The sequence below is a fragment of the Vigna umbellata genome, chromosome 9 (genome assembly GCF_029865625.1).
Source record: "Vigna umbellata cultivar VRB3 chromosome 9, Vumbellata_1.0, whole genome shotgun sequence".
Taxonomy (NCBI): Eukaryota; Viridiplantae; Streptophyta; class Magnoliopsida; order Fabales; family Fabaceae; genus Vigna; species Vigna umbellata.
The window spans coordinates 32,446,544-32,589,823 of record NC_142173.1 but is presented as its reverse complement, the minus strand read 5'-3'; the positions used below and the strand labels follow the sequence as shown (position 1 = coordinate 32,589,823).

The 143,280-nt window shown below is 38.8% G+C and overlaps 11 protein-coding genes and 2 long non-coding RNA genes across 14 annotated transcripts; 7 read left to right on the top strand and 6 right to left on the bottom strand.

Moving 5' to 3' along the window:
* The first annotated feature begins 23,774 nt into the window (after positions 1–23,774).
* On the top strand, positions 23,775–31,728 carry LOC148193269 (uncharacterized). The gene is made up of 7 exons (XM_088099395.1): positions 23,775–24,963; positions 25,219–25,681; positions 25,985–26,834; positions 26,871–27,713; positions 27,825–28,361; positions 28,769–28,834; positions 31,603–31,728. Exons 1-7 carry the CDS (start codon positions 23,775–23,777, stop codon positions 31,726–31,728), a joined length of 4,074 nt encoding a protein of 1,357 aa, XP_087955521.1.
* Positions 31,729–59,307: 27,579 nt separating this feature from the next.
* On the top strand, positions 59,308–62,482 carry LOC148193268 (putative caffeoyl-CoA O-methyltransferase At4g26220). Of its 2 annotated transcripts, XM_088099060.1 has the most exons (6): positions 59,308–59,362; positions 59,448–60,070; positions 60,885–60,964; positions 61,093–61,237; positions 61,397–61,528; positions 62,052–62,482. In XM_088099060.1, exons 1-6 carry the CDS (start codon positions 59,308–59,310, stop codon positions 62,340–62,342), a joined length of 1,326 nt encoding a protein of 441 aa, XP_087955186.1. In that variant the 3' UTR covers positions 62,343–62,482. The 2 variants fall into 2 exon arrangements, with proteins under 2 accessions (XP_087955186.1, XP_087955187.1); XM_088099061.1 differs by lacking the exons at positions 59,308–59,362; positions 59,448–60,070 and adding an exon at positions 60,693–60,811.
* Positions 62,483–75,464: 12,982 nt separating this feature from the next.
* On the bottom strand, positions 75,465–78,041 carry LOC148193267 (uncharacterized). Its single transcript, XR_015781908.1, has 3 exons — positions 77,505–78,041; positions 77,305–77,394; positions 75,465–75,755 (listed from the first exon to the last, which is right to left on the bottom strand). It is a non-coding gene; the product is annotated as an uncharacterized LOC148193267 (long non-coding RNA).
* Positions 78,042–79,471: 1,430 nt separating this feature from the next.
* On the bottom strand, positions 79,472–82,200 carry LOC148193266 (uncharacterized). Its single transcript, XM_088099394.1, has 4 exons — positions 81,378–82,200; positions 80,686–81,122; positions 79,769–80,598; positions 79,472–79,586 (listed from the first exon to the last, which is right to left on the bottom strand). Exons 1-4 carry the CDS (start codon positions 82,198–82,200, stop codon positions 79,472–79,474), a joined length of 2,205 nt encoding a protein of 734 aa, XP_087955520.1.
* A 145-nt stretch (positions 82,201–82,345) lies between these two features.
* Positions 82,346–85,214, bottom strand: LOC148193265 (uncharacterized). Its single transcript, XR_015782159.1, has 3 exons — positions 84,785–85,214; positions 84,585–84,674; positions 82,346–83,035 (listed from the first exon to the last, which is right to left on the bottom strand). It is a non-coding gene; the product is annotated as an uncharacterized LOC148193265 (long non-coding RNA).
* A 1,608-nt stretch (positions 85,215–86,822) lies between these two features.
* LOC148193264 (putative caffeoyl-CoA O-methyltransferase At4g26220) lies at positions 86,823–88,570 on the top strand. The gene is made up of 5 exons (XM_088098723.1): positions 86,823–87,012; positions 87,090–87,169; positions 87,564–87,708; positions 87,787–87,918; positions 88,120–88,570. Exons 1-5 carry the CDS (start codon positions 86,968–86,970, stop codon positions 88,408–88,410), a joined length of 693 nt encoding a protein of 230 aa, XP_087954849.1. The 5' UTR covers positions 86,823–86,967; the 3' UTR covers positions 88,411–88,570.
* Positions 88,571–96,301: 7,731 nt separating this feature from the next.
* LOC148193263 (putative caffeoyl-CoA O-methyltransferase At4g26220) lies at positions 96,302–97,239 on the top strand. The gene is made up of 3 exons (XM_088098522.1): positions 96,302–96,446; positions 96,525–96,656; positions 96,858–97,239. Exons 1-3 carry the CDS (start codon positions 96,309–96,311, stop codon positions 97,146–97,148), a joined length of 561 nt encoding a protein of 186 aa, XP_087954648.1. The 5' UTR covers positions 96,302–96,308; the 3' UTR covers positions 97,149–97,239.
* Positions 97,240–98,196: 957 nt separating this feature from the next.
* Positions 98,197–99,377, bottom strand: LOC148193262 (small ribosomal subunit protein uS8my). Its single transcript, XM_088098521.1, has 3 exons — positions 99,199–99,377; positions 98,683–98,843; positions 98,197–98,532 (listed from the first exon to the last, which is right to left on the bottom strand). Exons 1-3 carry the CDS (start codon positions 99,326–99,328, stop codon positions 98,434–98,436), a joined length of 390 nt encoding a protein of 129 aa, XP_087954647.1. The 5' UTR covers positions 99,329–99,377; the 3' UTR covers positions 98,197–98,433.
* Positions 99,378–99,646: 269 nt separating this feature from the next.
* On the top strand, positions 99,647–101,210 carry LOC148193261 (uncharacterized). The gene is made up of 4 exons (XM_088099536.1): positions 99,647–99,713; positions 99,876–100,505; positions 100,589–100,711; positions 100,797–101,210. Exons 1-4 carry the CDS (start codon positions 99,678–99,680, stop codon positions 101,208–101,210), a joined length of 1,203 nt encoding a protein of 400 aa, XP_087955662.1. The 5' UTR covers positions 99,647–99,677.
* A 5,106-nt stretch (positions 101,211–106,316) lies between these two features.
* LOC148193260 (uncharacterized) lies at positions 106,317–106,981 on the bottom strand. The gene is made up of 2 exons (XM_088098449.1): positions 106,555–106,981; positions 106,317–106,469 (listed from the first exon to the last, which is right to left on the bottom strand). The coding sequence occupies exons 1-2, from the start codon at positions 106,918–106,920 to the stop codon at positions 106,317–106,319; spliced, it is 519 nt and encodes a 172-aa protein (XP_087954575.1). The 5' UTR covers positions 106,921–106,981.
* A 2,031-nt stretch (positions 106,982–109,012) lies between these two features.
* Positions 109,013–110,027, top strand: LOC148193259 (putative caffeoyl-CoA O-methyltransferase At4g26220). Its single transcript, XM_088098486.1, has 3 exons — positions 109,013–109,157; positions 109,236–109,367; positions 109,569–110,027. The coding sequence occupies exons 1-3, from the start codon at positions 109,020–109,022 to the stop codon at positions 109,857–109,859; spliced, it is 561 nt and encodes a 186-aa protein (XP_087954612.1). The 5' UTR covers positions 109,013–109,019; the 3' UTR covers positions 109,860–110,027.
* A 749-nt stretch (positions 110,028–110,776) lies between these two features.
* On the bottom strand, positions 110,777–112,108 carry LOC148193258 (small ribosomal subunit protein uS8my). The gene is made up of 3 exons (XM_088098076.1): positions 111,915–112,108; positions 111,399–111,559; positions 110,777–111,248 (listed from the first exon to the last, which is right to left on the bottom strand). The coding sequence occupies exons 1-3, from the start codon at positions 112,042–112,044 to the stop codon at positions 111,150–111,152; spliced, it is 390 nt and encodes a 129-aa protein (XP_087954202.1). The 5' UTR covers positions 112,045–112,108; the 3' UTR covers positions 110,777–111,149.
* A 288-nt stretch (positions 112,109–112,396) lies between these two features.
* LOC148193257 (F-box/LRR-repeat protein At4g29420-like) lies at positions 112,397–115,478 on the top strand. Its single transcript, XM_088098075.1, has 2 exons — positions 112,397–114,030; positions 114,537–115,478. The coding sequence occupies exons 1-2, from the start codon at positions 113,571–113,573 to the stop codon at positions 115,433–115,435; spliced, it is 1,359 nt and encodes a 452-aa protein (XP_087954201.1). The 5' UTR covers positions 112,397–113,570; the 3' UTR covers positions 115,436–115,478.
* The last annotated feature ends 27,802 nt before the right edge of the window (positions 115,479–143,280 follow it).

Genomic DNA, 143,280 nt, shown 5'->3' with positions numbered 1-143,280 from the left:
TATTTAACTGTTCCTTTTCGTAGCTTTTATTTATTTTTGTTAGAGTAACTTATCCACTTTTACATTTATTTAACATAGAATTTAAAAGTAAAAATGATCTTAAAAAATATTAAATTTTGCATTTTTTTCAAGAAAAAAAAGATAAAATTAAATTAATAAAAATATTTAGGTGTCTTAAATAATATTTTTCCTTTTATCTAGAGATTCAAGAAGAAAAAGAAAGGTGACGGGAAATAATGATAGAAAAGAAAATATTTAAAAAAAAAGTAATTATATTTTAATAATTTTTTTGACAATAAATTATGTATTATTATTTTATTATTTCGTATATTTTAAATAATCAATCACAACTTATAAAAAAATTATCTAAAAAATTGTTAAAAAAACTTTTTTCTTCAAAAAAATCATTCAAATAAGTTATTATTCCGAAAATAAATCTCTGAAGTCATCTTTTGAAAAAGATTTCCAGAAAAAAAAAATCAGGAATATATTTTCTTTTTTCATAAACAAAATATTCCTAAATACATTTTCTATTTCCGGATTGCATTTTCAAGAAGTTTCAAAGTAGGACAAAAGCGGGAATGTCACTTTCAAATAAGGGTAAAAGTGAAAATTCAATAAATTGAAAAGTGTTTTCTTTTTCCAAAAGATTATCCAAAGATAATTATTTTCTGTACGGTAAATGTGTTTATAGTATTAGTATATAGATTCTTTGACCTTAAAGAAGGATTTTAACTTACAATAAAAAATTAAAATTTCATGAGTAATTGAATTAGTGAAAAATATAAAATATAAAATTTTATTTAAAAAGAACAAATTTAAAAAATTTCATGTTTTTTACTTTATATATTTAGTTTTCATATTTTCTCTTCGGCTTAATTTTAGTTTGGGAGATTAAAATATTATTAAGATGATTACTTTTTAATTAATTCGATCACGTTTTTTTATTAATATCGATAAAATTTATTTTTTATATAAATTGTTATGATTTTTTTTTTTGCAAATTAGTTTATTTCTTACTTGATATACCAAGAATTTATTGGCCAAAGCTAGCAAAATTATCTGTTGACATATGTGAATTAATTTTTTTTTACCTAAGCCAGTCATAATTATTGTTTTGGTTAATTTTTATATTGATTTTTTTATTATTATTAACATGAACGTTAGCTTGTTTCAATTTTATTAAATGTTGACTACAAATGTTTTTAGTCATTAAATAGTATTATTTGATATTTAAATATTTTTTTTAATTAAATGGTAATTGAAATACTCGGTTAAATAAGAAAATTTAAATTGAATAAATTTGAATTGATTTATCCAAAAATAATAATTTCAAATAATATTAATTCAAATCGAATGGATTTGGATGTCTAATATATTAAAAACAAATATATCCATACACAAGTTAGAATTTGGTTGGCTATCACGTGTGATTTATATTTATATGTTTCATATGTTTAGTTAAACAAATATTTATAGGTGATATTCAATTGTTTAGAGACATTGAGTTTTCTCAGTATATAATACCGATAATTAGTTCAACATATTGATAGTTATACCTATAATAATTTCTAGGTTTGCATATATGCATTTATACATTTTGTAAGTGTTTTATAAGTTGTTTATCTTTATATTTGATTTTTTTTCTTAATTAGTTGTAACATCCCAAAATATAGTAATACCATAATTCAGAATTAATTACAATTAACAGTGAACAGTAAACAGTCTTAATATTAACAGGAAACCAAGTTTCAAAGCCTAACGGCTGGTGTACAAATAACGTGCGTATTCAAGTGCAGAGAATTTAAAACAGAACAACTTAAGGTTTCAGAGTTACAAATTTCAGATCAGAAATAACGAACACTAATAACGAACGGTTTTACAAAAATGATAACCGAACGTTCCAAAATGATCTAATATCTATACAGTACTAAACTAACAAGCACTCTAAGGCTCGGCTTTAACTTCGACTTCCACCAGATTTGCATCCTCCAAATTTTCTTCTTCCAGCATGACTTCAAGGGATGCATCACCATCTGCTCACATCCACAACGGATGATCATTGCATTTTCACAAGACGGAGATACATGGACAGTAGACAACACAAATGAAATGCAAGGGTAAGCTTATACTGTTTAATTAATACAACACACATACAGTTCGTAATTCGATTCACACACACATCAAGTAAATTGTTCATGTAATTTAACACAGAAAGATATATAAGACAGACCGTCCGGACTGTATGAACCGTGTAGCTACAGGCGTCCTTGCACCCGAGTGATGTAGTAACTGGGATACCCTCAACAGCTGCCACTCGAGGTTAATCCTTCGCCCCTGCTAAGTGAGGGATACGAAAGACCTCCTGCCATTCCCACACATGACTACTCCCTTCTACATGAAGATGAGCATCACGGAATATCAGGATGGACCAAGCCAGCATTAGCTAACCATAGTCATACTTTACCAATTCAATCTTTCAATATATATATATATATATGAGACGTTCCTCCCTGGAACGCTCGTCCAAAATCCAACATCATAAATTCAGTTCTCATAGTGTTCACACTTTAACTTATCATATTCCATCATCTTTTACATCATTAGATTCAGGAGTCAAAAATAACGAACGCTCAATCCATTGAAGAAGTAGGACGAACGTCCAAATAAAGTTACTGGATACGCAGGGAAATATACAACAAACGTAATTTTCTACTTGGCCAGTTAGATGAACTGACTCGACTTGAAGTGTACTGGTACTTAGAAAATATTTGTGATAAAAATATGGACCAGATTTAATACACAATGGATTGTCAAGAATACTTAGAATCATATTTGAAGATGGTTACATAATGAAAACTAAGGCCAGAGATTTAACGGACGTACGGAGAATGAATGTCTAATACTTTAGAACGAACGCTATTTTATCAAGTAATTATTCAATTAGTACGAACGCGAGGTAAGAGACCAAGCGAGATTTAGAATGGACGCTCATGATAAGACCGAGCGCATTATTAAGAACGGACGTTCGACATAAGCCCGAACGCTATGAATGACGAATCGCTCGACATAAGGCCGAACAATATAAAGGACGAACGCTCGACATAAGGACGAACGCTATCAAAGACGAACGTTCAACAGAAGGCCGAACGCTATTTAGGACAAACGCTTCGGTATAAGACCGAGCGTTACTTATTCATAAAGTTTTAAATATTTAAATACTGCTGAGCTAGACGAACGCTCAGACATTCTATTTGGGACGCTCGTTCATGAGCAGAATTCCTTCCAAATGAAAGAATCCCAATCTAAGTTATTTTACTGAAATGCCGAACGGTTTAAGACCGTACAGGGACGAACGTCATTTTTCAGTGTGAAAGAATGAAATTTCAGATTTCTCAGACTTAGAAAAATTGTCCAGATTTACAATTTATAACTTTATAACTTTCATTCCAGATTTAATTCACCTTAAACATCATCATCATACAGATTTCAACATTTGAATCATTCCAACTATACAATCACCATAATTCCATTTATACATGATCAGATCAACATGCATTTAATCAAAATCAAAAACAACATACATAATACATACAAGCAGTATTTGTCTATGACAGATTAAACCAACACCAGAAATTATATCAGATATCAGTAACCGTTCATAACAGCTCAAACATCAGGCTTTACATACATGCAACTCAGATCACAAAATCAAGCAGTATGAATTAAACTTATAAGCTTCCCTTACCTGATCTAGCAGTGCACTTCCAAAGGCTTAGAGTTTTCTCTCGTGCTCTCACGACTTTCTATCAGAATTCACTCAACCACTTCAACTTAATCTAACACACCAAAACCGTAAACAGATCAGACTTCTAACTCATGCATGCAACCAGAATTTTGGTTTGCATGAACTAAATGGACGAAAGTGCAAAGACGAGAACTTACCAGTTCAGTTCTCAATTCTGTTCGGATCAGAATGAGGTTCACAGTGCAGGGAAGGTTTCTATGGTGTCTGAAATGAGATCAAAGGTTTGATAGTGAGTTATCTTAGAGAAAAGAAGAAAACGGTTTAGAGAGAGGGTAGAGAATTTGGAAGCAGAAATTCTGAGAAGAAGGTGAAGCATGCAGGAGGAAGAGGGAGAGTTTTTCAGAATTATTTTTCTCTTCTCAATGCAGAATAAACTCCCCAACCTCCACACGCCACTTGTCTCCCACTAACCATTCTCAGAATGCTCCAACCGTGACACATGGCAGGCGCATGCAGTGGAAGTGTGAGTGCATTTTGACGTGGCACGGTGCATTAATGGTGTGATCAGAGAATGGATTAGTGTGTATTAATTTATCAGGTTCTCACATTCCCCCTAACTACAAAAATTTTCGTCCTCGAAAATTCTAAAGCTTACCAGGGAATAGGTGAGGATACAATTTCTTCACAGCCTCTTCCACCTCCCATGTTGAGTCACCCGTCTTGGCATTCCACACCACTTTCACGAGATGAACATCTTTGCCTTTGTAGAGTCTGGTGCGGCTGTCTTCCACACAAACAGGTTGCATCTCCAATGTCCGGTCTGGGCGAATTTGGATGTCTTCTAACTCCAGTACATGTGATGGATCAGATATATACTTCCGGAGTTGTGAAACGTGAAAGACTGGATGAAGGTTGGACAGTTGAGGAGGTAAAGCCAGTTCATACGCCACTGCTCCAATCTTTTTCAGAATCTGATAGGGTCCTACGTACTTTGGTGAAAGCTTCTTTGGACGAAGAACTCTTCCCACACCAGTGATTGGATTCAACCTCAGAAAGACGTGATCTCCAGCAGCGAATTCTAAGGGTCTTCTTCTCCTATCTGCATACGATTTCTGCCTGCTTTGAGAAGTCTTCAAACGTTCTTGAATCAGTTTCACCTTCTCAGTTGTTTGCTGGATTAATTCAGGTCCAGTTACTGCAGTTTCACCTTCTTGGAACCAACACAAAGGAGTTCTACACCTCCTTCCATAAAGAGCTTCAAACGGTGCCATTCCTATGCTTGCTTGAAAGCTGTTATTGTATGTGAATTCAACAAGCGGCAGAACTTCATCCCATACTCCCATATGATCTATAACGCAAGTCCTCAACAAGTCTTCAAGAGTCTGGATGGTTCGCTCAGATTGGCCATCCGTCTGAGGGTGATAAGCAGAACTCATTTGCAGTTTGCTTCCCAATTCTCCTTGCAGTGACTGCCAAAAACGAGATGTGAATCTCGTGTCCCGATCTGATATAATACTCGAAGGAACTCCATGCAGTCTAACAATCTCTCTAATGTACAATTTGGCCAAGTTTGTCATGGACATCTTTAAATTAACAGCCAGGAAATGGGCGCTCTTAGTCAATCTATCCACAATTATCCAAATTGAATCATGGTTTCGGACTGTACGTGGCAGATGAGTCACGAAATCCATGGAGATGCTATCCCACTTCCATTCTGGAATCTCCAATGGCTGTAGCAATCCTCCTGGTCTTTGATGTTCAGCCTTGGCTCTTTGACAGGTTAAACAAGATGACACAAAACGTGCAATGTCACTCTTCATACCAGGCCACCAGAATGACAAACGAAGGTCCTGATACATCTTAGTCATGCCAGGATGCATGCTAAGACGGCTGTGATGTCCCTCCTCCATTATAATTCTCTTCAGCTCACTGTCATTTGGAACACACGTTCTCCCCATATATCTCAGTAGACCATCCGTTCCAGCATTGAACCCCTTAGCCTGATCTGTACCAAGCACGCTCAGGATTTTCACCAATTCTTCATCCTCACGTTGCTTCATCCAAATTCTGTCAAATACATCACTGGAAATTCTAAGATTACAGCACGTTATTGCGTTCGTTCCTAAATCAAATTGTAATCTTAAATCTCTAAAACTCTCCACCAAATTCAGCTCCTTCACCATCATTGCAGAAATTCTTACGGCCTTCCTACTCAAGGCATCAGCCACCACATTAGCTTTTCCAGGGTGATACAACAGTTCAAATTCATAATCCTTCAAGAATTCAAGCCACCTCCTTTGCCTCATATTTAATTCCTTTTGATCAAAGAGGTACTTGAGACTCTTGTGATCACTAAACACTTGAAACGTTGCACCATACAGATAATGCCTCCAGATTTTTAATGCAAACACAACCGCTGCTAGTTCCAGGTCATGAGTGGGATAATTCTTCTCATGAATTTTCAGCTGTCTGGAAGCATAAGCCACTGCCCTCTTTTCCTGCATCAGTACACAGCCCAAACCTTGATATGATGCGTCACAGTACACTTCAAAAGGTTTAGCCGTATCTGGAATGACCAACACAGGAGCGCTTGTCAATTTCCTCTTCAATTCCTGGAAGCTCTCCTCACATTCATCTGTCCAAGCAAACGGCTGGTCCTTCCTGGTGAGGTAAGTCAGAGGGGCTACTATCTTAGAAAATCCCTCAATGAACCGCCTATAGTAGCCCGCAAGTCCCACAAAGCTTCTAACTTCCGTGACAGAACGTGGACTCTCCCAATCTAGCACTGCCTTCACCTTGGCTGGATCCACTGCAATACCACCAGCAGAAACAACGTGCCCCAAAAATTGGATCTCTTTCATCCAGAATTCACACTTTGAACGCTTGGCATACAGCTCTTTCTCCCTCAATACGCTCAAGACAATCCTCAAATGGTCTTCATGTTCTTCAAAGTTCTTGGAATATATGAGGATGTCATCAATAAACACCACAACAAACTTATCAAGGTACGGCCTGAAGATTCTGTTCATATAGTCCATGAAGATTGCAGGTGCGTTTGTCACTCCAAAGGGCATCACCACATACTCATAATGGCCATAACGAGACCGAAATGCAGTCTTCTGAATGTCCTCTTCTTTCACTCTAATTTGATGATAGCCCGAACGTAAATCAATTTTAGAAAATACACACGCACCATGCAACTGGTCCAGCAGGTCATCAATCCTTGGAAGAGGATACTTGTTCTTGATGGTCAGCTTATTAAGTTGTCTATAATCAATGCATAGCCGTGAGCTGCCATCCTTCTTCTTGACCAACAATACAGGCGCTCCCCATGGTGAAGCACTTGGCCTGATGAACTTCTTATCCATTAACTCTTCAATTTGCTTCTTAAGCTCCACCAACTCAGCTGGTGCCATTCTGTAAGGTTGAACCGAGATGGGTGCAGCAGTGGTCACCAAATCAATTGTGAATTCTACCTCACGGATGGGAGGTAGACCAGGTACTTCATCCGGAAAAACATCTGGAAATTCATCCACTACTGTTCGTCCTCCACTGTTATCAACATTGGATGAACGTTCCATCTCACTGCCTTCATACGTCATGATAAGGAAACAGCTTGCTCCCTCCATGATGTCCTCCTTAAACTGCCCAACAGTGATTGACAGTTCTTCCTCTTCTTCACTTGGAAAAACTAACTCCTTCTTCCCACAATCTATAATAATATGATTGGTAGCCAACCAATCCATTCCTAGAATTATTTCCAAGTCCTTCAAAGGTAAACAGATTAAGTTCACCTTATAACTATGCCCCTCAACCACAATAGGACATCTAATGCATACGGTAGATGTCCTAATCTCTCCAGCCGCTGGTGTTGATACCACCAAGTCAAACTGCATATCCCTCTCCACTATTCCCAGCTTTTCAACACACGCCTTCGAGATGAAGGAGTGCGTCGCCCCAGAATCAAACAGTACATGACAAGGCATTCCAAACAGCAAGCATTCACCAGTTATAAGATTACCTGCGCTTGCTGCCTCCGCTCCAGTGATAGCGTACACACGACCTACTGCTTGTGCTCGTCCCCCCCTGGGCTGATTTCTTCCAGCGTTTGGTGGTCTCATCACTGCTCTTCCACTCATGTTACACTCGTTCCCCAAGTGCCCATTTCGTCCACATCGGTTGCAGTATTTTCCTCCCACTAGTTGAGGGCAGGACGAACGATAATGCGGCCCCCCACATTGAAAGCAAGTTACACTTCCTTGTCCAGTTTGGCCGACAGGAATCAATGCTTGAGAACCACTCTTATTGGCTGATTGATTCGAACGAGAGTAAGGTAGTCTCCTTTGAACAGAACCTCCCCTGGACACAATTGGTCCCCTACTAACTTGTTGTTGCTTCTTGTGTCGTTCCGCCTCTGCCAAGTTCTTCTCCAACACCTTGGCCCTCTCAACCATAGCAGGGAACGTTCTGATACACAAACTGGAAATTACAACCTTTAGATCACTGCGTAGACCGTTCTCAAATTTTCTGCACTGCCACTCCTCACTGGCGGCCATCGTATTGAAACGAATCAAGTGTTTGAACTTGTTCGTATATTCAGAAACTGACATTCCCCCCTGAACCAGCTGTAAAAATTCAACCTCCTTTGCAAAACGGACACTGTCAGGAAAGTACTCTTCATAGAATTTGTTTCTGAACACTTCCCAGGTAATCTGCTGGTGAGTGTCCGTTAAAATGGCTCTAGCACTAGCCCACCAGTGGCTTGCTTCTACCGTCAACAAGTACTCAGTGTACGCTAAACGGTTCTCATCCGGACACCTCTTAGCATTGAAGATCCTCTCCATATCCCTTAACCACTGGTCTGCCTCATTAGGAAGGCATTTCCCACTGAATTTAGCTGGATGATGTTGGAGGAAACTCTCCAAACTCCACTCAGCTGCAGGCTGGGCAGCATTAGAAGAAGATGCTCCAGGCGCACCTCTAGTTGCAGCCAAAATCTCCATCAACTGCCTTTGCGTGTTTTCAGAGTTAACACGCGAGGCCTCTAAACCTTGCATAGCAGCTTGGTTTTGCTGCATCAGAGTGGCGTTCTGCTCCAGCAACGTTGTGTTTTGTTGATGTAGCCTCTCAACCACAGTTTCCAACAACCTAGTGTTGCTGGACGTATCGGACTCACTCGGTTGGGGAGGAGGAGGAAGTCTAGGTGCCATTTGTTCTCTGGATGCAGAGAAAAACAAACGAGCGTTAGTTATGTCCAAGAGTTAAAACAATAATAACTCATTAAACATGAAATAAGCACACAGCAAAAACACAGTGCACTCATAACCCTACAGTGTCCTTTAATAGAACAAAACTGCTCTGATACCACTAATGTAACATCCCAAAATATAGTAATACCATAATTCAGAATTAATTACAATTAACAGTGAACAGTAAACAGTCTTAATATTAACAGGAAACCAAGTTTCAAAGCCTAACGGCTGGTGTACAAATAACGTGCGTATTCAAGTGCAGAGAATTTAAAACAGAACAACTTAAGGTTTCAGAGTTACAAATTTCAGATCAGAAATAACGAACACTAATAACGAACGATTTTACAAAAATGATAACCGAACGTTCCAAAATGATCTAATATCTATACAGTACTAAACTAACAAGCACTCTAAGGCTCGGCTTTAACTTCGACTTCCACCAGATTTGCATCCTCCAAATTTTCTTCTTCCAGCATGACTTCAAGGGATGCATCACCATCTGCTCACATCCACAACGGATGATCATTGCATTTTGACAAGACGGAGATACATGGACAGTAGACAACACAAATGAAATGCAAGGGTAAGCTTATACTGTTTAATTAATACAACACACATACAGTTCGTAATTCGATTCACACACACATCAAGTAAATTGTTCATGTAATTTAACACAGAAAGATATATAAGACAGACCGTCCGGACTGTATGAACCGTGTAGCTACAGGCGTCCTTGCACCCGAGTGATGTAGTAACTGGGATACCCTCAACAGCTGCCACTCGAGGTTAATCCTTCGCCCCTGCTAAGTGAGGGATACGAAAGACCTCCTGCCATTCCCACACATGACTACTCCCTTCTACATGAAGATGAGCATCACGGAATATCAGGATGGACCAAGCCAGCATTAGCTAACCATAGTCATACTTTACCAATTCAATCTTTCAATATATATATATATATGAGACGTTCCTCCCTGGAACGCTCGTCCAAAATCCAACATCATAAATTCAGTTCTCATAGTGTTCACACTTTAACTTATCATATTCCATCATCTTTTACATCATTAGATTCAGGAGTCAAAAATAACGAACGCTCAATCCATTGAAGAAGTAGGACGAACGTCCAAATAAAGTTACTGGATACGCAGGGAAATATACAACAAACGTAATTTTCTACTTGGCCAGTTAGATGAACTGACTCGACTTGAAGTGTACTGGTACTTAGAAAATATTTGTGATAAAAATATGGACCAGATTTAATACACAATGGATTGTCAAGAATACTTAGAATCATATTTGAAGATGGTTACATAATGAAAACTAAGGCCAGAGATTTAACGGACGTACGGAGAATGAATGTCTAATACTTTAGAACGAACGCTATTTTATCAAGTAATTATTCAATTAGTACGAACGCGAGGTAAGAGACCAAGCGAGATTTAGAATGGACGCTCATGATAAGACCGAGCGCATTATTAAGAACGGACGTTCGACATAAGGCCGAACGCTATGAATGACGAATCGCTCGACATAAGGCCGAACAATATAAAGGACGAACGCTCGACATAAGGACGAACGCTATCAAAGACGAACGTTCAACAGAAGGCCGAACGCTATTTAGGACAAACGCTTCGGTATAAGACCGAGCGTTACTTATTCATAAAGTTTTAAATATTTAAATACTGCTGAGCTAGACGAACGCTCAGACATTCTATTTGGGACGCTCGTTCATGAGCAGAATTCCTTCCAAATGAAAGAATCCCAATCTAAGTTATTTTACTGAAATGCCGAACGGTTTAAGACCGTACAGGGACGAACGTCATTTTTCAGTGTGAAAGAATGAAATTTCAGATTTCTCAGACTTAGAAAAATTGTCCAGATTTACAATTTATAACTTTATAACTTTCATTCCAGATTTAATTCACCTTAAACATCATCATCATACAGATTTCAACATTTGAATCATTCCAACTATACAATCACCATAATTCCATTTATACATGATCAGATCAACATGCATTTAATCAAAATCAAAAACAACATACATAATACATACAAGCAGTATTTGTCTATGACAGATTAAACCAACACCAGAAATTATATCAGATATCAGTAACCGTTCATAACAGCTCAAACATCAGGCTTTACATACATGCAACTCAGATCACAAAATCAAGCAGTATGAATTAAACTTATAAGCTTCCCTTACCTGATCTAGCAGTGCACTTCCAAAGGCTTAGAGTTTTCTCTCGTGCTCTCACGACTTTCTATCAGAATTCACTCAACCACTTCAACTTAATCTAACACACCAAAACCGTAAACAGATCAGACTTCTAACTCATGCATGCAACCAGAATTTTGGTTTGCATGAACTAAATGGACGAAAGTGCAAAGACGAGAACTTACCAGTTCAGTTCTCAATTCTGTTCGGATCAGAATGAGGTTCACAGTGCAGGGAAGGTTTCTATGGTGTCTGAAATGAGATCAAAGGTTTGATAGTGAGTTATCTTAGAGAAAAGAAGAAAACGGTTTAGAGAGAGGGTAGAGAATTTGGAAGCAGAAATTCTGAGAAGAAGGTGAAGCATGCAGGAGGAAGAGGGAGAGTTTTTCAGAATTATTTTTCTCTTCTCAATGCAGAATAAACTCCCCAACCTCCACACGCCACTTGTCTCCCACTAACCATTCTCAGAATGCTCCAACCGTGACACATGGCAGGCGCATGCAGTGGAAGTGTGAGTGCATTTTGACGTGGCACGGTGCATTAATGGTGTGATCAGAGAATGGATTAGTGTGTATTAATTTATCAGGTTCTCACAATTAGTAATTTAGGTTTGGTTTATTTTGGTCTCTTTATTATTTTTAGATTTAATTTGTCTTTCAATTTTTTGTAAGAAGGTTTAATTTGATAATTTTCATTAATGTCGTATTCATACATGTTATGTCAATTTATAAAATTTGTAATTTTTTTAATTTGAAAAAAAAAACATAAAGTACTACATGTTTAGTTATGGTTGTGTGAAAATAACATTAACATATCACACTATCATTATCTAATAGGTGACATTCTATATTTTTTTAATTAAAAATAAATAAATAATTAAAAAAATTACGAACAAAAATGATTAAATTAATTTTTTTAAATAGAAAATTAAATTGAATCTTAAAATAATAAAACTAAAATAAACCAAACCAATAAATTAGCTAAATCACTAATTAATTGTTTTTTGATATTTATATATTTAGTATTTGTATAACAAGTACTTGAAAGTTGTACATCACTTTGTCTAGCATTTTTTAACATTTCCAAGAAAGGAAAGTGAATGAAATTTACCTTTTTAAGAAAAAAAAACTCACTTTTCTATGTGCATAAGTATTACAAATAACATAAATACCTCGTTTGTCATAAATCTCATCATTACGTTTTGAAAATTAATCATTATAAAAAGTGTGGCTCGTGTTCATTTTTTATCCCACATAGAAAAGTTTATACTTTGTCTATTCTCTAACAACGTAATTCTTTTGGAAAATGTTTTTTTAATAATTTTTTTATAAGATTTTTTTAGGATGATAATTTAGGATTGGTTCATTTCAAATATATCAATAAAAAAATAATACATATTTTATTATCAAAAAATTATTAATATGATGCAATTTCTTTTATAATAATTCAGATAAAGAGATGGAATAATTAAAGTTTATGCTTGATACAAATTGTGAGTGAGATTGAATTGAGAAGTGTGTTAATTATTGGTTTAGACAGCAGTGTTGAGACGAGAATCAAGCAATACGCCTGCAGAAAATGACTCCATCACCGATTGAAACAAAAGCAATTTGAACACGACAATCCTTTGAAATTGCTTCGTTGAAAGCAAGCGATAACAGTCTCCACTCTTGTTTATCTTTCGAAACTGCCTTTTCAGGCAAGGCAACAGTTCCTCCCCACAGTGCGTTATCATATGCAACTATTCCACCAATCTTCACCAATCTCATAACTCTCTCGTGGTAATTCCAGTAATTGTTCTTGTCAGCATCAATGAGGTAATAAACAAAGTCTTTTTTTGTGTGACTCAAGCAACAACACTAACAATACAATATTCATAATTGAGTGTTGTAGCTCTCTTCGACTGTCATAAGGTATAATGCTACTTCAATCTAATGCTCACAATTGTCAAACCAAGCTTTATATGCAATTAAATAAGAATAACTTCTTACAGCAGTTGGTTTACATATAAGGTCTTATTCTCTGATTATTTTACAATAACCCCTCTAAGTTTCCTACCATTATATATTTACGCAAAGGTCCATTAAAACAGTGAAATAAAATTTACTTGGTACAAACAAACAGCAACAGTGTCGTAGAAGCTATGTTTACGCATTTCAAGTCGAAAAAATGGTAGAAAACTTATGATGTTTGTGCAGTGTTTGATTATAGAAGAAGATTATGGTGATTTGAGTTTGATTTGTGATGATGCAGCAAAACCGCATTGAAGCTTGCGGTTTCACGGTTGAATCTTTTGAAGAACAAGAGCGAATTGCATGTGTGGAATCTCCGGAAAGAATTGGCTGACTTTCTTCGCTCTGGCCACAACCATGCTGCCAGAGTCAAGGTAATTAATCACTATCATCTTCTCTGTTTATTTTTAATTTCAATTTCAGTTTCTAAATTTTCATGTCAAAAACTTTTAATTTTATAAATAAATGTTAAATAATTTATTATATGATGACAGAGATGAAATCAGTACAAAGATTATGACCAATATAAATTTACATGAAAGTTAAGAAATTAAAAGGATAATTAATAATATTCATTTTTAATATATGTTTTTTTAGAAATGCAATTTTGTATTTTCTCATCTTTGTTTTAATTAATCCGGTTACTAATGTTAAAATGTTCGGACATTTGAATTTTAGTATTCATTCATATGTATTATGATTATTTTTGTGAGATCCCAGTAAATTAGAGACGTAATTAGGTGTCAAATCAGTATTTATTATGCTGCTGATTCACCTAGTTGCTTCCATAAATGAGCCACGCCACACGTCCAGTGCATTAATTTCGCACTGAACGCTGCATGCATGAGCGCCACTTGTCACAATGGAAGTTTCCAATTCAGAGTTTGGTATGCAGGTGTCAGCGAGGGAGACGTTCGTTCAAACGAACGTGAGTTCAGCAAAAAGAGTTTTTCGAAAACCCTCCACTCACCTGTATCACTCATCTTCTTCCTCTGAACCAGACTTCCATTTTCTCTGATCTCTCTCTAGAACCAGTGATCTTCTCTCTTCTGTAACTCATCTTCTTCTCCGATTCACTTTCCAGAACCGTAGGGACGTTCGTCCAGCTGTGATCTTCCGTTTGGACCGAACAGAACTTGGAGCGGAACTGGTAAGTCTTCACGTCTAAGCGTCATCTTTCTGGTCTCATGCGAACCCTAGTTTTGGTTGCATGCATGGATTTTAGGTCTGAATTATTTTGATTTCTGGCATCTTAGATTTACGTGGGAACTGTTGAGCGAAACTTGGGTGTAAGACGTGGTTAGAGGAAAACCTAGAATATTGCTTTTGGAAGTACACTGCTATTCAGGTAAGGGAAGCTTACATATATTTAAATTTATACGTGTATGATTGTATGAAAGCATGATGTGGGTTGATTGTATGAAATCTCTGTATACGTTTGTTTCTGATCTGCATGAACGAGCCTGTTGTGCTGTTATGATTTATTTACTGATATGATTTTCTGGGTTGTTGATCTGCATGCTGGTTGAAATGTATGAGTGATGGATGAATGCTATAATGTATGAATTGTTAAGATGTTGATTATTGAATATGAATTAATCTGGAAGTGAAAGTGTAAAGTTCATAAATTTGAGATTCATTTGAAGTATAAAGTATAAGTTAAATTGTTGAAATCTGGAAATTCTTAAAGTTGAGAAATCTGTACTTAAATCCTACCTTTGATAATTGACGCTCGTCACTGTACGGTCTTAGACCGTTCGGTTTTCTTTAAAATAACTTAAAAATGGAATTCTTTCATTTGGAAAGAATTCTGCTCGAGAACGAGCGTCCCCATTTGAGTAAATGAGCGTTTGGCCTTATGTCGAGCGTTCGCCGTTGATAGCGTTCGACCTTCTGTCGAGCGTACGTATTCGATGGCGTTCGACATCATGTCGAGCGTTAGTCTTTAATAGCGTTCAACCTCATGTTGAGCGTTAGTCTTTGATAACGTTCGCCCTTCTGTCGAGCGTTAGTCTTTAATAGCGTTCGACCTCATGTCGAGCGTTAGTCTTTAATAGCATTCGACCTCATGTTGAGTGTTAGACTTTGACAGCGTTCGATCCTCTGTCGAGCGTTCGTATTCGATAGTGTTTGACCTCATGTCGAACGTTCGTTTTAAATAGCTTCCATCCTGAATGTTAAAATAACTTTCGTCCTGATTTTAAATAGCGTTCGTCCTGATCTCAATTAGCGTTCGTCCATACAGTTAATTAACGTTCGTTTTTTTTTTTGAGAAGTGTATCTAAGAATGAAAATGTGATGTTGAGAGAATTATAAAATGAACGAGCCATATATGAGGTGAATTTATGAGTTTGAGATTTGAACGAGCGTTCCAAGGAGGAACGACTCTTGGTTGGAAATTGAGATTTGTAAAGTATGACTGTGGATAAGTTAAGACTCGCTGTCCATCCTGATGTTCCGTGATACGCCTCTTCAAGTAGAAGGGGGTACTCATGTGTGGGAACGGCAGGAGGTCCTTAGTCCATAAGTTAACATGGGCGACGTAAGAACGGACTTACCTCGAGTGGCAGCTGTTTAATGTTACCCAGTTACTACATCACTCGGGTGCAAGGACGCTTGTAACTACACAGATTCATACAGTCCGGACGGTCTGTCTAGCATTAGTATATTTATGCTTTGGTTGATGTTATATGTATATGTGCTGATTAAGTGATGGTTTGAATATAAATGTTGAAGTATGAATTTAAATTACGTAAGCTTACCCTTGTGTTTTCCTTGTGTTGTCTTATGGTCTTTGTACGTTCGTCTTGTCTTGCAATGATCATCCGTTGTGGATGTGAGCAGATGGTGGTGCATCTCTTGAAGAAATGCTAGAAGAAGAAATTTTGGAAGATGCAAATCTGGTCGAAGTTGAAGTAAAGGCCGAGCCTTAGAGCGCTCGTAAATGTTAGGCTGTTAATGTTAGATCTTTTTGGACGTTCGGTTAATCCTTTTGTAAAACCGTTCGTTCCGCTTTATTCCCTGTTACTCTGATACGCTCGTTATTTTGTAATGAAGCCGTTCGGTTTTGAACCACTGAATGCTGTTAATACTAAAGACTGTTTATTTTACTGTTAATTGTAATTAATCCTGATTTATGGTAATTACTGTATTTTGGGATGTTACATTAGTGGTATCAGAGCAGTTTTGTTCTCTTAAGGACGCTGTAGGTTATGAGCGCATTACGTTTTTACTGTGTGCTTCTCGTGTGTTTAATAAGTTAATGTTTTAACTGTTAGACACTTCTAACGTTCGTTTTCTCTGGTACAGAAAACGATGGCCCCTAGACTCCCTCCTCCACCCCAACCTAACGAACCTGATGCGTCCAACCACGCCAGGTTGTTGGAGACAGTGATAGACCGTTTACAACAGCAGAATACAACCCTAATGGAACAAAACGCCACCCTGATGCAGCAAAACCAAGCTGCCATGCAAAGTCTGGAAGCTTCCCGTGCTAGCTCGGAAACAACCCAGCGACAGCTGATGGAGATTTTAGCATCAACCAGGCACACTGCGGGAGCGTCTTCTTCCAACGCTGCCCCGCCTACTGCTGAGTGGACCCTGGAGAGTTTCCTCCAACACCACCCGGCTAAATTCAGTGGGAAATGCCTTCCTGATGAGGCAGACCAGTGGCTGAGAGATATGGAGCGTATTTATGATGCTAAGAGGTGTCCGGATGAGAGCCGCTTGGCTTTTACAGAATATTTGTTGACTGGAGAAGCAAGTCACTGGTGGACGAGTATGAAGGCCATCTTAACGGACGCTCGGAATCCAGTAACCTGGGCGGTTTTCAGAGGCAAGTTTTATGAGGAGTATTTCCCGGACAGCGTACGTTACGCTAAGGAAGTTGAGTTCCTTCAACTGGCACAAGGAACCAAGTCTGTGTCGGAGTATACCAACACCTTTAAACACCTCCTGAGGTTCAATACGATGGCTACTAACGAGGAGTGGCAGTGCAGGAAGTTTGAGAATGGGTTGAGAAGTGATCTGAAAGTGTTGATCTCAAGTTTGTGTATTCGGTCTTTTCCTGCCATGGTCGAGCGAGCCAAGGTTTTGGAGAAGAATATGGCAGAGGCAGAACGGTTGAAGAGGCAGCAAACAGTGAGTAGGGGACCAATGGTGTCCAGGGGAGGTGCTGTACAGAGGAGACCTCCTTACGCTCGTCCAAATCAGTCTTCTCAGACGAGCGGATCACAAGCAGTAGTCCCTGTCGGACAGTCTGGGCAGGGAGGTGTTGTTTGTTTTCGGTGTGGAGGACCACATTATAGGTCTTCATGCCCTCAGTTGGTGGGAGTAAAGCAATGCACTCGTTGTGGAAGAAACGGGCACCTGCATCACGAGTGCAATATGAGTGGGCGTGCTGTGATGAGGCCACCTAATGCTGGACGAAATCAGCCAAGAGGAGGACGAGCCCAAGCTAGTGGGCGAGTGTATGCTATAACGAGCGCTGAAGCAGCGAGTTCAGGTAACCTTATTGTTGGTGAATGCATGCTGTTTGGTAGACCCTGCTGTGCTTTGTTTGATTCGGGGGCAACGCACTCCTTCATCTCGAAGGCGTGTGTTGAAAAGCTGGGATTAGAAGTGAGCGAGATGCAGTTTGATCTGGTGGTGTCGACCCCAGCAGCTGGTGAGGTTAGGACGTCCACTATGTGCGTCAAGTGTCCTATAGAAGTGGATGGGCGTAGGTTTAAAGTTAGCCTCATCTGCTTACCTCTTCAAGGTTTGGAGGTTATCTTAGGAATGGATTGGTTGGCTGCCAATCGTGTTCTTCTTGATTGTGGAGCGAAAGAGTTGATCTTCCCTGGTGTAGATGAAGAAGTTCTTTCAGTGACGCTCGGTCAGCTGAAAGAAGACATTATGGAAGGCGCCAGCTGTTTCTTGATTATGACTCACGAGGATCAGGAATCCAGAGGAAGGGTAGAAGAACGATCGTCCACTAGAAACGGTAATGGACGATCAGTTGTGGACGAGTTTGCGGACGTTTTTCCGGAAGAGATCCCTGGACTTCCCCCTCAGCGTGAAGTGGAGTTTACAATTGATTTGGTGACTACAGCCGCTCCCATCTCGGTTCAGCCATATAGGATGTCGCCTGCGGAGTTATCTGAACTAAAGAAGCAGATTGAGGAGTTGATAGAGAAGAAATTTATTAGGCCGAGCGTATCACCCTGGGGAGCGCCTGTGCTGTTAGTAAGGAAGAAGGATGGCAGCTCTCGGTTGTGTATTGACTACAGGCAATTAAACAAGCTGACCATCAAGAACAAGTACCCTTTGCCGAGGATAGATGACTTGCTAGATCAACTACATGGGGCTGCAGTATTCTCGAAGATTGATTTGAGATCCGGATATCATCAAATTAGGGTTAAAGAAGATGACATCCAGAAGACAGCATTCAGGTCGCGTTATGGGCATTATGAATATTTGGTGATGCCTTTTGGAGTAACGAACGCTCCAGCCGTGTTCATGGAGTACATGAACCGCATATTCAGGCCCTATTTGGATAAGTTTGTGGTTGTCTTCATAGATGATATCCTCATCTATTCCAAGACTGAAGAAGAGCATGAAGAGCACCTTAGACTCGTACTTGGAGTGTTGCGGGAGAAAGAATTATATGCCAAGTTGTCTAAGTGTGAATTCTGGATGAAGGAGATCCAGTTTTTGGGTCATGTGGTGTCGGCTGGAGGCATCTCAGTGGATCCAGCGAAAGTGCGAGCGGTATTGGATTGGGAGAGTCCGCGTTCGGTCACGGAGGTACGTAGTTTTGTTGGACTGGCGGGCTACTACAGACGTTTCATTGAAGGTTTTGCTAAGATAGTAGCGCCGCTAACTCAGTTGACCCGTAAAGATCAGCCGTTCGCTTGGACTGATCGTTGTGAGGCCAGTTTTCAAGAGCTGAAGGTCAAGCTGACGAGCGCCCCAGTGCTGGTTATTCCGGATACGTCTAAATCATTTGAAGTCTATTGCGACGCTTCTCATCAGGGTCTGGGTTGTGTTTTAATGCAAGAGAGGCGAGCGGTAGCGTATGCGTCTCGGCAGTTGAGGATTCACGAGAGGAATTATCCAACGCACGACCTGGAGTTGGCAGCGGTCGTTTTTGCACTGAAGATCTGGAGGCATTTCTTGTATGGATCCACGTTCCAAGTTTTCAGTGATCACAAGAGTCTCAAGTACCTCTTTGATCAGAAGGAGTTGAATATGAGGCAGAGGAGGTGGCTTGAGTTCTTGAAGGATTATGATTTCGAGCTGCTCTACCATCCAGGAAAAGCGAACGTGGTAGCGGACGCTCTGAGCAGAAAAGTGGTGCATATGTCGTCTCTGATGGTGCGCGAACTGAGCTTGGTAGAGAGTTTCAGAGATCTAAGGTTACAGTTTGAGTTAGAACCGAACAGCATCAAGTGCTGTAACCTTAGAATATCTAGCAATGTGTTCGACCAAATCAGAATGAAGCAGCGTGAGGATGAAGAACTGGTGAAGATATTAAACGCGCTTGTTTCAAATAAAGATAAGGACTTCAACACAGGAACGGACGGCATGCTGCGTTACAAGGGTAGGACGTGCGTTCCTAACGATGGCGAGCTGAAGCGGATTATTTTGGAGGAAGCTCATCACAGTAGTCTTAGCATGCACCCTGGCATGACCAAGATGTATCAAGACCTACGAAAATCGTTTTGGTGGCCTGGAATGAAGGGTGATGTCGCTCGTTTTGTGGCATCATGTCTAACCTGTCAACGAGCGAAGGCAGAATATCAAAGACCTGGCGGATTGCTTCAACAGTTGGAGATTCCCGAATGGAAGTGGGATAGCATATCCATGGATTTCGTGACTCATCTACCACGCACGGTCAGAAATCATGATTCAATCTGGGTGATCGTGGATAGGCTAACAAAGAGCGCCCACTTCCTAGCTGTCAACTTAAAGATGTCGTTAGCCAATTTAGCTAAGTTGTATATCCAGGAGATCGTTCGTCTGCATGGAGTACCTTCGAGCATAATTTCAGATCGAGATACAAGGTTCACTTCACGGTTTTGGCAGTCACTTCAAAGCGAGCTCGGTAGTAGGTTGCAAATGAGTTCAGCCTACCACCCTCAGACGGACGGCCAGTCTGAACGAACCATCCAGACGTTAGAAGATTTGCTGAGGACGTGCGTCCTAGATCACTTAGGCGCATGGGATGAGATTCTGCCGCTAGTGGAGTTCACTTATAACAACAGTTACCAGGCGAGCATTAGAATGGCGCCGTTTGAAGCTCTCTATGGGAGGAAGTGCAGAACGCCACTTTGCTGGTTTCAAGAGGGAGAGAACGTACTAACTGGACCTGAACTCATTCAGCAAACGACCGAGAAAGTCAAGCAAATTCAGGAGAGATTGAAGACGTCTTTAAGCAGGCAGAAGTCGTACGCGGATAAAAGGAGAAGACCGTTGGAGTTCGCTGCAGGAGATCATGTATTCCTTCGACTCAATCCAGTCACTGGTGTGGGACGAGCTGTTCGTCCAAAGAAGTTATCCCCCAAGTTCATTGGACCCTACCAGATATTGAGGAAGATCGGACCAGTGGCGTATGAGCTTGCGTTGCCACCCCAGCTATCCAACCTTCACCCCGTTTTCCACGTCTCTCAACTTCGGAAGTATATATCAAATCCGTCACACGTACTGGAGTTAGAAGACATTCAGCTACGTCCAGATCGAACGTTAGAATTGCATCCAGTTCGTGTAGAAGATAGCCGCACCAAGTACTACAAGGGCAAGGAAGTTCGCTTGGTGAAGATGGTGTGGGACGCTAAGACGGGTGATTCAACGTGGGAAGTTGAGAGCGCCATGAAGGACTTGTATCCTAATCTGTTTTTGGGTAAGTCTCTAATTTTCGAGGTCGAAAATTTTTGTAGATAGGTGGAATGTGAGATCCCAGTAAATTAGAGACGTAATTAGGTGTCAAATCAGTATTTATTATGCTGCTGATTCACCTAGTTGCTTCCATAAATGAGCCACGCCACACGTCCAGTGCATTAATTTCGCACTGAACGCTGCATGCATGAGCGCCACTTGTCACGATGGAAGTTTCCAATTCAGAGTTTGGTATGCAGGTGTCAGCGAGGGAGACGTTCGTTCAAACGAACGTGAGTTCAGCAAAAAGAGTTTTTCGAAAACCCTCCACTCACCTGTATCACTCATCTTCTTCCTCTGAACCAGACTTCCATTTTCTCTGATCTCTCTCTAGAACCAGTGATCTTCTCTCTTCTGTAACTCATCTTCTTCTTCTCCGATTCACTTTCCAGAACCGTAGGGACGTTCGTCCAGCTGTGATCTTCCGTTTGGACCGAACAGAACTTGGAGCGGAACTGGTAAGTCTTCACGTCTAAGCGTCATCTTTCTGGTCTCATGCGAACCCTAGTTTTGGTTGCATGCATGGATTTTAGGTCTGAATTATTTTGATTTCTGGCATCTTAGATTTACGTGGGAACTGTTGAGCGAAACTTGGGTGTAAGACGTGGTTAGAGGAAAACCTAGAATATTGCTTTTGGAAGTACACTGCTATTCAGGTAAGGGAAGCTTACATATATTTAAATTTATACGTGTATGATTGTATGAAAGCATGATGTGGGTTGATTGTATGAAATCTCTGTATACGTTTGTTTCTGATCTGCATGAACGAGCCTGTTGTGCTGTTATGATTTATTTACTGATATGATTTTCTGGGTTGTTGATCTGCATGCTGGTTGAAATGTATGAGTGATGGATGAATGCTATAATGTATGAATTGTTAAGATGTTGATTATTGAATATGAATTAATCTGGAAGTGAAAGTGTAAAGTTCATAAATTTGAGATTCATTTGAAGTATAAAGTATAAGTTAAATTGTTGAAATCTGGAAATTCTTAAAGTTGAGAAATCTGTACTTAAATCCTACCTTTGATAATTGACGCTCGTCACTGTACGGTCTTAGACCGTTCGGTTTTCTTTAAAATAACTTAAAAATGGAATTCTTTCATTTGGAAAGAATTCTGCTCGAGAACGAGCGTCCCCATTTGAGTAAATGAGCGTTTGGCCTTATGTCGAGCGTTCGCCGTTGATAGCGTTCGACCTTCTGTCGAGCGTACGTATTCGATGGCGTTCGACATCATGTCGAGCGTTAGTCTTTAATAGCGTTCAACCTCATGTTGAGCGTTAGTCTTTGATAACGTTCGCCCTTCTGTCGAGCGTTAGTCTTTAATAGCGTTCGACCTCATGTCGAGCGTTAGTCTTTAATAGCATTCGACCTCATGTTGAGTGTTAGACTTTGACAGCGTTCGATCCTCTGTCGAGCGTTCGTATTCGATAGTGTTTGACCTCATGTCGAACGTTCGTTTTAAATAGCTTCCATCCTGAATGTTAAAATAACTTTCGTCCTGATTTTAAATAGCGTTCGTCCTGATCTCAATTAGCGTTCGTCCATACAGTTAATTAACGTTCGTTTTTTTTTTTGAGAAGTGTATCTAAGAATGAAAATGTGATGTTGAGAGAATTATAAAATGAACGAGCCATATATGAGGTGAATTTATGAGTTTGAGATTTGAACGAGCGTTCCAAGGAGGAACGACTCTTGGTTGGAAATTGAGATTTGTAAAGTATGACTGTGGATAAGTTAAGACTCGCTGTCCATCCTGATGTTCCGTGATACGCCTCTTCAAGTAGAAGGGGGTACTCATGTGTGGGAACGGCAGGAGGTCCTTAGTCCATAAGTTAACATGGGCGACGTAAGAACGGACTTACCTCGAGTGGCAGCTGTTTAATGTTACCCAGTTACTACATCACTCGGGTGCAAGGACGCTTGTAACTACACAGATTCATACAGTCCGGACGGTCTGTCTAGCATTAGTATATTTATGCTTTGGTTGATGTTATATGTATATGTGCTGATTAAGTGATGGTTTGAATATAAATGTTGAAGTATGAATTTAAATTACGTAAGCTTACCCTTGTGTTTTCCTTGTGTTGTCTTATGGTCTTTGTACGTTCGTCTTGTCTTGCAATGATCATCCGTTGTGGATGTGAGCAGATGGTGGTGCATCTCTTGAAGAAATGCTAGAAGAAGAAATTTTGGAAGATGCAAATCTGGTCGAAGTTGAAGTAAAGGCCGAGCCTTAGAGCGCTCGTAAATGTTAGGCTGTTAATGTTAGATCTTTTTGGACGTTCGGTTAATCCTTTTGTAAAACCGTTCGTTCCGCTTTATTCCCTGTTACTCTGATACGCTCGTTATTTTGTAATGAAGCCGTTCGGTTTTGAACCACTGAATGCTGTTAATACTAAAGACTGTTTATTTTACTGTTAATTGTAATTAATCCTGATTTATGGTAATTACTGTATTTTGGGATGTTACATTAGTGGTATCAGAGCAGTTTTGTTCTCTTAAGGACGCTGTAGGTTATGAGCGCATTACGTTTTTACTGTGTGCTTCTCGTGTGTTTAATAAGTTAATGTTTTAACTGTTAGACACCTCTAACGTTCGTTTTCTCTAGGTACAGAAAACGATGGCCCCTAGACTCCCTCCTCCACCCCAACCTAACGAACCTGATGCGTCCAACCACGCCAGGTTGTTGGAGACAGTGATAGACCGTTTACAACAGCAGAATACAACCCTAATGGAACAAAACGCCACCCTGATGCAGCAAAACCAAGCTGCCATGCAAAGTCTGGAAGCTTCCCGTGCTAGCTCGGAAACAACCCAGCGACAGCTGATGGAGATTTTAGCATCAACCAGGCACACTGCGGGAGCGTCTTCTTCCAACGCTGCCCCGCCTACTGCTGAGTGGACCCTGGAGAGTTTCCTCCAACACCACCCGGCTAAATTCAGTGGGAAATGCCTTCCTGATGAGGCAGACCAGTGGCTGAGAGATATGGAGCGTATTTATGATGCTAAGAGGTGTCCGGATGAGAGCCGCTTGGCTTTTACAGAATATTTGTTGACTGGAGAAGCAAGTCACTGGTGGACGAGTATGAAGGCCATCTTAACGGACGCTCGGAATCCAGTAACCTGGGCGGTTTTCAGAGGCAAGTTTTATGAGGAGTATTTCCCGGACAGCGTACGTTACGCTAAGGAAGTTGAGTTCCTTCAACTGGCACAAGGAACCAAGTCTGTGTCGGAGTATACCAACACCTTTAAACACCTCCTGAGGTTCAATACGATGGCTACTAACGAGGAGTGGCAGTGCAGGAAGTTTGAGAATGGGTTGAGAAGTGATCTGAAAGTGTTGATCTCAAGTTTGTGTATTCGGTCTTTTCCTGCCATGGTCGAGCGAGCCAAGGTTTTGGAGAAGAATATGGCAGAGGCAGAACGGTTGAAGAGGCAGCAAACAGTGAGTAGGGGACCAATGGTGTCCAGGGGAGGTGCTGTACAGAGGAGACCTCCTTACGCTCGTCCAAATCAGTCTTCTCAGACGAGCGGATCACAAGCAGTAGTCCCTGTCGGACAGTCTGGGCAGGGAGGTGTTGTTTGTTTTCGGTGTGGAGGACCACATTATAGGTCTTCATGCCCTCAGTTGGTGGGAGTAAAGCAATGCACTCGTTGTGGAAGAAACGGGCACCTGCATCACGAGTGCAATATGAGTGGGCGTGCTGTGATGAGGCCACCTAATGCTGGACGAAATCAGCCAAGAGGAGGACGAGCCCAAGCTAGTGGGCGAGTGTATGCTATAACGAGCGCTGAAGCAGCGAGTTCAGGTAACCTTATTGTTGGTGAATGCATGCTGTTTGGTAGACCCTGCTGTGCTTTGTTTGATTCGGGGGCAACGCACTCCTTCATCTCGAAGGCGTGTGTTGAAAAGCTGGGATTAGAAGTGAGCGAGATGCAGTTTGATCTGGTGGTGTCGACCCCAGCAGCTGGTGAGGTTAGGACGTCCACTATGTGCGTCAAGTGTCCTATAGAAGTGGATGGGCGTAGGTTTAAAGTTAGCCTCATCTGCTTACCTCTTCAAGGTTTGGAGGTTATCTTAGGAATGGATTGGTTGGCTGCCAATCGTGTTCTTCTTGATTGTGGAGCGAAAGAGTTGATCTTCCCTGGTGTAGATGAAGAAGTTCTTTCAGTGACGCTCGGTCAGCTGAAAGAAGACATTATGGAAGGCGCCAGCTGTTTCTTGATTATGACTCACGAGGATCAGGAATCCAGAGGAAGGGTAGAAGAACGATCGTCCACTAGAAACGGTAATGGACGATCAGTTGTGGACGAGTTTGCGGACGTTTTTCCGGAAGAGATCCCTGGACTTCCCCCTCAGCGTGAAGTGGAGTTTACAATTGATTTGGTGACTACAGCCGCTCCCATCTCGGTTCAGCCATATAGGATGTCGCCTGCGGAGTTATCTGAACTAAAGAAGCAGATTGAGGAGTTGATAGAGAAGAAATTTATTAGGCCGAGCGTATCACCCTGGGGAGCGCCTGTGCTGTTAGTAAGGAAGAAGGATGGCAGCTCTCGGTTGTGTATTGACTACAGGCAATTAAACAAGCTGACCATCAAGAACAAGTACCCTTTGCCGAGGATAGATGACTTGCTAGATCAACTACATGGGGCTGCAGTATTCTCGAAGATTGATTTGAGATCCGGATATCATCAAATTAGGGTTAAAGAAGATGACATCCAGAAGACAGCATTCAGGTCGCGTTATGGGCATTATGAATATTTGGTGATGCCTTTTGGAGTAACGAACGCTCCAGCCGTGTTCATGGAGTACATGAACCGCATATTCAGGCCCTATTTGGATAAGTTTGTGGTTGTCTTCATAGATGATATCCTCATCTATTCCAAGACTGAAGAAGAGCATGAAGAGCACCTTAGACTCGTACTTGGAGTGTTGCGGGAGAAAGAATTATATGCCAAGTTGTCTAAGTGTGAATTCTGGATGAAGGAGATCCAGTTTTTGGGTCATGTGGTGTCGGCTGGAGGCATCTCAGTGGATCCAGCGAAAGTGCGAGCGGTATTGGATTGGGAGAGTCCGCGTTCGGTCACGGAGGTACGTAGTTTTGTTGGACTGGCGGGCTACTACAGACGTTTCATTGAAGGTTTTGCTAAGATAGTAGCGCCGCTAACTCAGTTGACCCGTAAAGATCAGCCGTTCGCTTGGACTGATCGTTGTGAGGCCAGTTTTCAAGAGCTGAAGGTCAAGCTGACGAGCGCCCCAGTGCTGGTTATTCCGGATACGTCTAAATCATTTGAAGTCTATTGCGACGCTTCTCATCAGGGTCTGGGTTGTGTTTTAATGCAAGAGAGGCGAGCGGTAGCGTATGCGTCTCGGCAGTTGAGGATTCACGAGAGGAATTATCCAACGCACGACCTGGAGTTGGCAGCGGTCGTTTTTGCACTGAAGATCTGGAGGCATTTCTTGTATGGATCCACGTTCCAAGTTTTCAGTGATCACAAGAGTCTCAAGTACCTCTTTGATCAGAAGGAGTTGAATATGAGGCAGAGGAGGTGGCTTGAGTTCTTGAAGGATTATGATTTCGAGCTGCTCTACCATCCAGGAAAAGCGAACGTGGTAGCGGACGCTCTGAGCAGAAAAGTGGTGCATATGTCGTCTCTGATGGTGCGCGAACTGAGCTTGGTAGAGAGTTTCAGAGATCTAAGGTTACAGTTTGAGTTAGAACCGAACAGCATCAAGTGCTGTAACCTTAGAATATCTAGCAATGTGTTCGACCAAATCAGAATGAAGCAGCGTGAGGATGAAGAACTGGTGAAGATATTAAACGCGCTTGTTTCAAATAAAGATAAGGACTTCAACACAGGAACGGACGGCATGCTGCGTTACAAGGGTAGGACGTGCGTTCCTAACGATGGCGAGCTGAAGCGGATTATTTTGGAGGAAGCTCATCACAGTAGTCTTAGCATGCACCCTGGCATGACCAAGATGTATCAAGACCTACGAAAATCGTTTTGGTGGCCTGGAATGAAGGGTGATGTCGCTCGTTTTGTGGCATCATGTCTAACCTGTCAACGAGCGAAGGCAGAATATCAAAGACCTGGCGGATTGCTTCAACAGTTGGAGATTCCCGAATGGAAGTGGGATAGCATATCCATGGATTTCGTGACTCATCTACCACGCACGGTCAGAAATCATGATTCAATCTGGGTGATCGTGGATAGGCTAACAAAGAGCGCCCACTTCCTAGCTGTCAACTTAAAGATGTCGTTAGCCAATTTAGCTAAGTTGTATATCCAGGAGATCGTTCGTCTGCATGGAGTACCTTCGAGCATAATTTCAGATCGAGATACAAGGTTCACTTCACGGTTTTGGCAGTCACTTCAAAGCGAGCTCGGTAGTAGGTTGCAAATGAGTTCAGCCTACCACCCTCAGACGGACGGCCAGTCTGAACGAACCATCCAGACGTTAGAAGATTTGCTGAGGACGTGCGTCCTAGATCACTTAGGCGCATGGGATGAGATTCTGCCGCTAGTGGAGTTCACTTATAACAACAGTTACCAGGCGAGCATTAGAATGGCGCCGTTTGAAGCTCTCTATGGGAGGAAGTGCAGAACGCCACTTTGCTGGTTTCAAGAGGGAGAGAACGTACTAACTGGACCTGAACTCATTCAGCAAACGACCGAGAAAGTCAAGCAAATTCAGGAGAGATTGAAGACGTCTTTAAGCAGGCAGAAGTCGTACGCGGATAAAAGGAGAAGACCGTTGGAGTTCGCTGCAGGAGATCATGTATTCCTTCGACTCAATCCAGTCACTGGTGTGGGACGAGCTGTTCGTCCAAAGAAGTTATCCCCCAAGTTCATTGGACCCTACCAGATATTGAGGAAGATCGGACCAGTGGCGTATGAGCTTGCGTTGCCACCCCAGCTATCCAACCTTCACCCCGTTTTCCACGTCTCTCAACTTCGGAAGTATATATCAAATCCGTCACACGTACTGGAGTTAGAAGACATTCAGCTACGTCCAGATCGAACGTTAGAATTGCATCCAGTTCGTGTAGAAGATAGCCGCACCAAGTACTACAAGGGCAAGGAAGTTCGCTTGGTGAAGATGGTGTGGGACGCTAAGACGGGTGATTCAACGTGGGAAGTTGAGAGCGCCATGAAGGACTTGTATCCTAATCTGTTTTTGGGTAAGTCTCTAATTTTCGAGGTCGAAAATTTTTGTAGATAGGTGGAATGTGAGATCCCAGTAAATTAGAGACGTAATTAGGTGTCAAATCAGTATTTATTATGCTGCTGATTCACCTAGTTGCTTCCATAAATGAGCCACGCCACACGTCCAGTGCATTAATTTCGCACTGAACGCTGCATGCATGAGCGCCACTTGTCACGATGGAAGTTTCCAATTCAGAGTTTGGTATGCAGGTGTCAGCGAGGGAGACGTTCGTTCAAACGAACGTGAGTTCAGCAAAAAGAGTTTTTCGAAAACCCTCCACTCACCTGTATCACTCATCTTCTTCCTCTGAACCAGACTTCCATTTTCTCTGATCTCTCTCTAGAACCAGTGATCTTCTCTCTTCTGTAACTCATCTTCTTCTTCTCCGATTCACTTTCCAGAACCGTAAGGACGTTCGTCCAGCTGTGATCTTCCGTTTGGACCGAACAGAACTTGGAGCGGAACTGGTAAGTCTTCACGTCTAAGCGTCATCTTTCTGGTCTCATGCGAACCCTAGTTTTGGTTGCATGCATGGATTTTAGGTCTGAATTATTTTGATTTCTGGCATCTTAGATTTACGTGGGAACTGTTGAGCGAAACTTGGGTGTAAGACGTGGTTAGAGGAAAACCTAGAATATTGCTTTTGGAAGTACACTGCTATTCAGGTAAGGGAAGCTTACATATATTTAAATTTATACGTGTATGATTGTATGAAAGCATGATGTGGGTTGATTGTATGAAATCTCTGTATACGTTTGTTTCTGATCTGCATGAACGAGCCTGTTGTGCTGTTATGATTTATTTACTGATATGATTTTCTGGGTTGTTGATCTGCATGCTGGTTGAAATGTATGAGTGATGGATGAATGCTATAATGTATGAATTGTTAAGATGTTGATTATTGAATATGAATTAATCTGGAAGTGAAAGTGTAAAGTTCATAAATTTGAGATTCATTTGAAGTATAAAGTATAAGTTAAATTGTTGAAATCTGGAAATTCTTAAAGTTGAGAAATCTGTACTTAAATCCTACCTTTGATAATTGACGCTCGTCACTGTACGGTCTTAGACCGTTCGGTTTTCTTTAAAATAACTTAAAAATGGAATTCTTTCATTTGGAAAGAATTCTGCTCGAGAACGAGCGTCCCCATTTGAGTAAATGAGCGTTTGGCCTTATGTCGAGCGTTCGCCGTTGATAGCGTTCGACCTTCTGTCGAGCGTACGTATTCGATGGCGTTCGACATCATGTCGAGCGTTAGTCTTTAATAGCGTTCAACCTCATGTTGAGCGTTAGTCTTTGATAACGTTCGCCCTTCTGTCGAGCGTTAGTCTTTAATAGCGTTCGACCTCATGTCGAGCGTTAGTCTTTAATAGCATTCGACCTCATGTTGAGTGTTAGACTTTGACAGCGTTCGATCCTCTGTCGAGCGTTCGTATTCGATAGTGTTTGACCTCATGTCGAACGTTCGTTTTAAATAGCTTCCATCCTGAATGTTAAAATAACTTTCGTCCTGATTTTAAATAGCGTTCGTCCTGATCTCAATTAGCGTTCGTCCATACAGTTAATTAACGTTCGTTTTTTTTTTTGAGAAGTGTATCTAAGAATGAAAATGTGATGTTGAGAGAATTATAAAATGAACGAGCCATATATGAGGTGAATTTATGAGTTTGAGATTTGAACGAGCGTTCCAAGGAGGAACGACTCTTGGTTGGAAATTGAGATTTGTAAAGTATGACTGTGGATAAGTTAAGACTCGCTGTCCATCCTGATGTTCCGTGATACGCCTCTTCAAGTAGAAGGGGGTACTCATGTGTGGGAACGGCAGGAGGTCCTTAGTCCATAAGTTAACATGGGCGACGTAAGAACGGACTTACCTCGAGTGGCAGCTGTTTAATGTTACCCAGTTACTACATCACTCGGGTGCAAGGACGCTTGTAACTACACAGATTCATACAGTCCGGACGGTCTGTCTAGCATTAGTATATTTATGCTTTGGTTGATGTTATATGTATATGTGCTGATTAAGTGATGGTTTGAATATAAATGTTGAAGTATGAATTTAAATTACGTAAGCTTACCCTTGTGTTTTCCTTGTGTTGTCTTATGGTCTTTGTACGTTCGTCTTGTCTTGCAATGATCATCCGTTGTGGATGTGAGCAGATGGTGGTGCATCTCTTGAAGAAATGCTAGAAGAAGAAATTTTGGAAGATGCAAATCTGGTCGAAGTTGAAGTAAAGGCCGAGCCTTAGAGCGCTCGTAAATGTTAGGCTGTTAATGTTAGATCTTTTTGGACGTTCGGTTAATCCTTTTGTAAAACCGTTCGTTCCGCTTTATTCCCTGTTACTCTGATACGCTCGTTATTTTGTAATGAAGCCGTTCGGTTTTGAACCACTGAATGCTGTTAATACTAAAGACTGTTTATTTTACTGTTAATTGTAATTAATCCTGATTTATGGTAATTACTGTATTTTGGGATGTTACAATTTTCTTTTAAAATATAATTAAAGTGTAGTTTATCAATACATTTCTCTTAAATCTAGTCTTATATTTGTGTATATGTACGAGTTGTTTTTTTTTTTTAAATCTGTGTTAAGAAAATTAATTAGTTATTATTATATTTTAAAAAATAATTTATTTATATAATTATATTTTAGTGTTATAATTATATATAATTATAATATAATATTTAAATACAGAGTTAGATAATATAAAAAATTTAAATAATTATTTATTGGAATATGTTAACGTATTATTGGTAAAAATAGAAAAAAAATAAAAAATAACTTGTAAAGAGACCAAAGCAGTAATACTACATTTTTTTTAAATATAGTGTATAGTTAAATCTATGGATTTTTTTTTCAATTCTTTATACAGTTACCCCCAGTTATTTTTTTAGAAAGAGTTTTAAATGTTGCAATTTTAATTTTCTTAAAATACCACTAAAATATAGTACTCTAAATCAGTCTTAAAAAAAACGTCCACTTAAAATCTGTGATTCTTATTTTTACTTAACGACTCTCATATATGATTTTTTTTTCAATAAATTTTGTAAAAAGACAAAGACACATTTTTATGATATTTTATACTCTCAGCTTTCAAAAGTAATTTCCAAGAAGCTAAAAAGGGGAATAAATAATGAATGATGAATAAATAAGAAAAGGTTATTCTCCATATATATCTTTTGCTTTTCTTTTCTTTTAATTATTTATTAACTTCTCCTTTACGTGTTTTCAGGTTGAATATGTGGTGATGGAAGAGAAGACCATGGGAGCATACGATCTTATTAAGATATACTGTGAACTTATTACAGCACGTTTGCCAGTGATTGAATCACAAAAGTCTGTAAATTTCACCAAATAACTTTATAATATCTTTTTATACTTTCCTATTTTATTTTTATCATTTTAAATTTTATATAGGATAAAAATGAAAAAATAGAATTTTTTAGAAAAACAAGAACTATAAATTTATTCTTTTAAAATTTTGGATTAAAATTTTAAGTTGGGAATAATTTCAGTATTCAGGTCTTGTTAGTGCTGCTTCTTCCTAAAAATCATTAATATTTTTCATAAAAATATACATGAAGATACTTATGTATAAATACATTTTTATGTTTATTTGACACAAAAATGAGTTTAAAAATATAAACTTTTGTATTTAAAAAAAAAGAGTAAAAAATAACTAAAAATAGCGTCAAATAAATATAAAAAATAAATGTAAAAATTTAAGTGTTTCAAAGAATATTTTTTATTTATGTATTTATATATCATGACATTTAAAGGGAACTGTAACATCCCAATAAATAGTAATTACCATTAATAAGAACTAATCACATTTACAGAAAATACAGTGCAGTCTTAATATTTACAACAGCTGTTCCAAAAGAAAACAGCACGTACAACAATTTTTACAGTGTTCAGAATTTTTCTAAGATACCAAACCAGTTCTGGATGAACAATTCTGCAGTACTAAATACAGAACTTCCAAAATACAGCACAGAAAATCTAACATCTACTACGGAACTAGCCCCTACTGCTCAGATTTAACTTCAACTTCTACCAAGTTGGCGTCCTCCAAATTTTCTTCTTCTAGCATTGCTTCAAGGGGTGCCTCTCCATCTGCTCACATCCACAACGGATGATCATTGCATTGACAAGACGGACATACAAAACAGTAGACAACACAAGGAAATTGCAAGGGTAAGCTTAGGTAATTTAATTCAATACAATCAACATATTTTAACATAGCAAATCAATCATACATTTCATACAACATTAGACATATATCCACGCATACAGTAACTCATTCAGATTCTCATAATTAAAGACTGTCCGGACTGTATGATCCATGTATCTACAGGCGTTCCTGCACCCGGGTGATGTAGTAACTGGGATACCCTCAACAGCTGCCACCCGAGGTTAACCCTTATCAGCCCAAAGTACTATGTAGGACTAGGGCCTCCTGCCATTCTCACGCATGAACTACTCTCCTCTACATGAGGATGAGCAATCACGGAATATCAGGATGAACAGCCATCAGTAGCTTATCCATGGTCATACTACACTACTTCTCATATTCACATCATAGAGACGTTCCTCCTTGGAACGCTCATTCACAATTCATTCAAATCAAATTCATTCAAAACGTCATTCGCACATTATTATCCATTCCTCTTATTCAGATTTTCATTCTGTGTTCCACTCTCTTAATTTAAACAAAAGTTTATCATTTAATAGATCTAGATGATTGTATTACAGTACACTGCTATCACGTTTCTGAACAAAAGAAACGCACCATTATTCATTCACGGACGTTGATACAATTAACTAATTTAATTGAAATTGAGTCTAAAAGATCCAAATAATACTTAGGAAAATTCTAAGTATAAAGACTTGAAGTTAAATGAAAAGGACCATCACAGTTTAAATGAATTCAAATAAATAATCAGAGCATTAGTAAATTCGGAAACGAACACTGCCAGTCAAAGACCGAACGTTAATTAATAAATTGAACGAACGCTGTGAAGTTCGCTTACAAGCAATGATAAGGACGAGCGTTCAGTAGAAACTGAACACTGCTTAGGACGAACGCCAGGTCAATGACCGAGCACCAAATAGAACGAACGCGCATTTGAAAGAACGTTCGGTATCAGACCGAACGCTAACTAGGACGAACGCTCAATCTAAGACCAAGAGTTCATTTGGACGAACGCTCAGTATAATACTAAGCGCCACTTATGACGAACGCTGGTAAACAAAACCGAGCGTCCTAACTATACTTCACTTTATTTTCAATAATTGGACACGCTAGGCTAAGCCGAACGCTCACGCCTAACTCTTGACACTAATAACGCTCGTTCTTAATCAGAGTCCTTTCCAAATGAAAGAATCCTCATGCTAAGTGATGTTCCAGGGAAACCGAACGGTATAAGACCGTTCGATAACGAGCGTACAAGATCAATCAGAGAAGATAAGAATTTCAAGATTTTTCAAAGAGATAATTTCACAGTTTTCATATGATTAGAACTTTAAAATTTCATCTTCACCATAAATCTCATACATTACAGAATTCATATTGTCATCTCATAAATCCAGACTCCAATCATATTCCAAATCATATATTACACATTCTGCATAAAATCCAACAATATTCATCATCTCATCAACCCGAATTATCCATTTTCAAGTGCAGACATATCAGCATCAACATACAGTTTCACACATTATCATTCATATACAACCAGTGCCACAGGCTCTTTCATACATACTCAAACATCAAATATTTCATGCATTTCAGACATCCAGTACACTTCATTACTGTCATGAACATCAAACCAGTATTAAATTAAATTACTAAAGCTTCCCTTACCTGGTCTAGCAGTGTACTTCCAATTGCTTAAGATTTTCTCTCGATCAATAACAGCTTTCTACCCAATGAATCACTCCACGATTTTCACTAAATCTAAGATACCAAAAATGACATAAGATTCAAACCTATAACCCATGCATGCAACCAGGATTTGGTTCGCATGACCTAAAACAGACAAGTGCAGGGACGAGAACTTACCAGTCCAGATTTTTGGTTTTTTGTTCGGTTCAAAACAATGCTCACAGTGCAGGGAAGGTTTCTACGGTGTCTGAAATGATATTGGAAGAGATGATGGTGAGTTATTTCAAAGAGGAGATGAAAGAGTGCAGAGAAAATGCAGAGAAGATGGAAGATCAGAATTCGAGAGGAAGATGATGATTGCATGTAAGGAAGAGAAGTGTTTTTCAGAGAAATCATTTTCTCTCCCTCGTCAAACGGTTGAGCAGTTACACACTGCCACCTGGTTTCCAATACAGCTTTTAGAAGCTTCCAAGATGACATATGGCATTCAGTGCATGCTGAGAGGAAGTGAGTGGATTTTGACGTGGCAAGGTGCAGTAAAAATGTGATCAGAGAATGGATTAGTGTGCATTAGTTTATCAGGTTCTCACATTCTCCCTAACCACAAAAATTTTCGTCCTCGAAAATTCTAAGGCTTACCAGGGAATAAATGCGGATACAATTCTCTCACAGTCTCTTCAACCTCCCATGTTGAGTCACCAGTCTTTGCATTCCACACCACTTTCACGAGACGAACATCCTTTCCTTTGTAGAGTCTGGTGCGGCTGTCTTCCACACAAACAGGTTGCATCTCCAGTGTTCGATCTGGACGAAGTTGGATGTCTTCTAATTCCAGTACGTGTGATGGATCAGCTATATATTTACGGAGTTGAGAAACATGAAAGACTGGATGAAGGTTGGACAGTTGAGGTGGTAAAGCCAATTCATACGCCACTGCTCCAATCTTCTTTAAAATTTGATAAGGTCCAACGTACTTGGGTGATAGTTTCTTTGGACGAAGAACTCTTCCCACACCAGTGATTGGATTCAACCTCAGAAATACGTGATCTCCAGCAGCGAATTCTAAGGGTCTTCTTCTCCTATCTGCATACGATTTCTGCCTGCTTTGAGAAGTCTTCAAACGTTCTTGAATCAGTTTCACCTTCTCAGTTGTTTGCTGGATTAATTCAGGTCCAGTTACTGCAGTTTCACCTTCTTGGAACCAACACAAAGGAGTTCTACACTTTCTTCCATAAAGAGCTTCAAACGGTGCCATTCCTATGCTTGCTTGAAAGCTATTGTTGTACGTGAATTCAACAAGCGGCAGAACCTCATCCCATACTCCCATATGGTCTATAACACAGGTCCTCAACAAGTCTTCAAGAGTCTGGATGGTTCGTTCAGATTGACCATCAGTCTGAGGGTGATAAGCAGAACTCATTTGCAGTTTGCTTCCCAATTCTCCTTGCAATGACTGCCAAAAACGAGATGTGAATCTCGTGTCTCGATCTGATATAATGCTTGAAGGAACTCCATGCAATCTAACAATCTCCTTAACGTATAATTTGGCCAAGTTTGTCATGGACATCTTCAAGTTAACAGCTAGGAAGTGAGTGCTCTTAGTTAATCTATCCACAATCACCCAAATTGAATCATGGTTTCGGACTGTACGTGGCAGATGAGTCACGAAATCCATGGAGATGCTATCCCACTTCCATTCTGGAATTTCCAATGGCTGCAGCAATCCTCCTGGTCTTTGGTGTTCAGCCTTTGCACGTTGACAAGTTAAACAAGAAGACACAAAACGTGCAATGTCACTCTTCATTCCAGGCCACCAGAATGATAAACGAAGGTCCTGATACATCTTAGTCATGCCAGGATGCATGCTAAGACGGCTGTGATGTCCCTCCTCCATTATAATCCTCTTTAGCTCATCATCGTTTGGAACGCACGTTCTTCCCATATAACGCAGCAGACCGTCCGTTCCAGTACTGAATTCCTTAGCCTGATCTGTGCCGAGCGTCATTAATATCTTGGCTAATTCTTCATCCTCACGCTGCTTCACTCGGATCCGGTCAAACACATTACTGGAGAGTCTAAGATTACAGCATCTGATAACGTCCGTTCCCAAGTCGAACTGCAACCTTAGATCTCTAAAGCTTTCCACCAAATTCAGCTCCTTCACCATCATTGCAGAGACCCTCACGGCCTTCCTACTCAAGGCATCAGCTACCACATTAGCTTTTCCAGGATGATACAACAGTTCAAATTCATAATCCTTCAAGAATTCAAGCCACCTCCTTTGCCTCATATTCAACTCCTTTTGATCAAAGAGGTACTTGAGACTCTTGTGATCACTAAACACCTGAAACGTTGCTCCATACAGGTAGTGCCTCCATATTTTCAATGCAAACACGACTGCTGCTAGCTCCAAGTCATGTGTGGGATAATTCTTCTCATGAATTTTCAACTGTCTCGAAGCATAAGCCACTGCCCTCCTTTCCTGCATCAGCACACAGCCCAAACCTTGATATGATGCATCACAATACACTTCAAAAGGTTTGGCCGTATCTGGAATGACCAACACAGGAGCGCTTGTTAATTTCCTCTTCAATTCCTGGAAGCTCTCCTCACATCTATCTGTCCAAGCAAACGGCTGATCCTTCCTGGTGAGGTAAGTCAGAGGGGCTACTATCTTAGAAAATCCCTCAATGAACCGCCTATAGTAGCCCGCAAGTCCCACAAAGCTTCTAACTTCCGTGACAGAACGTGGACTCTCCCAATCTAGCACTGCCTTCACCTTGGCTGGATCCACTGCAATACCACCAGCAGAAACAACGTGCCCCAAAAATTGGATCTCCTTCATCCAGAATTCACACTTTGAACGCTTGGCATACAGCTCTTTCTCCCTCAATACGCTCAAGACAATCCTCAAGTGGTCTTCATGTTCTTCAAAGTTCTTGGAATATATGAGGATGTCATCAATAAACACCACAACAAACTTATCAAGGTACGGCCTGAAGATTCTGTTCATATAGTCCATGAAGATTGCAGGTGCGTTTGTCACTCCAAAGGGCATCACCACATACTCATAATGGCCATAACGAGACCGAAATGCAGTCTTCTGAATGTCCTCTTCTTTCACTCTAATTTGATGATAGCCCGAACGTAAATCAATTTTAGAAAATACACGCGCACCATGCAACTGGTCCAGCAGGTCATCAATTCTTGGAAGAGGATACTTGTTCTTGATGGTCAGCTTATTAAGTTGTCTATAATCAATGCATAGCCGTGAGCTGCCATCCTTCTTCTTGACCAACAATACAGGCGCTCCCCATGGTGAAGCACTTGGCCTGATGAACTTCTTATCCATTAACTCTTCAATTTGCTTCTTAAGCTCCACCAACTCAGCTGGTGCCATTCTGTAAGGTTGAACCGAGATGGGTGCAGCAGTGGTTACCAAATCAATTGTGAATTCTACCTCACGGATGGGAGGTAGACCAGGTACTTCATCCGGAAAAACATCTGGAAATTCATCCACTACTGTTCGTTCTCCACTGTTATCAACATTGGATGAACGCTCCATCTCACTGCTTTCATACGTCATGATAAGAAAACAGCTTGCCCCCTCCATGATATCCTCCTTAAACTGCCCAAGAGTGATTGACAGTTCTTCCTCTTCTTCATCTGGAAAGACTAACTCCTTCTTCCCACAGTCAATGAGGATCCGATTGGTAGCCAACCAATCCATCCCCAAAATTACTTCTAAGTCTTGAAGGGGTAAACAAATGAGATTAACCTTATATCTACGCCCCTCAACTTCTGTCGCAACCGGAATCGCGACGGGACGACGATCCAAAAAGAAACGGGTTTTAAAAAGAGATTTGGAGTCGCCACCATAGTTTATTATGGAAAACTATGGAAAAACCTCAAAATGATAAAGCACGGTCCACGAAAACCATATTCTAGGTTCGGGAGTCGGTTACGTGTAGGGAAGGTGTTAGCACCCTACAACGCCTGCCCTAAGGCAGTACCTTTAACTAAATGCACGAATATGATGTGGTTTTTCAAAATGTTTAATTATCCCCTAAAATAAAATTATAAATAAACAAATATATTTTTTTAGTTTTTTGGGCCCGACAAGGATTGACCTTGCTCCTACGTATTCTCATTCAAAATGAGAAATCAGGGTTACGTAGTTCTAGCTGAAAGACTGTTTGTTTGTTTGAAAAAGCAGATGTTTTTTAATTTTTGGAGATTTTTATGTTTTTAATATTTTCGAGAAAAAGAAGGTAATGAGTACTAGGCCGACGCGAACGGTCGCACGAATATTCATACCTTTAAAATAGTATTTAAATATTTTTGATTATTTTTGAAAAGAGAGATAACGATATTAAGCACTAGGCCGATGCGAACGATCACACGAGCACTCATACCGTTATCTACTTATTTAGGATGACTTGAGAGCACTGAGTGCTAGGCTGATGCGGACGATCGCACGAGCACTCATACTCTCGTTTAATATTACGTAAATAAGAGAGAAAAGTATTGAACACTAGGACGATGCGAACGATCACACGAGTGTTCAACCTTTAAACGTATTTTTGAAATTTTATTTAAGAAAAGAAGAAAAAGGTTTTTTAGCACAAGGACGACGCGAGCGGTCACACGTGTGCTTAAACCTTTAAAACATATTTTTGTAAATTTATTTAAAGAAGAAGAAAAGGTTTTTAGCACAAGGACGACGCGAGCGGTCACACGTGTGCTTAAACCTTTAAAACGTATTTTTGAAATTTTATTTAAGAAAAGAAGAAAAGGCTTTTAGCACAAGGACGACGCGATCGGTCACACGTGTGCTTAAACCTTTAAAACGTGTTTTTGAAATTTATTTAATGAAGAAGAAGAGGTTTTTAGCACAAGGACGACGCGAGCGGTCACACGTGTGCTTAAACCTTTAAAACGTATTTTTGAAATTTTATTTAAGAAAAGAAGAAAAGGTTTTTAGCACAAGGAAGACGCGAGCGGTCACACGTGCGCTTAAACCTTTATATATTTTTGTCATATTATTTAAAGAAGAAGAAAAGGTTTTTAGCACAAGGACGACGCGAGCGGTCACACGTGCGCTTAAACCTTTATATATTTTTGTAAATTCTTTTTAATTAAACTATAAATATTGTATTATTAAATATATATTTTAAAATAAGTAGATATTTAAAATAAATAAATAGAATAAAATAAGACAATAAAGAAAAATAAAATAATCAACAAAAAAAAGAAATGGGAGAGATTGAACGAACGTTGGGGACAGTATCAGAATAACGAGCGTTCGTTAGGTAAAGAACGAACGTTCGTTGGGGGAAAGGACGAACGTTCGTTGCAAGGAACGAACGTTCGTTGGGGAAGATATCGGACGTTGTAAAGGGCACAAAATGACGAGCGTTCGCAAGGAGAGGACGAACGAACATTGTTGAAATGACGAGCGTTCGTTAAGAGACAAAACGAACGGACGTTGTTGAAATTACAAATGGACATTGGGAACGAAGGCTGAATGACGAGCGCTCGTTGTGGAAATGGCGAACGAACGCTTGGAACGAAAGCAAAATAACGAGTGCTTGGATCGAAAGCAAAATAACGAGCGCTCATTGGTATGACGAGTGCTCATTCAAGAAATGTGGCGAACGGACGTTTTGAACGAAAGCAAAATAACGAGCGCTTGGATCGAAAGCAAAATAACGAGCGCTCATTGGTAAAGATAGTGAACGGACGTTCAAAAATGCAAGTCTTAAGGACGAACGCTCGTTGTATGAAAAGACGAACGGACGTTCAAAAATTGAAGCTTAAGAACGAACGTTCGTTATTGAAATGACGAACGAACGTTTAGACAGGGAAACCTAGTGACGAACATTCGTTATTGGAATGACGAACGGACGTTTAGACAGGGAAGCCTAATAACGAACGCTCGTCGTTGAAATGACAAGTGGACGTTTGGACAATCAAGTTCAATGACGAACGTTCGTTATTGAAACGAACGAACGTGTAGACAGGAAAGCTCAAGGACGAACGCTCATCATTGAAATGACGAATGAACGTTTAGACAAGGAAACTTAATGACGGACGTTCGTTATGACGAACGGACGTTTAGACAGGTAAGCTTAAATGACGAACGTTCGTTATTGAAAACGAACGAACATGTAGACCGGAAAGCTCAAGGACGAACGCTCATCATTGAAATGACGAACGAACGTTCAGACAGGGAAACCTAATGACGAACGTTCGTTATTGGAATGACGAACGGACGTTTAAACAGGGAAGCCTAATAACGAACGCTCGTCGTTGAAATGACAAGTGGACGTTTGGATAAGAGGCTAAATAACGAACGCACCAAAAAGGCCCAAGGTTCTTGGACGCACGCTTAATTCTGGGCCTGGCCCAGTTGAATGGTTTCTAACCTAGAATTCCTTAGGGGTTCTGCCTTCCCACTCTCATTCACTCCTTCGCGCCGGCTCGTGCTCTCTCCAGGGATCCAATATCTTCTACTCAGCACCACGACTCACTGCCATCTCCGTCATAACCGGCCACCGTCACCTCGACCAGAACAACCTTGGCCTCGTCGGCAGCAACTCGCGCCACCAAAACCACCACCAGCCACGACGTCACTGTCTCCACCTTTCTCACTTCGAAAACGGCGATTCTCAGGAAGGGTCTTCCTCCGCATTCATCTCCGATCCTCTCAGCACCATTATCCTAATTTAGTATTCTACAACGGGACGGTGAGCCTGAAGGTGGTGGTGTGGTGTTGTGTGGTGGAAGGCGACGGTGAACGACACAATGACCAATCACTGCTTTGGCTCAGTGAAGGTAAAGTATGTGCTGGTGTTTGGAGGCTGGAAATCTGTCATTGTTCTAGGCTGTGGCTTTGTATAATGCAGGATGAGGATGATGGTGTTATGCGTGGGTTGGAATGGAGGTTCCAATGGAGGAATAAGGCGGTGACCGTGAGACGTTGGTAGTGGCCATGGGCGAATATGGATGATGGTTGATGAGTGGATGAAGGAATGAGGTTTGATTGAGTAAATGGAAGAATACAAAGTTTGCGTATGTGCCTGTGATGATGGGTGAGAGTTGCAGCAGGTAATGGAGATGATCACGGGTATGGGGAAATCAAGTGTTGGAGGTGAAGATTGATGATGGCCGTGGGTGTTAATATGTCTTGTGGCAGTGGGTGAATATGGATGAAGGAAGTTGGAGGTTCAGTGTCAAGAAAAGATGAAGATGGATGCTCAGAGGAAGAGGATAAACCAATGCTATGAGATTCTAAAATGGGGAATATAGCAGACTTACCATAGCATAAGCAAAATGGAATAAGCATCAAAGGCAGTTATACAGTAAGCATACATGACCACACAGGGGAGCAAGATGCTTACCTCTCAGAGCTCTAGGGCTGCTGCTTGCTGCGAGAATCCGGTGACTTCCTCTCCTTCCTCCTCTGGCCTTTGTCTTTCTTTTCCGGTGCCAATGGTGGATATCCTTCTGTGATGATCGCTGCAGATGAACGTCCCTCCTGTGCCCCCTTTCCTTTTTTTTTCTCTCTGACTCCACAAAATCCTGCCCCAAAGATCTCTGGAAAATCCTCTCCGCTAACCACCTTGTCCCCCCCCCTCCGAAATATTGGAAAAATTCTCCTTAACCACCTTGTCCCCCCTGCTGAGACACGCCTCCTTCACGCGCCCTTTTCCACGTTTTCTATTTGTTTCAATTTCACTTTATTTTTTTATTTTATTTTTTTTTATTTTCAGTTTTAATTTTATTTTTCAATTTTTTTTAATTATTTTGATTAATTAACTCTATTAAAACAAATTGAAGATAAGAAAAATATAAATTGAATTAAAAGCAATAAAAATAGAATAAAACAAAAAGGTAGAATAAGATAAAAGGAAAATAATAAATAACCAATAGAATTTTTACAACCCGGACAAAATTGAGTGTTGACAGCTGCCCCTCTTTACTTAGATATTACTAAATAATATGAAAATTTAATCTTTTCGTATTATTTAAGTAAAGCTAAGTAAAGATAAAAACACTAATTTTGTCTGGGTTTCAATCATGAAAACAAAACGAACAAAATGATTCAAGTCACGATACCAAACGACCAATGTCAGGTAAAGTATCAGTAACAAAAACTAAAACTTGGATTTGACCATTGCCTCGCAGAGGGCCAAACTCGTAGAACATAAATTTAAATCCGACCTTTGCCATGCAGAGGGTCGATAACAGAAAATTAAAACCTGGATTTGACCATTGCCTCGCAGAGGGCCAAACTCACAGAACAGAAATTTAAATCCGACCATTGCCATGCAGAGGGTCGATAACAGAAAATTAAAACCTGGATTTGACCATTGCCTCGCAGAGGGCCAAACTCACAGAACAAAAATTTAAATCCGACCATTGCCATGCAGAGGGCCGATAACAGAAAAATAAAACCTGGATTTGACCATTGCCTCGCAGAGGGCCAAACTCACAGAACAGAAATTTAAATCCGACCATTGCCATGCAGAGGGTCGATAACAGAAAATTAAAACCTGGATTTGACCATTGCCTCGCAGAGGGCCAAACTCACAGAACAAAAATTTAAATCCGACCATTGCCGTGCAGAGGGCCGATAACAGAGGAGAAAAACTTGAATTCGACCATTGCTACGCAGAGGGCCGATAACAGAAAATTAAAACCTGGATTTGACCATTGCCTCGCAGAGGGCCAAACTCACAGAACAGAAATTTAAATCCGACCATTGCCATGCAGAGGGTCGATAACAGAAAATTAAAACCTGGATTTGACCATTGCCTCGCAGAGGGCCAAACTCACAGAACAAAAATTTAAATCCGACCATTGCCGTGCAGAGGGCCGATAACAGAGGAGAAAAACTTGAATTCGACCATTGCTACGCAGAGGGCCGATAACAGAAAATTAAAACCTGGATTTGACCATTGCCTCGCAGAGGGCCAAACTCACAGAACAGAAATTTAAATCCGACCATTGCCATGCAGAGGGTCGATAACAGAAAATTAAAACCTGGATTTGACCATTGCCTCTCAGAGGGCCAAACTCATAGAACAAAAATTTAAATCCGACCATTGCCGTGCAGAGGGCCGATAACAGAGGAGAAAAACTTGAATTCGACCATTGCCACGCATAGGGTCGGTATCGCAGAAGAAAACTTGGATTTGAAACTTTCTGAAACGTTGGTAAACACTTAGCAAAACATTGAATAAACTTAAAAGCAAATGTTGTATTAACTTTTTCACAACTTCTCTTATGCCTAAAGGATTTTTTCAAACAAAATACCTTGCTTATTATGAAATGTATGATGTAATGTCATGAGGGTGCATGAATGAATAAACACATGAAACCTTTTTTTTTTTTTTTTTTTTTTTTTTTTTAGACTGCCTATGTTTGAAACTCATTGTCAACATTGTCGTCAAACCTAATGTACGTTCAAAACGTAATCATAAAATGTCAGGAGACAGTGAGCCCTCTAATGAGAAAGAGAAGGGTGTAACCATGAGTTCAAGTTCTCTTTATCGCTTCCTGCAATCCAATTTGGCCCGAACCCGAGAAGGTGAGGGAAAAATAGGGACGAGAAGTAGATAGCTGAATGATTGTATGTGGAGCTAACATTTGTGTTCTCCTCATCTGGGGAGATATGGTTAACATAGAAACATGTAGGGCCCACAAGACTGCCCCAATTTTGTTGTGCACAAAAAGTACGATTTGGGGAGGTGAAAAGGTTTGGGTAGGAAGGATTGCCCCAGTTGAGGATTCCTTCTTGACATGACGATTAACAGGGAGACTTTACATTGTATTTTCACTTTTCATTTTCAATGTCCTTTCTTTTCATCTAGTGATGTTATCAGTCACCACATCATTCCTTCCCAGAGTTAAGTTCGTAAGAAAGACCAGGACGAACAATCTTCAGTCGGCGTGGACTTTAATCGGCTTGTAACGTGGCTAAAAGGCAAACGGGTTATGAAAGAAATGGATAATGAAGGCCCAAATAAGTGTTTGACGGTTAAAGTTTTTAAACAAGAATCATTTGCAAGGTGCCCAGTCAACTGTCTTTAGAGATTTGAACTTCAGGCATCCTTTATTGTTGTTTTTTTCTTTCTTTCCTTTTGGATCAATCTTTTTGTTGCCCCTGCTGTGGTCCTTTATGATACTTTCCTTTTCATTTTTGTTTTGTTTTTTTTTTAGAGATTTCCTCCTCAACTTTGGATGCTTATGATGTATGTTTTTGAGTTGACGTCGATATGCTAATGATTCTTGTCTAGGGTAATGAAAAATGATTACGACTTACGGCTCAAAGTGGGTGCAATTGATTAAACCTCTTTTATCATTTGGATAAAGAAAACGGCCACACGTCATCCTGAAGCTTGCTTGACTTGCTTTCCACAACCTTAACCATGAGACGAAATTCTGTAGCAGTTGACACATCGACTTCATTTTTTTTCGGTTTGTTTTTTTTTTTCTTTTTGCTCCCCGATCACGGATCATTGAGCATGGGCACAATGATGACAACTGCCCCAGTGTTATATCCACGACAATCTTTTGTTTTGAAGGGAAATGAAAAGGTTAGGGGTTCACGCCATAAGAAAGCGGATGCTTTAACGAGAAATGAACACAGGTTACCCCCAAAACTCTGAATTAGGAGAAGACTCTGCATCTTTGCCATTTCCAGTTATTGTGTTTTTTTTTTTTTTTTTTTTTTTTTTTTTTTGAACGTACTATGCCCTAGACAACTTAATTGACAATGAATTCAACATGTGCATTTTTATTCTCTCCTTTTTTAATCTTTCACGACATCCCTCAGGAACGAGCTGGTGCCAACCGAATATACCCGTGATGCTTTTACTCATGTGTGCTTGATTATCATTACCTTTATTTTCCTTTATTTACCTAAAAGCTCAGCGCGACATGCAATATTTCAAGAAGCGTGCAAACAAAAATTATGAATGAAACCATGCAGTATTTATTGAATGAAATAACACAGAGTACAACAAACTAGATTATCACGCTGAGCACAAAAACTAAACGTCAACCCGTAAGTCATGAATCCTAAAGCCCCGGGTGAAGCTATAGGATTACTTAAAACTATTACATTTTACTCAAATTAAGCATCACGGGTAAACTCGGAGTTCCAATTGTTGAGTGGTGCACCTGGGGAGCCGGCCCGCACGAAACTTGAGCATTCAAAGCTATCTTCATCCTCCATGGCTGTTATATGGCCCGTGTTCATCCTCGATGGCATTCGTCGAGGCACTCTCATGCCCAGAAAGTGGGTTAGTCTCAATGCTGGGTTTATCTTCTTGAAACTTTAACCACCCAGAGTCGATTAGAGTCTGTACTTTGTGTTTAAAAGCCAGACATCTCTCAGTTGAGTGACCAACACCTCCCCCATGGTAACTACATTTGGCCTCTGCATCATAACCCCTGGGATACGGAGGTTGCATGGGCTTCATTGGACAAATAGCAACCAAACCCCTTTGGACGAGTTGGGGTAACAATTCTGTGTAAGTTGTAGGGATAGGGGTGAAATTAACAAATTGGTTCCTTCTTGGGTAAGTATTTTGGCCCGCATTCTGATTTGGACCTGCAATTGCCCCAGCTCTCCAAGTATCAATTGGGGGCAATGGCGGTTGATAATACCCTTGTTGTTGTTGAGGCCTGGCCTGATGAGCAAATGCCGTATTAGCTGTAAGAGGGAGTTGCCCCAAGTATGGTCGGAAGCTATGAGCGGGAGCTTGACCTCTCCATACAGGCATTGCCGATGCCGCATGCACATCCCCTTCCTTCTTCTTTCCCGCATTGAAATTGGGTTTTTTGTAATTTGCAGTTGCGGGCGAACTGTATGCAATTTTCCCACTTTTAACCCCAATTTCTATCCTTTCGCCTATTATAATGATATCAGCGAAATTGGCAGCCACGTTCCCGACCATGTGCTCGTAAAATGGCGGCTGGAGAGTGTTCACAAACATTGCCACCATTTCTCTATCATACAAAGGTGGTTCGACTTGTGCAGCCAACTCTCTCCACCGTTGGGCATATTCCTTGAAAGTTTCGTTGTCCTTCTTTGACATATTTTGCAGCTGTAAACGATCTGGCGCAACATGTGTATTGTATATATACTGCTTCACAAAAGCATCAGCCAAGTCCGCCCAACAACGAATTCGAGCCGGCTCCAAATGGGTATACCAATTTAATGCCACTCCAGCCAAACTATCTTGAAAAACATGAATGAGCAGCTGCTCATCATAAGCATATGCAGCCATCTTTCTGCAAAACATGGTTAGATGGTTCTTTGGGCATGTATTTCCCTTATACTTCTCAAAATCTGGCGCCTTGAACTTATGTGGAATTTTGACGCCAGGAACCAAGCTCAATCTAGAAACATCCCCAAATCCATAACTTTCATACCCCTCAACAGCCCTCAATCTTGCCTCTAGGCTCTCGAGTTTATCCTTTGCCCCGTCAACATTACCATTTACCCCCTGAAACGAGGTACGTGGTGCAGCCCCTGTAGAAAAGCCCTCTCCGGTAATCACAGGCGGCACCGGAGTTACTCGTATTCCATCAGACATGCTTGCATGCATTCCTTCATTTATCATGGGTGCGGACACTACAACAGGACCCTGAATACTGATTGGCGGTACGTTGGCAGTGGTAGGGAAAGAGAATGAAGTCTGCTCCCCTTCTGTGTATTCTCCCATAGGTGGGGTGTAACCTGGAGGTAATCCATACATTGGGAACGGAACAGATTGGCTCCCAGAACCGAACACCGGAGGGTAATAATGAGCACTTCCCTCAACTTGCGCAGGCGTCGCCCCTCCCGTAGTCTTCAAGGCTTCGAGAGCCGCCAAAATTTGGGCCATCTGATCCTTCAACTGGTTGACATCGGCCTTAATAGATTCGTGTGACTGCTCCCAATTCTCCATGACCTTTGAGTTAGCTCTGGTCCTGTACGGATGTCGTGGAAAATTTGCCGTTGTTTTCTCACTTGTACTGCTGATTATTATTATTTTTTTTATTAAATTAAATTAGATAAGGATGAAAAATGCAAAACAAAAGAAAACATGATGCATGCTAGTGATAAGTGGAAATCACAGGATAACGATGACAATACTGATGGAAAATTAACACAAGCCGATACCAAACAAACATCCCTTATCTTTCATTTAAAGGAAATTTGATCCATTACATAGTCTAAGGAACAAAACACATAATTCCGATGTACATCAATCCCGCGCCCGGGCAATGAAAGATTTCATCTCTCCCACCAACCATTTACAATGATTAATAAACAATTCTATTTCCGCTGGTGAGTTACAAAAATGAGTGCTTGCTTCAGCATTCGACACCATCCTGGGGATGTCTTCAATTGCCCCGTTTGCCAAAGCAGCCAACTGAGAGAATCTTTCCTTCCAGTGCTTTACAGCCATTTCTTGCTCGGCGATGTGCTCTTCCATTCGCTTTATCAAGGCCTGATGCCTTTCTTCAAAATCTATCGACCTCCATCGCTCCTCCTGTTCCTCGATATATTCCTCCATTTGTTTTATCAGAGTTCGATGCTCTTCCTCTGCTTCTGTTAGCTTCCAACGCTCCCTATTCATATCCGCCTCAAACGACATGGCCATCTCTTTCATCTCATGCCCCGCTTTTTCTATCTGAATCTGCGCTTCTCTTAATCTCTTAAGGGCTTCTCGTTTATCTCTTTTGGCTTCTTCGTAGAGGTGCTTCCACTCCTTTCCCTCTTCTAAAGCCACCTTCTTCTCATTTACCCTCATGGATAATTCCTTACTCGCGGCAGCTAGATCCTGTTTTACTCGAAATGTGTAATCCCTCTCAGCCTTCTGGCTTTTGACAAGGTTTTCATAAGCCCGCGACTTTTCTTCATTATCATTTTTCATATCCACAAGATCATTACGCGCCCTTTGTAATTCGTTTTCCAACCTAGCATTCCTTATTTTCAATTTCTCCATCTCAGCTCTTAATTGTTGCACCTCTTCACTTTCTGGAGCTTGGGATGGTCCTTCACTAGCTGATTGATCCTTGATTGGTTTGAAAGGCAGCTTGACTACTTTCACTCTCTCCAGAATCCAGGTGTGATAACTAACCCTGCTATCCACTACTCCATCCCTTAAGTCCTTCTCTGCTCGAACAACATTTTCCCAGGCGCTTTTAACCTTTCTTAACAGTTCGATGAAATGCCCGTCTTCGTAATAAATGAATAGGGTAGCAAGGTAATCTGATGAAGGTGCCCCTTTCATGGGATGCCCAAATTGTCTTTGCACCAAAAGAGGATTGTAATTTATACAGTACCGGGCACCTATGAGAGGTACATTAGGAAAACTACCACAATGTTGTATAGCCAGTTTATTTCCAAGCCAAGGAAGGCGCCATTTTATACTTCTTTCGCTCAAGCCGGCAAGGAATCGGGCCCAATCGTTTCCTCCTTTACCTTTAAGCCCTTGGTGTGACAAATTCTCCGATAGACTCTTGACATCGACCATCTCCTTAAACACGCGAGTTGTCATCCATGTATACAACGCCGGTAAGCAACAAAGAATCTTCTTTCCCTTTCTCTCATGGCAAAAACTCAAAGTCCCATAAACATCCGCAAGAACTGCTGTTACAGGATTCTCTGATCTAGTTTTACTCGCCACGAAGACGTCTATCGCGGAATAATCCACGAATTCTTCTATTTTGGGAAACAAGACAATGCCATATATGGTGAGGGCTAATACATCCATGAAAGTTTCCCAATCTTCTTTATCAGCCAGATGATGTAAATACTGCTCTAGATATCCCTGTGATAACCCATGCACTTGATTCCTCATCATCATCCTGTCTTCAAGCTCCTTGGGATGTAATTTCATGATGGTAGCAATAGTGGGTATAGAGGCATGATGCTCTAAATGTTGATAGGGAGTGGTGCCCTCCAATGGCAAACCCAAGATATGCTCGAACTCCTCTATGGTTGGCGCCAACTGAAAGTCTTGAAATGTGAAACATCGAAGCGGAGAATCATAATATTGTGCCAAGGCTGTGATAGCGGGTATTTGTACTTCAACCTCCATTAAATTCAACAAATTTCCATATCTTCTCTGAAAGGTTTCTCTCTTTATAGTCTTAAGCCTTTTGCCTAAGTTTATCAGCCCGGTCAAGTTTCCAACATGAGTCCTTAGACTATACTTCTTTCTTAAATCGGAAGAGTCGGTATGCCGTGTAGCATCGGATCTTGTGTTAACATCCATCTCGTATGCAGTCAAGTAGGTACCTGTGATTTCCCTTAAAATTAACATGTTACTAAATGATGTATGAATATGATGCATGATAATAAAATAACATGACAAAACAAAACACATGCATGGTATGAAATGTAATATCATAAAGAAAACGAACAGCGTGAGGGTTACAGAAGCATATATTCCTCCCATCGTGCCCTACCAAAGGTTCACTGCTTCGAGTTCAAGGTCAAGTATATGCAATCTCACAAGGATGATTCCCTGAACCTAAAGGTCAAAGGTCACTAGAGCTATGGCCCCCTTCGTAGCATTTCCACAACAGTCAAGTAATCAACTAGGTGTGAAAACACATATGAAGAGAACAGACTCTAGCTGGAGTTCTCACGATAGCCAAACAGGAAGTACATCCCAGAGTGACACCGCTACACAACTCCTCTAATTCTAAGCTACGCTCAGACCCGGGTATAGGGCCCCACTCATGATATGCCAAAAGTGTGTGTGTGAAGGGAGGAAATTATGCACACCCAAACCCTCACCTGCAAAACAACCAGAAAAATTCCCAGGCAGATATAAACATATTGTCTACCCTAGGGTTCAATATTCCACAGTTATTGCAGTTATTCCGAATATCACACATAGATAGAGAAAAGGGAAAGAAAAAACACAAAGCAAAACCACACCAAATTCGCGCATTTAATTAAATGGCTCGACTCTCTAAAGGTCCCCAGTGGAGTCGCCATCTGTCGCAACCGGAATCGCGACGGGACGACGATCCAAAAAGAAACGGGTTTTAAAAAGAGATTTGGAGTCGCCACCATAGTTTATTATGGAAAACTATGGAAAAACCTCAAAATGATAAAGCACGGTCCACGAAAACCATATTCTAGGTTCGGGAGTCGGTTACGTGTAGGGAAGGTGTTAGCACCCTACAACGCCTGCCCTAAGGCAGTACCTTTAACTAAATGCACGAATATGATGTGGTTTTTCAAAATGTTTAATTATCCCCTAAAATAAAATTATAAATAAACAAATATATTTTTTTAGTTTTTTGGGCCCGACAAGGATTGACCTTGCTCCTACGTATTCTCATTCAAAATGAGAAATCAGGGTTACGTAGTTCTAGCTGAAAGACTGTTTGTTTGTTTGAAAAAGCAGATGTTTTTTAATTTTTGGAGATTTTTATGTTTTTAATATTTTCGAGAAAAAGAAGGTAATGAGTACTAGGCCGACGCGAACGGTCGCACGAATATTCATACCTTTAAAATAGTATTTAAATATTTTTGATTATTTTTGAAAAGAGAGATAACGATATTAAGCACTAGGCCGATGCGAACGATCACACGAGCACTCATACCGTTATCTACTTATTTAGGATGACTTGAGAGCACTGAGTGCTAGGCTGATGCGGACGATCGCACGAGCACTCATACTCTCGTTTAATATTACGTAAATAAGAGAGAAAAGTATTGAACACTAGGACGATGCGAACGATCACACGAGTGTTCAACCTTTAAACGTATTTTTGAAATTTTATTTAAGAAAAGAAGAAAAAGGTTTTTTAGCACAAGGACGACGCGAGCGGTCACACGTGTGCTTAAACCTTTAAAACATATTTTTGTAAATTTATTTAAAGAAGAAGAAAAGGTTTTTAGCACAAGGACGACGCGAGCGGTCACACGTGTGCTTAAACCTTTAAAACGTATTTTTGAAATTTTATTTAAGAAAAGAAGAAAAGGCTTTTAGCACAAGGACGACGCGATCGGTCACACGTGTGCTTAAACCTTTAAAATGTATTTTTGAAATTTATTTAATGAAGAAGAAGAAGTTTTTAGCACAAGGACGACGCGAGCGGTCACACGTGTGCTTAAACCTTTAAAACGTATTTTTGAAATTTTATTTAAGAAAAGAAGAAAAGGTTTTTAGCACAAGGAAGACGCGAGCGGTCACACGTGCGCTTAAACCTTTATATATTTTTGTCATATTATTTAAAGAAGAAGAAAAGGTTTTTAGCACAAGGACGACGCGAGCCGTCACACGTGCGCTTAAACCTTTATATATTTTTGTAAATTCTTTTTAATTAAACTATAAATATTGTATTATTAAATATATATTTTAAAATAAGTAGATATTTAAAATAAATAAATAGAATAAAATAAGACAATAAAGAAAAATAAAATAATCAACAAAAAAAAGAAATGGGAGAGATTGAACGAACGTTGGGGACAGTATCAGAATAACGAGCGTTCGTTAGGTAAAGAACGAACGTTCGTTGGGGGAAAGGACGAACGTCCATTGGGGAACATAACGGACGGACGTTTAAAAATGTTCACCGATACGACGAACGTTCGTTGCAAGGAACGAACGTTCGTTGGGGAAGATATCGGACGTTGTAAAGGGCACAAAATGACGAGCGTTCGCAAGGAGAGGACGAACGAACATTGTTGAAATGACGAGCGTTCGTTAAGAGACAAAACGAACGGACGTTGTTGAAATTACAAATGGACATTGGGAACGAAGGCTGAATGACGAGCGCTCGTTGTGGAAATGGCGAACGAACGCTTGGAACGAAAGCAAAATAACGAGTGCTTGGATCGAAAGCAAAATAACGAGCGCTCATTGGTATGACGAGTGCTCATTCAAGAAATGTGGCGAACGGACGTTTTGAACGAAAGCAAAATAACGAGCGCTTGGATCGAAAGCAAAATAACGAGCGCTCATTGGTAAAGATAGTGAACGGACGTTCAAAAATGCAAGTCTTAAGGACGAACGCTCGTTGTATGAAAAGACGAACGGACGTTCAAAAATTGAAGCTTAAGAACGAACGTTCGTTATTGAAATGACGAACGAACGTTTAGACAGGGAAACCTAGTGACGAACATTCGTTATTGGAATGACGAACGGACGTTTAGACAGGGAAGCCTAATAACGAACGCTCGTCGTTGAAATGACAAGTGGACGTTTGGACAATCAAGTTCAATGACGAACGTTCGTTATTGAAACGAACGAACGTGTAGACAGGAAAGCTCAAGGACGAACGCTCATCATTGAAATGACGAATGAACGTTTAGACAAGGAAACTTAATGACGGACGTTCGTTATGACGAACGGACGTTTAGACAGGTAAGCTTAAATGACGAACGTTCGTTATTGAAAACGAACGAACATGTAGACCGGAAAGCTCAAGGACGAACGCTCATCATTGAAATGACGAACGAACGTTCAGACAGGGAAACCTAATGACGAACGTTCGTTATTGGAATGACGAACGGACGTTTAAACAGGGAAGCCTAATAACGAACGCTCGTCGTTGAAATGACAAGTGGACGTTTGGATAAGAGGCTAAATAACGAACGCACCAAAAAGGCCCAAGGTTCTTGGACGCACGCTTAATTCTGGGCCTGGCCCAGTTGAATGGTTTCTAACCTAGAATTCCTTAGGGGTTCTGCCTTCCCACTCTCATTCACTCCTTCGCGCCGGCTCGTGCTCTCTCCAGGGATCCAATATCTTCTACTCAGCACCACGACTCACTGCCATCTCCGTCATAACCGGCCACCGTCACCTCGACCAGAACAACCTTGGCCTCGCCGGCAGCAACTCGCGCCACCAAAACCACCACCAGCCACGACGTCACTGTCTCCACCTTTCTCACTTCGAAAACGGCGATTCTCAGGAAGGGTCTTCCTCCGCATTCATCTCCGATCCTCTCAGCACCATTATCCTAATTTAGTATTCTACAATGGGACGGTGAGCCTGAAGGTGGTGGTGTGGTGTTGTGTGGTGGAAGGCGACGGTGAACGACACAATGACCAATCACTGCTTTGGCTCAGTGAAGGTAAAGTATGTGCTGGTGTTTGGAGGCTGGAAATCTGTCATTGTTCTAGACTGTGGCTTTGTATAATGCAGGATGAGGATGATGGTGTTATGCGTGGGTTGGAATGGAGGTTCCAATGGAGGAATAAGGCGGTGACCGTGAGACGTTGGTAGTGGCCATGGGCGAATATGGATGATGGTTGATGAGTGGATGAAGGAATGAGGTTTGATTGAGTAAATGGAAGAATACAAAGTTTGCGTATGTGCCTGTGATGATGGGTGAGAGTTGCAGCAGGTAATGGAGATGATCACGGGTATGGGGAAATCAAGTGTTGGAGGTGAAGATTGATGATGGCCGTGGGTGTTAATATGTCTTGTGGCAGTGGGTGAATATGGATGAAGGAAGTTGGAGGTTCAGTGTCAAGAAAAGATGAAGATGGATGCTCAGAGGAAGAGGATAAACCAATGCTATGAGATTCTAAAATGGGGAATATAGCAGACTTACCATAGCATAAGCAAAATGGAATAAGCATCAAAGGCAGTTATACAGTAAGCATACATGACCACACAGGGGAGCAAGATGCTTACCTCTCAGAGCTCTAGGGCTGCTGCTTGCTGCGAGAATCCGGTGACTTCCTCTCCTTCCTCCTCTGGCCTTTGTCTTTCTTTTCCGGTGCCAATGGTGGATATCCTTCTGTGATGATCGCTGCAGATGAACGTCCCTCCTGTGCCCCCTTTCCTTTTTTTTTCTCTCTGACTCCACAAAATCCTGCCCCAAAGATCTCTGGAAAATCCTCTCCGCTAACCACCTTGTCCCCCCCCCTCCGAAATATTGGAAAAATTCTCCTTAACCACCTTGTCCCCCCTGCTGAGACACGCCTCCTTCACGCGCCCTTTTCCACGTTTTCTATTTGTTTCAATTTCACTTTATTTTTTTATTTTATTTTTTTTTATTTTCAGTTTTAATTTTATTTTTCAATTTTTTTTAATTATTTTGATTAATTAACTCTATTAAAACAAATTGAAGATAAGAAAAATATAAATTGAATTAAAAGCAATAAAAATAGAATAAAACAAAAAGGTAGAATAAGATAAAAGGAAAATAATAAATAACCAATAGAATTTTTACAACCCGGACAAAATTGAGTGTTGACAACTTCTATAGGACATCTTACACAAACTGTAGACGTCTTGATCCCGCCAGCCGCTGGGGTTGACACCACCAAGTCGAACTGTAATTCACTCTCTACTAATCCCAGTTTCTCAACGCACGCCTTCGAGATGAAGGAATGAGTTGCACCCGAATCATACAACACACCACATGGCTTTCCAAACAGTAAACAAGTACTGGTGATAAGTGTACCTGAGCGAGCAGCTTCCGCACCAGTAATAGCATACACTCTTCCTGTTGCTTGTGCACGACCACCTCTCCCTTGTTGAGTTCTTCCAGCATTTGGTGGTCTCATTACTGCTCGTCCTCCCACATTGCACTCCTGATCCAAGTGTCCGTTCCTCCCACACTTGTTGCAATGTTTTACTCCAGAAAGTTGAGGACAAGCCCATCTCAAATGTGGTCCTCCACACTGATAGCACGTCAAACTCCTTGGCTGTCCAGTTTGGCCAACAGTGACCAAGGCCTGTGATCCACCAGATGATTGAGTTGGACGAACGTATGGGGACCTTCTTACGTTCGTAGTGTTTCTGGATGCAACCTGCCCCCTATTCAATTGCTGCTTCTTCTGTTGCTCGGCCTCAGCAACATTCTTCTCCAGTACCTTTGCTCTTTCAACCATGGCAGGAAAGGATCTAATGCACAAGCAGGATATTAACACTTTCAGATCACTCCTCAGTCCGTTCTCAAACTTCCTGCATTGCCATTCTTCACTTGTTGCCATGGTATTAAAACGGACCAGATGTTTGAATTTGTTGGTGTATTCCGAGACAGACATACTGCCTTGCACCAATTGAAGGAACTCCACTTCCTTAGCAAACCGCACACTGTCAGGGAAGTACTCTTCATAAAATTTAGTTCTGAAAACTTCCCAAGAAATTGTACTTTGGGATTCTGTCAACAACATCTTCACACTGGACCACCAATGGCTAGCTTCACCCGTCAACAAATACTCTGTGAATGCCAAACGGTTTTCATTTGGACACCTCTTGGCATCATAGATCCTTTCCATATCTCTTAGCCACTGATCCGCTTCATCAGGAAGCCTCTTTCCATTGAATTTGGCAGGATGGTGCTGCAGGAAGCTTTCCAAACTCCATTCTGCATGAGGTGCAGCGTTAGAAGAAGAGGCTCCTGGGGTGCCTCTAGTAGAGGTCAGCAGGTCCATCAACTGTCTCTGAGTTGCTTCAGAGCTGATACGTGAGGCCTCCAAACTATTCAGTGCTTCCTGGTTTTGCCTCATTAAGGCAGCATTTTGCTCAATTAAGGTTGTGTTCTGTTGTTGCAGTCTATCAATGACTGTCTCCAACATTCTGATGTTGCTAGAAGTGTCAGCCTCGTTTGGCTGAGGTGGGGGAGGAAGTCTAGGCGCCATTCGTTTTCTGGACCAGAGAAAACGTACGTTAGCTATGTTCAAGAGTTAAAAATAATAACTCATCAACACACAATAAGCACACAACGAAAGTATAGTGTACTCATAACCCTACATGTCCTTAAAAGAACAAAACTGCTCTGATACCAATAAATGTAACATCCCAATAAATAGTAATTACCATTAATCAGAACTAATCACATTTACAGAAAATACAGTGCAGTCTTAATATTTACAACAGCTGCTCCAAAAGAAAACAGCACGTACAGCAATTTTTACAGTGTTCAGAATTTTTCTAAGATACCAAACCAGTTCTGGATGAACAATTCTGCAGTACTAAATACAGAACTTCCAAAATACAGCACAGAAAATCTAACATCTACTACGGAACTAGCCCCTACTGCTCAGATTTAACTTCAACTTCTACCAAGTTGGCGTCCTCCAAATTTTCTTCTTCTAGCATTGCTTCAAGGGGTGCCTCTCCATCTGCTCACATCCACAACGGATGATCATTGCATTGACAAGACGGACATACAAAACAGTAGACAACACAAGGAAATTGCAAGGGTAAGCTTAGGTAATTTAATTCAATACAATCAACATATTTTAACATAGCAAATCAATCATACATTTCATACAACATTAGACATATATCCACGCATACAGTAACTCATTCAGATTCTCATAATTAAAGACTGTCCGGACTGTATGATCCATGTATCTACAGGCGTTCCTGCACCCGGGTGATGTAGTAACTGGGATACCCTCAACAGCTGCCACCCGAGGTTAACCCTTATCAGCCCAAAGTACTATGTAGGACTAGGGCCTCCTGCCATTCTCACGCATGAACTACTCTCCTCTACATGAGGATGAGCAATCACGGAATATCAGGATGAACAGCCATCAGTAGCTTATCCATGGTCATACTACACTACTTCTCATATTCACATCATAGAGACGTTCCTCCTTGGAACGCTCATTCACAATTCATTCAAATCAAATTCATTCAAAACGTCATTCGCACATTATTATCCATTCCTCTTATTCAGATTTTCATTCTGTGTTCCACTCTCTTAATTTAAACAAAAGTTTATCATTTAATAGATCTAGATGATTGTATTACAGTACACTGCTATCACGTTTCTGAACAAAAGAAACGCACCATTATTCATTCACGGACGTTGATACAATTAACTAATTTAATTGAAATTGAGTCTAAAAGATCCAAATAATACTTAGGAAAATTCTAAGTATAAAGACTTGAAGTTAAATGAAAAGGACCATCACAGTTTAAATGAATTCAAATAAATAATCAGAGCATTAGTAAATTCGGAAACGAACACTGCCAGTCAAAGACCGAACGTTAATTAATAAATTGAACGAACGCTGTGAAGTTCGCTTACAAGCAATGATAAGGACGAGCGTTCAGTAGAAACTGAACACTGCTTAGGACGAACGCCAGGTCAATGACCGAGCACCAAATAGAACGAACGCGCATTTGAAAGAACGTTCGGTATCAGACCGAACGCTAACTAGGACGAACGCTCAATCTAAGACCAAGAGTTCATTTGGACGAACGCTCAGTATAATACTAAGCGCCACTTATGACGAACGCTGGTAAACAAAACCGAGCGTCCTAACTATACTTCACTTTATTTTCAATAATTGGACACGCTAGGCTAAGCCGAACGCTCACGCCTAACTCTTGACACTAATAACGCTCGTTCTTAATCAGAGTCCTTTCCAAATGAAAGAATCCTCATGCTAAGTGATGTTCCAGGGAAACCGAACGGTATAAGACCGTTCGATAACGAGCGTACAAGATCAATCAGAGAAGATAAGAATTTCAAGATTTTTCAAACAGATAATTTCACAGTTTTCATATGATTAGAACTTTAAAATTTCATCTTCACCATAAATCTCATACATTACAGAATTCATATTGTCATCTCATAAATCCAGACTCCAATCATATTCCAAATCATATATTACACATTCTGCATAAAATCCAACAATATTCATCATCTCATCAACCCGAATTATCCATTTTCAAGTGCAGACATATCAGCATCAACATACAGTTTCACACATTATCATTCATATACAACCAGTGCCACAGGCTCTTTCATACATACTCAAACATCAAATATTTCATGCATTTCAGACATCCAGTACACTTCATTACTGTCATGAACATCAAACCAGTATTAAATTAAATTACTAAAGCTTCCCTTACCTGGTCTAGCAGTGTACTTCCAATTGCTTAAGATTTTCTCTCGATCAATAACAGCTTTCTACCCAATGAATCACTCCACGATTTTCACTAAATCTAAGATACCAAAAATGACATAAGATTCAAACCTATAACCCATGCATGCAACCAGGATTTGGTTCGCATGACCTAAAACAGACAAGTGCAGGGACGAGAACTTACCAGTCCAGATTTTTGGTTTTTTGTTCGGTTCAAAACAATGCTCACAGTGCAGGGAAGGTTTCTACGGTGTCTGAAATGATATTGGAAGAGATGATGGTGAGTTATTTCAAAGAGGAGATGAAAGAGTGCAGAGAAAATGCAGAGAAGATGGAAGATCAGAATTCGAGAGGAAGATGATGATTGCATGTAAGGAAGAGAAGTGTTTTTCAGAGAAATCATTTTCTCTCCCTCGTCAAACGGTTGAGCAGTTACACACTGCCACCTGGTTTCCAATACAGCTTTTAGAAGCTTCCAAGATGACATATGGCATTCAGTGCATGCTGAGAGGAAGTGAGTGGATTTTGACGTGGCAAGGTGCAGTAAAAATGTGATCAGAGAATGGATTAGTGTGCATTAGTTTATCAGGTTCTCACAGGAACACTGCATGGGAGAGTTTCTTTGTGAAAGTGTTGATGTTATGTAGAAAGTTCACTGTGATCATACATTCTTACTATATTGATCCTTCTATCTTTCTATTCTTTCACTCTAGAAACTGCCCCATGGATTTGAAGGAAGCGATTTCGAGTGTAATATTTGCGTCCCCAAGATGTTCGGATATACCTGAGCTTGTGGATGTGAAGAAGCATTTTACGGCTAAGTATGGAAAAGAGTTTGTCTCAGCAGCTGTTGAATTACGCTCTGAATGTGGTGTGAATCGTTTGGCAAGTCTCTCTTACTCTTTCTTATCATGTTGAAAATCATCTCTTATCAATTCTTTTCTTTCTAATTTAGTATTGTGGTTCAGTTGGTTGAGAAATTGTCTCCCAGAGCACCAGACGGTCCAACCAAAATCAGAATACTGATTGAAATTGCAGAGGAATATAATGACAAATGGCAACCGTCTTTAGAAGAAAATGATGAGAAATTGTCTCAGGATTTACTTCGTGTTCCACTTGTTGGTGATGAAGAAGAACATCCTAGTTTACATGCTTCTTGTCAACTTAAAGAAATGCAAGATAAGTCTAGAAGTTTCTGTGAGAAGAATGGAAAACTAAATTCTTCAGGTAACTTCTTTTAATCACTTTGTGCGAAACATAGTAAGATGGTAATTGCGTAGGTGAATATTCGTGGTTGTTTAATTTGTTACAGGTACTAGAAATCAGGAAGTGGATTTTGGAAACTTGTGTTGTGAAAGCACGAGTGCTTTTCAAAAGGGTAGACATAACTGGGAGATGGAATTCAAGCATGCTGCAACTGCTGCACAGGCAGCTGCAGAATCTGCAGAACGTGCAAGCGTGGCTGCAAAAGCAGCTGCTGAACTTTCCAACCGTGAAAAGTTAATAAGGCAGTGTTCAGGTGAATGGCAGAGTTCTTGTAGAGGAGGGTTTAGAGCTGAATTATCTCTAGAATATGCTTTTCATTCTTCCAAACATCTTTCTGCTGGTTATGTTGCTAGCACATTCCGAAGAAGCGCTTTTGAGATTAATGTAAGAGAACAAAATAGCTTGGTAGGACCACACAATGAACATTTCATGAATGGTGATGATAATGTGGTGAAGCCTTACCAGAAAGTGCAGGGTGAAGCAAACAAGGAATCAAGCGGAAGTGGCTCAGATGCATACTTAGATTGTGATACTAGTGATTCTGAGGATGGAGTTTCTGAACAAAATTCAGTCATTCTTGCGCATCCTTCAAAAACTGCAATGATACCAGATAAGGAAGAGACTTCAAAACCATTAAATTGTGATAAGGATATTCCCTCAAAGGAGAAGGTACCACATGTTCATCCAAAGTTACCTGATTGTGATACCTTCGCTGCGCAATTTCCGTCTCGTAAGAAACAACTTTAATAGAATTTCAAGTTAATCTAAATCCACATCAAATAAAATAGAAAGTAAATCATCATGTAAGGTTGAAAATCCATTAATTTATTATCTTAAAGTTTTGAATAGAAAAAGATACGTTTATTATCTTAAAGTTTTGAATAGAAAAAGATACGTGATTGGATTCGTATCTCATTACATTTGGATTAATGTAGTGGTGGTGCACGAGAAACTCATTATTTACCTATAGTGTATGGTGTAATTTCCCATGTTGAATCATACTAAATATTCGGGCATCATAATATATATATATATGTTGATAGAAAGTTAATATTTTTTTTTTCAAAACTTAAATACATATTATTATGTTGAAACTAGTTGGAATCATGTATCTACCCATTAATTTTTCTTATCTGTACCCAAGAAAATGTCTCTGAAGAGCATGAAAAGATGGTGATCAAGAACTAAATGAAGCATTCTTTGTCTGAAAGATTATAAAGAAGCAACTGATATTAACTAAAAAAACTTATAATACATTCCTACCGTTATTAACTGAGACTATTAAAGAACGGTGGAATAGCCCAAAATAATTAATATGCTGTGCTAAGAGTTTACTGAGAAATGGAGAACATATCTGAGCCAAAAGTGTTCGCAAATACAGTTATATTGCAGAGTGAGGGATTACTAAAGGTAAAATGATTTTTTTTTTAAAATTTTTGTTTATATTTTATACTACTGTTTAAGTTCAGTTTTCTTGTGGCAGTATATATTGGAGACTGGCGTTTATCCACGAGAAGCAGAGACCCTCAAAGAGCTAAGAAATGCAACTGCAAAGCATCCCATGTAATTGTTCTTTGTTACCTGAATATCACTTCTATACCTAATAAGCATATCATTGACAACAAATTCTGACATATGTAATGTGACATAAGGAAAGTTTTTATGTACGTAATGTGATTTTGATTCTTAAGGGGTTTCATGGGTGCTGCACCTGATGCGGGTCAGCTAATGGCCATGCTCTTGAAGGTTTCGAATGCTAAAAAGACAATAGAAGTTGGAGTTTTTACTGGATACTCTCTTCTCCTCACTGCACTCACAATTCCAGATGATGGAAAAGTTAGTATATATATATATATATATATATATATATATATATATATATATATATATATATATATATATATATATATATATATATATATATACTGCTTGTTATGTGCCATGTGTGTTATGTTGTTAGCTCCATATTCATTTATTATGTGGTTGCCGCTGTAGATTATAGCGATGGATCCAGACAGAAAAGCTTATGAGATAGGGCTACCATTCATTAAAAGGGCTGGTGTTCAACACAAGATTGACTTCATAGAGTCTCCAGCTTTACCAGTTCTTGATAAGCTCTTAGAAGATGTAAGCTATGCATAACCACTTGCATTTGCATTTACATCATTATCAGATAAATACTAATAAAATATGAGTCCACGTCACTTTCTTTCCTAAACCTTAACTCACTTTCTTTCCTAAACCTTAAGAAAATAGATTAATAGATTTTCATTATCATGTTCAATTTTCTAAATTTTTATCTAATATGAAACTTATACTCATATTTAGATTTTTATAAAAAATTTGAAGAAAATAAATTAATGATTCTTCATCTTTATACGGTCTTCAATTTTCTCATTTTTATCTAATGTGAGGTTGGAAATCTCGTATCGACTAAAGATAACACTAAATTATAAATGGAGTGCAAATCTTATCATATAAGTCGGTTTTGTGTGATTGAGTTAGGTTTAAAATTCACTTCCTAATATGGTATCAGAATCATGGTTGAAACCTTTTCTAAGTGTGGTTAAGTTAGACTTAAAATACACTTTTTAATATAATATCTGAAACTTAGACTCACGTTTACTCTCAATTCCGGAATTTTGTGCAGGCTGAAAATGAGGGGAGTTTTGACTTTGCTTTCATTGATGCTGACAAGAACAATTACTGGAATTACCACGAGAGAGTTATGAGATTGGTGAAGATTGGTGGAATAGTTGCATATGATAACGCACTGTGGGGAGGAACTGTTGCCTTGCTTGAAAAGGCAGTTTCGAAGGATAAACAAGAGTGGAGACTGTTATCGCTTGCTTTCAATGAAGCAATTTCAAAGGATTGTCGTGTTCAAATTGCTTTTGTTTCAATCGGTGATGGAGTCATTTTCTGCAGGCGTATTGCTTGATTCTCGTCTCAACACTGCCGTCTAAACCAATAATTAACACACTTCTCAATGCAATCTCACTCACAATTTGTATCAAGCATAAACTTTAATTATTCCATCTCTTTATCTGAATTATTATAAAAGAAATTGCATCATATTAATAATTTTTTGATAATAAAATATGTATTATTTTTTTATTGATATATTTGAAATGAACCAATCCTAAATTATCATCCTAAAAAAATCTTATAAAAAAATTATTAAAAAAACATTTTCCAAAAGAATTACGTTGTTAGAGAATAGACAAAGTATAAACTTTTTTATGTGGGATAAAAAATGAACACGAGCCACACTTTTTATAATGATTAATTTTCAAAACGTAATGATGAGATTTATGACAAACGAGGTATTTATGTTATTTGTAATACTTATGCACATAGAAAAGTGAGTTTTTTTTTCTTAAAAAGGTAAATTTCATTCACTTTCCTTTCTTGGAAATGTTAAAAAATGCTAGACAAAGTGATGTACAACTTTCAAGTACTTGTTATACAAATACTAAATATATAAATATCAAAAAACAATTAATTAGTGATTTAGCTAATTTATTGGTTTGGTTTATTTTAGTTTTATTATTTTAAGATTCAATTTAATTTTCTATTTAAAAAAATTAATTTAATCATTTTTGTTCGTAATTTTTTTAATTATTTATTTATTTTTAATTAAAAAAAGGTTTAATCATTCACTAAGTCCCTATTTTCGCATGGAATCTCAATTTCGTCCCTTTCTTTCTGAAAATATCAATTGGGTCCCAATTTTATGAAAATTGCAACAAATCGATCCTTTCCGTTAAATAGTGTCAAACGGCGTTAAAAAAATTTGAGTGGATGCTGAGATGACGAACGAACGCTCGTCCACCAGCGAACGAACGCTCGTTCACCAGCGAACGAACGCTCGTCCACCAGCGAACGAACGCTCGTCGACCACCGAACGAACGGTCGTCCAGTGTGGAACGAACGGTCGTCCAGTGTGGAACGAACGGTCGTCCAGTGTGGAACGAACGGTCGTCCAGTGTGGAACGTCCGTTCGTTGGTGGACGAGCGTTCGTTCGCTGGTGAACGAGCGTTCGTTCGCTGGTGAACGAGCGTTCGTTCGCTGGTGGACGAGCGTTCGTTCGTCATCACAGCATCCACTCATCAATTTTTTTAACGCCGTCCAGCCAATTTAACGGAAAGGATCGATTTGTTGCAATTTTCATAAAATTGGGACCCAATTGATATTTTCAGAAAGAAAGGGACGAAATTGAGATTCTATGCGAAAATAGGGACTTAGTGAATGATTAAACCTTAAAAAAATATAGAATGTCACCTATTAGATAATGATAGTGTGATATGTGTAACATCCCAAAATATAGTAATTACCATAATTCAGAATTAATTACAATTAACAGCAACATAAACAGTCTTTGCATTAAACTCAGCGTTTAAAAGCCGAACGGCATCAGTACAAAAGAACGTACGTTCAAAATAGTATTCAGAGATAAACAGGACGAACGGTTTTACAAAACATTTAACCGTACGTACAACTATTCTACCATTTACATCACAAATCTAACGAGCACTCTAAGGCTCGGCCTTGACTTCCACCTCAACCAGATTTGCATCTTCCAAATTTTCTTCTTCCAGTGTTTCTTCAAGAGATGCACCACCATCTGCTCACATCCACAACGGATGATCATTGCAAGACAGGACGAACGTACAAGGACAATTGACAACACAAGGAAAACGAAAGGGTAAGCTTATAATATTTAATTCATACATCCAACATACACATTCAACATTTCAATGCACACGCACAACATACAATTTAAAATAATTCTTCATAGTACTTTATAAGTATAATAGACGACCGTCCGGACTGTATGAACCGTGTAGCTACAGGCGTCCTTGCACCCGAGTGATGTAGTAACTGGGATACACTCAACAGCTGCCACTCGAGGTTAGCTCTATCCAAAGTACCCCTAAGGAATAGAACCTCCTGCCATTCCCACACATGACTACCCCCTTCTACGTGAAGATGAGTATCACGGAATATCAGGATGGACCAAGCCAGCATTAGCTAACCACAGTCATACTTTACCAATTCAATATTCAACATATATGAGACGTTCCTCCCTGGAACGCTCGTCCAAAATCCAACATCATAGATTCAGTTCTCATAGTGTTCACACTTTAATTTATCATATTCCATCATCTTTTACATCTTTAGGTTCAGGAGTCAAAAATGACGAACGTTCAGTCCACTGAAGAGTTAGGACGAACGTCCAAATGAAGTTACTGGATATTCAGGAAGAATATATAACGAACGTAATTTCTGTTTGACCAATTAAATGAACTGACTCAACTTGAAGTGTACTGGTCCTTAGAAAATATTTGGGATAAAAACTTGTACCAGATTTAATGCACAATGGAGGGTCAAGAACACTTAGAATTTATCTTTGAAGAAATTTGCATAGGAAAAACCAATGCCAGGAATTTAACGAACGTAAATAAAATGAATAGTTAATACTTTACACGAACGCTATTTTATCAGTTATTTATCCAATCAGTACGAGCGCTTGATATGAGACCTAGCGCGATTCAGGACGGACGCTCGTTATAAGACCGAGCACTATTTAGGACGAACGCTTGGTATAATACCGTGCGCCATTTAAACGAAAGTTCGGTATCAGACCGAACTTACCAAGGACGAACGTTCAACATAAGGCCGAACGCTATTAAGAATGAACGTTCGACATAAGGCCGAACGCTATTAAGAACGAACGTTCGACATAAGGCCGAACGCTATTAAGAACGAACGCTCGACATAAGGCCGAATGTTCTCGTTTCAGCATTGTTTAATTTAAGGCGTACGACAACTCTATGTTGAGCTGAACGCTCAAACATAGTAACTCAATTGAAGACTCTCGTTCTCACACCGAATTCCTCCCAAATGAAAGAATTCAATTCTAAGTCTTTTCAGGGAAACCGAACGGTATAAGACCGTACGGTGACGAGCGTCTATTATCATAGGGAATTTATCAGATCCAGATTTTCAAATATCTTAACTTTAACATTTTTCACATGAATTAAACTCTGAAATTTCATATCCACATAATTTTCATACTTTATAACATTAATTCACGTCATCAAATCCAACTATACACTACTCATTTATCCTTCATACGCATCAAAATCAGCATGCAGTACATACAATCAAAAGCAGATTCATACAGCGCAACAGGGTTCATTCATAACAGCTCAAACATCATATTTTCATACATCCAGACCAGATCATACAACATGCAGTATAAATTAAACATATAAGCTTCCCTTACCCGGATTGGCAACCAAACTTGTCCTAGATGTAAAAGTGGCTTCGTTCAACAAGCTTTTCTTATATTCTTGACTCTTCCAAAACAAAATCTAACCACGGAATACAGAACACTTAGAATACAAGCTTGCATGAAACTAAAAACCCTATTTTTCCAGAACCTAAGGACGAACTACGGAAAGGGGACTCACCAGCTTAGATTCCAATTTTGTTCGGTCCAAAAGGAAGATCACAGCAGAACGAACACTCCTACGGTGCTGCAAACGTGATCGGAGAATAGATGTGAGTTTTACAGTAGAGAGAAGGTGACTGGTTTCAGAGAGAAGTTGGGGAAGATGAAGGGTTTGAGTCCAGAGAAAAGAGATGAGTGGTGCAGGAGAGAGAGAGAGTTTTCAAAAATCTGGTTTTGTAAATCTCACGCTCGTTTGAACGAACGTGTCCCAAGTTGACACCTGCACACCAAACTCTGATTTCAGAAACTTCTCCCGCGACACGTGGCGTGCGTGCATGTGTGGCTTGGTGCGTTTTTAATGTTGCAGAGAATGATTGTGGCTTGGTTTCAGTGCAAAGCAGAGGGGTTTATTAGATTTGGAAGTGGGTTTTAATGGCTGAGAAGTGATGTGGCGTGCATTAATGGTGAGGTGTCAGAATTAATTTATACTAATTATTAAGGGTTTCACAATATGTTAATGTTATTTTCACACAACCATAACTAAACATGTAGTACTTTATGTTTTTTTTTTCAAATTAAAAAAATTACAAATTTTATAAATTGACATAACATGTATGAATACGACATTAATGAAAATTATCAAATTAAACCTTCTTACAAAAAATTGAAAGACAAATTAAATCTAAAAATAATAAAGAGACCAAAATAAATCAAACCTAAATTACTAATTAAGAAAAAAAATCAAATATAAAGATAAACAACTTATAAAACACCTACAAAATGTATAAATGCATATATGCAAACCTAGAAATTATTATAGGTATAACTATCAATATGTTGAACTAATTATCGGTATTATATAATGAGAAAACTCAATGTCTCTAAACAATTGAATATCACCTATAAATATTTGTTTAACTAAACATATGAAACATATAAATATAAATTGTAAGACCCATAAAAAATAAAAATATATATATATATATATATAGTAGTAAATTTTAGCATTTTATTAGTAATAATAATTTTAGTGGATAGAAAAATGTAAATTTTGGATATAAAATTATAGTAATTTTATAAGGAGAAGTTAAAATTTTTGATAACTTATTTAGTATTTTTTTTTAAGAAAATCGAATAGTAAAAATTGAATAGTGAATAGTAAAAAGTGAATAGTAAATAGTAAATAGTAAAAAAAAAATAATAAAAATAAATTTTCAGCATTAAGATTCCTTAGCATGGAAGAAATTAGTAGGTAGAAACTAAGATCAGATTTGGTGAGTAAATGATTAAAATATTATTTTTTAAATAATATTAAAATAATAAATAATATTAAAATATTAATGAATAGTAAATTTTTTTTTTACCTATAAATAGCCATAGGAGGGAAGGGTATTTTGCACCAAAAAAAAAGAGGAATCAAGTGAGAGCTTGAGAAATAGAGAAGAAAGAGTTAGGGAGAAATTTTTAGTTGCAAGAAGAGTAGAGGTTCTGAAGAATTTCAGGGAAACAAATTCGGAGTAGGAGATTAAGTCTGGAATAGAGGTAAGGGGAGCTAATCTTTCTTGTATATGATTTTTATCCATGTTATGATAATGAATATGAGTTATGAGTATGTTAAAATTTTGGTAATGGTAGTTATCTATTCACTTATATAAATTTAGTTTTCATGATTATAATTTTCTTATTTTCGAGTTAGTATGGTAAAACTTTTCTTTTAATTACTTTGACCGTTGGATTTAGCTAAAATTTTAATATATGAATCCTAAGACCTATTTCTTCACTTTGACCGTTGGGATTTGTAATTAGAAGTCTGTACTTAGAGAAATAAATCCTGCATGTTTGAGTAAATTAATTACCCCTGTAGATCTGTTACTGAGTCATCTCGGTAAAATATATATTACGACTTATTTGACCGTTAGATCAACTTGAAAATTTTATATATGATTCCTAAGATATATTAATACACTTTGACCGATCGGATTATAAATTGAAAGTCTATGTTTGGAGAAAATAATTTTTAAGTTTTGAAAAAATCTGATGAACACTATATTTCTGTTCTTAAGTTATTATGGTAAAAATTTCATATATATTTTATTTACCGTTAGATTGAGCCCAAAATTTAGTATGTAATTCATAAGACATATTAAGTCATTTTGACCGTTCAGATTTGTAATTAAATGTTTGTGCTTAGGGAAAATTAGTTCCGCATTTTGAGTATAATTGAAAACCACTTAAAATTCTGCACCTAAGTTACCTCGGTAAAACCTCAATATCTATCTAGTTAACCGTTGGATCAACCTGAAATTTTAATATATAGTTTATAACAAATAGTGAATTATTGTGACCATTCAGATTTGAAATCGGAGTTACAGATTTATAGATATTAATTTCGTATCTTCTCAGAGATCTCAATATTGCTTAAATTTCTATTTTTTGATATCTATATTAAATTTCGGTGTTAATATTATATGCTGTTGTTTTAAATCTGTAAATAAGAAATTTGTTAAAAACTATTTGAGGAACACTTTGGCTAAGGAAAGACTTGGTACTTAAGTTGTCCATTGTGACGCACCTCTCTTTCCTGGAAGTCTACTCGACAAGTTTTTAACTTAAATCCTATTGAACAGATTATGTACTGTTAAATTATTGTGTAATATATCTTGTTGGAATATATTCAGTTTGTATGATTTCTGAAATAATTGGACTTTATTAGATTTGAATTTATGCATCTGAATATGATTGTGAATTATAATGATGTGATTTATGTGGAGAGTATGTGAATGTATGCGATATAGTCAATTTGTATGACTTTTGGGATGGATGGACGTGATGCATATTGGTGTATGCATTCTGATTTGGTGTTTGATGCATATTGGTGTATGCATGATGCATATTGGTGTATGCATGATGCATATTGGTGTATGCATGATGCATATTGGTGTATGCATGATGCATATTGGTGTATGCATTCTGATTTGGTGTTTGATATATATTGATGCATGCAATGTGGTTTAGTGTGTAACTCATATTTGTTTATGTAATTTGATCTGGTATAGTGAGCATAGTATGGTTTGATATCGAGGTATGTTTATTGTATTGAATTGTTAGCTCACCCTTACATGTGTGTGCATGTGAATGCGATGATCGTATAATGCGTGATATTATACGGGAGCAGATGAAGAAATGTCGTCTGAAGCAATACGAATGAAGAAAGAGATCGAAGATAAGTTAGAAGGATTCAAGTTATACTTAGGAGTTTATAGTTGAAATCTGAGTTTAAAATATGTATATCAACTGTGAATTTTTAAGTGTGAGATTACGGGATGTTACCGTAAATGTAATAATATGAATTATCCAATGTGAGATATTGGGATGTTACATTAATGGTATCAGAGCAGTTCGTCCTTAGGATGACCTCTGTGTTGTGGGTCTTCCGTGTCTTCTCTGTGAAGAATTGAGTCTAAATGGTATAATTTACCATTTCCTCCAAATCTAGGTAGTAGAGTATTGTGTCTAACTACTCATGACTTTTACCATAGATGATTTTCCTTTCTTAATTCTGAGGGTTTGAGGAAAGATATTAGAATTAGTTAAAGCCTTGATAGGGAAATATAATACTAGAGTTTAAGTTTCAAAGGATGAGTGAAGATGTTGGTGTTTAGAAGTTTCTAGAACAAAAATTAATAGATCAGATATCTTACGTTTCACAAAAAGGAGTTGAGTTCAAAGGCTAGATTTAGAGAAGCTTTGGATAAGCATGAATGTAGCAAGGTTTGAGAAATCAGTTTGGTTTAGTATATCAATAACGTTAAAAGTCAGAAGAGAAGGAAGTGTTGATGAGAAACGGAATGACATTGTGTGAGATTGGTAACATGGATTGATGTATCAGTGATGATTGGAATCTGAAGAAAGAAAATGGTGGAAGATTTGAAGAGAAAGTTAAAAAAAAAAAAAAAGAAAAAGGATAGGAATACTGAAGTAGATTAAGAATAAATCAAATATTAGACGAAGAAGAGTAGATGAGAAGTTATATAAGGAATAAAGAGGATTGAGAGAAAGTTTAATAGGAGGAGAAATTTATAAGTTAAGAGGACACGAGATCTTTTATTGGAAGGATTTTAAGCTAAATGGATGATTAAAAGGAGATGGTTAGATTTTTTTAGTAAATGTATTAGAGATAAGATTTGAGAGTATGTGATTGTGGTATGAGGAGTAGTGGAGAAAATCCAGGTACGAAAATTTTGGCTTTCGACTTATGCAAATATTTGGTATTTTTATGATAGGATTAAAATGTCATGATTTATGGTTGTAAATTTTATTGATTTTGGAATATTAAAGATAGTAGAGGTAGTGTAGGTTGAATTGATATTATTATGAACATGACAAGATAAGGAAGAAGAAGAGTTTGGAAATAGATAAAAAGGAGGGTTGCAATGTGATTAGGGAATTTGGAATAATTAAGAAGTTGTAGGTTGTGATTGGAGAAATTTCATCAGGTATAGTTATATGGTAGTATTCAAACCTCAATAGTGATGTAAAGGATGGGTAAAGATTTATATGTCGCACCTTGATCTCTATCCAGTGATGTGTATGAGTGAACTTGTTTATACTTACTTTTAGTTCGCATAAGATAAAAATTTGAGATTTGGTTAACACTAAATATCCTTGGGATATGGTTTTGATCTCGGGGAGCACATTATAATTGAGGTTGCGTTGTGGTTGATTGCCTGATAATCTCTATAGACGAGTGGTAGGAAGTAACATGGTGGTTAAATGGTTGGGAAGGTGTACTTGCCTGAAAAAGTTCTTGAATAGAGTGGTAGGAAGGGATACTTGGCACAATGGTTTTGTGCTATGACATCTTTTGATGACCCATTAATTCTTTATATCTATGGGAGTTATTTCAAGTATTAGAGGATTAATTAGTGTAACCATTAAGCTATATTTTAATGTTATAGGATGGATTTAACTTATGTGGCATACGTAGTTTATTTAAATGGGTAGGTGCAGTACTGATAAGGAAGCTAGTTAGTTTTAAATTCGGCCTTATTGATATAAGTGGTTTCATAAATTATAACATTGTTGATTGAGTGATCTGTTGAGTCTTATCAAAGATACGCAGTTGTTAGGTACTGGGTTACGGATAACATTAAGTTTGTGGATTCATATTAGGTTAGGATGTGGGAAGGTATTTTGAGGACACAATTTATATTCCTAAGATTTAGAGTTTATAAGTTAATTCTTGAAGAATGTTTTAACTTAGGCTAGTAATGGTTGCTAGGAAAATAATTAAATAAAGGTTGAGGTAATTTGGAGTATAATCTTGAAAGAAGCTTGATTATTCTAGTTTTGTTAAGTATTTCAGAAGTGTTTATCAGGTGAAGAAAATAGTGGTTCAACATTTAGTGTGAGTTAAATAAAGGATGATGACAAGTATTTTAGGGATATCTGACCAATGCAAGTGAAGGATAGATATTGTAGTCTAGAGTATGATCGAAAGGATGGTTTGGTCATGTTTCAATATGTTTTTAGAAGTTTATGGTCTTAAAGAATTGTGAGTTGATTGTTGAACATTAAGTGTAGTTAAGGGTGAAGGCAATATTACCAAGAATCAGATAAGTCCATCAAGGACGAGTGAAGGAAATGATGCATGATATTAAGTGTGGAAGGGTTCCTATGAATGTTATAAAGCATACTCAATATAGGTATTAGTTTTGGACAAGTTCTTGTTAAGTGGGTATAGAAAAGAAAACATAAGGATGAATTATTTAGTAATAGTGTTTTGGACTCCGTGTAATCATCAGAGTAATTAGAAATTTTACGGAAAATAGAAGTATAGGGTAAGGTGGAGCAATCTAGTAAAATTTTTGGTAAACATAAGTGGCTTTTGGAGGCGTACAATTTCTAGGAGTAGAAACTGTGTTGAGAAAATATAATGGAAAATTGTTACGGAAAAAGAACGATTCTTAGAGTTTTACATGGTCATGGAAGTCTTAAATAAGGATCTATAAGGAGAATCACTTTCTAGTTATAGTAGGAATGAAAAGTTTTCTCGAATCTTGTGATTATAGTTTATGAGTGATCTTGGCACAAGTGAAGAAACGGACAAGCAATTTGGAGAGAGCCCCACCTATTTTCATACATCCAAGGGATTTTAAGAATTCAGGGGCTGCCAATTGTCAACTAAAGACAAAAACAAAATCCTGAAGTTAAGGGGAAAATCTAATCTAAAACCAAGAGTAGTTCATTATAGGTTAGAGTAAAAAGTTGGAAGTTGAAAGTTTTGAGCTATAAGTGATGATTTGGCATAAGTTATTACTATGAGTGGTTAGGTTACATAAATCTGGTATGGAAGTTAATGGTTGATTATTTTTGTTTTAGGTGATGAGATTTTAAATTAAAAGGTTTTTGTAAAAGGAGGAGATTTTGGGTCTATTATTAAGTCAATTATGACTTAGGAATCTCAGTAGGTAGAAGTCGTATGTTGATTTTAGGAGAAAACCGTTAGAGTAATATCTTCTTATTAGTAAGTTCAACCACGAGTGTGGGAGAAGCTCTTCACACGAGGAAATTTCTCTTAAGCACATCAGTCAACATTCATTTAGTTTTAATGCTACTTAACTAAGAAAGTGTGTGTTAGATCTTTCTCACATTTTAGAAGTAGATGCGACTACAAAAAAAAGAAGATGTCTCATTAAGAGGGCAACCCCTAAGTATAGAAAATCATCGAATAGAATGACTTAGAGGAAAGATCATCTACTTAGTCAAAGTAGTTTGGGAAAGAAGAGTAAATGAATTTACAAGGAAATTAGAAGATAAGGTGAAATAATCATAACCTTATTTTATGTCCAATTTTCGAGGACGAAAATTTTTGTTGTTGGGGAGAATGTAAGACCCATAAAAAATAAAAATATATATATATATATATATATAGTAGTAAATTTTAGCATTTTATTAGTAATAATAATTTTAGTGGATAGAAAAATGTAAATTTTGGATATAAAATTATAGTAATTTTATAAGGAGAAGTTAAAATTTTTGATAACTTATTTAGTATTTTTTTTAAGAAAATCGAATAGTAAAAATTGAATAGTGAATAGTAAAAAGTGAATAGTAAATAGTAAATAGTAAAAAAAAATAATAATAAAAATAAATTTTCAGCATTAAGATTCCTTAGCATGGAAGAAATTAGTAGGTAGAAACTAAGATCAGATTTGGTGAGTAAATGATTAAAATATTATTTTTTAAATAATATTAAAATAATAAATAATATTAAAATATTAATGAATAGTAAATTTTTTTTTTACATATAAATAGCCATAGGAGGGAAGGGTATTTTGCACCAAAAAAAAAGAGGAATCAAGTGAGAGCTTGAGAAATAGAGAAGAAAGAGTTAGGGAGAAATTTTTAGTTGCAAGAAGAGTAGAGGTTCTGAAGAATTTCAGGGAAACAAATTCGGAGTAGGAGATTAAGTCTGGAATAGAGGTAAGGGGAGCTAATCTTTCTTGTATATGATTTTTATCCATGTTATGATAATGAATATGAGTTATGAGTATGTTAAAATTTTGGTAATGGTAGTTATCTATTCACTTATATAAATTTAGTTTTCATGATTATAATTTTCTTATTTTCGAGTTAGTATGGTAAAACTTTTCTTTTAATTACTTTGACCGTTGGATTTAGCTAAAATTTTAATATATGAATCCTAAGACCTATTTCTTCACTTTGACCGTTGGGATTTGTAATTAGAAGTCTGTACTTAGAGAAATAAATCCTGCATGTTTGAGTAAATTAATTACCCCTGTAGATCTGTTACTGAGTCATCTCGGTAAAATATATATTACGACTTATTTGACCGTTAGATCAACTTGAAAATTTTATATATGATTCCTAAGATATATTAATACACTTTGACCGATCGGATTATAAATTGAAAGTCTATGTTTGGAGAAAATAATTTTTAAGTTTTGAAAAAATCTGATGAACACTATATTTCTGTTCTTAAGTTATTATGGTAAAAATTTCATATATATTTTATTTACCGTTAGATTGAGCCCAAAATTTAGTATGTAATTCATAAGACATATTAAGTCATTTTGACCGTTCAGATTTGTAATTAAATGTTTGTGCTTAGGGAAAATTAGTTCCGCATTTTGAGTATAATTGAAAACCACTTAAAATTCTGCACCTAAGTTACCTCGGTAAAACCTCAATATCTATCTAGTTAACCGTTGGATCAACCTGAAATTTTAATATATAGTTTATAACAAATAGTGAATTATTGTGACCATTCAGATTTGAAATCGGAGTTACAGATTTATAGATATTAATTTCGTATCTTCTCAGAGATCTCAATATTGCTTAAATTTCTATTTTTTGATATCTATATTAAATTTCGGTGTTAATATTATATGCTGTTGTTTTAAATCTGTAAATAAGAAATTTGTTAAAAACTATTTGAGGAACACTTTGGCTAAGGAAAGACTTGGTACTTAAGTTGTCCATTGTGACGCACCTCTCTTTCCTGGAAGTCTACTCGACAAGTTTTTAACTTAAATCCTATTGAACAGATTATGTACTGTTAAATTATTGTGTACTATATCTTGTTGGAATATATTCAGTTTGTATGATTTCTGAAATAATTGGACTTTATTAGATTTGAATTTATGCATCTGAATATGATTGTGAATTATAATGATGTGATTTATGTGGAGAGTATGTGAATGTATGCGATATAGTCAATTTGTATGACTTTTGGGATGGATGGACGTGATGCATATTGGTGTATGCATTCTGATTTGGTGTTTGATGCATATTGGTGTATGCATGATGCATATTGGTGTATGCATGATGCATATTGGTGTATGCATGATGCATATTGGTGTATGCATTCTGATTTGGTGTTTGATATATATTGATGCATGCAATGTGGTTTAGTGTGTAACTCATATTTGTTTATGTAATTTGATCTGGTATAGTGAGCATAGTATGGTTTGATATCGAGGTATGTTTATTGTATTGAATTGTTAGCTCACCCTTACATGTGTGTGCATGTGAATGCGATGATCGTATAATGCGTGATATTATACGGGAGCAGATGAAGAAATGTCGTCTGAAGCAATACGAATGAAGAAAGAGATCGAAGATAAGTTAGAAGGATTCAAGTTATACTTAGGAGTTTATAGTTGAAATCTGAGTTTAAAATATGTATATCAACTGTGAATTTTTAAGTGTGAGATTACGGGATGTTACCGTAAATGTAATAATATGAATTATCCAATGTGAGATATTGGGATGTTACATAAATCACACGTGATAGCCAACCAAATTCTAACTTGTGTATGAATATATTTGTTTTTAATATATTAGACATCCAAATCCATTCGATTTGAATTAATATTATTTGAAATTATTATTTTTGGATAAATCAATTCAAATTTATTCAATTTAAATTTTCTTATTTAACCGAGTATTTCAATTACCATTTAATTAAAAAAAATATTTAAATATCAAATAATACTATTTAATGACTAAAAACATTTGTAGTCAACATTTAATAAAATTGAAACAAGCTGTAACATCCCAAAATATAGTAATTACCATAATCAAGATTAATTACATTAAGATAATAAACAGTGCAGTCTTACAAAAACCGAACGAGCACTAAGATATCGAACGTTCATAAAGCATACAGAAATGACGAACGCCATAATATAAAGAGTTTAAGGACGAACGGTTTTACAGGATTACAACCGAACGTCTACATCAAAACACGTAATAAACTATACTATACTGGCGAGCGCTCTAGGGCTCGGCTTTCACTTCAACATCCACCAGCGTCGCGTCCTCCAAATTTTCTTCTTCCAGCATTGTTTCAAGGGACGTTCCACCATCTGCTCACATCCACATGGATGATCATTGCATTTTGACAAGACGGAAAATACATGGACAGTAGACAACACAATGGAAAATGCAAGGGTAAGCTTACGTATTTTAAATTCATACTTCAACATTTATATTCAAACCATCATGCAATCAGCACATATCCATATAACTTCAATCAAAATATAAATAAATAAATATGCTAGACAGACCGTCCGGACTGTATGAATCTGTGTAGTTTCAAGCGTCCTTGCACCCGAGTGATGTAGTAACTGGGTAACATTAAACAGCTGCCACTCGAGGTAAGTCCGTTCTTACGTCGCCCATGTTAACTTATGGACTAAGGACCTCCTGCCGTTCCCACACATGAGTACCCCCTTCTACTTGAAGAGGCGTATCACGGAACATCAGGATGGACAGCGAGTCTAAACTTATCCACAGTCATACTTTACAAATATCAATTTCCAACCAAGAGTAGTTCCTCCTTGGAACGCTCGTTCAAATATCAATCTCATAATTTCACCCCATATAGGGTTCGTTCATTTTATAATTCTCTCGATATCACATTTTCATTCTTTGTTACACTTCCATAAAAAGACGAACGTTAATTCACTGTATGGACGAACGCTAATTGAGATCAGGACGAACACTATTTAAAACGGATGCTCGACATGAGGTCGAACGCTATTAAAGACTGACGCTCGACATGAGGTCGAACGCTATTAAAGACTGACGCTCGACATGAGGTCGAACGCTATTAAAGACTGATGCTCGACATGAGGTCGAACACTATTAAAGACTGACGCTCGACATGAGGTCGAACGCTATTAAAGACTGATGCTCGACATGAGGTCGAACACTATTAAAGACTGACGCTCGACATGAGGTCGAACGCTATTAAAGACTGATGCTCGACATGAGGTCGAACACTATTAAAGACTGACGCTCGACATGAGGTCGAACACTATTAAAGACTGACGCTCGACAGAAGTCGAACACTATTAAAGACTGACGCTCGACAGAAGGCCGAACGCTATCAACAACGTACGCTCGACATAAGGCCGAACGCTTATTTACTCAAAAGGGGGACGCTCGTTCTAGAGCAGAATTCTTTCCAAATGAAAGAATTCCATTTTAAAGTATCATAAGGAAAACCGAACGGTATAAGACCGTACAGTGACGAGCGTTAGTTAACAAAAGTAGGATTTAAGTGCAGAATTATCAACCTTAGCCAATTTTTCAGATTTCAACATTTTAACCTAAACTTTATACTTCAAATGAATCTCAGATTTATGAACTTTACACTCTCACTTCCAGATTACTTCATATTCAATAATCAACATCTTAACAATTCATACATTATAGTATTCATCCATACGATTCAACCATGCATGCAGCTCAACAATCCAGAAAATCATATCAGTACATTCATAACAGCACAACAGGGCTCGTTCATGCAGATCAGAAAATCACGCATACAAAGATTTCATACAGACAACCCAATCATGCTTTCATCCAATCATACACGTATAAATTTAAATATATGTAAGCTTCCCTTACCTGGATAGCAGTGATCTTCCAAAAGCACGATTCTAGGGTTTCCTCTAACCACTTCTACTCTCAAGTTTCGTTCCACAGTTCCCACGTAAACTAAGACACCAAAACAATCAACCAAAACTCAGACCTAGAACCCATTCATGCAACCAACTAGGGTTCGCATGAGACCAGAAAAGGACGAAGCTTAAGACAGAAAAACTTACCAGTTCCGATCCAAGTTCTGTTCGGTCCAAATGAAAGGTCTCAACTGGACGAACACTCCTACGGTTCTGGAAAGTGAATCGGAGAAGAAGAAGATGAGTTATCGAAGAGAGAAGGTTACTGGTTCTAGAGAGAGATCAGAGAATTTGGAAAATCTGATTCAGAGGAAGGAGATGAGTGATTCAGGTGAGTGGAGGGTTTTTCGAAAACTCTTTTTGCTTAACTCACGTTCGTTTGAACGAACGTCTCCCTCGCTGACACCTGCATACCAAACTCTGAATTGGAAACTTCTAACGTGACAAGTGTCGTGTGTGCATGCAGAGCTTAGTGCGCAATTAATGCACTGGACGTGTGTCGCGGCTCATTGATGGAAGCTACTAGGTGAATCAGCAGTATCATAATTACTGATTTGACATCTAATTACGTTTTAAAATTTTCCGGGATCTCACATTCCACCTATCTACAAAAATTTTCGACCTCGAAAATTAGAGACTTACCCAAGAACAGATGAGGATATAAGTCCTTCATGGCGCTCTCAACTTCCCATGTTGAATCACCCGTCTTAGCGTCCCACACCATCTTCACCAGGCGAACTTCCTTGCCCTTGTAGTACTTGGTGCGGCTATCTTCTACACGAACTGGATGCAATTCTATCGTTCGGTCTGGACGTAGCTGAATGTCCTCTAGCTCCAATACGTGTGACGGATTTGCTATATATTTTCGAAGTTGAGAGACGTGGAAGACAGGGTGAAGGTTGGCTAGTTGGGGTGGCAACGCAAGCTCATACGCCACTGGTCCGATCTTCCTCAATATCTGGTAGGGTCCAATGAACTTGGGAGATAACTTCTTTGGACGAATGGCTCGTCCCACACCAGTGACTGGATTGAGTCGAAGGAACACATGCTCCCCTGCAGCGAACTCCAGCGGTCTTCTCCTTTTATCAGCGTACGACTTCTGCCTGCTCAAAGACGTCTTCAACCTCTCCTGGATTTGCTTGACTTTCTCGGTCGTTTGCTGTATAAGCTCAGGTCCAGTTAGTACGTGCTCTCCTTCTTTGAACCAACAAAGTGGTGTTCGGCATTTCCTCCCATAGAGTGCTTCAAACGGTGCCATTCCAATGCTCGCCTGGAAACTGTTGTTATACGTGAACTCCACTAGCGGCAGAACCTCATCCCATGCGCCTAAGTGATCTAGGACGCACGTCCTCAGTAAATCTTCTAGCGTCTGGATGGTTCGTTCAGACTGGCCGTCCGTCTGAGGGTGGTAGGCTGAACTCATTTGTAATCTACTACCAAGCTCGCTTTGAAGTGACTGCCAAAACCGTGAAGTAAACCTTGTATCACGATCTGAAATTATGCTCGAAGGTACCCCATGCAGACGAACGATCTCCTGGATATACAACTTAGCTAAGTTGGTTAACGACATCTTTAAGTTGACCGCTAGGAAGTGGGCGCTCTTGGTTAGCCTATCCACGATCACCCAGATTGAATCATGATTTCTGACCGTGCGTGGTAGATGAGTCACGAAATCCATGGATATGCTATCCCACTTCCATTCGGGAATCTCTAATTGTTGAAGCAATCCGCCAGGTCTTTGATATTCTGCCTTCGCTCGTTGACAAGTTAGACATGATGCCACAAAACGAGCGACATCACCCTTCATTCCAGGCCACCAAAACGATTTCCGGAGGTCTTGATACATCTTGGTCATGCCAGGGTGTATACTAAGACGACTGTGATGACCTTCCTCCAGAATGATCCTCTTCAGTTCGCCATCATTAGGAATGCACGTCCTACCCTTGTAACGCAGCATGCCGTCCGTTCCTGTGTTGAATTCCTTATCTTTCTTTGAAACGAGCGAGTCTAGTATCTTCACCAGATCTTCATCCTCACGCTGCTTCATTTTGATTCGGTCGAACACGTTGCTAGCTATTCTAAGGTTACAGCACTTGATGCTGTTCGGTTCAAACTCAAACTGTAACCTTAGATCTCTGAAACTCTCCACCAAGCTCAACTCGCGCACCATCATAGACGACATATGCACCACTTTTCTGCTCAGAGCGTCCGCTACCACGTTCGCTTTTCCTGGATGGTAGAGCAGCTCGAAATCATAATCCTTCAAGAACTCAAGCCACCTCCTCTGCCTCATATTCAACTCCTTCTGATCAAAGAGGTACTTGAGACTCTTGTGATCACTGAAAACTTGGAACGTGGATCCATACAAGAAATGCCTCCAGATCTTCAGTGCAAAAACGACCGCTGCCAACTCCAGGTCGTGCGTTGGATAATTCCTCTCGTGAATCCTCAACTGCCGAGACGCATACGCTACCGCTCGCCTCTCTTGCATCAAAACACAACCCAGCCCTTGATGAGAAGCGTCGCAATAGACTTCAAACGGTTTAGACGTATCCGGAATAACCAGCACTGGGGCGCTCGTCAGCTTGATCTTCAGCTCTTGAAAACTGGATTCACAACGATCAGTCCAAGCGAACGGCTGATCTTTACGGGTCAATTGGGTTAGCGGCGCTACTATCTTAGCAAAACCTTCAATGAAACGTCTGTAGTAGCCCGCCAGTCCAACAAAACTACGTACCTCCGTGACCGAACGCGGACTCTCCCAATCCAATACCGCTCGCACTTTCGCTGGATCCACCGAGATGCCTCCAGCCGACACCACATGACCCAAAAACTGGATCTCCTTCATCCAGAATTCACACTTAGACAACTTGGCATATAATTCTTTCTCCCGCAACACTCCAAGTACGAGTCTAAGGTGCTCTTCATGCTCTTCTTCAGTCTTGGAATAGATGAGGATATCATCTATGAAGACAACTACAAACTTATCCAAATAGGGCCTGAATATGCGGTTCATGTACTCCATGAACACGGCTGGAGCGTTCGTTACTCCAAAAGGCATCACCACATATTCATAATGCCCATATCGCGACCTGAATGCTGTCTTCTGGATGTCATCTTCTTTAACCCTAATTTGATGATATCCGGATCTCAAATCAATCTTCGAGAATACTGCAGCCCCATGTAGTTGATCTAGCAAGTCATCTATCCTCGGCAAAGGGTACTTGTTCTTGATGGTCAGCTTGTTTAATTGCCTGTAGTCAATACACAACCGAGAGCTGCCATCTTTCTTCCTTACTAACAGCACGGGCGCTCCCCAGGGTGATACGCTCGGCCTAATAAATTTCTTCTCTATCAACTCCTCAATCTGCTTCTTTAGTTCAGATAACTCCGCAGGCGACATCCTATAAGGCTGAACCGAGATGGGAGCGGCTGTAGTCACCAAATCAATTGTAAACTCCACTTCACGCTGAGGGGGAAGTCCAGGGATCTCTTCCGGAAAAACGTCCGCAAACTCGTCCACAACTGATCGTCCCTTACCTTTTCTAGTGGACGATCGTTCTTCTACCCTTCCTCTGGATTCCTGATCCTCGTGAGTCATAATCAAGAAACAGCTGGCGCCTTCCATAATGTCTTCTTTCAGCTGACCGAGCGTCACTGAAAGAACTTCTTCATCTACACCAGGGAAGATCAACTCTTTCGCTCCACAATCAAGAAGAACACGATTGGCAGCCAACCAATCCATTCCTAAGATAACCTCCAAACCTTGAAGAGGTAAGCAGATGAGGCTAACTTTAAACCTACGCCCATCCACTTCTATAGGACACTTGACGCACATAGTGGACGTCCTAACCTCACCAGCTGCTGGGGTCGACACCACCAGATCAAACTGCATCTCGCTTACTTCTAATCCCAGCTTTTCAACACACGCCTTCGAGATGAAGGAGTGCGTTGCCCCCGAATCAAACAAAGCACAGCAGGGTCTACCAAACAGCATGCATTCACCAACAATAAGGTTACCTGAACTCGCTGCTTCAGCGCTCGTTATAGCATACACTCGCCCACTAGCTTGGGCTCGTCCTCCTCTTGGCTGATTTCTTCCAGCATTAGGTGGCCTCATCACAGCACGCCCACTCATATTGCACTCGTGATCCAGGTGCCCGTTTTTTCCACAACGAGTGCATTGCTTTACTCCCACCAACTGAGGGCATGAAGACCTATAATGTGGTCCTCCACACCGAAAACAAACAACACCTCCCTGTCCAGACTGTCCGACCGGGACTACTGCTTGTGATCCGCTCGTCTGAGAAGACTGATTTGGGCGAGCGTAAGGAGGTCTCCTCTGTACAGCACCTCCCCTGGACACCATTGGTCCCCTACTCACTGTTTGCTGCCTCTTCAACCGTTCTGCCTCTGCCATATTCTTCTCCAAAACCTTGGCTCGCTCGACCATGGCAGGAAAAGACCGAATACACAAACTTGAGATCAACACTTTCAGATCACTTCTCAACCCATTCTCAAACTTCCTGCACTGCCACTCCTCGTTAGTAGCCATCGTATTGAACCTCAGGAGGTGTTTAAAGGTGTTGGTATACTCCGACACAGACTTGGTTCCTTGTGCCAGTTGAAGGAACTCAACTTCCTTAGCGTAACGTACGCTGTCCGGAAAATACTCCTCATAAAACTTGCCTCTGAAAACCGCCCAGGTTACTGGATTCCGAGCGTCCGTTAAGATGGCCTTCATACTCGTCCACCAGTGACTTGCTTCTCCAGTCAACAAATACTCTGTAAAAGCCAAGCGGCTCTCATCCGGACACCTCTTAGCATCATAAATACGCTCCATATCTCTCAGCCACTGGTCTGCCTCATCAGGAAGGCATTTCCCACTGAATTTAGCCGGGTGGTGTTGGAGGAAACTCTCCAGGGTCCACTCAGCAGTAGGCGGGGCAGCGTTGGAAGAAGACGCTCCCGCAGTGTGCCGGGTTGATGCTAAAATCTCCATCAGCTGTCGCTGGGTTGTTTCCGAGCTAGCACGGGAAGCTTCCAGACTTTGCATGGCAGCTTGGTTTTGCTGCATCAGGGTGGCGTTTTGTTCCATTAGGGTCGTATTCTGCTGTTGTAAACGGTCTATCACTGTCTCCAACAACCTGGCGTGGTTGGACGTATCAGGTTCGTTAGGTTGGGGTGGAGGAGGGAGTCTAGGGGCCATCGTTTTCTGTACCAGAGAAAACGAACGTTAGAAGTGTCTAACAGTTAAAACATTAACTTATTAAACACACGATGAGCACACAGTAAAAACGTAATGCGCTCATAACCTACAGCGTCCTTAAGAGAACAAAACTGCTCTGATACCACTAATGTAACATCCCAAAATATAGTAATTACCATAATCAAGATTAATTACATTAAGATAATAAACAGTGCAGTCTTACAAAAACCGAACGAGCACTAAGATATCGAACGTTCATAAAGCATACAGAAATGACGAACGCCATAATATAAAGAGTTTAAGGACGAACGGTTTTACAGGATTACAACCGAACGTCTACATCAAAACACGTAATAAACTATACTATACTGGCGAGCGCTCTAGGGCTCGGCTTTCACTTCAACATCCACCAGCGTCGCGTCCTCCAAATTTTCTTCTTCCAGCATTGTTTCAAGGGACGTTCCACCATCTGCTCACATCCACATGGATGATCATTGCATTTTGACAAGACGGAAAATACATGGACAGTAGACAACACAATGGAAAATGCAAGGGTAAGCTTACGTATTTTAAATTCATACTTCAACATTTATATTCAAACCATCATGCAATCAGCACATATCCATATAACTTCAATCAAAATATAAATAAATAAATATGCTAGACAGACCGTCCGGACTGTATGAATCTGTGTAGTTTCAAGCGTCCTTGCACCCGAGTGATGTAGTAACTGGGTAACATTAAACAGCTGCCACTCGAGGTAAGTCCGTTCTTACGTCGCCCATGTTAACTTATGGACTAAGGACCTCCTGCCGTTCCCACACATGAGTACCCCCTTCTACTTGAAGAGGCGTATCACGGAACATCAGGATGGACAGCGAGTCTAAACTTATCCACAGTCATACTTTACAAATATCAATTTCCAACCAAGAGTAGTTCCTCCTTGGAACGCTCGTTCAAATATCAATCTCATAATTTCACCCCATATAGGGTTCGTTCATTTTATAATTCTCTCGATATCACATTTTCATTCTTTGTTACACTTCCATAAAAAGACGAACGTTAATTCACTGTATGGACGAACGCTAATTGAGATCAGGACGAACACTATTTAAAACGGATGCTCGACATGAGGTCGAACGCTATTAAAGACTGACGCTCGACATGAGGTCGAACGCTATTAAAGACTGACGCTCGACATGAGGTCGAACGCTATTAAAGACTGATGCTCGACATGAGGTCGAACACTATTAAAGACTGACGCTCGACATGAGGTCGAACGCTATTAAAGACTGATGCTCGACATGAGGTCGAACACTATTAAAGACTGACGCTCGACATGAGGTCGAACGCTATTAAAGACTGATGCTCGACATGAGGTCGAACACTATTAAAGACTGACGCTCGACATGAGGTCGAACACTATTAAAGACTGACGCTCGACAGAAGTCGAACACTATTAAAGACTGACGCTCGACAGAAGGCCGAACGCTATCAACAACGTACGCTCGACATAAGGCCGAACGCTTATTTACTCAAAAGGGGGACGCTCGTTCTAGAGCAGAATTCTTTCCAAATGAAAGAATTCCATTTTAAAGTATCATTAGGAAAACCGAACGGTATAAGACCGTACAGTGACGAGCGTTAGTTAACAAAAGTAGGATTTAAGTGCAGAATTATCAACCTTAGCCAATTTTTCAGATTTCAACATTTTAACCTAAACTTTATACTTCAAATGAATCTCAGATTTATGAACTTTACACTCTCACTTCCAGATTACTTCATATTCAATAATCAACATCTTAACAATTCATACATTATAGTATTCATCCATACGATTCAACCATGCATGCAGCTCAACAATCCAGAAAATCATATCAGTACATTCATAACAGCACAACAGGGCTCGTTCATGCAGATCAGAAAATCACGCATACAAAGATTTCATACAGACAACCCAATCATGCTTTCATCCAATCATACACGTATAAATTTAAATATATGTAAGCTTCCCTTACCTGGATAGCAGTGATCTTCCAAAAGCACGATTCTAGGGTTTCCTCTAACCACTTCTACTCTCAAGTTTCGTTCCACAGTTCCCACGTAAACTAAGACACCAAAACAATCAACCAAAACTCAGACCTAGAACCCATTCATGCAACCAACTAGGGTTCGCATGAGACCAGAAAAGGACGAAGCTTAAGACAGAAAAACTTACCAGTTCCGATCCAAGTTCTGTTCGGTCCAAATGAAAGGTCTCAACTGGACGAACACTCCTACGGTTCTGGAAAGTGAATCGGAGAAGAAGAAGATGAGTTATCGAAGAGAGAAGGTTACTGGTTCTAGAGAGAGATCAGAGAATTTGGAAAATCTGATTCAGAGGAAGGAGATGAGTGATTCAGGTGAGTGGAGGGTTTTTCGAAAACTCTTTTTGCTTAACTCACGTTCGTTTGAACGAACGTCTCCCTCGCTGACACCTGCATACCAAACTCTGAATTGGAAACTTCTAACGTGACAAGTGTCGTGTGTGCATGCAGAGCTTAGTGCGCAATTAATGCACTGGACGTGTGTCGCGGCTCATTGATGGAAGCTACTAGGTGAATCAGCAGTATCATAATTACTGATTTGACATCTAATTACGTTTTAAAATTTTCCGGGATCTCACACAAGCTAACGTTCATGTTAATAATAATAAAAAAATCAATATAAAAATTAACCAAAACAATAATTATGACTGGCTTAGGTAAAAAAAAATTAATTCACATATGTCAACAGATAATTTTGCTAGCTTTGGCCAATAAATTCTTGGTATATCAAGTAAGAAATAAACTAATTTGCAAAAAAAAAATCATAACAATTTATATAAAAAATAAATTTTATCGATATTAATAAAAAAACGTGATCGAATTAATTAAAAAGTAATCATCTTAATAATATTTTAATCTCCCAAACTAAAATTAAGCCGAAGAGAAAATATGAAAACTAAATATATAAAGTAAAAAACATGAAATTTTTTAAATTTGTTCTTTTTAAATAAAATTTTATATTTTATATTTTTCACTAATTCAATTACTCATGAAATTTTAATTTTTTATTGTAAGTTAAAATCCTTCTTTAAGGTCAAAGAATCTATATACTAATACTATAAACACATTTACCGTACAGAAAATAATTATCTTTGGATAATCTTTTGGAAAAAGAAAACACTTTTCAATTTATTGAATTTTCACTTTTACCCTTATTTGAAAGTGACATTCCCGCTTTTGTCCTACTTTGAAACTTCTTGAAAATGCAATCCGGAAATAGAAAATGTATTTAGGAAATATTTTGTTTATGAAAAAAGAAAATATATTCCTGATTTTTTTTTTCTGGAAATCTTTTTCAAAAGATGACTTCAGAGATTTATTTTCGGAATAATAACTTATTTGAATGATTTTTTTGAAGAAAAAAGTTTTTTTAATAATTTTTTAGATAATTTTTTTATAAGTTGTGATTGATTATTTAAAATATACGAAATAATAAAATAATAATACATAATTTATTGTCAAAAAAATTATTAAAATATAATTACTTTTTTTTTAAATATTTTCTTTTCTATCATTATTTCCCGTCACCTTTCTTTTTCTTCTTGAATCTCTAGATAAAAGGAAAAATATTATTTAAGACACCTAAATATTTTTATTAATTTAATTTTATCTTTTTTTTCTTGAAAAAAATGCAAAATTTAATATTTTTTAAGATCATTTTTACTTTTAAATTCTATGTTAAATAAATGTAAAAGTGGATAAGTTACTCTAACAAAAATAAATAAAAGCTACGAAAAGGAACAGTTAAATAAATGAATTTGGTAGTTGTGTTGAAAACGTGGGTTGCTGTTGCTATCATGGTGTTCCTGTCGGTGGCATCCAATGATTGCGAAAGGGAAGGAGAACAACGACCTCTGGTGGTTATGGTGATAACAGTGACATGCATAAGGATGAGCAACTTCTCACATCATTGTTATAAAAAAAGGTTGATAGAGTAGTTTCCATCCTCTAATGACGTCATCGGCTAAAACAAAAATTTTGTAACGTAATTGGCACCTTAATCGGGTACTGGCTTCCCTCGGAGAAGAAACATGAAATAAACCTGAAGGTGACAGCAATTTTAACTTTTTAAGAAAGTTTAGTTATTGAAAAATTTGGTAAAATTTAGAACTTCAAAATACCCACATAAAAGGACAAAGGTAGTTGAATCATTCAAGACATATTCACACCGCCTTCATTGCTTGTTGAAATGGTGGTTGCGACCTGCAACCTCCGCTTCACTTCTTTTAAAATGGCCGAAACAGGGGACGCATTGTAAGTCCAACACAAAAAAAAAAACAAAGAGAAAAACAGAGGCTTAACAAAGCATAGAGAAATGTCCGCTAATCCAGCAATACTGCAGAGTGAGAAGTTGACCAAGGTAGGCTTATCGTTCAAACAGTACTTTTTCCTTCGCTTCATTTTCAAAAATTATTCAATTCAACAATGTTGTGGCAGTATATACTGGAGACTAGCGTTTACCCTCGAGAAGCCGAGACTCTCAAAGAGCTAAGGAATGCCACCGCAACACACCCTTGGTAATTATTCTCTGCCACAATTCTGTCTCAAGACATGTTGACATTATTAAAATCAACAAAGACAAAGTCTTTTATCATAGTTAATGTCTCGGTTGAAACTCGAAAGACTGCTATAAGTTTCAGTTTTTGGTACGAGGCTTAGTCAGAATTATAACCTGTTTACTTTTACATTGCATCTTGTAGATCTGCTTCTTTTTTATGTTTCTTGCTTTTAGCTTCTACATCGTTTTAATGAATTTGTGGTGTGGTTATTGTGTTGATCGTGGTCCCCATTCTCAGGATCTACCTAGAGTTTTTCACTCATCTGAATATTTGCGGTAGCAATGTCTGTGCTCAACTAGTAAACAATAAAGGGATTTGTTTCATAAATTTAGTTACCATTTTCACTCTGCAGGGGATTTATGGGCACTGATCCTGATGCGGGTCAGCTAATGGCCTTGCTCTTGAAGCTGTTGAATGCTAAAAAGACCATTGAAGTGGGAGTTTTTACAGGATACTCTCTTCTCCTCACTGCACTAACCATTCCAGACGATGGAAAGGTTTGCACTTTTCTTTGTTATTTGGTACGTTTAATATGTCTGTTTTATGTCACCAACTCCATTGTCTGTGTGGTGTAGATTATAGCCCTGGATCCAGATAGAGAAGCTTATGAGATAGGACTACCATTCATTAAGAAGGCTGGTGTAGAGCACAAGATCGACTTCATTCAGTCTCCAGCTCTACCTGTTCTTGATAAACTATTAGAAGACGTGAGTATGATTCTGTGTTGCTGTCATGTTACTGACATAACAATGTCATATTACAAGACAGAAAATTGTCTATAATAAATTAAGACCCTAGTTTTTGTTTTTTCTTTTGTTTCTTTCTCCCTTGTACGTAAGAGGATCTAACTCCTTTTACTTTATAGTTAGTTTTTGTTTGATATTTTGGTTCTGTTTCTTCTGTTACAGGATTCAAATAAGGATAGTTTTGACTTTGCCTTCGTTGATGCTGATAAAGATAACTACTGGAATTACCACGAGCGGCTTCTTAAACTGGTGAAGATTGGTGGGTTAATAATCTATGATAACACCCTCTGGGGTGGAACTGTTGTCTGGCCTGTAGAGGATGTTCCAATACCCAAAAGAAAAAACAGGCAGGCTGTTGTAGCTTTCAACAAAGCAATTGCAGATGATTCTCGTGTTGAAATTTCTGCTGTTTCAATTGGTGATGGCTTCACTATTTGCAGGCGTGCGCAATGAACACCATTTTCGAATGTTTCGTACTATGATCCAAGTTAACTTAATGTACCATGTTTTTGGTTTTTCATTCTGCTTTTTCTGTGGGTGGTTAAAATTGATTTCCTCAAACTGTGGGGTTTCTGATTTGACTGTAATGTGAATCACCGAGTGTTGCCATTTACGATTAATAAAATAAAACGTCTGATTCTTTGTGAGAAAACTCAATGTCTCTAAACAATTGAAGATCACCTACAAATATTTGTTTAACTAAACATATAAAACATATAAATATAAATCACATGTGATAGCCAACCAAATTCTAACTTGTGTATGGATATATTTGTTTTTAATATATTAGACATCCAAATCCATTCGATTTGAATTAATATTATTTGAAATTATTATTTTTGGATAAATCAATTCAAATTTATTCAATTTAAATTTTCTTATTTAACCGAAATTACCATTTAATTAAAAAAAATATTTAAATATCAAATAATACTATTTAATGACTAAAAACATTTGTAATCAACATTTAATAAAATTGAAACAAGCTAACGTTCATGTTAATAATAAAAAAAATTCAATATAAACATTAACCAAAACAATAATTATGACGGGCTTAGGTAAAAATAATGTCTAATTCACATATGTCAACAGTTGGCCGATCAATTTTTAGTCTATTGTAACACTCCGATTTTTGAGATATCACGGTGTAATTTTTCTTTTTTAGAACATAACCTTTCCATAAAATATTCATTAATGCAGAAGCTAAACATAATTATAAACATCGCTTGAAGTCTTTAGAATATCACTTTTACATAAAAAAAATACCAAGTTTTAAAACTTTTAAATACAAAATACTAAATTCCCAAAACAAAGATTCCAACTCTCGTAAGCTACTTCAATCCGGTCTTATCTGCAAGACCATATACTCCCGTACAAGTACGATCATTGTAGGTGGAAACCACAATCACAACATGCAAAGGTGAGCAACTAGAAATAACATCATAGCATGTAACATAGTAAAACAACATGAAACACAAACCATAACTAGTCATGGTAACATATCTCCACTCATAAATAATATCACAATCACTCCATTCATAAACCAATGTCATTTTCTTGTACTTTGTCGTCCCTACCTGTTACGCAAAACAGGACGATTCGAGTCATCCTCTATCGCAACTTCGGACTATGTCCCCGACTTTTCAAGCCTTTTGGGCGAGACATTCACCTCCTTGCGCAAAAGGAAGTGACGCTCGAATCTTTGTCTCTATACGAGAGTCAACATCCTTATCGTAGCGCAATTCGAAAAGCTCACACAAACGCCAACAGTATGAGGAAAATGACATAGTTTCATGTTCACATCACAATTCCATACACCATCTCATTATCACACGTTCCTCCACAAATCATAAGATCTATCTTACTATTCTCAAAATATACATAGTCTCAACAATATGCATTGCTCACCAATCACAATACTTATAATACAAACTCAATACTTTTCATACATAGTCTCAATACTATACATTAACTCATCAAACACAAGGTTTTACTACACTATATCAAATATTACGACTTGATATACAAGACCACAACACCTTATAAAAATACTACGACTTACAAAGACATATAAAATTACTACAACTTTTATAAAATACCATTACAACACAAAAATATTCAACTTTTATTATTTTATTTATACATAATAATTCCTCATATTAAATTATGAAAATCATCTGTGTCATCTCTTAACTTATAAATACTCGCTAACAAAACAGCAAACTACTTTTATTATAGTATTATATAATTAAATTTTGTGCCAGTCAAGAGATAAATCAATTGCCAAACTTAATAATTCTCCTATTTATATATATATATATATATATATATATATATATATCATAATATAATATAAAAAGAACTTTAAGTTATCTTAACGGTTCCAGTATTTAAACCAAACCCCAAATTTCCCTCTTCTCACTTTTCTTTTCTTTAGTAGAATCTACACCATTCAATGCCAAAAAAAAAAAGTAAAAGACTAAAATGTACACTTCTCATTCTACTTTTCATGCACCCCTTTAAACATGTAAGAGGAAAGCAAAATAATCCATACACTTAATAAATATACCCCTCTCATATAGAAAAGTCAACTTTCTTCTCCTATTTTTTTCTCTCTCTCTCTTCACTTTTTACGTAAGGTAATCTCTCTTTCTTCATTTTATTTCTACTCACCAAACAAGTAACCTCATCTCATGAAACTACCCTTACTTCTCCCACACAATCCTTCACGCACATACCTATATTATATATTTTATCACAACCCCATTCTTCCTTCCTCTTCACCTATATTCATCTTATACTGCACAGGTTCATTATAACGTAAAGAAAATATCTTAAACCTTACATATCCATGATATATCCTAGCTACTCCCCTTACCTGGATTTCAGTAGAAAATTCTTAGCATTCTTATTCCCACTCACTAGCTCATGGTGGTGCAAGGGATAAAATCTCTCTCTCCAGCACTCTCTCTTTTGAGGTGAAAGGATACTACTACGGTTTATTCTCACGACTTCTGAATGTGTTTTTATTGGACTTGACCTACTATAGTTTTTAACACCCTCTCCTACTACTCTCAAATCTTACCAAAAATAATTTTCTAAAATTAAGGAAACCAACTGAAATTATAATGCCCTACAAAACTTCCACGAAGCAAATTTCTTCTCATTAAAAAAATATAACAACGTCATGCAAAAGGTAAATGAATCTATCCCAACCCAACACTATGGCATACAAAAATAAAAGAAACAAAATCGACTCTTTTCAATTATTGGTTACACCAGACGCTGTCCCACAAGACTACTACTATCAGCACCACCTCATTTACCACCAGAACCCATTCAAATTGTTGAAATAATAACACAAATAATATTATATGAACTTTACTTTAAGCATTTTGGAAATTTATGATAAAAACAATTACTAATTAATTTTTATACAATTCTAAATAATTTTATCACCCAATAACACATCATAAATAAGTATTTATTTATAAAAGGTATTAAAATAAAAATAAAAGTTATTTTTATTTTATCCGAATTTTACAAGTAAGAAATAAACTAGTTTGCAAAAAAAAGAATCATAACAATTTATGTAAAAAATAAATTTATCGATATTAATAAGAAAACATGATCGAATTAATTAAAAAGTAATCATCTTAATTATATTTTAATCTCCCAAACTAAAATTAAGCTGAAGAGAAAATATGAAAACTAAATATATAAAGTAAAAAACATGAAAATTTTAAAATTTTAAAATAAAATTTAAAAGTTTATATTTTTCACTAATTCAATTACTCATGAAATTTTAATTTTTTTATCAAAATAATATTTTTTTATTGTAAGTTAAAATTCTTCTTTAAGTCAAACAATGTATATACTAATACTATAGACACATTTACCGCAAAGAAAATAATTATCTTTGGATAATCTTTTGGAAAAAGAAAACACCTGTCAATTTATTGAATTTTCGCTTTTACCCTTATTTGAAAGTGACATTCCCGCTTTTGCCCTTATTTGAAACTTACTTCTCGAAAATGCAATCCGGAAATAGAAAATGTATTTCGGAATTTTGTTTCTGGAAAAGGAAAATATATTTCTGATTTTTTTTGGAAATCTGTTTCAAAAGCTGACTTTCGAATTTTTTTTTTGAATAATGATTTATCTCTTCCAGAAACACCGAAATATGTATTTTTTTCTATCAGAATCTATTTTTTCCGGTCAACTTTTTCCCCTTTCCGGAATCGATTTTTTGTCAGTCACGTATTCTTTAAGAAAAATAAACAAAAGCTACCACAATCAAGAGTTAAATAAATGAAGGAAAATATATTTTTAACAATTTCTTTTAATAACTTTGTTAAAGAAATGAAGGAAAATATTTTTTTAATAATTTTTTTGATATCTTTTTACAATTCTTACATCGTGATTAATCTGTTTGAAATATTTTTTTAAAATAAATTCAAACAATAACATATAAGGTAATAACATATTTCAAAAAATTATAAAAAGTTATTAACATATTAGAGTTCATAAATGAAAAAGTGGTTGTTTATTGCTACCATGGTGTTAGTCTTGGCGTTGTCCAATGACTGCGAAAGGGAAGGAGAACAACGACCTCTGGTGGTTATGGTGATAACAGTGACATGCATAAGGATGAGTGATGAGAGGGTCGCACCTCCCACAAAAATTGTGCATAAAGAATGCAGTATAGACTAGGAAGTGACTCCTAGGTCGTCTCTCAAGGACCAATTTGGGTTCAGTCTCGGATCAAACACATAGTGGGGGGGGGGGGGGAATTTTGAAAGTGTTTTTGTGATTCGAAAATGATGTAAATTAAGACTGGAAATTAAATTCAACCGAACATAATTGAAAACACTGAAATAAATGAACAAAGCATGATGACCAAACGATCCTACATTGTAACCGAACGATTTCTAAAACAAGTGAGGAAATTGGAAATGCAAAAAAAATAAAGAAGCCGAACAGAATAAATAGCATAATGAACGGAAACAATAAACCGAAATAATAGACATCACAGTGAATTGAAAAGTAAACTAAACAATGCAAAAGATAAATATCCAAATACAACTAAAACTATTAAAATGCAACACTTAAACTGAAACATTAAATGCACAATGTTGTAAACTAAACATCAAAGGCAATTAATCTAAAACAAATAAAAGATATGGATGCAACCCGTGGCCGTGAGCAGCTTCCAAGAGAATTGGAAATTAAAAATGCTTCTAATATGCAACTCTTGGCCGTGACTCACTTGCCTTCTTCAATTAAAAACCCAAAACTTCTTCATCTCAAAGTCAACCACCGGACACAATACACCCACCTACTCCCATCTAATGACCTCTTTATTCCCAAAGAAATAAAGAAAATGAGTGCTACACATTCTGCTGCGTCTTGGCCCGTCCCATCAATCAACACTTTTCTCTTAAAAGAAAATAAAGGCTAAAGAAAATAAAGGCTAATTGTGATAAAAAGAATCCCATCCAAACCGGAAAACCTGTGCTTCATTCTCCTTTGAAAGAAAACGTTTCTCTCTTTTCTCATAAAGCAATGAAAGTGATAAAAAAAAACGTAACAGCGTGCATTACCAACAATTAATCACCGTGCACTTCCAACTTAAGAATCGAAAGTTGTTCTGCTACTTCAGAATAAAAGAAAGAAAATGATAGTAACACAAAATGAAGGTGGCGGCTGGACGTGATTCAGCTCCCTGCACTGTGCACACCAATTTCTCTCCTCACCCGTAACCTTCCATACGTCCCTCTCCGTTCTTCCCCCTCTTTTTTTTTTTTTTCTTTCTCTCTTTTCGCCCCAAAAAGAAAATCTCCCTTCCCCAACAAGTGGCGGCTGGATGCCCCCAAAAAAGAACTCTAAAACGAAGGTGCCCTATGGTGGCAGCTGGACTTCTCCATGGGCCCTGCTGGATATGCAACCTCTGGCCCCTCTACTTTTTACGCTACCCTTTTACTGGATGCTCTATTCATCCGCGCACCACCCTTTGCTGCTGTACGGCTTCATTCCATAAAGTTTTGTCCCCTAGCACTTTTGACTTCCTTCAATTAATTAATCACCACAAGAATGCACCTCTTTTCCATTATGTGGGCCGTGACCTATGTGGCATGTGTTGATATGCTTGACAAAATGAATTGTCATGGGCTGTGTTGGGCCGTGTGCAGCTTGCATTTCCAATTGGTTCCCTCCATGCTTCACGGCAAAAATGAATGGTAATGTGCTTTTAGCATGAATTGGCTGTGTGATGTGTATGTGGGTTCCAAGTTTTGCTTCCAAAAATTCATGAAGTGAATGACATGTTCTCCCTCTTTCACGTGCAGCCCCATCCATTCTTTACTTCACTAAAACAGATCCACCTTCTCCACTGGACGGTGCTTGCTGGAATCAAGCTCCAAGGTGCATAAACCAAGTTCTGGAAAAATGAAAGCCACTTCCTCTGCTGGACCGTGAATGTGGCTGCTTTCTTTTTTTTCTCTTTGCTATCCAATAAAGCCAAGCTATTGTATGCCTTGTTTAAGAGTGTTAGAAGGTCTTAGCATCGTCCAATGATCAATTCCAGCCACCACAATTACTAAACAGCAAGCAAACAATGCAAACAGATTAGAAATCACTCAAACAGTAATCACTGGACTGACATATGAGAGTAAAATAAATACTGGGAACAGCACAGAACGAATTTGAACAAAGTAAAAACTATACGTTAAAATAGACATCTAGACGAAACTATGAAAAAAAATTGCATGGAAAACGGATAAGAATTGAACTCAAACGAAGACACACAAGTTGACACAAACAGCAGTAATCACTGGACTGACATATGAGAGTAAAATAAATACTGGGAACAGCACAGAATGAATTTGAACAAAGTAAAAACTATATGTTAAAATAGACATCCAGACGAAACTATGAAAAAAAATTTCATGGAAAACGGATAAGAATTGAACTCAAACGAAGACACACAAGTTGACACAACATTCACGCGGCAGCCAGCGAAAATAAAAATGGCTAAGATGCATTGGCTCAATTTCCATTTCTCATTTAGCTTTCTAATGTCCCAGAAAGTTATCCAAAATTTTCCCATAATTAATAATGCAAAACAATAAGCTCAGATAATTCAAATTAGTTAAAATAAGAATTTCCGATCAAATTAAGCACAATTAGGAAAAACAGGAAAATACCGGACGTTTAAGCATAATTCCCCGACTAATTCTAGCACATTAAACTAAGTGAAGTGAGGAAAATATTGGTTCATCAATGAGTAACTTCTCACATCATTGTTATAAAAAAAGGTTGATACAGTACTTTCCATCCTCTAATGACATCATCGGCTAAAACAAAATTTTGTAATGTAATTGGTACCTTAATCGGGTACTGGCTTCCCTCGAAGAAGAAACATGAAATAAACCTGAAGGTGACAGCAATTTTAACTTTTTAAGAAAGTTTAGTTATTGAAAAATTTGGTAAAATTTAGAACTTCAAAATACCCACATAAAAGGAAAAAGGTGTTTGGAATCATACAAGACATATTCACTCCCCCTTGATTGTTTGTTGAACAGATGAAGGAGTAGGGGTTGCAACGTGCAACCTCCGCTTCACTTCTTTTATAATGGCCGAAACGAGGGACGCATTGTATGTCCAACACAAAAAAACAAAGAGAAACAGAGGCCTAGCAGAGCATAGAGCAATGTCCTCTAATCCAATAATACTGCAGAGTGAGAAGTTGACCAAGGTAGGTTTGTCGTTCAAACAGTACTTTTTCCTTGGTTTCATTTTCATAAATTATTCAATCCAACAATGTTGTGGTAGTATATACTAGAGACTTGTGTTTACCCTCGAGAAGCCGAGACTCTCAAAGAGCTAAGGAATGTCACCGCAACACACCCTTGGTAATTATTCTCTGCCACAATTCTGTCTCAAGACATGTTAACATTATTAAAATCAACAAAGACAAAGTTTGCTATCATAGTTAAGTTAAGGTCTTGGTTGAAACTCGAAAGACTGCTATAAGTTTCAGTTTTTGGTACGAGGCTTAGTTAGAATTATAACCTATTTGCTTTTACATTGCATCTTGTAGATTTGCTTCTTTTATGTTTCTTGTTTTTAGCTTCTACATCGTTTTAATGAATTTGTGGTGTGGTTATTGTGTTGATCGTGGTCCCCATTCTCAGAATCCACCCAGAGTTTTTCATTCATCTGAATATTTGTGTTAGCAGTGTCTGTGCTCAACTAGTAAACATTAAAGGGCTTTGTTTCTTTAATTTAGTTACCATATCCAACATCAGGAAACTGTTTGTGTTATACCATTTTCACTATGCAGGGAATTTATGGGCGCTGATCCTGATGCGGGTCAGCTAATGGCCTTGCTCTTGAAGCTGTTGAATGCTAAAAAGACCATTGAAGTGGGAGTTTTTACAGGATACTCTCTTCTCCTCACTGCACTAACCATTCCAGACGATGGAAAGGTTTGCACTTTTCTTTGTTATTTGGTACGTTTAATATGTCTGTTTTATGTCACCAACTCCATTGTCTGTGTGGTGTAGATTATAGCCCTGGATCCAGATAGAGAAGCTTATGAGATAGGACTACCATTCATTAAAAAGGCTGGTGTAGAGCACAAGATCGACTTCATTCAGTCTCCAGCTCTACCTGTTCTTGATAAACTATTAGAAGACGTGAGTATGATTCTGTGTTGCTGTCATGTTACTGACATAACAATGTCATATTACGAGACAGAAAATTGTCTATAATAAATTAAGACCCTAGTTTTTGTTTTTTCTTTTGTTTCTTTCTCCCTTGTACGTAAGAGGATCTAACTCCTTTTACTTTATAGTTAGTTTTTGTTTGATATTTGGGTTCTGTTTCTTCTGTTACAGGATTCAAATAAGGATAGTTTTGACTTTGCCTTCGTTGATGCTGATAAAGATAACTACTGGAATTACCACGAGCGGCTTCTTAAACTGGTGATGATTGGTGGGTTAATAATCTATGATAATACCCTCTGGGGTGGAACTGTTGCCTGGCCTGAAGAGGATGTTCCAATACCCAAAAGAAAATACAGGCAGGCTGTTGTAGCTTTCAACAAAGCAATTGCAGATGATTCTCGTGTTGAAATTTCTGTTGTTTCAATTGGTGATGGCTTCACTATTTGCAGGCGTGCTGAATGAACACCATTCCCAAATGTTTCGTGCTCAATAAACACCATTTCCGAATGTTTCGTGCTGTGATCCAAGTGAACTTAATGTACTGTGTTTTTGGTTTTTCATTTGCTTTTCCTGTGGTTAAAATTGATTTGCCTCAAACTGTGGGGTTATTTGACTGTAATGTGAATCACCGAGTGTTGCTGTTTACTATTAATAAAATAAAATGTGTGATTCTTGGCCTACAATGGAACGTCAAGTTTGGTATCGCAGAAATAAGGTGGATACCTAAATTAGTCCAAAAACAACATCGAGGACACTTCAATCTCACAAGAAAAACTAACCATTGAATTTCTCAAGATTATAAGATGAAACACTAATACACAAAATAGCTAAAAACATCTACCGAATATAATTTTGAAACCTCTATACAGTGACTTTCTTCAGAAATTAAATTGAGTTGTTCAAAGCTACACATAACCAACAACCTATCACTAATTTTCGTAGATAAAAAATTAATAATGTTATTATATACGTAACAATGTAAGGGCAAGGATAGAAGGAATTTACAACTGCTACGCAAAGATCGAACGTTACAATTGAAAATTTACATACTTTACAAATGAACTGCCACACATATCACAAATGTTTCTGCACACATCTAAAATTAAAATATCAATAAACTTACTATTTTGAAATTTTCATATCTAACTAGTAATATGAATGATGCCGATGTTCACTGTCTTCCATGAAATATTAGAACAAGGTAATACTTAGAAATCTGGAGCTGAAATTTTCACTAGCAGAGGTATTTCTTATTTCACCCTAAATTGGATGGCAAATGCATTTGTACACGTCTATTTCAACATTCGTAGTTTACTGACGAGCTGAAAAATGTAGCAAAATAATTGGGCTTGAATTTGTTAAGCATATCATAAATGACTACTGAGAAACAGGGATGGAGATTAATTAAAACGTTGTCATCGTTTACATGAAATATCTTCTTATCCAAAACTGCAATTCTTGAGAAAAAGGAAACCACTGCGTAGAATGATAGAATTAACCCTGGACTACATGACTTGGAACTTGAAGTACATTAAGAAATAGGAGGCATAACATTCCTTCATGTTTAAAATACCATTTAACCAAAACAGGACTAATTTCCACAAAGCATCGAATGCAATTCATCATACTCTCCATGCATGAGCTGCTATCTTATAACATTCATACAGGAAAAAAAAAATCTTTGAATGTTTATCTGGAAACATAACTGAACGTGATACACAGCCAAAATAGCATGGCAACGATCATTTCAGTGAAAGTAACCAAGAACCTGGCCGCCTACATTCTTCTTAATGGCTTCTTCATGATCCAAAACACCGTCAGGAGTAGTAATCACAACATAACCCCACTGCACACAGCAATAGAAAGGCACAATTATCTTTTTCCTTTGATTTCCATTGACATATCATTCTTAAAACACAAATTATAACAACCACAATCAGACAAAAACAGCAGTCGGAAGCTGTGACACGAAAACGAATCATTAACATAAACCAACCTGATGAGTAGGAAGAGTCTGCAATCTGTAGGCTTCAAGATCCCTTGCCTTCATATCTTTTCGGTATGTAAGAGCCTTGCAATCGTTAATCCTACCTTGTAGTTCAACCGTTATCCTCCCCACTCTATGCGGATCATAGACTTGAAAGTCTTTGATATAACCTATTAGGAATTTAAGCCAAATTAACTACACTAACAGTGGCACAGTACAGAGTAACTGTTAGAATCTTAAAGAACTTTATATCGGTTCATGGACCCTTGCAATCTTAAAGATATTTCACACACGGAAAGTCATGCTCAGACTCAGACGGAAAAGGATGACAGTAACCAAATCAACAACGAAAGTCATTCAAACTCTGATGACATAAATTTCAGAGACTGAAATCACTTTTGAAAAGCGAATTCATACCATTTCATTATTGCCAGATTTGAAATTGTGAAGCAGTTAAAAGGGGTTTCGAGTTTTAGAAAAAAGAATACAAATTATAAAAATAGTGGCTGGAGAAAGAAAAGATACCATGGTTTTTCATGATTCGGAGAAATGAAGACATAACAGTGGAAATTGGCTTGAGTTCCACCATAGCTTTCCCTCTTCTCTCTGCATTCACCATACTCCTCAAGGCATCGTTCAGGATCCTCCTTCCCATCTCTCTAAATTCTCTAACCAAACCTCCTATTTCTCTCACTAGGGTTTTCGAAATGGACCGCGATATTCCAACAACAGATTTTTAACACTCTTTTGACAACGCCACGTGTTGCCACCTCATTGGTTCGTTTAAATTTTTTTTTTTTAAAACCTATGACCGTAACCCTTATTTTGAGTGAAAATCCTAAAATACCCCTTTCCCTTTCTCTGTTCCATTGCCTTTCCCTTTCTCTGTTCCATTGCAAACGAAGGTCCGTTCTCTTGAGAGGTGGAAGGTCGCGTTTCGTCTCGCTTCGTTCCATTTGCATCCTGTTGTCTCCTGGCAGTTTGGTCCCCTGTTATCGTGCGTAATGGCAAGTTCCGGTGACGATTGTCCGACGACTAAGGTAAGTGGTTTTCCATTCCATGTCGTAGCTTGGTTATTCGGTTTGGGCATCTCGTAGCATGGTTATTTGATTTGGGTTAATGTTTGGGGTTCGTATCGTTGTGTTGTGGTGCTTGGGTTATTGGGTTTCGTTGTTTTGATGATTTGATTTTGGTTTATGCAGTTGAGTGTTCGTCACTCTTTTTCGACAAAGTATATATGTACTTTGAACGAACGCTTAACAAAGGAGCATCGATCATTGATTGCGACAACTCCATTTGCTTGGTTTTTAGATGTCAATGTCAATGTTAAAGTAGGTAGAAATATACTGAGTGAGTTATTGGGTAAGTGGGACGACTGTAGTAGTGGTTTTATAGTTGGGAATAAAGTTTTGAATATAAATGAAAATGATATTTATTTAGGGTTGGGACTGAGTACAGATGGTGCAAACATTAACTTAAAGGAAGAGCTGGGCAATAGTGAATGTGTGAAATACATAGGCAAAGGAACAAAGGAATTGAATTCAATATACAAAATTCTAATGCGAAAACAAAAGAAGAAGATTCCTTGTTCTCATTTTTGTAGCCTTTACCTCCTGGTAGGGATAAGTGAGATTTTATTTCCAAAACGTAGCGGGAAAGTGTTTCCCGTAATGTTTAATGTTGTTGACAACTTAAGTGCTTTGGGTAGTTATTGTTGGGGTAGTCTAGTTTATCGTTTTCTGTTACATAGTTTGTGCAAAGCTTCAAAAGGCTTGAAGAAAGGCAAAGGTATTTCAAACGTTTACGTCAACGGTTGTGTGTACATGCTGCAGGTAATTAATAGTATTTGATGTACTTACTTAAATTGTTATTTGAATTAAGTTTGTTACAAGTTAAGATGATTTATTTGTCTTAGGTATGGTTTTTTGAGCTGTTTGTTCCACCAAAAGGTCCTATTGATAAATTTCCACGAATATTGCATTGGATGAATATAAGTGTTGGAGACAAGTTCGTTAAACGGTGTATGGAGACAGGTTTGGTAAGTTGTTTGTTATCGAAAGTTTTGTTATGTTTTCATATATTGACCAAAGTTGTGTAATCTGTAATGTGTTGTTAAATTTCAGGTTGTTGACGATGTTTATGGTGGTCCTTCAACGAAGGATAAGGAGGAAGACAGACCAACACCTAAAAGAAAGGATGCTAAATCAAGAGGAAAGAAGAAACACAAAAGAATTCGCAGAGAAACTTTTATGCGTGCCTTAGAGGAACAAGAATTTCTAATTGAAGAACTTAAAAGGAGGGTTGCAACTTTGGAGGCACAATTGGCTGAAGAGAAGGCAAGAAGGCAAAATAAAGATGACGTTGGACAAAGTGTGCCTCGTACAGAACCATCTGTGAACACTGGTTTTGTATCCCCTACTGGAAATGAACAACCTTTGAAGACGTATGTTAGGGTTGGATCACGAAGGCGTTACAAGGGAAGAGCACTTAGGACTCCATACACTGGGACCGTAGTGCTTAGAATAAAAAATGAGTGATATGTGTATTTAGTTGATTGAAAATGTTATTTGGAAAGTAATGAAAATTGTAATCATTGTAAATAGATTAAGAAAACAATGTTCAATGTATCCGATTTGGTTCAATGAAATAAAATTTGAGTTTTGGTTTGAATTGGTCTCATATTTTATGTATTCAATACCATTGTTATTATGAGTTGTGGGTTTGTCGATTTCAGAATGTCGTAATTTTTTTTGTCTCCTAAGTTGCAGGCTTGTTTGTAACATGTTGGTGTTTGAGTGGTCATTTTGAGTAACATGTGATGTGATGTGAGTCCAAGGACTGTGGGGTGACCCCTCATGAGTTGGGGGAGCAAGCTGTGCAAGGAATGAGTGAGAGTGCTGAAAAAAGGCTATGGTAATCGTTTACAGCACCCCCGCAAATGATTACCCGAGAGAAATTGCCAATTTGTACAGAAAGTCCAACACAGGTACTCACTCAGATGAACACAGGTCACCATTGGAAAAAAAGTGACTTTTAGGCACTTCTGCACCTGTCTGAGGCTGGTGCAGGTGTTCCAGTGGTGGGAGAGGGTGGCTGGTGATGTGATGTGAGTCCAAGGAGGGTGGGGAGACCCCTCATGAGTTGGTTGAGCAACCTGTGCAAGGAATGAGTGAGAGTGTTCAAAAAGGGCTCTGGTAATCGTTTACAGCACCCCTGTAAACGATTACCCGAGAGAAATTGGGCAATTGTACATAAAGTCCAACACAGGTACTCAGTCAGATGAACACAGGTCACCATTGGGAAAAAAAGTGACTTTTAGGCACTTCTGCACCTGTCTGAGGCTGGTGCAGGTGTTCCAATGGTGGGAGAGGGTGGCTGGTGATGTGATGTGAGGCCTAGGAGGGTGGGGAGACCCCTCATGAGTTGGAGGAGCAAGCTGTGCAAGGAATGAGTGAGACTGCTGAAAAAAGGGGCTGGTAATCGTTTACAGGACCCCTGTAAACGATTACCCGACACAAATTGGGAATTTGTACAGAAAGTCCAACACAGGTACTCAGTCAGACGAACAAAGGTCACCATTGGAAAAAAAAGTGACTTTAAGGCACTTCTGCAACTGTCTGAGGCTTGTGCAGGTGTTCCAGTGGTGGGAGAGGGTGGATGGTGATGTGATGTGAGGCCAAGGAGGGTGGGGAGACCCCTCATGAGTTGCAGGAGCAAGCTGTGCAAGGAATGAGTGAGACTGTTGAAATATGGGGCTCGTAATCGTTTACAGGACCCCTGTAAATGATTACCCGAGACAAATTGGGAATTTGTACAGAAAGTCCAACACAGGTACTCAGTCAGATGAGCACAGGTCACCATTGGAAAAAAAAGTGACTTTTAGGCACTTCTGCAACTGTCTGAGGCTTGTGCAGGTGTTCCAGTGGTGGGAGAGGGTGGATGGTGATGTGATGTGAGGCCAAGGAGGGTGGGGAGACCCCTCATGAGTTGGAGGAGAAGCTGTGCAAGGAATGACTGAGAGTGTTCAAATAGGGCTCTGGTAATCGTTTACAGCACCCCCGTAAACCATTACCCGGGAGAAATTGCCAATTTGTACAGAAAGTCCAACACAGGTACTCAGTCATATGAACACAGGTCACCATTGGGAAAAAAAGTGACTTTTAGGCACTTCTGCACCTGTCTGAGGCTGGTGCAGGTGTTCTAGTGGTGGGAGAGGGTGGCTAGTGATGTGATGTGAGTCCTAGGAGGGTGGGGAGACCCCTCATGAGTTGGAGGAGCAAGCTGTGGAAGGAATGAGTGAGAGTGCTGAAAAAAGGGGCTGGTAATCGTTTACAGGACCCCTGTAAACGATTACCCGACACAAATTGGGAATTTGTACAGAAAGTCCAACACAGGTACTCAGTCAGGTGAACACAGGTCACCATTAGACACAAAACTGACTTTTATGCTAATCTACACCTGTCTGAGGCTTGTGCAGGTGTTCCAGTGTTGGGAGAGGGTGGATGGTGATGTGATGTGAGGCCAAGGAGGGTGGGGAGACCCCTAATGAGTTCGAGGAGCAAGCTGTGCAAGGAATGAGTGAGACTGCTGAAAAAAGCCTCTGGTAATCGTTTACAGGACCCCTGTAAACGATTACCCGGGAGAAATTGCCAATTTGTACAGAAAGTCCAACACAGGTACTCAGTCATATGAACACAGGTCACCATTGGGAAAAAAAGTGACTTTTAGGCACTTCTGCACCTGTCTGAGGCTGGTGCAGGTGTTCCAGTGGTGGGAGAGGGTGGCTGGTGATGTGATGTGAGTCCTAGGAGGGTGGGGAGACCCCTCATGAGTTGGAGGAGCAAGCTGTGCAAGGAATGAGTGAGACTGCTGAAAAAAGGGGCTGGTAATCGTTTACAGGACCCCTGTAAACTATTACCCGAGACAAATTGGCAATTTGTACAGAAAATCCAACACAGGTACTCAGTCAGATGAACACAGGTCACCATTGAAAAAAAAGTGACTTTAAGGCACTTCTGCAACTGTCTGAGGCTTGTGCAGGTGTTCCAGTGGTGGGAGAGGGTGGATGGTGATGTGATGTGAGGCCAAGGAGGGTGGGGAGACCCCTCATGAGTTGGAGGAGCAAGCTGTGCAAGGAATGAGTGAGACTGCTGAAAAAAGCCTCTGGTAATCGTTTACAGGACCCCTGTAAACGATTACCCGAGACAAATTGGGAATTTGTACAGAAAGTCCAACACAGGTACTCAGTCAGATGAACACAGGTCACCATTGGAAAAAAAAGTGACTTTAAGGCACTTCTGCAACTGTCTGAGGCTTGTGCAGGTGTTCCAGTGGTGGGAGAGGGTGGCTGGTGATGTGATGTGAGTCCATGGAGGGTGGGGAGACCCCTCATGAGTTGGAGGAGCAAGGTGTGCAAGGAATGAGTGAGACTGCTGAAAAAAGGCTCTGGTAATCGTTTACAGGAGCCCTGTAAACGATTACCCGGGAGGAATTGCCAATTTGTACAGAAAGTCCAACACAGGTACTCAGACAGATGAACACAGGTCACCATTGGACACAAAACTGACTTTTGTGCTAATCTGCACCTGTCTGAGGCTTGTGCAGGTGTTCCAGTGTTGGGAGAGGGTGGATGGTGATGTGATGTGAGGCCAAGGAGGGTGGGGAGACCCCTCATGAGTTGGAGGAGCAAGCTGTGCAAGGAATGAGTGAGACTGCTGAAAAAAGCCTCTGGTAATCGTTTACAGGACCCCTGTAAACGATTACCCGAGAGAAATTGCCAATTTGTACAGAAAGTCCAACACAGGTACTCAGTCAGGTGAACACAGGTCACTATTGGACAAAAAACTTACTTTTAGTTTTACAGACAACTGCAGTGTTATTAAGTGGTATTGGTTAGTGTTATTGGTTAGTATTAAGTGGTATTGGTTACTGACTTTTACTCACAACTGCCATGGTATTAAGTGTATCATAAATTGAACATTACATAATAAATGTCGAGAATTGAGGAACCATTTTGAAACTAAACAACTTCATTTTATTAAATACTTGAAATGATCAAAGCAGGAACTGGAGTACATAGTTCTTTAAAATGCAGTAAAGAAAGCCTAAACAAGCAATTTTAAGTCTGAGGATTGTTTCCAGAAGCACTTGGCAAGTGTTGCAGTTGTTCTTCAATGTTCCCAACACGCGATTGCAACGCATCAAACCTTGTAGTGATGACCATGTCCATGTTTCCAAATCTTGTTTCAAGGGCATCAAATCGAGTTTCAAAGGCATCAAATCTTGTACCAACAAAGGTTTGAAGTTGTTCTATGCGGTTGATTACATTATCTAGTGTTGTAGATGAACTGCCTTGTTCATCATCTTGTCCTTGATTCTGTTGACCTTCTTGTAAGGGGGGATGGGGGGCATTGCCTTTGGGAACCCATTCTCCTTCATCATTTTGCATATAACCAAATGATGCTAGAACTTCACAACCAATTCTTTGCTTGAACTTCAGTTCTGAAATGGGATAACTTTAAGTAGGCACTTCAAAGTGTTCCATGAAGATGGTTATCAAATTTGGATACGGCAACTTTGCGTTCTCCCTTAATGCTCTTTTCATCTTATATCTAATAAGATGTCCCCAGTTAATTTGAATGGAATTGAAAAATGCCCATAGCAGCATAATATCCTCTTCGGATGCCTGACCAATATTGGTTGCACGAGGAATTAATACTCTAGTGAGAACGTAATGAAGTATCCTTGGTTGAACCTTCATTTGCCCCGCTAGTATTCTAGATTGTATGGCTGCATCGTCTCTACACACTAGTTGCCTTGCAGTGACAGAATCGTATTGTTCTTTCCACTCATCTACAACTTTGCCTTCGTAACAAACACCATCAGATGGGAGATTAGTCAGTTGTTGAAAAAGATTAGGGCTGACCCTAATTTTGACCCCTCTAACTTCGCTTCGAATAACCCCCGTATCCGATATTGACATGTTGCTATAGAACACTCTGACTAATTGTGGGTGGTAATGTCTTCTTAAACACACAAATTCAGTCAGCCCAGCTTCGTGTAATATGTCATAGAATTGAAAATTTTTTCCTTGAAAGTATTCGTCCTCTAGATACTTACTCTCCAAAATTTCCCGATTTACGAAATGTTGGGCATATTTCTCCTGTTGCTCATCCGACGAGAAGAGATCATTGGTAGGCGTAGGAGGGGATGACGATGGTGATGGGGTTGGACTCCGGCGACGGCGACGTCCACCAACGGAAGAAGATGCCTTTTGTTTCTTCTTTCCACGATCAGCCATTGTATTTCGTTTAGGGTTTTGCACTGAGAGAAGAGAGGTTTTCGAAACGAATATGAGGAAGGATGTGTTTTGGGCGGTTACGAACACGATTGCAAGTTATACACGTTATGCAGTGGGATAATTAGGTTTAATTAACTGAACACAGTAATCGATTACCAGAGCCTCGTAATCGATTACAAGGGCCTCGTAATCGATTACCAGAGCCTCGTAATCGATTACAATAACAAATACTGGTGTGGTCATATGCATCACATACATTCATTAAAGGAATTTCATCGAAGACCATTTTAACTTTGAAAAACAGAAAAAAGTTACAAAATAAGCAGCAAACAAGTTGTATATATCAGTTGATGTTGTTATCGAAATTGTTATGTACAGCTGACAACAACGACATAAATCCAAAATGACCCATTTCGGTATCTTGTGATAGTTGGATAGTGTCCGCTTCAAATTGTTCACGGTGATCACATTCAAGAACATTACTTGGTCTTTCGCCCTGAAACAACACAACTACTAAGTTAAACATAATTGATAGACTAAAAACTATTTAATAAATATTTTGACCGTAAATAATGACTCACGCATTGTTCGGTTGGTGGTGTTGAAGTGTTTGTCAATGAAGTTGACTTTCTTCTTTTGGTTTTTTTCTCAACAGTGGACTTCAACCTATTTGTGCGTGGACGTCCTTTTCGCTTAACAGTTGCAGGACTGTGTACAAGGACATCAGATGTTCCAACTGGAGTAAGTGGTATTGACGTGCATGCACCAGTATCGTATCTTAGTTGGCCTGCATCACTGATGATGTTATTTGTCATGGAAGAACTGAATCCAAATTTTGTACCCAAACAATTAAGTTCTTTTTCCAATTCAGTACTAGCTTCCTCAGACTCACATGCAACTTCAGCAATTTCATAAAAACGTTTGCACAACAGTTTGTATCTTTGCATCCGTGGTTCATTTGTCGAATTACTATACGATGCTGTTATTAGTGTGTGTCTTCTTCGAATGTTTTTGCTCCAGCGCCTCAAAATGTATTGTGAGGGAACACTGTAAACATCTTCTTGGCCAAATACCAACAGGGAATGGCGACATATAATTCCTCTAAACTCAAAGAGGTGGCAAGAGCAAGTGGTTGTCTGTGTTTTCTGTACAAATTGGCAATTTCTCTCGGGTAATCGTTTACAGGGGTCCTGTAAACGATTACCAGAGGCTTTTTTCAGCAGTCTCACTCATTCCTTGCACAGCTTGCTCCTCCAACTCATGAGGGGTCTCCCCACCCTCCTTGGCCTCACATCACATCACCATCCACCCTCTCCCAACACTGGAACACCTGCACAAGCCTCAGACAGGTGCAGATTAGCATAAAAGTCAGTTTTGTGTCCAATGGTGACCTGTGTTCATCTGACTGAGTACCTGTGTTGGACTTTCTGTACAAATTGGCAATTCCTATCGGGTAATCGTTTACAGGGGTCCTGTAAACGATTACCAGAGCCTTTTTTCAGCAGTCTCACTCATTCCTTGCACACCTTGCTCCTCCAACTCATGAGGGGTCTCCCCACACTCCTTGGCCTCACATCACATCACCATCCACCCTCTCCCACCACTGGAACACCTGCACAAGCCTCAGACAGGTGCAGAAGTGCCTAAAAGTCAGTTTTTTTTCCAATGGTGACCTGTGTTCATCTGACTGAGTACCTGTGTTGGACTTTCTGTACAAATGTCCAATTCCTGTAGGGTAATCGTTTACAGGGGTCCTGTAAACGATTACCATAGGCGTTTTTCAGCAGTCTCACTCATTCCTTGCACAGGTTGCTCAACCAACTCATGAGGGGTCTCCCCACCCTCCTTGGACTCACATCACATCACCAGCCACCCTCTCCCACCATTGGAACACCTGCACCAGCCTCAGACAGGTGCAGAAGTGCCTAAAAGTCACTTTTTTTGCCAATGGTGACCTGTGTTCATCTGACTGAGTACCTGTGTTGGACTTTCTGTACAAATTCCCAATTTGTGTCGGGTAATCGTTTACAGGGGTCCTGTAAACGATTACCAGCCCCTTTTTTCAGCAGTCTCACTCATTCCTTGCACACCTTGCTCCTCCAACTCATGAGGGGTCTCCCCACACTCCTGAAGGTGACAGCAATTTTAACTTTTTAAGAAAGTTTAGTTATTGAAAAATTTGGTAAAATTTAGAACTTCAAAATACCCACATAAAAGGAAAAAGGTGTTTGGAATCATACAAGACATATTCACTCCCCCTTGATTGTTTGTTGAACAGATGAAGGAGTAGGGGTTGCAACGTGCAACCTCCGCTTCACTTCTTTTATAATGGCCGAAACGAGGGACGCATTGTATGTCCAACACAAAAAAACAAAGAGAAACAGAGGCCTAGCAGAGCATAGAGCAATGTCCTCTAATCCAATAATACTGCAGAGTGAGAAGTTGACCAAGGTAGGTTTGTCGTTCAAACAGTACTTTTTCCTTGGTTTCATTTTCATAAATTATTCAATCCAACAATGTTGTGGTAGTATATACTAGAGACTTGTGTTTACCCTCGAGAAGCCGAGACTCTCAAAGAGCTAAGGAATGTCACCGCAACACACCCTTGGTAATTATTCTCTGCCACAATTCTGTCTCAAGACATGTTAACATTATTAAAATCAACAAAGACAAAGTTTGCTATCATAGTTAAGTTAAGGTCTTGGTTGAAACTCGAAAGACTGCTATAAGTTTCAGTTTTTGGTACGAGGCTTAGTTAGAATTATAACCTATTTGCTTTTACATTGCATCTTGTAGATTTGCTTCTTTTATGTTTCTTGTTTTTAGCTTCTACATCGTTTTAATGAATTTGTGGTGTGGTTATTGTGTTGATCGTGGTCCCCATTCTCAGAATCCACCCAGAGTTTTTCATTCATCTGAATATTTGTGTTAGCAGTGTCTGTGCTCAACTAGTAAACATTAAAGGGCTTTGTTTCTTTAATTTAGTTACCATATCCAACATCAGGAAACTGTTTGTGTTATACCATTTTCACTATGCAGGGAATTTATGGGCGCTGATCCTGATGCGGGTCAGCTAATGGCCTTGCTCTTGAAGCTGTTGAATGCTAAAAAGACCATTGAAGTGGGAGTTTTTACAGGATACTCTCTTCTCCTCACTGCACTAACCATTCCAGACGATGGAAAGGTTTGCACTTTTCTTTGTTATTTGGTACGTTTAATATGTCTGTTTTATGTCACCAACTCCATTGTCTGTGTGGTGTAGATTATAGCCCTGGATCCAGATAGAGAAGCTTATGAGATAGGACTACCATTCATTAAAAAGGCTGGTGTAGAGCACAAGATCGACTTCATTCAGTCTCCAGCTCTACCTGTTCTTGATAAACTATTAGAAGACGTGAGTATGATTCTGTGTTGCTGTCATGTTACTGACATAACAATGTCATATTACGAGACAGAAAATTGTCTATAATAAATTAAGACCCTAGTTTTTGTTTTTTCTTTTGTTTCTTTCTCCCTTGTACGTAAGAGGATCTAACTCCTTTTACTTTATAGTTAGTTTTTGTTTGATATTTGGGTTCTGTTTCTTCTGTTACAGGATTCAAATAAGGATAGTTTTGACTTTGCCTTCGTTGATGCTGATAAAGATAACTACTGGAATTACCACGAGCGGCTTCTTAAACTGGTGATGATTGGTGGGTTAATAATCTATGATAATACCCTCTGGGGTGGAACTGTTGCCTGGCCTGAAGAGGATGTTCCAATACCCAAAAGAAAATACAGGCAGGCTGTTGTAGCTTTCAACAAAGCAATTGCAGATGATTCTCGTGTTGAAATTTCTGTTGTTTCAACTGGTGATGGCTTCACTATTTGCAGGCGTGCTGAATGAACGCCATTCCCAAATGTTTCGTGCTCAATAAACACCATTTCCGAATGTTTCGTGCTGTGATCCAAGTGAACTTAATGTACTGTGTTTTTGGTTTTTCATTCTGCTTTTCCTGTGGATGGTTAAAATTGATTTGCCTCAAACTGTGGGGTTATTTGACTGTAATGTGAATCACCGAGTGTTGTTGTTTACTATTAATAAAATAAAATGTGTGATTCTTGGCCTACAATGGAACCTCAAGTTTGGTATCGCAGAAATAAGGTGGATACCTAAATTAGTCCAAAAACAACATCGAGGACACTTCAATCTCACAAGAAAAACTAACCATTGAATTTCTCAAGATTATAAGATGAAACACTAATACACAAAATAGCTAAAAACATCTACCGAATATAATTTTGAAACCTCTATACAGTGACTTTCTTCAGAAATTAAATTGAGTTGTTCAAAGCTACACATAACCAACAACCTATCACTAATTTTCGTAGATAAAAAATTAATAATGTTATTATATACGTAACAATGTAAGGGCAAGGATAGAAGGAATTTACAACTGCTACGCAAAGATCGAACGTTACAATTGAAAATTTACATACTTTACAAATGAACTGCCACACATATCACAAATGTTTCTGCACACATCTAAAATTAAAATATCAATAAACTTACTATTTTGAAATTTTCATATCTAACTAGTAATATGAATGATGCCGATGTTCACTGTCTTCCATGAAATATTAGAACAAGGTAATACTTAGAAATCTGGAGCTGAAATTTTCACTAGCAGAGGTATTTCTTATTTCACCCTAAATTGGATGGCAAATGCATTTGTACACGTCTATTTCAACATTCGTAGTTTACTGACGAGCTGAAAAATGTAGCAAAATAATTGGGCTTGAATTTGTTAAGCATATCATAAATGACTACTGAGAAACAGGGATGGAGATTAATTAAAACGTTGTCATCGTTTACATGAAATATCTTCTTATCCAAAACTGCAATTCTTGAGAAAAAGGAAACCACTGCGTAGAATGATAGAATTAACCCTGGACTACATGACTTGGAACTTGAAGTACATTAAGAAATAGGAGGCATAACATTCCTTCATGTTTAAAATACCATTTAACCAAAACAGGACTAATTTCCACAAAGCATCGAATGCAATTCATCATACTCTCCATGCATGAGCTGCTATCTTATAACATTCATACAAGGAAAAAAAAATCTTTGAATGTTTATCTGGAAACATAACTGAACGTGATACACAGCCAAAATAGCATGGCAACGATCATTTCAGTGAAAGTAACCAAGAACCTGGCCGCCTACATTCTTCTTAATGGCTTCTTCATGATCCAAAACACCGTCAGGAGTAGTAATCACAACATAACCCCACTGCACACAGCAATAGAAAGGCACAATTATCTTTTTCCTTTGATTTCCATTGACATATCATTCTTAAAACACAAATTATAACAACCACAATCAGACAAAAACAGCAGTCGGAAGCTGTGACACGAAAACGAATCATTAACATAAACCAACCTGATGAGTAGGAAGAGTCTGCAATCTGTAGGCTTCAAGATCCCTTGCCTTCATATCTTTTCGGTATGTAAGAGCCTTGCAATCGTTAATCCTACCTTGTAGTTCAACCGTTATCCTCCCCACTCTATGCGGATCATAGACTTGAAAGTCTTTGATATAACCTATTAGGAATTTAAGCCAAATTAACTACACTAACAGTGGCACAGTACAGAGTAACTGTTAGAATCTTAAAGAACTTTATATCGGTTCATGGACCCTTGCAATCTTAAAGATATTTCACACACGGAAAGTCATGCTCAGACTCAGACGGAAAAGGATGACAGTAACCAAATCAACAACGAAAGTCATTCAAACTCTGATGACATAAATTTCAGAGACTGAAATCACTTTTGAAAAGCGAATTCATACCATTTCATTATTGCCAGATTTGAAATTGTGAAGCAGTTAAAAGGGGTTTCGAGTTTTAGAAAAAAGAATACAAATTATAAAAATAGTGGCTGGAGAAAGAAAAGATACCATGGTTTTTCATGATTCGGAGAAATGAAGACATAACAGTGGAAATTGGCTTGAGTTCCACCATAGCTTTCCCTCTTCTCTCTGCATTCACCATACTCCTCAAGGCATCGTTCAGGATCCTCCTTCCCATCTCTCTAAATTCTCTAACCAAACCTCCTATTTCTCTCACTAGGGTTTTCGAAATATAGTGAACTTTATGGCAAGGGCATATTCGACATTTCGCTTACGTCAAACTATGTAAATAGTTAAAATTCCACAGTCACCCAAAAAGGATAATGACGTGGAAATGAAGTGGTATGGGGTTTTAAGTGGAGGGGTTCATTTTGTGATTTTAGAATCTGAGTTTGGGTGTCAAGAACCCTAGAGAATCGTCTCCCTTTCCAACCACTTAGAAGTGTGCCTATTGTCCATCATTGTTGGATTTTACAGTTCGTCATAACGTCTGTATGTTGTATAGTCGTCTCTCCCACTTAATGATAAGCGTTCGCCGCTGTCCAACTGTATCGATAACAAAGTCAAAATAAGTGAAAAGTTCAAGCAAAGATTTTGCACAGACAGATCAACTGTGAAAATGACATTCAAAATGAATTTTGTCTTTGCTACCATTTCCTGCATTTTGATTTTTGCAAAAAATGGTTCTTTGAACATAAAATTCTATATAAATGGCATAATAATTGTTTCGACATCAATTTTATGTTCAAAAATGGTTAAGGAATAAATTAGAATGACTCTTGTCTTTGTTACCGATGTAGTTTCTGCACTTTGAGTTTTACAAAAAGATAGTTCCTTGGATATGAAATTCTATATAAATGACATAATAATTGTCTCGACATCACTTCTATATTAAAAAATTGTTAAGGAATAAATTAGACACTTTAAGATGAATGTCATTTTTCATAGTTGACGTGTCTCTCACTTATTTTGCTTTTGCTACCAATGCAGTTTCTGCACTTTGATATTTACAAAAGATGGTTTCTTAGACATGAAATTCTATATAAATGGCATAATAATTTTGTCGACATCACTTTTATGTTCAAAAATCGTTAAAGAATAAATTAGGCACTTCAAAATGAATGTCATTTTCATAATTGACCTGCTTGTACAAAACATTTGCCTGAATTCTCCACTTATCTTCTCTTTGCTACCAATGCAGTTTTTGCACTTTGATTTTTACAGAGAATGGTTCATTATACATGAAATTCTATATAAATGGCATAACCAAATAGTCCAACGACAACGAAACGGTGAAAACGCATCCCTTTTGATGCTTGTTCCTTCCAAAGGTTCAAACGACAACAAACACTTATCGATGGATGAAAGGAATACGTCAACGGCAATACTTAGACGAATGGTAAACTCTAACAACGCATGTAAGAGAAAAAACGATTATTTAGGTTCTCTCTAACCCAAACTCAAATTCTAATTTTGAAATCACAAAATCAACTCTCCACTTGATATCCTACCTCACTTCATTTCCACTTCATTTCCACGTCATTTTTCATTTTCTAATTTATATTCCATGTGATTTTGCCACGTGACCTTTGTCAAAATATTCTCAATGTTTTCAAACTATCTTTATCCACCGAAAAACAAAACGCAAACACAAACTCTTTTCTCTCTCTCTATGTTGAATGCAATTGCGCAATTCGATTGGCGATGATGGAGGAGCTTCCGGCGTCGCTGTTGGTGGAAATTGTGAGTCGTTTAACGGACACTACCGATGTGGCGCGGTGCAGGGCGGTGTCCAAGGGTCTAAACGCGGCGTCATACGAGGTGCGGTGGCTGAACGTGGTCTGTTCCATGTCGCGCTACCTCAAGTCCCGTTCGCCGGAGACCAAGCACCTCGTCACTCCCTTCAAGACCGTTTTCTCTCACCTCGTATTCCGCTCCACCTCCACTCTTGACTCCGTCTCGCTGGGCGTCGATCGCGCCCTCGGTGGCGTCTCCTTCGACGACGTCGAGGATGAGTCCGACGATCTCTACCTTACCGACATGAACTTCATCAGAGAGTGGCTTCCATCCATTTCCCACGCTCTGAAATCTTTCTCCGTCTCCGATTTCTGGGTCCAGTCTTGTTGGCGCCGATCCGAAGCCTTGTCCCTCATCTCTTCCACCTGTTAGCTTCTTGATTCTCAATTTTTCTTTCTTCATACTTTCTTTTACAAGAATGCGGTTTCTTGCGCGTGTTTCGTATTCTTTCCGTCAGAATTGGTGTTTCAATTTGTGTTGAAGATTAACATTTGTTTAGATTACTCTGGATGAAATAATATTAAAAGAACCTAATGGTATGTTTGGAAGGTAGAATTGAAGAGAAAAACGTAATATTTGAACTTTTGTTAGTTACATTTTTTTTCCTTTCATTTTCTCTCCAACCAAAGAAAATAGTTCATCAACGTTCTTTCCTCCCTGTTAAACGTACCATCAATGTCGAAATTTGAGTAGAAGGGAAATATGATGGAAAGAAATTATTGAATTTTTATTTTAAAACACTTTCTCTTAAATCAACCAAAAAAACGTATTGTATTCATTTATATCTTCTTTCTGTCCATCCAAACATCCCATAAGAATATGAATCTAAGTTTTATTTGTCTCTCATGGAAATTTGCAATGTGTCTTATTCAGGCCATAATCTTGGGAAATTGGTCGTGAGGAATGCATGGTTATCCGTGGATGGTTTGTGTTTGATGCCAACGTTGAGACATTTGACCCTTGAGTTTGTGAGACTGGATGATGAGGACTTAAGCAGGATCAATGCTTGTTTCCCTAATTTGACTCAACTCAGTCTTATTGGGGTTGGTGGACTTAAGGAGCCTAAGATTAATTTCTTACACCTTACCACTTGTCAATGGTCAGTCTCAAATGCTCCACTTTCTTTGATCATATGTGCACCTTGCCTTGTTGATTTTGATCTCAGATGCATCAAACCTAAGTTGGTTGTCCTTGAGGCCCCTTCCTTGTCCAATTTTAATCTCTCCCTCGAGAATACTGATGAGCTCAGGTTGAAAAATTGTGCTAATATACAATGCCTTCAGCTCAGTGTAGAATGCCTCTCTCTTGGTTTTTTGTTTACTATGTTTCGTCACTGCAGCACGGTGAAGAGACTTACCTTGGATTTGGTAGGAAGAAGAAAACAGGTTGATGCAGCAGTGTTTGGGATTGATACTTTGTTGGGTTGTTTTCCGAACATAACATGTCTTAGTTTAGGTCCTGGAGCCTGGCATGTGATGGAGAATTCATTTAGACGGGGAGGTTTGGCAGATGGGATTGGTATGAAGATGATAAAACAACTTATTGCACATCTAGTTGTCCATGAAGTGGAGGGTACTCTTGCATTTATTTCTTCTGTTTTGGATAAAAGCACCCAGTTGTGTGATGTTTCTCTTCTTATCCATCGTGATGTTGATTCATATGCTGCTGGCGGCCTGATCTCTTCATGCAGAAGCAAATTCCCAAGAGTGAGATGGAGATGGGGAATATGGAAAGAAGGAATCAAGGATACTTGGGTCTCTGATGGCACCTAGTTTGGTGACTGCTATCTTTGTTATGAAAAGGGGAGTTCTCATTGATTTGTGGGTTTTATTGGCCAACTTTATTTAAAGATGCCCATAATCATGCTAGAAATTGTGATAAATGTCAAAGAGCAGGGACAATCACTAAACGTCATGAGATGGAGGATCACATTTTTGCAATTATCAGCTAGAGAAAGTACTCAAACACTATGGAGTAAAACATAAGGTAGCTGCACCCTATCATCCACAAACCAATGGACAAGCTGAGGTGTCTAACAGGGAGATAAAAAGGATCCTGGAAAAAACAGTGACTTCATCAAGAAAGGATTGGTCTCTCTGATGGACAAATTTGTAAGCACCAAAATATGATGTCACAAACTTGTTTCACAATCGGCAAGTATGACCGAATCGTTCAAGTAATAAAACTTGGTAAGACCAAGTATCGTTCTTCCCAAAGGACTCACGGCCTAGTTTAGTTATGTGGTTTCTTGATTAACTAAGACTTACAAACGAAATATTTGGGTTTAAAATGTAAGACAGAAAATAAACATGTATGCATGAATTTTGATCAATGGCAAAGACAAAAGATAAACACTTTCAATGGAATATATGAATGAATATGTTGTTGGGGGTCAATTTCATCTCATCCACTCTCATACATTTTAGGAATTCAACATTCAAATCATCATTGTTAATGCCACTCTCTAAAGTACCATTCTAGATGGCTTCTCCCTAATCAAATAGTTCATACAATTCCTAGCATTCCTAATGATTAGTTTATTTTGCGCAGGAGCTTAAGGCAACCAATATAATATTGTCAGTATAATATTGGGAGAAATTCCCCGGATCTAGATTTCCCCGTACGTGTCCGTATCAACAAAACCAATAATCATGCATTAGAATGAGTTAAACAATGCAAGCATTGAGCAAAGAGGAAAAACCCTAACTAATGATGAAAGAAAGCATATGTCTTAATTCAAAGATGTACTCAACAAATCCATATATGAGAGCTTCAAGAGATTACTTTGACTCCCCAACAAACATACAAGGTTTAGTTCACCATATTCATGGTGAACCTAGATGAATTACAATGAAAGTATGAAAGAATAAACCCAATAAAGGTGAAGAGGTAGCCTGAGCATCCAAGATCCTCCTTCAAAGGGGTGAAAGAGAGAGTGTTTGCCTCGTTTCTGCCAAAGATGCCTAACTATAGGACGTGCAAGCCCTTATATACTAATCTAGAGTTACAAAAGATTACAAAAGTCCAAGCCCAAAAAGTGCCGCTCAGCGGTATTTACCGCTCAGCGGTGATTGCGCGTCTTCTTTCTTCCCCTCAGCGGCCATTTTGCCCCTCAGCGGTTCCAACGTCACCTCTTGAGTGCCGCTCAACGGTAGTTTGCCGCTGAGCGGTGCCTTCGACTTCTCCTTTTTGCACTCTTTCTTGTCTTTTCGAATGTCCTCTCTCTTATTCTTCACTTCTTTCACCAAATTCACCTCAAAACCTGCACAAGAACACTTAAATCAAGCATAAACCTGTCCAGCTCTCTTATTTTTGAAAATATAAACAAAAGGCATGATTTCAAGCTAGTTTCTAAGTCTAAAGGTTGCTTTTAGTATCAACTTTAAGCATGAAAGTAACAGTTTTTCAACTGTTATCACTCTCAAATTGGATGATGCTCTTTGGGCTTATAGGACAGCAATGAAGACGTCTATGGGATTATCACCATTTCAATTAGTCTATGGGAAAGCATGCCATTTGCCAGTAGAATTGGAGCATAGAGCATTATGGGCTTTGAAATTCTTGAATTTTGATCCTTATGAAACTCAATGCACACGCAGAAGGCAGATTTTGGAGCTTGAAGAAATGCGATTACATGCATATGATTCATCCAAGGCTTACAAAGACAAGATTAAATTTTATCATGACAGGAAGTTGGTGAATAGAGTTTTCAATCCAGGACAACAGGTACTATTGTTCAATTCAAGATTGAAGATATTTCCTGGGAAGCTGAAGTCAAAATGGTCAGGACCATTTGTGATAAAAGAAGTGCATCTGCTGGAGCAATTGAAATATTTAATCCAGCTGCTGATGATCCACAGAGAAGTTGGGTGGTGAATGGTCAATGTCTCAAGCCTTATCTAGGGGGAGAGGTGCAACAATTTTCCACAATGATGTTGTTGGTTGATCCTTGAAAGTTAACGTCATGAGCCTGACCCAGACTTTCAAGGATCAACCAACAACATCATTGTGGAAAATTGTTGCACCTCTCCCCCTAGATAGGGTTTGAGACGTTGACCATTCACCACCCAACTTCTCTGTGGATCATCAGCAGCTGGATTAAATATTTCAATTGCTCCATGCGGATGCACTTCTTTTATCACATATGGTCCTGACCATTTTGACTTTAGCTTCCCAGGAAATATCTTCAATCTTGAATTAAACAATAATACCTGTTGTCCTGGATTGAAAACTCTATTCACCAACTTCCTGTCATGATAAAATTTAATCTTGTCTTTGTACGCCTTTGATGAATCATATGCATGTAATCACATTTCTTCAAGTTCCAAAATCTGCCTTCTGCGTGTGCATTGAGTTTCATAAGGATCAAAATTCAAAAATTTTAAAGCCCATAATGCTTTATGCTCCAATTCTACTGGCAAATGGCATGCTTTCCCATAGACTAATTGAAACGGTGACAATCCCATAGACGTCTTCATTGCTGTCCTATAAGCCCAAAGAGCATCATCCAATTTGAGAGACCAATCCTTTCTTGATGAAGTCACTGTTTTTTCCAGGATCCTTTTTATTTCCCTGTTAGACACCTCAGCTTGTCCATTGGTTTGTGGATGATAAGGTGCAGCTACCTTATGTTTTACTCCATAGTGTTTGAGTACTTTCTCTAGCTGATAATTGCAAAAATGAGAGCCTCCATCACTGATCAACACTCTTGGAGTGCCAAAGCGTGAGAATATCTGCCTCTTCAGGAATTTAATTACCGTGCTAGCATCATTTTTAGGACAAGCTAATGCTTCCACCCATTTACTCACATAATCCACTGCTACCAGAATATATTCATTGTTGAAAGATGGAGGGAACGGTCCAACAAAATCAATTCCCCAACAATCAAAAATCTCAACCTCTAAAATACCCTGTAAAGGCATCTCATGACGTTTAGTGATTGTCCCTGCTCTTTGACATTTATCACAATTTCTAGCATGATTATGGGCATCTTTAAATAAAGTTGGCCAATAAAACCCAGATTGAAGGACTTTTGCTGCTGTTCTTTCTCCATTAAAATGTCCTCTATAAGGTGAATCATGACAATGCCAGAGAATTCCTTCTGCTTCTTCATTTGTAACACATCTCCTTAGAAGATTATCTGCTCCAATTTTGAACAAATAAGGATCATCCCAAACAAACTGCTTGGCATCTGATGAGAGGGTCGCACCTCTCACAAAAGTTGTGCATAAAAGAATGCAGTATAGTATTAGGAAGTGACTCCTAGGTCGTCTCTCAAGGACCAATTGTGGTTCAGTCTCAGGTCAACACGTAGTGGGGGATTTTGAAAGTGTTTTTGTGATTCAAAATGAACTAAATTAAAAATGAAACTTAAATACAACCGAATATAATTGACAACATTAAAGTGAGTATTAAAATTAAATAAAGAAAAAAAAATAAAAAAGATAAAAAACCTAGCGGCATTTAAATATACCCACATTCCAGCTAAAGCAATTGAAGCAGTGAAATAAATTGTTAAAGAAAAGGACATCCATAAACCATCAATTGCAAAGCATTAATTCACGTGCAGCAAGAATGAAAATTCAATGCACGTTTTCATGAACCAATTGAATGTGAACTTTTAGCTTAACATTAAATGCATTTCATCACGAAAATCAATGAATTAAAATACGTAAGCAATAAAGTGATTTAAATAAACATGCTGCTTCTTGAATGCATATATAAAATATAATTTATACTTATTGAATTCAAACGTGAAAGTGAAGAAGATGAGAATGAAATGAGCTAGCTGCTTCAACCTAAATCCACTTTAATATATAAGATATGAAAATAAAATTTGACTCAAGCGTGAAAGAGTAAAAACCGAACACCTCTTCCTTGCTGCACATCACGGACCACACTCCGTTTCTTCATTCAATCTCGGACACCGTGAACACCACTTCTTTCTTTTTCCAAAATTAAAATTAAAACCCAAGATCGGACACCGTGAACACCACTTCTTTCTTTTTCCAAAATTAAAATTAAAACCCAAGAGCTACTGGAAGAGAAAGAAAATGAGAGCCTCCAGCAAGCCGTGACTACCTTCCAGCTTCCAAACAGTGTTCCGTAACAGCATGCTACTCCTACCAAAAGTGAATGAATCCTCTAGCCGTAACCCTCCATGTGCTGCAATTTTCCAGCCTCCGTGACTCAGTGTTCTTCTTTTTAAACTAAAAAAAATCCTCCAACTTAGGTGGCGGCTGGACCATCCTCTATCCAGCCCTAGGCAGAGACACACCTCAGCTGTGTGCTTCCATGAAATGAAAGATGAAAAACCCCCAAAATTCCACGTGCAGCAGCCCTAATGGAGTGTCGGAGGTGATAGTTTGAAGTTAGGTAGCGGCCGTGAGGTGACAGGTGTTAGAGATGAACATGAGATGGATGATGATAGGAAGTGGTATCTAGATGAAGATGAGGGTGATGAGCGGAGAAGAAAATAGCCTTGGCAGGGTGTGTGGTTGGGAGTGATGATCCGAGGGGTGGCGAATGAATATGGTTGATGATTGGGTCCAGAGAGTTCAGGGTCAAATGATGGTGATGAAGCTGGTTGCCCCCGTGGAGAGTGGTCTGTGTGAGAGTAAATGATAATGATCCCCCCAAAATGAGGGGAGTCCTGTGCTGGAGATGGTGGCCTCCCTTTTTTTCGAATCTCCCTTTTCTGTAGTGGTGTATCAGCTTTACAGATGGAATCTGTACAGATATGCGGTGCAGGATGGGCACTACAGAAGTGCCAGATGGGGCAGCCATTCCACATGGTGCTCGTGGGAGACAACCCAACAGTGAAAGTGTCAGAAGAATATTCTCTTGAAACTCTGAGTGGCTTTCCAGGCGGACAGGGCTGAAAGTGGGGATCATTGCTGTAAAGCTGCAGCCGCCAAGGTTTTGGACGTTCGGTCTGCCAAAAGCGAACGAACGCTCATATCACATAAACGAGCGCTCGGTCAATTTGAAAACGTAGCAGACCTTCCATTTTGCATTCTTTATTCATCACACCATTTTTCCTCCCATGTGCCGTGTTGATGAGCACCTTTGCCATCTTTTTTATTTATTATATATTTTTTTAACAATACATATACATATATAAGTATTTAAGAAAATATTCCTGAACAAAATGAAAAAGGAAATAAACATGAAAACTTTGATAATTAAAACAAATAAGTAAATATACATAGATAAAATGATAAAGATAAATACGATAAAAACAAAGATAAAAATAAAGGATAAAATTAAAACATAATAATAATAATAACAAAAGTAATCAATAAAAATAACAAAAAAAAGAAAAGAAAATAACAACAAGAACCTTCCCTCTTTTTTTTTATTTTTTCTTTTATATATATTTTTTATTTTTTTTAGTTTTATGAGGAAAATAAATTTATTTAATCAACCCGGACGAAATTGAGTGTTGACAGCTGCCCCTCTTTACTTAGATTTTACTAGATCATATGACAAACAAAGTTTTCATATTATCAGAGTAAAAGATAAGTAAAGATAGAAATACTAATTTCGTCCGTATTTCAAAATAAACAAGTGACAAATAGAGAATTTAAAACAAATATGAACAAAGCTAAGAGAATTGAGGTGTGACAGCCTCGTGGAGGGTGTACCAATGCTACAGATGAACGAGGACTAAATTTTTGTTTTTTTTTTGTTTTGTTTTTTTGTTTTGTTTTTTTTTGTTTTCGAGTGCATAAATAAAATGAACAAGATAAAAATGAATGAGAAATTTGAATTTGATTGGGTTCGACCATTGTCATGCAGAGGGTCATTTGAAAAGATTAAAATCTGGACTTGACCATTGCCATGCAGAGGGTCGTTTGAAAAAAGTAAAATTTGTACCTGACCATTGCCATGCAGAGGGTCGTTTGAAAAGATTAAAATTTGATTTGACCATTGCCATGCAGAGGGTCATTTGAGAAAATTAAAAAATATGTACTGACCATTGCCATGCAGAGGGTCGTTTGAAAAAGTAAAATTTGATTTGACCATTGCCATGCAGAGGGTCATTTGAAAAAATTAAAATTTGGACTTGACCATTGCCATGCAGAGGGTCGTTTGAAAAGATTAAAATTTGATTTGACCATTGCCATGCAGAGGGTCATTTGAGAAAATTAAAAAATATGTACTGACCATTGCCATGCAGAGGGTCGTTTGAAAAAGTAAAATTTGATTTGACCATTGCCATGCAGAGGGTCATTTGAAAATTTGGACTGACCATTGCCATGCAGAGGGTCATTTTGAAAATTTGGATTGACCATTGCCATGCAGAGGGTCATTTGAAAAATTTGGTCTGACCATTGCCATGCAGAGGGTCATTTGAAAAATTAAAAATTGGGCTCGACCATTGTCTTACAGAGGGCCGAGACACCAGTGACAGAAAGTAAAATTGGGCACGACCATTGTCTTACAGAGGGCCGAGACACCATTGACAGAAAGTAAAATTGGGCACGACCATTGTCTTACAGAGGGCCGAGACACCAATGACAGAAAGTAAAACTGGGCACGACCATTGTCTTACAGAGGGCCGAAACACCAATGACAGAAAGTAAAACTGGGCACGACCATTGTCTTACAGAGGGCCGAGACACCAATGACAGAAAGTAAAACTGGGCACGACCATTGTCTTACAGAGGGCCGAAACACCACTGACAGAAAGTAAAACTGGGCACGACCATTGTCTTACAGAGGGCCGAAACACCATTGACAGAAAGTAAAATTGGGCTCGACCATTGTCTTACAGAGGGCCGAGATACCAATGGACTCGACCATTGCCTTGCAGAGGGTCGTTTGAAAAACTGGATTTGACCATTGCCATGCAGAGGGTCGTTTGAAAATCTGGACTTGACCATTGCCTTGCAGAGGGTCGTTTGAAAATCTGGACTTGACCATTGCCTTGCAGAGGGCCGAGATCGCAGAAGAAAACTTGAATTCAACCATTGCCATGCAGAGGGTCGTTTGAAAAACTGGATTTGACCATTGCCATGCAGAGGGTCAAAATATCATTGAAAGAATGTAAAAAATGTGATTGTTTTGAATTGGAAACCTTTTCATTTGTTTTTTTTTTGAAATTTTTGAGATGTTGAATTTTTTGAGATTTTTCTTCAAGTAGAAATGAGTGTCCTTTTTGATGAAGAAAATGTTTTTTTTTTGTTTTTGCATGAGGTTGAAACTATGAATTAAAACGAATAAACAAGGTGTTGCATTTTTGTACAAGGATAAGAGAAACATGGTTGATGAAAATTTTGAAATTTGAAGAGAAAACTTTGATGTATGTTGATTTTTTGTCTTTTTGAAGGAAGGAGATTTGATAAACATTCATGAAAATATATACATGATGCAGACTTGTAATTTTTTTTTTTGTTGTTTTTTTTTTTTGTGATGGAAAATTATGAAATTGTGACACTTTTTTCTGAGTCAATTTGTTTTCTTTGAAATCATCAAATTTATGAGGACTTTTGTAACATCCCAAAATTATACAGTCAGCAACTATATAATAGAATATTAACATGTATTAATATGATAAAACAGTTTTACAATTAAATAGAGCAGTGTGCAAAAATGGCCGAACGGCCTTACATATACACATAAAATGACGAGCGTTCACGAAAGCATAAGGACGAACGGTTTACAAAACAATGACCGAACGTCTTAATATTTACAATCAGAAGAAGAGCGCTCGCTCACAGCCACTCGCTCTAATAACTAAAACTAACTAAAAACCGAACGCCTTCACTGTTCGGCCTTCACTTCCACGTCTACTAGATTTTCTTCAACTAGGATTTCTTCTTCAAGCGCTTGCTCCAGAGAAGCATCTCCATCTGCTCACATCCACACGGATGATCATTGCATTTGACAAAACGGATATACATAGACAGACAACACAATGGAAATGCAAGGGTAAGCTTATTGAATTTAATTCAAATCAAACATATATTTCATACTTATCAAATACAGCAAGTAAATTCACAAACATATACATTCAATTCATACAATAATTCCATCCAAATCCTGATGCTAGACCGACCGTCCGGACTGTATGAATCCTGTGTAGCTAAGGCGTCCGTGCACTCAGGTGGGGTAACTGGAATGCTCATCAGTAGCCACCTGAGGTTAGTCTGTTCTGTCCAAGTTACAGTTATGGACTAGACCTCCTGCCATTCCCACGCATGACATACTCCTCTCTACTTGAGAACGAGCACTCACGGAATATCAGGATGAACCACCATCTAAGCTTACCACGTTCATACTTACAAATCTCAATTTCCATTCAAGAGTCGTTCCTCCCTGGAACGCTCGTTCAAATTCCACAATCACAATTTCAGTTCTTATAGTGTTCGCACATCTTAATTCTTCCTCTTAAATACATTTTCATTCTATGTTCCACTTGCATAAAAAGACGAACGTTCAAGCCTCTTCATAACGAGGACGAACGTCCAGAGCGAGACCAAAAGGAGTTCATTTACAAAGGAATCAGGCTGACTCATCTTTCACGACAAACGTTATTAAAATTTGAATCAGTTAAATGAACTGATTCTAGAACAATTAAACTTAGAATAATTCACTTGTCAAGATTTCAGATTCAATTCAACTGAATGAGGATAAAATACGAGTACTAAATGTACCAAGAACAATTTAATTGGAATAACCGCCTGCCAGTAAATGACCGTACGCGGTACACAAATTTACTGAAAGTTAGGACGAACGCTATTTAAGTTTTAAGACGAACGTTAAGAAAATTTAGAACGAACGCTGTTTCGGTTCGTTGGCGATTACGGAAAGAACGAACGTTCGGTATAGGACCGAGCGTTACTTATAACGAACACATTGAGACGAGCGTTCGATATAAGACCGAGCGCCACTTAGGACGTACGTTTTGGGTTGAGACTATTCACTGGTTCAAAATCATAGAAGTTTGGAATTTAATATAGCTCAAATACTTAAAGTTTATGTCTTAATAATTTGACTAAGAGTTCAAGGATATACTTACAGGCTTCTCAAATTCTCACCCAACACTCCTGAAGTCTACGTTTGGCCGAACGCTCAAACGTAAAGCTATATATAAGAGGGCGTTCGTCCTCAAAGGGAAATCCTTTCCAAATGAAAGGGTTCGACTATTTCAAAGAATTTACCAAGACTACCGAACAGTCAAAGACCGTTTCGATAACGAACGTTTATTTTCATAGACTTAAATAATCAAACTCATCTTACGGTATACAAAATTTTCCAGTATAAGCTTTCATACATCAATTTACTCAAATCATAATACAAATCCATACATTTTCACACATCATCTCATCGTACAACTCATTTTCCAATTAAATCAAACCATAGAACATTGCATCATTTTCATACATCATTTCAGAATCATTTTCATAGACCAACAGTCCAACATCATGAATCATATTTCAAACATCACATAAACGCACATGCAGTACAGAAAATCACATGAATTAAATCTAATAAGCTTCCCTTACCCGGATTCAGTAATGTGCGTTCGTTCTCCAGAAAATCAGATCCCAGTACACCCTCTTCTACCCTTTACGATTCAACCCAAAATTCCTTAAACTAAAATTACAGAAAACCAAATAATGGTTCAGAGAAGACGCATGCAAAATCAGAGTGAGGCTTGCATGTGACTAAGGAAGAACAATGGAGCAGTTGAAACTTACCCGTTTCAGAATCCAGAAACGTTCGGTTCAATTTGAAGCTCACGGTGCAGGGATGGTTCTCACGGTGCTGAAACGTGAACGGAGCAAAGGATGGTGAGTTGCAGAAGAGAGAAGGAGAGAGTTCTAGAGAGATGGAGGAGAAAATGAAAAGCCTGAGTTTGGAAAGGGAGAAGGTGCGCGTAGAGAGTAGGAGATTTTCCAGAAAAAATTACTTTTGTTCAAATCCCACTGTCAGACGGACTAGCGCCCCTCTGAACGACACCTGCACCCCACCACTGACTTCAGAAGTTTCCAAATTGACAAGTGGCGTGCATGCAGGGCTCGTTCTTAGTGGATTTTTAATGCATTGGGTTACGTGGCATGGTGCATTGATGGAAGCAGAGAGGTGAATCATCACCAAATTAATGAGACGTGACAACTTTCAATTTTTCTTTTAGTAATGGATGTCCAATTCTAAAGTCAAATGTTCAAAATGAAGCTCGTGTGCTAGCCATTTCTTAATGAAATATTAGTGCGTACATGCTTGACATCAGGGGTTGGGACAAATATGTGGAGGATGATTGGAAGGATTTGGAGAGTACTAGATGGGCCACTCGGGCCTCTTACTCCTCAAAACAATTACAAATGCCCATGTGAAGTCGTAGATACTCAAAAGTTTCCCCATTTTGGGGGCATGGTAAAAAGATAGGTATGGGCAAATGTATCTGTGAATTGTGAGGGAATAAGTCATGAATCAGGGAGTGAGAATATCATGTGGGATTTGCAAATTGCCCCAATTTTGGTGGTTCTAGATTTTTGAAGTTAGGGGCGAACCAAGATCATGCGAGGCCCAACAAGGGATGCCCTAGTCTTTGTATGAGCTTTGAATATTCAGATGAAAAAAATTTGAGATTTAACAAAGTTGCTCAATACTCTGAATGGGTCGAAACATATGAAAGTCACATAGTTGCCCCGGTTTTGGGTATGAGTCAATTAAGCGAGGTTCAAAAAGAGGTTGCCCCCCACTTTGGGTTTACGAATGATAAGATGGACTCAAAATCATACAAAGCCCCAAAATGTCTGCCCCTGTTTTGAGGGTGGATCCATGAATTTCAGTGCGGACAAATCTGAGAAGCCCAACAAGGGATGCCCCGGTCTTGGTACGAACTTTGAATATACAGATGAAACAAATCTGAGACTAACAAAGTTGCCCCAAGTTTGGGAATCGGGGGAAGAGTTTGAATGGGATTTGAATATGTTCAGGAATTTGTGATGGATATGGAAAGGATTGGCTAGAAAAGATTGCCCCAAATGGTTTGATTTTCCTTTGTATAATTTTGATCAATAGGGAGTTTCCTTCATCCGAGGACATTTATTTTTCATCATCATTTTTTTTAACTGCATTGTTGGTCATTTTTGTCTTGTCTCAAAATTAAGCTTTATGAAAATTTAAGCAACCATTATTCAATCCGTGTGGACTTTTATTGGGCTTGTAATGTGGCTTGGGCTAAGGGGTATTGAAAGAAAGGATATAAAGGCCCAAATAAATGTTTGTGGGTATTTTTTTTTTGAAAAAAAACAAGAGTTACCATCTACACTTTGTATCAGCTATTTGTCAAATCTGTTTTGACTATTTTGCCCTTTCTCAAATTTCAATCTTTGTTTGTCATCACTTTGTGATTTTTTCATTTTTTCTTCACTTTTGAGGAATTCTCTTCATTTGATCACTAAGTGTGTTTCTTTGCAATTTGAGTCGACTTCTACTGTGATGGTAACCCTTGTTTGGGTAAAATTTTTTGAAAAGAAAGTTCTTATTGGCTCAAATTTGGTAACAATGGTTATAGCTTTTATTTTTTTGGATGAAAAAAAATGGCCACACATCATTTCAAATTTTGATTGTTTTATTTTCACAAGATTAATTAGGAGACAAGAATAAATGATCTCAACAAGAGTCATTTTTTTTTATATATATATTTTTTTTACGAAATCAAGGATCCCCCAAATGAAAGCCAGTGGAAGTAATGGAAAATCTGCCCCAGTGTAAAACTTTGCGTTTATTTGGGCTCAAGAACATGATTGGGGTCAATCTTTTGGTTAAGTGAAGGTTGAAGGACGATGTTTCCAAGCAATGTACACACGAATACTTCCTAAGAATATGAGATTTGATCATTTGACAATAGGAGATTATGACATCCATTACATTTTTTTTTTTTGAAATCTCATAAAATGGATGACTTGCATCGAAAATAATTGACTCAACACTTGACATGATATGCATATTTTTTTTGGGTTTTATGAATGAAGAAATGTAATATGAAGTAAAAGGATGATACTAGCTAAAGTAAAATTTTTTTTTTTACAGGAAATTGGGTTTGGAGGCCAGTATGAAAACTGGGCTTGCGGGCCAGTATGGAAAACTGGGCTTTGCAGGCCAGGCAAGCTGGACTCTATGGGCCAGTATGGGAACTGGGCTTTTATGGGCCAGTGTGAAAATTGGGCTTAGTGGGCCGTTATAGTTGGCCTTTGTGGGTCAATATGAAAAACTGGATTTTGTGGGCCAGCGGGGAAAACTGGGCTTTGCGGGCCAGTGTAGGAATTGGGCTTTTATGGGCCAGTGTAGGAACTGGGCTTTTATGGGCCAGTGTAGGAACCGGGCTTTTTGGGCCAGTGTGGGAACTGGGCTTTTATGGGCCAGTGTAGGAACTGGGCTTTTATGGGCCAGAAACTGGTCATCTTTAATTCTTAACTTTTTTTTTTTTTTTTTACAACAAATTCCAAGAAAATCATGCATGATAATTTGGAAGACTGTACTGAAAATACATTGTTAACAATTTGTAACTTCCACAATTATGCTGCTTTTTATTTGACAAATATATTACTGAAGGAAAATTATGCAATTTACGGAAAGAAATCTTTTTTTTTTATATTATTTTTTATTTTCTGACACGGGAGAATCCAGATCGGATCGGACCCGAGGAGAAGTAACATAGAAGGAAGTTGGACTTACCAGGCACATTGACCCAATGGATCAGATGACCTGAGCCGTGTGAACTTGACACAAGAAGATGACAAAGAAAACACATTTTTTCATTTTTCATAGTTTATGAAACAAGCTAAAAGAAATTCATTTTTTCCATTTTTCATTATCAGAGGATTTCACAAGATTGAACTAAAGAAAATTTTGCAACACTACTAGACTCAATGGGCCCAACACTATTCTTTTTACAACCATGACAAAATCTTCAGACAAGGGTCTGAATTCCTCTATTTATTTTTGCACAAATACTTGTTCACACAAATGGAAAGAAAAATTATGAATTGAAAACACAAAATCTCCATAAACATGTATTTTTATTTTCCAGAATTTCAGATGCACTGGTTCAAGAGAAACCACATATGACAACGGGGCCTAATGGGCTTAAAAACTGTTCATCTTTCAATCTCAGATTTTTTTTTTTAAAAAAAACCACAAATTCAAAGAAAATCACACATGACAACTTGAAAGATTGTACTCTAAAGACATTGTTGAAAATTTGCACTTTGATACTTTTTTGAGATTTTTTTTTTTTTGGAAAACTAGGTCAAGCTTGGACCTGCAGAAAAATGAATGTAGATAGTGAGCTTAATGGGCCGGACAAACCCAATACCAAAGCGACTCAAGGAACTGAAATTGATTTTTACATTTTTTTGTTTTAAATGAAATATGACATATGTGAAAATTATGCAAGGGAAATATTTTTTATATATTTTTTGAGAAAACAAGCTAAAGAAAAACAAGTATTCAAAATGGGCCCAAATGGGTTCGACAACTGCTCTTGCACTAAAATGTTTTTTTTTTTTTTTTAAATGAACTTGACTCCTTTTTTGACATTTTTACAACAACCTATTATACAAATGCAAAATATGAAAACAACATATTTTTGACATTTTTCAAAAGAAGTAAACTCAAGAAAAATGAAAAAAAAACATGAAGGCATTGGGCCTAATGGGCTCGAGCACTGTTCTTTTTTTTCAAAATATTTTCAACTACAAACTCAAGGAAAATCACACAGGACAATTTGAACAAAAGTACTAAACAGAAAGTGTTCAAAATTATCATTTTGATATTTTTTATTTTTTGAGGTTTTGATTGGCTTTTATTTTACAGGACTACAAAGAAAAAAAAGGGTCAAACTTTGACCTGAAGCAAATCGAACCAAATGCAAGGCAGTCTCAGCTTAACAGGCCAGACATACCCAAATGTGAGTGCCACACAAGGAATTGAAAATATTTTTATTTTTATTATTTATTTTTTTGTTTTAAACTGAAGTCTGACATTATGTGAAGATTATGAAACATGATGAGGGAAACATTTTTTTTATTTTATTTATTTATTTGAGAAAACAAAACTAAGGAAAACAATACACTGAAAATGGGCCGAGACAGGCTCAACGACAACTATTCCTACTATCACACTGAAAAAAATTAAATCTAACTTGATTTTTTTTTTACAAATCTAAGAATGATACATTATTCAACAGCAAAAATGTGAAAACAAAATATTTTTGACATATTTTCAAAAGAAGTAGACTCGAGAGAAAACCACAAAGGCCATTGGGCCTAATGGGCTCGAGCACAGTTCCCTTTTTTCAATATTTTTTGTTTTTAGATTTATTCAAATGTAGAAGAAGAAGGAATAAAATCAAACAAAATGGTGTGATGTGAAATTACAAACATGCCAAAATAATTCTTCACTCAAATTTATATTTCAGAAGAATTGGGTTCAAAGAAGGCTAACTTGACACTGAGGCCCAATGAACCTGAAAAATGTCCTTTATCGTGCAGATGAAAAAGAATTTTGAACACTTCAAATTTTACATCACTCCACTTATTATTTTTGAAGATTTTCTTATTTATCATATTTTTTTTATATTTTGTTTTATTATTTTTTTGTGAAATCGGATCATCTAAGAAGTCTTGTGTTGGGCCGGATTGACCCAACAAAACCCTACCCGTTTTCATTTTTTTTTCATTTTTTGAAATTTGAAATCAGAAAGACCGGGACTGTGGATGTCCCCGGTAGCGATGACCGGAATTGTGGACACAGTGGAAAATTCGGCTACAAATCAAGCGTTCCTCCGCGTTGGCCGGCATTTCAGTCTGACCACTCTCTCTCCTGCTCTCCCCTTCTCTCTCTATCTTTCTCTCTCTCTTCCCTGAGCGTCCTTCGAGAGCGTCTGAGTTCTGCGAGGCTCCTCCGTCCCTGCCTTCGAAGGCCTCCGAGTCCTCCAACGAGCTTCTTCCTGTGTGCCTTCCGCTTCCGGGTAAGTCTTCTGAACTCTTAATCTCTCTTTCCTTTAAGCTTTTCTTTCCTTTCTCTCCTTTTCTTTATGCTTTCTGTTCCTCTTTTACTCTCCCTTTTCTTGCTTTCCTTTATGATTTCTCTGCTTTCCTTCCTTTGCTTTCCGTTTGTTGCTCTTTCTGCTTTCATGTTTTTTCGTTCCCTTTTGCTTTCCATTTTTTGCTTCTTTCTTTCCGTTATGCTGTTCAGCTTTTCCTTTTAAGCTTTCTGTTCTTCTTTGCCTCTTCCCCTTTTCCTTCTTTCTTTATGCTTTCCCTGCTTTCCTTTCTTTTCTGTACCCTTCTCTTTTTGAATTTTCTTCATTTTTGTAAACTTAAAACACTTAAAACACAACTGTCTTAAAACTTAATGAAATAAATTAGCCCTTTATGATTTTTTATTTGACACACTTAGTCTAACATTTCCAATCAATTACTTGTACGAAACCATTAAGAAAAAAAAAGGCTAAAAAAATATTTACAAATAAAGAAAATTAACTTCGGGAATTTGCAAGAAAAACAGGGGTTCGGGAATTTGCAAGAAAAACAAAAATTTTTTTTTTGATTTGTTCTTTGCGGCTTTCATTCTCCACGACACCCTATTAGGATTTCCAGAAAACCTTGGAGATACTTTCGTAATGAAAGTTCACATTAAAAGTCATGAATGGAAATATGATATCGATGAGCATAGCCCTCATAGCAACACAATTCAAAATATGAGCATAGACAAAATCAGTTGCCTTTTACAATAACCTCTGCTTTTCCAGATAGTACTAGAGTCCTCTTCATCTGTCCATGGCATTTGCAGAGGCGAACTCACGCCTTGCCACGACGCTCAATTGACTTTCTTCAAACTTTAAAAATCCTAAATGTAAGACCACTGAATCGATCAAAGATTGCACTTTATGTTTTACAGCCTTGAGTGCCTCTATTGAGTGTCCACGCACTCCTCCATGATAATCACACCTTGCATTTATGACCTAGTTCTTTGGGTATGGGGGTCGTGTAGGCCTATTTAGACAAATCCTCGATGAGGTTACTGCGGAGAAGATATATCAATAGCTCGGTATGGGTCATGGGGAGCGGAGTGAAGTTGTTGACCTTCTCATCATGATTTGCAATTTCTTCGGTCAATGCCCGATTGGACCCGTAGGGACGCGACATGGCCATGCAAGAAGATGAAGGACCCAAGCAGTCCTCCAAGCTCTCCTTTCAGTGAAATTTCGCCTCCAACGAACCAAAGACGTTTTTTCCCTTCGCCTCTTAAGGTTAAATAGACATATCGGTAAAAGTCGCGCCTGGCACCCTCTCATTCGCGCTTGGGCATGAAGCTCTCTGGAAAAAATCGCGCCCGAGCGTTCACTGAAATCTTGACGAACCGATATCTTGACGAGCGTCCACTTATGTCGAGCGATTTTCAGGACGAGCGTCCACTTAGACGAGCTTCAACTTGTGTTGCCGGACGAGCGTCCAACTCTTGGTGCTGGACGAGCGTCCTCTTCATAATGTAGGTCGAGCGGCCGATTCTCTTGGACGAGCGTCACGAGTGTCAATCTGTACGAGCGTTCAACTCAATTTGGTGGCCGAGCGTCCGCATCTGCAAGCATCCACGAGCGTCCGCTTCACGAACGAACGTCCAACTCTTCTGGTGAACGAGCGTCCACCACTATTCGGTGGACGAGCGTCTTCTACTATCTATAGGACGAGCGTCCACTTGTGTTGCCGGACGAGCGTCGAACTCTTGGTGTTGGACGAGCGTCCTCTTGATAATGTAGGACGAGCGGCCGCTTCTCTTGGACGAGCGTCCAATCTGGACGAGTGTCAATCTGGACGAGCGTTCAACTCAATTTGGTGGCCGAACGTCCGCATCTGCAAGCATCCACGAGCGTCCGCTTCAAGAACGAACGTCCAACTCTTCTGGTGGACGAGCGTCCAGTGCTGTTGGCTAGACGAACGTCGGCTTCTCCCGATGGACGAGCGTTGAACTCTCTCGTTGGACGAGCGTCCAACTCTAAGTGCAGGACGAGCGTCCCCTTCTAATCTCTGGACGAGCGTCCCATGCTGTTGGCTGGACGAGCGTCCCATGCTGTTGGCTGGACGAGCGTCCCACGCTGTTCTTAGTGAGGTACTCTCTGTCGTCCATAGGGTGATTGTCCGCGTGCTTGCGTCGAGCGTTTCTGCACTTTGGTTCGGCTCCACACCTTGTCAGAGACTCTTCCACCTTCAACCTCTCATTGCTTATCAATTGTTCATGGTGGTTGTAAAGTACTTAAAAATACAGTAGTGACCTTCTTGTTGCTCAGAGGCGATTCTACTTGAGCAGAAATTTCTCTCCATCTTTGGGCATATTCTCTGAATGATTCATACTCCTTCTCTATCATGCTCTATGAGATGTCTCATCATGTTATATTTGCACTGTCTCAAGAAAAAAAATCATCCACCGGATTCTCCCTAGGCCGATGCATCAAGGTTCGAGATGAGTACTCCCATTAGAGGCAATGCCAGCCAATCTCTCAGAACAGAAGAATTATTAACCTTCCATTACATGCATGAACCATTATTTTGGCACTACCATCAGATCCGAGGCTATTCAAACTTTGCAACATTTTCAAACTTGGCATTTCATCCACCTTCTATGGCTTTCATAATTTTTCAACACTTCAAATTTGTGCCTCACAACCTCAACATTGATGTGATGACATGGTGAGAAGATTTCAACTCAGGTGGCTTTGTCCTCCTAGTGCTTACAATAACTCTCCTAAGGACCATGAAAATGGTTGCCCCCAAACTCGTTTCCTACTTCAACTGTGTCCCCTTTTACTTTTTTTTGAGCGTCAAGATGTCTCAAGTCCACTTCTGAGGGTGGAGTATAATTCGGGGGACGACCATAGGAAGGGAAAGTTTGTATCTCTGGAACTCTTTGTTGTGGTCATTGTGCGCACGAATCTTCAGGGCTTTGTAAGGCATTCAAGGCCTCTAAGATTTGACTCATTTGTTCCTTCAACTGGTTGATATCGGCCTTCATTCCCTCTTGAACTTCTCCTTGGTTCTCCATGGTTTTGCCACTGGTTTGAGTCCTTTAGGGATGTCGTAGAAAGTTGGTCGTTTTTTTTTTATTTTTTTAAAAAAAAATTTATTTTTTATTTTTAAGAAAAATACATATATATACATGTGAGAAAAATTTAAATAATTTTATTTGAAACGAAAATATTGCATGTTCAAAGCAAAAATTTTCGGTGTTTTTAAGTTAGATGAACAATGCTAGGCAAAAAGAGAAAGAAAGAAGGAGTAAAGAAAAGATAAAAAATGTGATGCATGCTAATGACAGGTGGAAATCATAAGATCACGACAGCGTTAATGATGGAAATTGATACAAGTCGATACCATACAACATCTCAGGTCTTTCATATAGAGAAAGTCTGACAAAACATTGAATCACTTTCTAGCTTGAGCAATGAAAGTCTTTATTTCACCTACTAACCATTTACAATGGTTAATAAAAAGCATTATCTCTTGAGGCGGGTTACAAAAATGGGTCATGGCTTCGGCGTCCAACACCATCCTGGGAATGTCTTCAATTGCTCCGTTTGCCAACATAGCCAATTGGGAAAAGTTTCTCTTCCAATGCTTCACAGCTTCCTCTTGTGCTGCGATGTGATCTTTCATTTGCTTCACCAAGGCTTGATGCCTTTCTTCAAACTCCATTGATCTCCACCTTTCCTCTTGCTCCTCAAGGTACTCCTCCATTTGTTTTATCATGATTCGATGTTCTTTTTCGGCTTCTGCTAGCTTCCAACGTTCCTGGTTCATACCTGCCTCAAAAGTCATGGCCATGTCATCCACCCTGCGCCCCGCTTTTTCTACCTGAATCTACGCTTCTCTTAATCTTTTCAAGGCCTCACGCTTATCCCTTTTGGCTTCTTCGTAGAGGTGCTTCCACTGTTTTCCTTCTTCTAACGCCGCATTCCTCTCATTCACCCTCATGGATAATTCCTTACTTGCAGCTGCAAGATCCTGTTTTATTCGGAATGTATAATCTCTCTCGGCCTTCTGGCTTTTGACAATGTTTTCATAAGACCGTGACTTTTCTTCGTTATCATTCCTCATATCCACAAAATCATTGCGAGCCTTCTGTAATTCATTTTCCAACCTAGCGTTCCTCACACTCAATTTCTCCACCTCAGCCTTCAGCTGTTTCACCTCTTCACTTTCTGTGGCTTGGGATGTTCCTTCACTCGCCGATTGATCATTGATGGGCTTGAAAGGCAACTTGACTTCTCTTACCCTCTCCAGAATCCAGGTATGATAACTAACCCTGCTATCCATCACTCCACTCCTGAGGTCCTTCTCTGCTCGCACCACATTTTCCCAGGCACTTCTGACTCTCCTCAACATTTCAGTACAATGTCCGTCCTCATAGTAGATGAAGAAGGCTGTGAGATAATCTGGTGAAGGCGCTCCCTTCAGAGGGTATCCGAACTGTCTTTGGACCAAAACAGGATTGTAGTTAGTACAATACCTAGCGCCTATGAGAGGTATGTTAGGGAAGTTGCCACAATGTTGGATATATGGTTTAGTCTCAAGCCAAGGAAGGCGCCATTTTACGTTTCCTTCTCTCAAACCGGCAAAGAAAAGAGCCCACCCATTACCTCCTTGATGCGACATATTCTCAGGTGAATTTCTAACATCGATTACCCCCTTAAATACTCGTGCCGTCATCCACGAATATAACGCTGGCAAACAACAAAGAATCCTCTTCCCTTTTCTCTCATGGCAAAAACTCATAGTCCCATACACATCTGTGAGGACTGCTGTTACGGGGTTTTCTGATCTCGTCTTTTTTGCCATGAAGACATCAATAGCAGTGTAATCTATAAAGTCTTCCAGCTTGGGAAACAGGACAATGCCAAACACAGTGAGGGCTAGTACATCCATGAAGGTCTCCCATTCTTCCCTATCGCCCGGGTCGTGCAAATATTGCTCAAGGTATCCTTGTGTCAGCCCACGCTCTTGATGCCTTGTTACCAACCTATCTTTGAGTTCTTGGGGCTGTAGTTTCATTATGGCAGCGATAGTTGATATAGAGGCGTGATGCTCCAAGTGCTGATACGGCGTGGTACCCTCTAGTGGTAAACCAAGGATATGCTCAAACTCTTCTATAGTTGGTGCTAGTTGGAAGTCTTGAAAGGTGAAGCATCTTAGCGGGGAGTCATAATACTGCGCTAGGGCTGTGATAGCGGGCAACTGTACCTCCACTTCCATTAGGCCCAACAGGTTTCCATATTTCTTTTTGAAGGTTTCTCTATTTACGGTCGTTAGCCGTTTTCCCAAACTTATGAGCCCTGTCAGATTCCCCCCATGAATCCTCAGGCGAGGTTTCTTTCTTAAAATGATAGAATCGGTCTGTTGTGTAGCACCAGATCTTGTATCAACTTCCATCTTGTAGTAAATCAAGTGAACACCTGTGATTTCCCCTATCACCAGCATGTCACCAAATGATGTATGGACATGATGCATAATAACAATAAAGAAGTAAAACATGACCACCAACACCAATGCATGCGTAGCATGAAAATGCCATGTCATTATTTTCAAAAGGAACAAACAAGGTGAGGGCAACAGTACACATTTCTCCCTTTGTGCCCTAGTTGAGGGTAGAATGACTAAAGTTCTAAGGCCAAATAAATGCACTCACAAGGATAGCTTCCTAATGCTTAAATCAAGGCCACCAGAGCTATGGCTCTTTCCACTGTTTCTCCACAACAGTCAGAGTAATCAACTAGATGTGGAGACACAAATGAAGAGAACAGACTCTAGCTGGGGTCCTCACGATAGCCAAACAGGAAGTATGTCCCAAATGACACCGCTACACAACCCCTCTATTTCTAAGTTGCGCTCAGACCCGGGTATAGGGCCTCACTCATGATATGCATATTGTATGTGTGTGAAGGGAGAATGCAATTGTACACCCCAAACCCTAACCTGCAAAACAACCAGAAGATTCCCAGGCAGATATAACATGTTTTCTACCCTAGGGTTCAATATAATCAAAACAAACACACATGCAATTATGCCAAATATCAAACAAAGATAAAGAAAAAGGGGAAGAAAAACACAAAGAAAAACCACATTGAATTCGCACATCTAATTAAATGGCCTGACTCTCTTACGCACGTCCCCAGTGGAGTCGCCATCTGTCGCAACCGGAATCGCGACGGGACGACGATCCGTAAAAGAAACGACGGTTTCGAAAAGAGAGATTGGAGTCGCCACCATAGTTTATTCTGGAAAACTACAGAAAAAACCATACAATGATAAGGCATGGTTAATTAGAACCAGATTCTTGGTTCGCGAGTCGGCATAATCTTGAACGTTCGGTTTTGATGTATTAGTGTGCGTTCGGTTTTAAATTCAGAATCCTTAATTTAGATCTGGAACGTTCGGTTGTAAATTGATATTCGTAAGGTTGGATCATGAACGTTCGGTCTTAGTGTACTAGAAATTGTAGCGTTCGTTCTTTTAGGATTCGGATTTAGCGTTCGTCCAATATGGTGTTCGATAAAATAGCGTTCGGCCTAAGTACTCGATCCCAGCGTTCGGCCTTAGTATCAATCTTAGCGTTCGTTCTTAAAGTTTTTTCGGTGAAATAGCGTTCGTCCTAAGTATCAATCCCAGCGTTCGACCTAATGGTGTGATCAGTGAAATAGCGTTCGGCCTGTTAGTAAATAGCGTTCGGCCTGATAGTATAGGGTTTGATAACGTCCGTCCAAATAGCGTTCGGCCTATTGATTGGTAATTAGCGTTCGTCCGATGTTTGGCAATTAGCGTTCGTCCATTTGGCAATTAGCGTTCGTCCGTGTTGTTCACTTAATAGCGTTCGTCCTGGGTGGTGAATAGTGCTCGTCCAAATAGTATTTTGCAAATAAGTTGGATTCCAAGTTCCTTTGCTCTTGGGTTGAATTATGTGTACCAATGGTTGGAATATTGTCTGTGACGTGATTTATTTGAAAATATGTGAATGTATGAAATATGTTGGATTTGTTGTGATAATATGGTGGTATCTGAATATTCATAATTGTGGTTAAGTTTCAAAGTAACAATATGATTCATGGACGTAATTCCATGATCCTCAAGGAGAGGATACATGGTGGTGTTTTGGGGGGTTGTATAGAATGATTACATGGTAGCTCAGTTTTGGGGGTCATCCTGAAGCTCCAATGGTCTTTCTTCTCATGTAGAGAGGATTGAACCATGTGGTGAGGAGTAGCAGGAGGTCCTAGTCTTGGGTGCTTCCATATGACCCAAGGTGAGTGATAATGGATTAACCTCGTGACTGTGGCCAGGCGGTAGTGCCCCAAAGTTTCACCAGGCGGTAGTGCCAGGGCGGTAGTGCCCAAGTTTCATAAAGCCACCACGGGTGCAAGACCTGCCATAGCTCGGTAATCATTCTAGTCCGGACGAGTCGGGGTATAAAGTAACAAGTCTTGTGATGTCAGTTTACCATGTTTGGATGAATGTTTACATGTCATGGGAGTGTGTGAATATGGATCAATGAGTATGCTTTAATTGTTATTTTATATGAACCTATGAATGATTTCATGAATTAATTGTGCTAGGAGATAACATGTTTTTATATCTAGCTCACCCTTGCATTGTTTGTGTTGTGTGCCAATTTGGATTATGTTATTCGGCGATGATCATCCACTTGGATGGGAGCAGAGGTCGTCGAAGAGAGTTTCCCTTGGAGCAGGAGCTGGAGGTTGCTGATGTTGCAAAGTAATCTTCTTAGAAATTTCCTGATTGATCATTTGTAGCGATCAATCCTTTCCAACTGTTCAAGTTTAAATTTTCACTCCTTTTAATTGGATGATTGAAATTTAACAATTAAATTACACGTCATATTCTGAGTGTTCTCTATATTTGAATGTTGACGTCTTTATTATGTAATATTTATTATTATATAATCGGGATGTTACACCTCAGCTGTGTGCTTCCATGAAATGAAAGATGAAAAACCCCCAAAATTCCACGTGCAGCAGCCCTAATGAACCAGCCCTCTTTGATGAATGCTCCCCAATTAATTCTTGCTACACCCCCTTCAAAGACGTGGCAGCCCTCCTTTCTTTAGAGCCTAATAATGAATCCTCCAATGCTTCCAACCGTGTGATCGTCCAAGCTTTGCTGCTGTCCACGTGAAAAAAATGATTCTTCTTTGGACACCCCCTGTGCCTCCCATTCTCCGCGTGAAAACCCTCCAATTCAAAATCTCTCCAAGCTTGCTGGATAGGAGTTGCTGGACCGTGATGCTTGTTGGACGTGGACCTGCAACCAAGCTGTTGGATGCCATTGTTGAAGTTGGAGCGTAACGTGCAGCCGTGGGCTTCACTTCCACTTGTGCACCTCCCGGATGTGTTCCTCATTCACGTTTCTACTGCTTCAAGGCTTCTTCCCGTGAAGCCCTTGCTGGATACACCCCCTATGCTTCCATTCTCAGCGTGAAGGTCTTCTCCTGCCTCTGCTGCTGGACAATGCTGGACACACCCCTGTTGGACCATTGTTGAAGCTGGAGCGTGAAGAATGGATGAGCTGCTTGTGGGCCTCGTTGATGTGTACACCCAAAATTCAATCCGTGCACCTATCTTGCCGGACCGCTTCTGGACTTCAATTTGCTGGATGGGCCCGCTGCTGCCAGCCTTGCTTTGCTGCACGTTGCCAATTCTTCCCAACGCTGGATGAATCAGCCCATCACGCCACTTCCAAGCTGCTGGATGCACCGCAATGTGTGCGTGCTTCTCCAATTGAAAGCTGGATGTGCACCCTTGCTGCTTCCCATTCTCCGCATCAAGCTGTTGTGATGGACCGAGAAAATGAGCGTGGACGTGTGCTGGACTTCCTTCTTCATGCACCACCCCCTTTTGATGGAACATTCTCATGGGCCACCGCATGCTCTCTTTCTTTCCAAGCCACCTGGACAATCCTTTCACTTCAATGCTGGACACTCATTGTGGATGTAACCCTTCCAGCTCTCCAAGTCCAAAACAAAATCAGCTACTCTCTTTCTTCAAGAATAAATTACCGCATGCACCTCCAAAAACTAAATCCACACCTCCTCAATCATTTTAACTTAAATTATAATTGATGTGGCATTTTCTTTTCACCTCCAAATGTCCCAAATATTATCCAATAATTTCCCTACAATTAATAATGCAAATAATTAGTCTCAGATAATTCAAATTAATTAAAATAAGAATTTTTGATCAAATTAAGCACAATTAAGAAAAATGGGAAAATACTGGACATTTAAGCACAATTTCCTGATTAAATTCGGTACAATAAGCTAAGTGAAATTGAGAAAATATTGACTCATCAAAATAGACCACACTTAGTCTTTTGCACTCCTGGGCAAAATCAAGACGCAAATCAAGGAATAGTTCAGAGGACATCCAGGGAAATGACACAACTCAGCAAACAGAAAACAAAGACTAACAATGACAGAAACAGAATTACACAGTTCTCAAGGAATCTGGACCAAGAAAGGAAGTAGACAATATCCAACACAAAATCAAAGAAAGCAGATACTCATGAAATCATCCAAGCAATTCAAAACATGGCAAAATGATTAATCAGTTCAAGAGGTGAATCAAAAGTAACAAAACCTCACAGATGCACTATCAGTGTTTCTCTCAAGTGTCTAAGGTAAAGAATTGTCAACTCAATGCACTCAAGAAAGCAAGCAACAACAGACTTGGCAAATCTCTATTATCAACACTCAAAACATATGCATGTTCAAATCAAAAGGTCTTTTATGGATGTAATGGGGCCAAGGACAAGGGAGGATAAAATATGGATAGAAAGCTACAAACCAAAAGAAATAGAGGAGCAATGGGGAACAAGTGAAAATACAATCAAATTACACCCAACCCTCTAATTCAATCCTCTTCTTGACTCAATTATTCACAAATTTTTTATTTTTCTCATTTTTCTCACTTTTTTTTTCCATCCTGTCTCTTTCTTTTCTCTCTTTAGCACACAATTGTAAGAGACAAGATATAAATCATATTTCAGAACACAAAACAAGAAGAGGAACCAACTAGCCAATTCATATGAATCCCCAAGAATACCACACTTGTTCCCAAAACATTTCCAAAGCTCCAAAATTTCCTAAGCTTAAGGTAATCATTGTTTTTCACTTAGGGCTAGTGTATGAGCTTCAAACAAAGAAATGTGGAATGTATAGGCTCAAAATGGGTTATCAAAGGATTAGAACAAGGTAAGCTTATTTGGCTAGAGAGGCTCAAGGACAAAACTGCCTTTATCACTTCCAAACATGCATATCAATCAAGAATTATCAACAAGAGTCAAGCCAAGGCATATGTACAAGCAATCAAGAGACATATCACACACAAGAAAGAACATCAAGTGGCTCAAATTCTCACATAGGGTATTTGTCACAATCAAATCAACCTCTTAAAAATCATAATCATCTTCCAAAGCAGAGAAAAGCAAGGATTTCCAAACAATCAGAGTATCAATGAAGTGAAAGACACATCTACAACCTAAACAAAGTCTAGAAATCAAGAGAAACATGCAAACTGTACACAAGACAAAACCAAACTACCTAGAAAAGAAAAAAAATTTAACACGAAAAACAAAAACTAACAAAGAAAAATCAGAATCTCCCCCAATAGACCACACTTAAACTACACAGTGTCCTCAATGTGTCATAAGCATAAGATCAGAAATCAGAACAATCAACAGATCATGGACAAGTGCAATAAAAGTAGGAAAAGGAGGAGAAGAGAAAAGGGAAAACTCCCCTGATCATGGTGGCAGTTGCCAATTTTGGACTATCAGGGAGATGTCTTCCACCACAGGATCCAACAAGGAAGTTTTGAGGAAGAACTGTTTCATCCTCCAAATTTGATCGAGCAGGGAAATGTCTTCCACAGCTGGATCTAAGAAGTGATTGTTGATGAGCAGGTTCAGCTGGTGCCTATTGATGTTGAAATTGTTGTGTATGTAAGCACCTTTTTCTTCCACTGTGGGTGCATGTTGGTCAATTTCATGTGTACCTCCTACAACATGGTTAATACAATGTGGCTCTACAGAAATTACATGCAGGGGTATAACACCCAATCCAAGCGTAACAGGCTGAACCTCAGATATACTCTCAGAACATGGATCACTTTCAAATTCAGAAACAATATCAACCACAGACTCAGATTCATGTTCAGTGCATGAAGAATAAACATACGAATTTGATATCAAAAATTGGTTCTCATCATGCAGAGAGGGGGAATTAAAAACAGACTCATCAACAATATAATCATCAACATACCTATCAACAACATAATCATGAATAGCACATTCATCAATAGAATAATCAATTTGAGGTATGTTTACGTCCACTTCCCTAAAGATTGGAAAAGTGGTGGAAGATGAAAATGGTCTACCTGGTTCAAAATTGCTGCTTATACCTGCCTGGTCCTCAAAATCTTTGTCAGTCTCCTCTGGTTCAAGAGTGGGGACATAGGGCGGTAGGAAAGTAGGTGGCGCAACAGTAAGCTCATGACTCTTCTCCCCATCTTCTATGTTGATGCCACTATCATCATCATCTGGAATCTGAACAGTCTGAAATGGTAACTCTGAATCTTGAGACTGTTCCTGATTTAATTGAGTAGCCATCTGCCCTATCTGGTCATTCAAGCTCTAAATGGACTCTCTGGTCTCTTGCTGAAACTGCAGGTTCTGCATGGTCAACTGCTCCAACAACTCCTGCAATGTAGGCTCAGAAGTAGAAGGCTGAGGAGCTATTTCGGCAGAAGCATCATATTGCTGACTCTGATATTGCTGGACTGGTGGAGGCATGAAAGTACTCTGGAATGGTGGTTCTTGATATTGATGTTGTGGAGCATTGTACCATCCCAAGGTAGGGTCATTCCATCCAGGACCGTTGTTGTATCCATCTTGCACATGGGAGAATTTGCTCAGAAATTTATGCTCAAGATCTTCCCATCTGGTAATGGATCCTGGAAGAAGAGAGTCTTTCCAATCTTTTGCTGCTCTTTCTAATGAGTGCGGGAATACCCTTAAGAAAACTAGATCATCCGGGACATTTGGAAGTTTCATTAAAGAGCAAATTCGATAAAACCTATCCAAATGTTCATGTGGGCATTCATCTACAAGACCATAAAACTTGGGCAACAAATTCATCAGTCCAGTGGTGAGAACTAAATGATCACCATCCTCATTAGGTGGAACCGGCTCCCAAAGAGAGCTCTCAGAAGTTGGAGGATGAGCCATATTGTTCTCAGCATAAAAGTCAGCAGAATTACAATCAGAGTAATATGCAGAATAAGATTCATAGCTAGAGGCATCGGCAGAATAAGCAGTATTCACATAATCAAAATTGGTAGACATGGAAAAATAAAAATACTAAAAAAATTACGAAACAAATAAAACACAAGACAATTTTTTTTTAAATGACAGACAAAACACATACAACACGCATACAGAAAACAGAACATCACATCACAACACAGAAACAAAACACACACAACAAAAACATAACAGATGAAACATATATTAACACAACATATATAAACACACAC

Bases quoted from the DNA above. Each gene is read 5' to 3' on its own strand.
- LOC148193258 (XM_088098076.1), bottom strand. From the start codon at position 112,044: ATGGGAAGGAGGATCCTGAACGATGCCTTGAGGAGTATGGTGAATGCA. The intron at 111,560-111,914 runs GTATCTTTTCTT...AATTCCTAATAG, and splicing joins CCGAATCATGAAAAACCATG to GTTATATCAAAGACTTTCAA. The intron at 111,249-111,398 runs GTTGGTTTATGT...TGCTGTGTGCAG, and splicing joins AGACTCTTCCTACTCATCAG to TGGGGTTATGTTGTGATTAC.
- LOC148193269 (XM_088099395.1), top strand. From the start codon at position 23,775: ATGGCCCCTAGACTCCCTCCTCCACCCCAACCTAACGAACCTGATGCG. The intron at 25,682-25,984 runs GTTAGTAAGGAA...CCGCATATTCAG, and splicing joins CCCTGGGGAGCGCCTGTGCT to GCCCTATTTGGATAAGTTTG. The intron at 28,835-31,602 runs GTAAGTCTTCAC...ACGTGTTTTCAG, and splicing joins CAGAACTTGGAGCGGAACTG to GTTGAATATGTGGTGATGGA.
- LOC148193266 (XM_088099394.1), bottom strand. From the start codon at position 82,200: ATGGAGCGTATTTATGATGCTAAGAGGTGTCCGGATGAGAGCCGCTTG. The intron at 80,599-80,685 runs GTATCACCCTGG...CAATTAAACAAG, and splicing joins AGAAATTTATTAGGCCGAGC to CTGACCATCAAGAACAAGTA. The intron at 79,587-79,768 runs GTTGGCAGCGGT...TCTACCATCCAG, and splicing joins TATCCAACGCACGACCTGGA to GAAAAGCGAACGTGGTAGCG.
- LOC148193257 (XM_088098075.1), top strand. From the start codon at position 113,571: ATGATGGAGGAGCTTCCGGCGTCGCTGTTGGTGGAAATTGTGAGTCGT. The intron at 114,031-114,536 runs GTTAGCTTCTTG...TGTCTTATTCAG, and splicing joins GTCCCTCATCTCTTCCACCT to GCCATAATCTTGGGAAATTG.
- LOC148193263 (XM_088098522.1), top strand. From the start codon at position 96,309: ATGGGCGCTGATCCTGATGCGGGTCAGCTAATGGCCTTGCTCTTGAAG. The intron at 96,447-96,524 runs GTTTGCACTTTT...TGTGTGGTGTAG, and splicing joins CCATTCCAGACGATGGAAAG to ATTATAGCCCTGGATCCAGA. The intron at 96,657-96,857 runs GTGAGTATGATT...CTTCTGTTACAG, and splicing joins TTGATAAACTATTAGAAGAC to GATTCAAATAAGGATAGTTT.
- LOC148193262 (XM_088098521.1), bottom strand. From the start codon at position 99,328: ATGGGAAGGAGGATCCTGAACGATGCCTTGAGGAGTATGGTGAATGCA. The intron at 98,844-99,198 runs GTATCTTTTCTT...AATTCCTAATAG, and splicing joins CCGAATCATGAAAAACCATG to GTTATATCAAAGACTTTCAA. The intron at 98,533-98,682 runs GTTGGTTTATGT...TGCTGTGTGCAG, and splicing joins AGACTCTTCCTACTCATCAG to TGGGGTTATGTTGTGATTAC.
- LOC148193259 (XM_088098486.1), top strand. From the start codon at position 109,020: ATGGGCGCTGATCCTGATGCGGGTCAGCTAATGGCCTTGCTCTTGAAG. The intron at 109,158-109,235 runs GTTTGCACTTTT...TGTGTGGTGTAG, and splicing joins CCATTCCAGACGATGGAAAG to ATTATAGCCCTGGATCCAGA. The intron at 109,368-109,568 runs GTGAGTATGATT...CTTCTGTTACAG, and splicing joins TTGATAAACTATTAGAAGAC to GATTCAAATAAGGATAGTTT.
- LOC148193260 (XM_088098449.1), bottom strand. From the start codon at position 106,920: ATGCAAAGATACAAACTGTTGTGCAAACGTTTTTATGAAATTGCTGAA. The intron at 106,470-106,554 runs GTGAGTCATTAT...GTGTTGTTTCAG, and splicing joins CACCACCAACCGAACAATGC to GGCGAAAGACCAAGTAATGT.
- LOC148193261 (XM_088099536.1), top strand. From the start codon at position 99,678: ATGGCAAGTTCCGGTGACGATTGTCCGACGACTAAG. The intron at 100,506-100,588 runs GTAATTAATAGT...TATTTGTCTTAG, and splicing joins GTTGTGTGTACATGCTGCAG to GTATGGTTTTTTGAGCTGTT. The intron at 100,712-100,796 runs GTAAGTTGTTTG...GTTAAATTTCAG, and splicing joins GGTGTATGGAGACAGGTTTG to GTTGTTGACGATGTTTATGG.
- LOC148193264 (XM_088098723.1), top strand. From the start codon at position 86,968: ATGTCCGCTAATCCAGCAATACTGCAGAGTGAGAAGTTGACCAAG. The intron at 87,013-87,089 runs GTAGGCTTATCG...ATGTTGTGGCAG, and splicing joins AGAGTGAGAAGTTGACCAAG to TATATACTGGAGACTAGCGT. The intron at 87,709-87,786 runs GTTTGCACTTTT...TGTGTGGTGTAG, and splicing joins CCATTCCAGACGATGGAAAG to ATTATAGCCCTGGATCCAGA.
- LOC148193268 (XM_088099060.1), top strand. From the start codon at position 59,308: ATGCAAGATAAGTCTAGAAGTTTCTGTGAGAAGAATGGAAAACTAAAT. The intron at 59,363-59,447 runs GTAACTTCTTTT...AATTTGTTACAG, and splicing joins TGGAAAACTAAATTCTTCAG to GTACTAGAAATCAGGAAGTG. The intron at 61,529-62,051 runs GTAAGCTATGCA...AATTTTGTGCAG, and splicing joins TTGATAAGCTCTTAGAAGAT to GCTGAAAATGAGGGGAGTTT.